This window comes from Megascapheus bottae, chromosome 13, assembly GCF_031878675.1.
Source record: "Megascapheus bottae isolate mThoBot1 chromosome 13, mThoBot2.hap1, whole genome shotgun sequence".
Lineage (NCBI taxonomy): Eukaryota > Metazoa > Chordata > Mammalia > Rodentia > Geomyidae > Megascapheus > Megascapheus bottae.
This window is the reverse complement of record NC_143521.1, coordinates 22,673,043-22,817,221: the sequence shown is the minus strand read 5'-3', so window position 1 is coordinate 22,817,221 and position 144,179 is coordinate 22,673,043.

The following is a 144,179-nucleotide window of genomic DNA, read 5'->3' as shown; positions in this document are numbered from 1 at the left end:
GTACATTCAAAGATTTAAATGCACGAATATTTCTAAGTTACCATGTGCCCCAAACCTCTCTTAAAAGATTTATTTTACATTATAAAGCAATCACTTACAGTCTAGTTACAGGGTCCAGCCCAAAGTCTACAGACAAATCATCAACTACCACATGAATGAGTTAGTGTGAGCCCCAGCCTGAACCCCAAAAAGTTTGCCAGGAACTTTTCTAGCCATCCTACTATTTCTCTAACAAATGAAAAATATATACAAATATATAAAATATCTTGAAAATGTACACAATACATGAAAAATACACAGAAATGAAAAGTGAGAACAGCTTCTCAAATACATAACTTGTTAGAAGTAGTAGACCAAGGAGATTTCTTTTTCAAGCATCTTCAGAATGAAACCATGGAAAATCATTACAAAGAACAGTTTATCAATGAGCATTTCTCTAGTCAATGCCCCACTGACTATGTACCAATCTCTCTCCAAGAGAAAGAATCAAAACACTCAAGTCAGACTATAGATGCCTGTTCCTATAACCAGGATTCTCAATAAAACTAAAGGGTTGTCAAGTAATAAACAAAAACGCAGTAATTGACTCTGTCACACTCTTCTAGCTGCTTTTTCTTTATACAGTTCTAATCTTTTTAGCACTCATTCAATTTTGTATTGTAACCAGAAACTTTAAATCAGGTTCATTGCAATGGTTTGATAAGATAAAACAATCAATGTCCCTTGTGCAAAACCTTTTATTTGGACTGCTTGCTGAATTATATCTTGCTCTAGATTCCCCAGGATACCAACTCTCTATTTTCTGGGCTACTTAGCTTAAAAAATGACAGTTTTACTGATTTTACCCATGACTTAGGTTATGCTCAGGTGTGCTTAAAGTGCTATAGTAAAACAATAATGAAAAGAACTCAGTCTGTGCTGGAAAGACTGGTGCTGGTCATTTTAACATCAAGACATTTTCACACCTCTCATGAAGAAATTATAGCAACCCATCCAACAAGAAAAGGTTTCAGAGGAGTAAGCTCCAACCTTAAACCCCTCAAAAAAAAGGCCTTGAGATTCTTGGGAGTTGTGTGTGTGTGTGTGTGTGTGTGTGTGTGTGTGTGTGTGTGTGTGTGTTGTGTGAGAGAGCGAGCGAGCGAGCGAGAGAGAGACAAACAGAGACAGAGAGACAGAGACAGAGACAGAGAGACAGAGAAAGAGAGAGACAGAGACAAAGACAGAGACAGAAAGAGAGAGGTGCTAGTAGAAACATTTAGGAGCAAAGGTCCTGCAAAATGTCTTTTCTGTTTTTGAGCTAAAAGATTTTGGAGAAATTTGAGCATTCTCAGAAGTATTCTTATTTATTTTTATGGCACAAGCCAAAGAATACCACAGTGTTATTGTGGCTAATTTATTCTTTTGAGCATTGTGCTCCATGACCTTGAGTTAAGTGTACCCAGAAATGTGTCATCCATCTTATCTTCTTGAACTATGACTTTAAGCAGAGCATGCTTAATAATGTGCCTGTCTTTAATGTACTTTACTACATAAACGTGTAGGCTTCATGAATCAAATCTCCAAGCTTCCTTTGTTCAAGGGTGGCATAGATGCACATAATAAATCTTTCCCTAATTCTGAAAATAAAAGGAAGAAATTGTTCTTGACTAGACAAATATGTCATATTAAGTGATAAAAATACTAAGTCCTTGTAACTCTGGAATAGCTTTACCTAATGGAAAAGTAACATATTCAATATATGTAAAATAATGTTACGGATCCAGGCACCTGTGGCTCACATCTGTAATCCTACCTACTCAGGTGGATGATATTTAAGGTTCACCATTCAAGGCCAGCCCAGTCAGAAAAATCGGTTACACTTTTACATCCAATGGATTACTCAGAAAAATCTGGAAGGGGCTCTGTGGCTCAAGTGGTAGCATGTTAAGCTTGAGCACAAAGAGGCTCAGACAGTGTTCAGTAACTGAGTTCAAGCCCCAACACAGGCAGAAGAAAAAAATGTACAAAGAATTTGAATTACCATTTCTCAAAACAAATAGTCAACAATTAGCCAACAGTTATGTAAAATATACTTAAAATATTAATAATTACAAAACTGTAAACTGAACCACACTGAAATATCACCTCAAAAAGGATAAAAAGAACTGGAGAGAATATAGAGAAAGAATTCTCACATGATGTCAATAAGAATATAGAAAGCTACAGCCATCAATGAGAAATAGTCTAGTGGTTCCTCAAATAATAAAAATGGACTGTCATATAATCATGTACTAATATACTAGGCATATAATTTATATATTCTATATTTCAAAACTTATATTTTAATCCCTTATATAAATTTAATTGAGCAAGAAATTGTGGTGTTTATAAGCTACTACTAAATTTCATAAAATGCAAAATAACTTATGGAAAACATTTAGTTAACCAGTGTGTCATTTGAAATATTGAATTTACTGACATATATTAAAGTTTGAATAGTAAAATAGAACTAAACAATTGACGCTCCTAAGTATTATTTTCTCTCTAACAAAACTAAGAACATACCATTTATCCTAAAGTATTTAGGCAATTCTCATCATTATATGTGAGCATTTTCTCATGGTGTGGTGTTTCCTCAGGTCTTCATATTTTCCTCATGTTTCACTACTTTCTTTCACCTTCCTGAACAGAAGAAATCATTTTATTTAAACCACTTAACCTTCTACTTTTACTCATTCATGCAAAATGTTACATCAGTCTTGTAGAATCAGCTCATAGCCATTCATGAAAAAGCACTTGAAGAACTGTAAATCAATATATTATCAGATTTTATTGTTGTTTTCTGGTTAAAAACAAAAGAAGAAAAGCAATTCATCAATATTTGGTGATGATCTTTGTAGGCAAAAAAATCAGAGGAAAGTAATTAAAAGGGAAATGTAGGTGTGTACAGAGATTTAATTTATATGGTTTTATATTAACCATAGATTAGTAATTAGACACATATCAGGTAAACCTCAGCTGGAGCTCTGCTCCAGTGCTGGAACAAATTCTTCTCCGTTCTTCAATTTTTCAGTAATGTCAACCATATGACTTATAGAGGATTGCTTTCCATAGCACTAATAAGGCACTAAAAATATATATTGATAAAAACTTTGAGAACAAATAATGAACCCAGAGCCACAATTGAAAACTATGGAATTGTCAATAAAAACAATTTCGGCAAACCTAGAAATGCAAGCAATTGTTTTCAATTTTTCTCTAATACTGAAGAATCTATAAAAATCAACTGAGCAACTCAAAAGAAATGAAAGCTTTAAAGAAATTGTTTTCAAGTATACTTACAGAAATAATGGAAGATACCAAAATTCCATAGAAACACTTCAATTGGAACCTACCTTCCAAACATTATACACTACTATGAGGAAAGACTAAAATTATCTGTAGACCTAGTGATAATATCATTCTATCAAAAATAGAAAGCGGATTCTACTCTGTGAATGATTATACTAGCTCTTTTTTAGAAATTTAAATTCTTTATATGACATGCACACAGACACACAAAACAAAACAGATTGTGTAATGGGATATAACAGAATAACAGCAAAGTGAAAGAGAGATGATTTGATTCCTCGGTACCACATACATAGAAAAAAGCCGGAAGGTATCCTGAGGCTCAGGTGGTAGAGCTCTAGCCTTGAAAAAGTCCAAGGACAGTGCTCAGACTCTGAGCTCAAGCCCATAACTGGCAAAAAAAACTATAAAAATATGTAATATCCACCAATGATGAAATTCAACATAAAAATAATCAGTAAATATTTGTACCCATCATGTTTGTAAATATTATTATAAATTGTTAATATTCCATTGCTGTATGAAGTCATTTACATTGGAGTTAGTGTGTATTGTGCTGGTAAAACGAATGAATCGGACTATTCTCCCAAGAAATAATTTTGACAGGAAATACAAGTACAATGATCCTCTACTATAGTCATGTAAAACTTATGAAATCATGTCATGAACAAAACCGCACCACATGTCTACAACCAAATATAAATTCAAAGTATTATTTTCTATTTTTAATATTCTTACCAAGTTGCTTATCCTAATTTTATCTTAAAAATCCCACTTTGCTTCTAGTCACTCATTTGCTTTAATATAAAAAATATACTCTCTTTATTAGTGTGAAAAATCTCTTCTTGCCATACCAGTACAGATATGTCAAGTTCCCCTTCATTTCCTTCAATCTTCTCTCTCCCATTCTAGACCAATAAAATAAGAAAGAGTAGATATAGCAAACAAGGACCTTAGGCAGAAAAGAATAAATCAAGAGAAATAAAGAAATAAATTGAGAGCATAAATCCAGTATTTCTTTTCAGGGGAAGGGGTAGATGAAAGATTTAGGAACACTTCTAAGTTAATATTTTGTTCTGTCACTCAAAGCAAACAATCAATATACTCTCCATGATGGTTATATAAAAGAAAGATCCATGTTCTGTATCTAGATGATCAAAAATCTTTGAATTTAATTTCTATGTTCATCAGTAGGTTAGGGATTACGTAAATTCTAAGTAATTCACATAGGAAACATTATAAATGACTAGAGATCATGCATTTCAAGCGTAATGATATGAGAAAAGATTGTGGAGGAAAAGCACAAAAGAAAATGCTTCTGATAAAACAATTATTTTTACTGAAAGAGGGCCAAAAGTAATATACCAAAAACATTGCTATTGATAACTCAAAGTCTGTCTTCTTCTGTGTCTTGTGTGTTTTCTATGGTACTAAATGAACACATTTTAGTATTTCTCATCGTAAAGATAAAGATTTGGAAAAATAACTTTTTGCAGTATTGGGTTTTGTTTGCTTCTTTGTATTCACTCCATATGTAAAAAGAAGCTAATTGCCAGACAACTCAGCCTCTTAAAAGACTAAGGCAGTAACTTTCCCTCCATTACATTTGTCTAACCAATAAGTATTCCTGTTGCCTTGATTTCTTCTATTATTGCAACTGCAAGAGGAAATGTCGTATAACCCTAAATCTAAATTTGAGGTTGTGGCTGACAATGTGTTGGTAAAAGAAAGTCACTTCACCTAACATAAGTGTAAAAGAGAGAGCACAGAACTAACTTATTTTCTGATAGTTCAAATTCTAAATGAGAGGAGAAATGGTAATGCATTAGTCTATGTCTCTAATATCACAGCTGTAATTTAACATATTGCAGAGAAGATAAATCTCTGAACATGTCCTGCATAAATAACATATTCTTAGGATTCTCCATAAATCATGAGCAATCATTTGAGAGATCTCTAGCACCACTTTTCATCCTATTCTTATTAATAATGAGTATATGCAATTGTTTATAGTTATTTAAGATATAAAAGTGGTAACTCATGAAAATCAAGAGACCTGTTGCCTAGTTAGAGAACATTCTGATGACTTGAAGTATCTCTGTAATCCTTTTCATTAGCTGTCACTACCCTGCTTAAATTTGAATTCATATGTTTACTTTTTGTTAGATCTTTGTACCTCAAATTATATCTTAGTTCTGCATGCTTATGACCTGCATGTAATAAAGATGTACTACAGCTATACTTCCATAACTATTTTAACTTGATTTTATGTTCCATGCAGGTATCACCTTTTATGTGTTGATAAAACAAGTGAAAGTGCTTTCTTTAGCAGCTATGAGCTATTCCATTTTGGAAATCCAATTTTGAAAATAGTATGCACAGGCCAGGTGAAGTGGTTCCAATATAGATACCTTCATACTAGGAGGCCAAAATAGGGTGATCCCATTCAGAGACTAGACCAGGAAATTAGCATAGGAGTCTATCTCAGAAAAATCTGAAAGCAAGAATCTCAAATGTGAAACTCAAATGATAAGGGTAGTGTGAAACCCTAAGTTAAATTACAGTACAAAAAGATTACAACATATGAAATGAATTTATTCTTTGAATACAGGCCCTTAAATGCAAAAACATGCTACACACACACACAAATTTATAATCTTAATGCTTTAGAATAAAATAATTAATAAGTAAGGATAGAATAAATAGGAAAGCAAAATGAACATATAATAGCATAATCAAAAGTAATTTCTTGAATTACACCTATCAAAGTATAATTTACTGTTACTATTTAATAGAAGCAATTTCTAAACTGCTGACAAAGACAGTTATACAGTAGATTTCTTCCACCTTAAAAGTTCCTTCATTTCTCCCTTATACTTAGCTCTGCCCTTTTTCTCAGAAGTGCAGAATGAATTTGTTCCCTAAGCACAGATTTGTTTTCTGACCCTATAAATTTGGCTTTCTCCAATTGACATATACATTATATAACATGTAGGCATTAATGTCTAGCTCCTTAGCATAATGAATTTCAGATTCATCAAGGAAGACACTCTAATTACTAGTTTATTCCAATTACTGAATAGTATTCCACAACAGGTCTATCATCTATTCACATGGGTGTTTTCATCATTTTATTAATATGAATAAAACCAGTACTGACTTCATAAACCTTTGACCTCTGAAGTTATAAACTACAAGCTATCAGAAGGACTTTGGACATAGTTAAATGCTTTGTTCTCAAAACCCTAAAGTCTTTAGTAATATTACATTTTAATTTGTAATTCTAAATGAAATCTGATGAGACAATGGAAAATGAGCTTGGAAAGAAAAGGTGGGGGGAAACCATATGATTTTTCACGATAGGAAAATCAATCTTATTCATGCACACAAATGTAAGAAAACACAGAAATACTTAAACACCATTTACAGGAATATATGCAAAGAGCTCACTTGGACCGTATTAGCAGAACATGGCATGCATGTAAGTAGTTGAATTCTACAGAGAAGCCCTGAGCCAGGGCACACAGCTTTTGTGAACCTTCACTGGAGCCTTTCAATGGACACAAGTCTCTTAGTAAATGCTGAAGCACTGACAAGAGTCAAACACTAAGGTAATTTAGAAACAAGGAATAAGGAGAGGTTTACACTGACCAGTGATTGGATATTGGCCCCCCTTGGTCTGTTTTCTCTTAGGAGAAGTGCCACACCAGAGAAACTAAGTCAGCATTATCATGCTGTTTTCCAGGCTCTCAAGCTGGCTTCTTTTGCTTTTATTTCTTGACGTAGATATAACAAAATCAATAGTATATTTTAAAATCTATTTTAAAGATAGTAAAGGAATGTATGCATATATATATATATATACTCTATATTTCTAGTCACCCTATGGAAGAAATATGAGACTCTACCCATTTCTTTTGAAATGACCAAGAAATCATATGCAGCAGAAAATTCAAAAGCTTAGAAGAATATTTTCCTAGTTTTAATAACATTTACAACAGATCTATATTTCTTTCTGTGAAACAAAATTATCACAGTGAAGTAAGTACTTAACCTTAATCTATTTCTAAGTGCTTTGCAATTATTTCTATTCTGGTAATTTATATAAATAATGGGATAACTTAATAAGGATTATCAAAAGTTATAGTATAAATTAATGAGAGGGCAAAGAAATAACTAAAATTTTTATTCGGTAAATGTGGTTTGTATATTATTCTGGATGCTAGATTTAACAAATGAATGTCTTTATAAAAGTGTAATTAACAGAGTTGAAATCATGTATATGGAAGCAGGGGTAATACAATCACATAGATTCTTCATGCTTCATAAAACAGTTATGAACTTTTATTATAGAAAGGACATGTAAAATTGGATGAACTGAGGTTCAATGAAAATGTTCATTTCATAATGCTGACTGTTTAAATAAATCAAAGATGGATATATACAGTTAATTTTTAATTTATAAGTCCCCAATTTTGTAAATTTGCCAATGCAGTAAAATTTATTTGTAAGCTTTAATCATTTGCACATTCAGATTATTCCCTAACATGCCAAGAACTGGAAAATTTTTGGTTCATCTGATGTGCATGGTCCCAGCTGAAATTGAAAGTAGCCCTTCAACAAAGTCTTTGAGTGCCTTCTCTCAGCTCACAGTCCCAGTTGATCAGAGAATAGATACATACTGGGGAGGTTAGCATCAAGGGGTAAGCTTCAGATCTGGGGCAAATGGGATAGACTTAAATGCCAATTCTTGCACTTATTAGAGGAGCTTACAAAAGTCACCTAATGCTTATGAAAATTCATTTTCCTTTTGTAAAATAAAAATGTTATTTAAGCATATTTCATAGGCTCAGTAGGAGATACATGCACACAAACTTACACTATCCCTAGAAACAATTTTAATATGAGCTACATTAATATTCATTGTAACTTTATGAAATATAACTGCCATGAACAAACAGGTTTGACACATTTTATATATGTTAAATATACATACATATATAAACTTATTTAATTCTGAGACTTCATAAAGAAAAGTAGTAAAATATTCTCAAAATATATTTTTGTCTCCATGTTTGTAAAAGATAAAAGGTCTTCAATAAGCAGAGATATTTCTATGATTTAATATTTGGAAGTAATAAAAATTATGCACCAAAGACATAAATCATAAACTTATAGTTAAATACATTCTACTGGTACAAAAATTTGGGAATAACTTGGACTCTCCTAGCAGAGATTTACAATAGAGGAAAACCTACCTAGATACATAGGATGAGGCTAAATGAAATGACCTCCAGATAGAGAAACAAAAGCCATATAATGAGTAATTGTTGTCCTTAATGTACTGTTATCTCTCATCTCTTTTGCTGTCCCTGGTTATCTCATATTTTTACAGTATTTTATCTTGTTATCTGATATATTGTAAATATGTTTATTTGGTTATTTGAGATAGAACAGGGGAAGGGAGAAAAACAAGATGAGGGGTAAGGTGGATGTGGAGGGGAAATGGGGACCAAATATGAGAAAGGGTATCAATGTTTGTGAAGTAATGCACCTTCTATCTGGTGAATATAATGTAACCCTTCTATTAATTACAATTAAAAATACACAAAAATTTAAAAAATTTGGGAATGAAAATAACAAAATAATGTATTTATGAATTGTGGAAAGAAAACCAAAGAAATACATTACCTATCCCAAAAATTTTTCAGTGATAACTAGTTATTTTGCCATCATTATTTTTGAAAATCTTGGCTCTATTATAATCACCTATGAGATTGACCTGTGTAGTTACATACAAAAATACTCTGCTCCTGGGCAGTCAGAATCATGAAGATCTAGAGTGAACTCAGGACAGACAGCTGCCAACTTACATTTCTTCTCATTTGCTCTTTTCTCTTTCTCTTCCTTGTCTACTAAGAAAACTCCAACGAGCATTATAAATTTCTTTAAAAAATTATGAACCAAGATGAAAAGACTAATCTCCAGTAACTCAGTTAACATTTAATGAAAATTATTGCTTCCAACCTTTTTTTTATTTCCACAAAAACTTTTAGCTTCTATTATTCTATGTAGCAATTTTTATTTCACTGATTATAAAAGATATTTTTGATGATAAATATTATGGCTGAGGGAGCTAGTTTACAGAGACATGACATAAATCAACCAATGTTTTATGCTTTACTTCCATTGGCAGCATGCATCACCTATGGCCTACTTCCAAAAACTTCTCAATTTCTTTTAAGTGAGAGGCAATTGAATGCATAATGTAGCCTGTAAATGTAACTTATTTTGAAAGCTGACTATACTAAAATCAATCCTACTATTTAAGATTAGAACCGATATTTGCTTCTTAAAATGCATCAGACTTGAAATTACCTTTGTTTTTTCATATATTTTTATTGTAATTAATAGAAGGGTTGCATTATATTCATCAGATAGAAGGTACATTACTTCACAAATATTGATATTCTTTCTCATTTCATGGTCCCCATTTCCCTCCCCTTCTTCCCCCACTCATCTTGATTTCCCCCCTTCCCTATTCTATTACAATACCCAATTAAGCATATATAAAGTATATCAGATAACAAGGTGAAATATTGTGAAAATATGAGATAACCAATGGACAGCAAAAGAGATGAGAGACAACACAGTACATTAAGGACAACAATCATTCATTATATGGATTTTGTTTCTATATCCTGGAGGTCCTTACATTTAGCATCATACTATATGGCCTTATGTATCTAGATTTGTTCTATTGTAAATCTCTGCTAGGAGAACCCCAGGTTCCTACTGATTATGACAAATGAGGGAGACTATTGGGTCTATGTTTCTTTGAGTCTGGCTTACTTCACTTAATATGATCTTTTCTAAGTGTTTCCATTTCCTTACAAATGGGGTGATGTCGTTCTTTCTGCAGCATAGAATTCCATTGTGTATAAATACCACATCTTGTTTATCCACTCAACTGAAGGGCATCTGGGTTGGTTCCATATCTTTGCTATGGTAAATAGTGCTGCAATGAACATCTTTGTGCTAGTGGATTTAGTATGTCCATGTTTCTGGACCATTGGGTAAATGCCAAGTAGTGGAATTGCTAGGTCATAGGGGAGTTCTATATTTAGTCTTTTGAGGAACTGCCATACTGCTTTCCATAGTGGTTGAATGAGTTTGCACTCCCACCAACAGTGTAGTAGTGATCCCTCCTAGCCACATCCTCTCCAGCATCAGTTGTTATTAGATTTCTTGATCATGGCCCTTCTGACTTGAGTGAGAAAGAATCATAAGTTGTTTTGATTTGCATTTCTTTTATGGCCAGAGATGTTGAGCATTTCTTCATGTGTCGAAGGCCATTCTTATTTTTTCTTCAGAGAAGACTCTCTTTAAGTCTTAGGCCCATCTTTTATTAGGATGGTTGTTTCTTTGGAGATTAGTTTTGGAGTGACTCAATTTTTTGAGCTGTTGATATATTTTAGATATGAGGCCTTTGTCCGTTGTATGGTTAGTGAAGATCTTGTCCCACTCTGTGAGCTTTCTAGTTAATTTGTTAGCTATGTCCTTTGTAAATAGAAGCTCTGCAGTTTAATGACGTCCTACTTATCCAGACTTTCTCTGATTTGTTGTGTTTCTTGGTCCCTCTTAAGAAAGTTTAGACCTGTGCCAAGGAGACCTAGTGTATCTCCTATTTTTTTCCTGTAAAGTTTTCAGTGTACCTGCTTTTACCTCGAGGTCTTTCATCCATTTGGAGTTAATCCTGGTGCAGGGTAACAAAAAAGGATCCAACTTTAGTTTTCTGCAGGTGCTTAACCAGTTCTGCCAGCACAACTTGTTGAAGAGGCTATCTTACTTCCATTCTATTTTTTTTTGGCTCCCTAATCAAAGATTAGGTGGCCATAGGTCTGTGGGTTAATATCTGGGTCTTCAGTTCTATTCCATTGGTCTTCAGGCCTGTTCTTGTGCCAGTACCAAGACATTTTTGGTCACTATAGCTCTGTAATAGAGTCTAAAGTTTGGTATTGAAATTCCTCATGTGCTGTTCTTTCTGCTAAGAATTGTCTTTGCTATTCTGCATGAAATTTTGGATTTCCTCTTCTATTTCTTTAAAGAACAACATTGGGATATTGATAGTTAGTGCATTGAATTTGTGAATAGCCCTTGGCAAGATTGCCATTTTCACGATGTTAATTTTTCCAATCCAGGAGCATGGGAGATTTTCCATTTCATCAGTTCTGTTTTAATTTCCTTTTTCAGGGTTTTAAAGTTTTTCATCAAAAAGGTCCTTTACATTCTTAGTTAATTCCTATTTACTTTATTTTCTTTGAGGCAATTGCAAAAGGAGTTGCTTTCCTGATTGTTGCCTCATTCCTCTCACTGTTGGCATAGAGGAAGGCAGTTGATTTTTGAGGGTTAATTTTATAGCCTGGTACCTTTCCAAAGTTTTGGATCAGCTCAAGGAGCTTGGGAGTGGAGTCTATAGGGTTCTTTAAATACAGAATCATGTCATCTGCAAAGAGGGAGAGTTTCACTTCCTCTTACCCTAATTGGATCCCCTTTATGCTTGCTTCTTGCCTTATTGCTCTGGCTAGGAATTCTAATATTATGTTAAAGAGGAGTGGAGAGAATTGGCATCCTTATCTCATTCCTGATTTTAGAGACAATGGCTTTAGCTTTTCACCATTAAGTATAATGCTAGCTGAGGGTTTGTCACACACAGCCTTTATTATATTGAGGAATGTTCCATGGATTCCTAGTTTCTCCAGAGCTTTTAGCATAAAGGTGTTTTGCATCTTGTCAAATGCCTTTTCTGCATCTATTGAGACAATCAAGTTTTTTTTGTCCTTGCTCCTGTTGATGTGTTGAATTATATTAATTGATTTGCATATGTTGAACCAGTTTGCATCCCTGTTATGAATTCTGTTTGATCATATTGTATTATTTTTTTGATGAGTTGCTGAAGATGGTTGGCCTGTATTTTGTTGAGAAGTTTTGCAGCAATATTCATCAAAGAAATGGGTCTATAATTCTCTTTCTTTGATGAATCACTGTCTGGTTTGGGGTTCAGGGTTATACTGGCATCGTAGAATGAGTTTGGAAAAGAGCCTTCGTTTTCAATTTCGTTCAAGAGCTTGAGGAGTATTGGCATAAGCTCTGCTTTGAAGACGTTATAGAATTTAGCTGTGAATCCATCTGGCCCTGGGCTTTCCTTAGGTGGAACTTCTCTTACTGTCATTTCTAATTCAGTGCTTGAAATAGGTCTGTTTAGTTGGATTAGGTCTTCTTGATTCAGTGTGGGTAGGTTAATATTGTCTAGAAATTCATCCATTTCTTCTAGAATCTCAAATTTGTTGGAATAAGGTTTTGAAAAGTATTTCCTCATGATGTTATGAATCTTGGTAATTTCTGTAGTGATATCATTCTCGTCTGTGATTTTGTTTATTTAGGTATGCTCCCTTCTTTTTTTGGTAAGATTTGCTAAGGGTCTGTCAATTTTGTTAATTTTTTCAAAGAACCAACCATCTAAGTACCAGTAGAACTGTCAAACCACAGGCCCTAATGAAAGCTTTAAAAAATGGTAGTAACTAGTAAGTATTTTTCAATCCTAACTCTCAATATTAATGGACTTAACTCTCTAATTAAACATCATAGACTGTCTAATTGGATCAAAAAGCAAGATCCATCAATCTGCTGTCTTCTAGAGACACATCTTGCCAAAAAGAACAAACATATTTTGAAAGTGAGAGGTTGGAATAAAGTTTATCAATCTAACAGCCCCCATAAACAGGCTGGAGTTCCATCCTCATATCAGATAAAATAGACTTCAAACTAAAATTAGTGAGAAAAGGCAAAGAAGGTTATTATGTATTAATAAAGGGATCTCTCCTCCAGGAGGACATAACCATCCTAGATATCTACACACCTAATGCCAGAGCACTGAACTTCATCAAGCAAACTTTGCTTTCACTGAAACCATATGTAGATCAAAACAGAGTGATTGTTGGTTACTTTAACACACCACTCTCACCTATGGACAGATCAACAAGGCAAAAACTCAACAGAGAAACGTTAGAATTGAACAACTGTATAGACCAACTAGATCTAACAGACATCTACAAATTATTTCACCTAACACCAACACAATATACATTTTTTCAGCCTCACATGGAACATTTTCTATAATAGACCACATTTTAGGGCATAAAACAAACCTGGGCAGATTCAGAAACACTGAAATTATTCCTTGCATTCTCTCAGACCACAAGGGCATCAAATTGGAACCGAACACCAATCTCCACCAATGAAAACCCTGTAACTCATGGAGATTGAACAACACATTATTGAATCACCAATGGGTCATCGAGGAGATCAGAACAGAAATTCGACAGTTTATGAAATTTACCAAAAGGGAGAAACTGACTGCTCTGTCCAGGATGGCCCACCCCACTTGAGCCTCTGTGCAGGACCAGGACCCTCCCTGCGTGGCTCCCGGCACCCCAGAGGTCGATGTCTAGGGCGAGAGCCCAGGGGCCGCCTTGGGCTCAGGGGGCTCAGATTTGGGGGACAGCTAAACCCAGCAGCCACTGGCCGGTCCTACGTCCTCCTGCCAGTGCATCCCCTTCTCTAGACATAGAGACGTACCATGATTTCCACATGGAGGAAACGCTTGAGGAGTTGGGGTGTCCTGTACCCCCAGAGAAAGGTGCAGGGGACCCACTGGGAACGTGCTTGGATTTGCCGAGGGTGAAGGGGAATGAAAAGAGTGTTGGGATTTGGTTGAAGGTGCCTGGTTTAGTGTTGTTAATTGTCTTAATTTTTTTTATATATATATTTCTTGGAGTAAACATTTTAAATAAACTGCATCATTGTTTGGGCAAAAAAAAAATACCAGCTCCTTTGGGACACAGCAAAGGCAGTACTCAGAGGAAAATTTATAGCTCTGTGTGCCTACAATAACAAATTGGAAAAATCACAAACCAACAATTTAATGTGTCACGTTAAGCTTCTGGAAAAGGAGCAACAAACCAACCCTAATCCCAGTAGAAGGAAGCAAATTATTAAAATTAAAGCAGAATTAAATGAATTTGAGTCCAAAAAACTATAGAAAAAATCAACAAAACAAGTAGTTGAAATTACCTTTGTAATATAATCTTTTATGTTTCCAATAAGTCACTTAAGTGTCGTACAATTAGGTTTAAGCCAAGAAAGTACCTATCTATTTTTCCTAGAGAACTTCTAAATGTAGGTACTTGAAAATGAGAATTTGAGGTATGATGTTTGTATTACTATTCAAATTAAAAATGAATAAGAGATTGATTTATTCCCTGTTGTCACTGTTTTTATTTTTTGTGCCCTCTGTCTTGTATATATGCTTATCTGATTTGGAAGGGGGAAGGGAAATCACAGAAAGGACAGGACAAAGGATGAACCAATTCAATAGCGATATTCGCTAGATCCTATGTTGGAAATGAACTTAACAACATAGAGGGAGGGAAGGGTAGGAAGAAGGAAAAAGTGTGAGAAAGTGATGGAAAGATAAAAACTGTTCAAAAAGAAATGAAGGTGGAGAGTGTGGCCTACTGGTAGAATGCTCACCCAGCATGGAAGAAGCCCTGGGTTCTATTCCTTGGTACAACATACACAGAAAAAAACTGAAGTGATGCTGTGGCTTAAGTGGAAGAGTGCTAGCCTTGAGGGAAAAAAAAAAAAAAGATGTCCAAGGACAGTGCCCATGCCCTGAGATCAAGTCCCCAGGACTACCAAAAATAAATAATTAATTTAATTTTTTTTTAAGGAATGCATTCATTACCTCACTTTTATAACCATAATCCCTCTGCACATCACCTTTGAAATAATTACAAAAAATTGAATGATAGTATGCATGATATTCTTTCACAGGTATTATTGGCATTTTATACTTGACCTTCTAGATATTACCCAATTCTTAAATTATATATATATATATGTATATATATATATATATCCTTCATTGAATTTGTGTTGACTAGACTATTATTCTGTATACAACAATGTAAGTGATTTTTCACTATAACAATGAAAAATGAATTAGATTCATCAGAGATATAAATATCCTTATTAAGTCCCGATTTATGTTTGCTTTAACATCTTACTGCTTTCTTTATTAGTGAAAAAGTTAAGTAAAATCTTTAATGTATATTAATTTTATGTTCATGTGAGTCATGATTTGGCAGTTTTCATATATTTTTATTGTAATTAATAGAAGGGTTATATTATGTTCACCACATAGAAGGTGCATTAATTCACAAACATTGATACTCTTTCTCATGTCTTGGTCTCCATTTCCCTCCCCAACCCCACCCCTCATTTTGTTTTCACCTCTTCCCTATCCAATTTCAAATAACCAAATAAGCATATATACAATATATCAGATAACAAGGTGAAACACTGTAACAAATTGAGATAACCAAGGGACAGCAAAAGAGATTAGAGATAAACAGTACATTAAGGACAACAATCACTCATTATATGGCTTTTGTTTCTATATCCTAGAGATCCTTTCATTTAGCATCCTACTATATGGCCTTTTGTATCTAGGTTTTGTTCTATTGTAAATCTCTGCTAGGAGAGCCCAAGGTTTCTACTGGTTATGACAAATGAGGGAAACCATTGAGCCTATGTTCCTTTGAGTCTGGCTTACTTCACTTAATATGATTTTTTCTAAGGGTTTCCATTTCCTTACAAATGGGGCAATGTTGTTCTTTCTGACAGCAGCATAGAATTCCATTGTGTATAAATACCACATCTTGTTGATCCACTCAACTGATGGGCATCTGGGTTGGTTCCATGTCTTTGCTATGGTAAATAGTGCTGCAGTGAACATTGTTGTGCTAGTGGATTTAGTATGTCCTTGTTTCTGGACCATTGGGTAAATGCCAAGTAGTTGAATTGCTAGGTCATTGGGGAGCTCTATGTTTAGTCTTTTGAGGAACTACTGCTTTCCACTGCTGAGTGATGATTTGGCACTTTTTAAAAGTATATGGTTACTATGAAAGAGAACATAGGCAGCTTTGCTTTTATTGGGATTGCTTTTCAAATAGAATTCTATTACTTTACTCTTTACTGGACTTTGTCCTAAACAGAATTACACCACCACACCATCTACTTCTAGGATATTGCTGAGCAGCACAAAATTCTGTTGACAAATAACCTGGCAATGTAACATACAGAAGAGCAGTAAGTAAATACGTTTTTGTTAATTTTTGTGTGTGTGTGTGTGGGTCATGGGGCTTGAACTTGGCCTGGGCGCTTTCCCTGAGCTCCTCAGCTCAAGGCTACTGCCCTACCCTTGAGCCAGGCCCCCTTTCCTCTTTTCTAGAGGTTAATTGCAGATAAGAGTCTCAGGTCCTTTTTTTGCCTTGGCTGATTTTGAACCGCGATCCTCAGATCTCAGCCTCCTGAGTAGCTAGGATTACAGGTGTGAGCCACAGCACCTAGCTGATCTTTTTCTTTAATTAATAGGATTATGGAAAGTTGGGGAATGTGATTGGGTATATGATGACTGTATTAATGGCTCTTTTAAATTTTTCTATCAATTAATTTTTTTTTGCCAGTTCTGGGCTGAGCTCAGGGCCTTAACCCTGTCCTTGGACTTTGTCAAGGCTAGAGCTCTAAAACTTGAGCCTTAGCACCACTTCTGGCTTTTTTTCTATGTATGTAGTATTGAGAAATCGAACGTGGATGTTTGTGCATGCTAGGCATGCACTGTACCAGTAGGCCAAACTCCCAGACTAATCAAGTAATTTTTTAAGTGAAGAAAAGATCATTTAAATACAGCTAAACACAGTAACCAACGCATACTCTAGTCACATATAAAGAATGGTAGAAGGTTTAACGAATATAAATGGGAAAGATCTGAAAAGCACTAATATCACTGACTGAGTAAATCAACAGAAAGAGGCTAATGGATTAGAGTTGCTGAACAGTGAGCAGAAATACAGAGACTCTTGTGATTTGAGTCTCCAGGTATAGTTCCTCATTCTTTACATTTTTAGCAGTTTTTCTCCAAGAAAAATCATTTGATTAGTCAGAGGAAAGATGATAAACTTTTCTTCCTGATAAACTGTATCATTTGATTTCACATATACACACATTTTGGATAAATTGCCTTTCACTTGTAAAATTATTGCTTGCATTCAATTCCACTTTCAATTTCATTGTTTGAAAAACTATAAAGCTTACTTTTTGCAGCATGTGAATCACCAACAGATCATTGAAAAAAGTGCCAACTTCAATTTGCTTGCTTTTTCTACATAAACATTCTTCCCTCATATCATGCAATATTTTATAAAGGCCATGCCAGTCAAGTACTGTTACTCCAAAACCTGTCACTTACTAAAATTCTATAATTTCCTATAGAAATGAGTGATGAATACAAAATTGGTTTTGAAAGTGATGCCCAGCCAACAATCATTTATAATGCAAAGGTATTAAGGTGATGCATGGCTGGTATAGCAAGTTCACGTAAAACAGCATAATCCACAAGAAAGTTTAGAGAAGGACTAGGACATTCCATGTGGTCTCTGTCATCATCATTCATCATGTTGTCCTCCACAATTGAAAGATATTTCTATTATTCCTTGATTTTTTCCAATAAGAATTAAATCAATTACTCTGTTTCCCTAGAGTGCTTTTCTGATTAAATATTCTCCAAGTTGCAATATACTATTTTTCCCACTGAACAAAGCAAATATATACAATCCAAAAAAGCTGAAGGGTTTAAAAGAATAGACAATTGGACGATGGAAAGGAATTAATTTTATTCTCAGCTATTTGATAATGATTGGACTTAAGGTACCTTGTGAATTGGGGAAAACTCTCACAAAAGTAAAACTGGGAGATGATTTATATTACCTTTACCTTGGATGAATACTTTTAATTCTTATGTGATTCCCAGGAGCTTGTTAGAAACAGCCTCATTGTAGGTTGAACCAGTTTTCACAATGTCTCCAGCTTCCCACTTCTGTTGCTGGCCATCAAATTATTTTTTTCCTTTCTTAGTAAATGGAGTGATTCACTATATTTACTCTCTGATTTTTAGAGATCTCAGTAAAGTTAAAAAATAGGAAAAAATAAAAATTATTTTAAACAAAATTTTTGTGCGTCTAAAATAAAACGTTTATATATGTGAAAGACAATAACATCAGAGAGAATGAGCACCATTTAAATAGCTAAGCTATTAAAATCTTATCTTCCCCATTTTTATTTATTTCAGTATTGGGGCTTGAACTCAGAGTCAGGGTGATCTCTTTTAGCTTTTCTCTGCTCAAGGATAGTACACTATCATTTGAGTCACATCTCTACTTTCAGCTTCCTTGCTGGGTAATTGAAGATAAGTGTCTCTGAAATTTACCATGCCAGACTGGCTTCAAACCCTGATCATCAGCTTACCGCCTCCTGAGCAGCTAAAATTAACAGACCCCAGCAAAATCCAGCCATTCTACATTACCAAGTTAAAGTTTACAGATTTCAAGATCAATGTGTTATTAATTTCTATTGCTGGAACAAAATACCTCAGTTAGTCAGCTTCATAAAGGAAAGACTTTTTTTCCTTCATGATGTTTTCAGTGGTTTCAGTGCACAGGTGATTACCCCAGTTGCTTTGAGCCCTAGAGAGCTTTACCATCTCAGAGAGGCAGTGGAAAATGAGGTGGAACAAAGCTGCTCACATATATGGAGGGGCTGACGAAAACTAGAAGGAGAAATTGGTATCCCACTCTCCCTTCAAAGTCATGTACCAATGGCTGTGTGAGCCCTCACGAGGCCCCACTACCTATGTCTTCACCACAGTCACCAAGCACCAAACTGGGGACTAACCTTTTAACAACCGGTCTATTAAGGCATGTCAAATTAAAACTTTTCTACCTTATTGTAATCATATTCAATCTATAGACATCTGTATAAAAGTATAAATCTATCAAACTTCCACTTTAGAAAAATATGTTCTTTCTAAGGCTCTTGACAATTATTATTCCCTCAGAAACAATTATTTGTTGATACTTCTTTGGGTAATTGCCTTCTGACACCTGAAATCACTCGTAACTTTTTCCATAAACACAGCTAACAGGTAGTATTTATGGAAAATCACTTATTCTAGTTTAGTTGAGAATCTGCTAAAAGTTAAATGATTTATACAATGTGGCTTATTTGAGTTTTACTACTTACTAGCATTTTGTCAAAGAAAATGAGAACCAGAAATATTACATAATTGCTGACAAACTAACACCTACTGCATAGCGCATTCAAGATTAGAAATTCAGTTCTTCTACTATATCATAATTCTCAATTCACAGATAATCCTGTGTCATGGGATATGAAAATTCATAAGCTAAAATGGAAACGTGTATTTTAAATATATAGTAACTATGTCTCTTTGCAATATTTTATTCCTCGTAGTATTAGTCATACCCTATAGAAAGCTGCCATTAGATTTCTATGTAAAGTAAAATAGAAGCCTGGCTGGGACATTGTATGTTCATTTAAAAATATGCAAACAAACCTAAATGGCTTTAATTTTAATTGATAGAGCTGCTGTGACAAATGCATAATCATTATAAGGCTTTTATTAGACATCTATCTATCTGAGACTTATACTGAGAAAGAAGTGACCTAGGAAAATAAAATATGTCTTCTATTACTGAAATGCATGATACCAAGGACTCATTTTCACTTTGAGATTTTTAAAGTAAGCACATAGATAGCATTCAGATATGAATAAACATGAGTGATAGATTGAGTTGTCTAACTGCCAGCCCGAAGCAGGAAAACCAAATGGCTTGAACAAAAGATCTCAGTACAGGAGATTTATGTGATTCAGCTGAATTACATTCCTTTATAGACTGCCGTGGATGGGCTATAGGAATAGCAGGCATCTATCTGATTTAAATAGACTGTGTGCTAGTATTATAGATATACCATTAATTCATCGCTGCAAGTTGCTGTAGACGTAAAATTGGGTTTGTTCTCTGACAGTCTCCCTCTCTCTCCCCGGTTAAATAGAAATGCCATTTACCAGGGTGTCAAATAAGTAAGGCCCATATAACACTGTAATCAAGTTGTAGTGACATTACATATTTTAGCCTTGATATTAGAAAGAATGAAGTCAGCAGAGACAATGTGCAGAGCTCTGCTGACCACTGAAAGCCATTTGTAATTTATCAGGTAGCTATTATCTTCTAGATATAAATAATATCACTACCTTTAATTTGTTCAACATGTTGTAGTCATCGTGCTGATCCTCTTTTTCACATAGTCTATTTTTAACAAGAGCATGTAGGATATCAGCTTAGATTTAGAGATAATAAAATTGCACAAGGGAAGTTAAATGAGTCTCTGAAGGTTATATAACTAGCAAGTGAAAAATCTAGCAACTCCAATCATTTTTCCATGGCTCTCTGTTAAGTGTTCCAGAGTGGAGTCAGGAAAAATGAAATAGTGTAGAGTATATTATGTCTTAAGTTGTAGCAAAGTAGGTATACAAGCAACTAATAGGCAAAATTACTGCAGTTATTAAGCATAGGTAATCTAAAACATATCCTGTGCACACTTATTCAAACCAAAGAAGAATTTGGACAGCACTACTTTAAAAATAGCTAATAGAAACTGGCACAGTGACTAAAACTTGTTATCCAAGCTATTGGAAGGCAGGGCATAAATGTTTAGGAAAATGAATCACAACAAATGGCTGGTGCATGTCTGTTATTCTGGAAGCACAATGGCTGAATATAGTGGTACATACCTCTCATCTCCAGTTAATCAGGGAAGCCAAAAGCAAGGCTGGTCTCAACATGAAACAAGAATAGACCTCATATATAATCAACACAAAAACAGCTAGAGGAATGATTTAAAATGGTAGTGTCTGACTAGCAAGTACAATAACTTGAATTCAATTCTTAGTCCCATATACACTCACACGTACATGCATACTTTCAAACACCCAACATAAATAAATAAATAATTTAAAAATTCTACACTCAATTGCTTGGAATATTTAGTAAGCAAGCTTTCATTTTAAACATGTACAAACTATGTACAATCTCATTTTACACAACATATACTAGAGTATTTATTGTGAAGTCATTCAACTTATGTGAACACAGGTCAAGTATTTTTTTTATAAATATGGTATCCAGATGATTGGAACCATATATGTGTATATGTGTTCAGTCACCAACAGTACTAGTTTGAAATGCTTCTGAAATTTTAGACAAAAATAAATGGAAGCAAACTGGGTATGGTGGGGGGTTTTGCTATTAGATGAGATACAGAGTTTACCAAAATGTTCTCAAACAGTGTGAATGAGAGTCTAATATTCATGAATGCATTTCCAAAATTAGACAGATGAGCCTCTTTACATTTTAAGCCATTAATGATTTAGTGTCTGCCTTTTCAATTATGTTGACAGCATTGTCCTCACTCCATTTCCATTCACCGGGAGACTATCTGTTGGCATCTAATGCTGTCTACAGACACCTCTCTACCTTCTGTCTAAGCCTCAAGACTCCATTCTGAGGGAAAAAAAATCAACATCAATACTCCAATGCAAAATCTTGTTTAGGCTGCATAGTGATCAGAAGGTTGCATTCTTCCAAGAGGTAACTTTTTTGTAGATAATCAGTGGATTCGTCCAGGTAAAAGACTTATTCTGACCAGTTAAGTCAAAATATATCAGTAAGCAAAATCAAGGCTTAACAATAAACAATAAAAACAAATAGCTTCTTTGAAATGTCATTTTTAAAGAGATGAACTTTACAACTTGGAGGGAAAGGGAAGTTGCAGAAGGGATAGTGGGAGGAAACAAAGGAGGCAGTCCTGATGTTTAACAGGAATTGTACTGGTTTTCTGTACCCTTCTCTATGTTACCTTTAGAATAAAAAATAAATATATAATAAAATGTGAAAACTGGAAGAAGTTTTAAAATAGTCTTCTGAGAAAGGAAAGCAAGTTAGGTTTAGCTCCTGCCGAAGAACTTATGTATGATTCACAGTCTTATATATTATATACTTTTAATATGCTGTTATCAACAAAGCTTAAAGTACCACACATTCAATAAAGCAGTATTATATTATTTAAAAAAAATACATCTGTAAAAGCTCAAAAGAAATTGCAGAATTTTATTAGAAATTAAAGCCCATAAACATTTCTTATTTTCAGTCATTGTAGTTAAAACTTTGTAATCTCTTCAATTTTACTTATGCTAAGGCAAAGCAATTTGCCTATATTTTTATAGTCTCTTACTCATCAAATATTTATCAAATATTGTTGCATACTTAATACTATATTGGGTTAAAACATTGCTTTTGTTTTTCTAGTCTCTTAAGCTGATATTGTTATGAGACATATTCAAATCTAATAATAAAAAGAAATATGCTATCACATATCAAATTTGTGCTCAACTTTTTCTTCAGGAAGATGAGATGAAATTCAGATCATCCAAGTCCAATTTTGTTCCTTAATTGACTTTTATCTTCAGTTCCTCTTATCTTGTACAAACTTTATGACTTATGTTACCCATTCATCGTAGGAAAAGTAAAGTATTTAAAATCTATATTTAAACTACAGCAAGTTTAGCACTTGGTCTACACAAAAGAACACACCTGTCCATCATACCAGTCACTTATGTATGACTAGATGGTCTTTCCTGCAGAAATTTAAATCCATAAAATCAATGCACCTCTTTACCAAGCATAACCACCAGCTTCTGAAAAGCATGCATGAGAGAAACAACCTTAATTATGGTGAAATGCAGACTGAAAATTACTTTGTGGCATATGTTAAAAAGTTCATCTCTACACTGTACACAACACTGCATTTTAAGTTTATATGTTTTATGGTTTATTAAATCAAATATATGTTTATATAAAGTATTATACATATAAAGGAGGGAAAGAAGAAAGAAAGAAGGAAAGGAAAGGAAGAAAAAAGAAAGAAAAGAAAGAAGAAAAAAAGAAAGACAGCAAGTAAGAAAGAAAGAAGCAAAGACAGGAAGTCAAGGAAGAAGGAAGGCAGGAAGGAAGGGAGGAAGAGATTCATTGTATGTGTATATATGAATTGTTACTGAATTCTGGCAGGCTAATTTCCTACCTTAGAGAACAAAATATTAATTAGAAGCCTCAATGAAATTTAACCATATTTCCCACTCCTCCTATTCCAAATACCAAATTAATAGCAAATAAATGGTTAGGAATAATAGTGTGGAGTCTTATAAGAATTTTAACTAACATTACCATCCTTCTATCATCTCTACTGTAATAACGGTCAGAAAACTTTTTTGTGTGTGTTATCTAGGGTAAGCAAGTCTTTGGAAGTGAATTAAGTAAACATGAGCCTTGTGCATTTGATAAATATGTATGTCTTATTTCTCCTTTCCCATTGCTTTTTATCCAGCTGAAGCTGGGAACCAAGCAATAAATACTATTTATTTATTTTAATAGTATGCTTAGTGGAAATATTACCAATATTTCCTAAGCTTAAAAACATCCCCAAATGCATTTTACTGTTAGGCTCAGCATTTTCATGGTAATTTACAACTTAAAAAGTGTAAACTCTATTACTCTATGTCAAACCAACAACTGGGTAAGTGCAGAATGTTACCCTATGAAGTATGACCAAATTTATTGCAGCAGTCATTAGTACATATTGATTCTGTATAACAACCCAAAGGGAATAGTAAACCTATTATGCTTGTGTTTGGCCTCTCTCTGTCTAAAGGAAGCCAGGCTTGGCACAGGCCAAGTTTCAAACAATATCCAATTAGTTCAGTGATCAATGCTGCTCCTTTTCTTTGGTTATTATTAATTCAGGTAGATAGTGACAAAATTTCAAGATCTTGGACTGTACCTTTTATTCAAATTGGAGTAACTGTATTTTTCTACAAAGGCAACAGCATTCAAACATTTTTTTTAAGTTTTATTTTTTTTCTTTGTGATACCATTTGTTTATTTCTGTCTTCTGTAACAAATGGCATTTAAATTTATAATACTGCTCTGTAATTCACAGTTTCTCCTGAGGTCTTTTATTTCTCTATCCCTGCCTTTTATATGATACAATTGTATTAACATTAATGGCCTTCCATGGATCCCAATAAACATTTGCGAGTCAATTTGCAGACTGTAAGTTTTTTTATAATAAGAAAATAATGACTGTAATACTACTTTTACCACAAGTCTCTTTTGCCAATCCCATATTAGTTCTTCCCAAATGTAGCATAATTCCTAGATTGGTTAAGTACTCATACCACTTGTCTATCTATGCTAGAGTGCAACTTTGGCTTAACTCTGCCAAAGTATGAACTTTGCTACACTGTCATCTATCAAATGGGCAGTGAAGCCATTTGAATAGGACCTGAGCATTTGACAGAGTCACTCTCTCTTTGGGCTGCAACTGCATCAGATCGAACTTTACCAAGTTCTGTTCTAGAATACTTAATGACTCTGCCTTTTAATTTCTAGTGTTTCTTGTACAGAAAGAACCCACAAAATTCATGAAACAAATGAGTTATGAGACCAAGCAATACTTCTTAGAAAATGCCTTGTCCTAAAATCCTATTTCCACCATATAATTAAAACCTAATCTATATCTCCCAGACTAACAAAATTCAATTTGAATGTTAGGAATGTGGTGTCATTTATCCAGTAATAGGACACTGCAATTAGAAAACTCCAGGGTGACAAAACCATAGACTGCAGAATAAATAATTCTGTGCCTACTTTTGTGAATAAAGTTTTATTTCAACCTAACTGCTGGGCTCATTAGATTACTAATTGTTTATTACTGCTCTTGCATTACCATGATATAACTGAAACAGATACCACATGTTCCCCAAAGCAAAAAATGTTTTAGCCATCTGGACCATAACAGCTAAAGCGTTCTGACTCCTGGCATATATCATATTTTGCACAATACTATTACAGTTTCTAGGGTAGTCTCTAACATATAGTAGGCACACATGAATAATAAAACAATAGCAATCTTTTTTGTGAATTTTATAAATATGTAGGGTAAAAAATGTGCCTTTAAATGTGACATCAAACTTTCTTTACTCTCTCTTCTTTTGTTTTCCATCCTTCTTGTTTCCCTTCATTTCATCCTTCCTTCATTCTTTGTGTTTGGTTACTTGTCCATCCCCTTGGACCCTGCCCTTGAGAGTAGAAAAAAATATGCTTATATGACTGTCCTTAGAAATTTGAACAGATGAGTACTGCTTACCTTTCTCAAGCATGATGGTCCAAGAGAATCAAAAGATTTATTCACATACATTTATCTGCTCCCAGTATTTGCTCTTGTAAACCCATTTCTATCACCCTCATAACTTCACTATTTGACACAAATACCTAAAGAAAGCTTGTTTGAGTTAAGAATCTGCCATTGCCACTTTCCTATAGGAACAAGATCACTAATTTATGAACTTACACATGACATGAATAATCTTACTAAATGTTAACTTCAATTTCATGTTTGAATTAGCACTTCACATCACCTAGCCTTATTTTTTATGAGACAAGTAATAAAAGAGAAACAAAATTAGGAGTATAAGAGAGAGGATAAAAGCTAGGAAGAATAATATCATATTTAACTATCATCCAAGATATTAGAAATGATCACTTTTTGAAATGCTTCTCTGATGATGTTTTTAGCTTTTTGAAATATATTGTCAGAAACAATTTAAGTTTTCTCTGTGGCATCATTTGTATGTTTATTTTCCTACATGGTTATATTAAATTCTTGAATCATTTAATTTTGAATAAACCTATCATGTCAGTTTTCATTACAGTGGTGTTATACATAACCAATTGAACTAAAAATTAAACAAAAATTAAGAACAACAAACCCAGCTATGATGCCAAATAATATATCTAACAGAGCTACTAGGAAATTGAGCCATAAGCAATTAAAACATAAAATAATACATTTGTGAAACACTAAGCCTATATAATTCATAATGAAATCTTACTAAGGTAGATAAGAAGAACAAGATAACAAGGAAATCAGCAAGTATATAAAAATGAGCCACAGACATGACCTAAGAAAACACATAAAAATCATTAAGAATTTAAATATTTTTCTATGAATAGACTTTAACAGTAGTACCCATCCATTGGGAGCTGTCCTTAGCAAATTAACTCCACTTCCCCATCCTTGGCCCAGCATCCTTAGTGGTAAAGAGCAGCCAACCACTTAATATGTGAGATGTTCAATGATAATTTTCCTTTTAATGAAACAAGAGTTAATCACTTAAAAATGCACCCACAGAAAGCACTCCTCTCCTTTAGCTATTAAGTGATTTGCACACTCCTTAGATGAGTAATGCTACTCAGGAGCAAAAGGCATCCTTGTTGGACCAGAAATTAATGTTGGAAATCATGAATGGCAAATACCTATTTTACTAAACCCACTGTCTCCACATTGTGTGATACAAAATATGCTCTAAAATTGTTTGTATCCATGTTTGAGTGATAACAGAAATTTAACAACATGATTAGTGATTTACCAGGTGATGCAACCACTTACATAGGAACCATTAAAGCCACCAGATTCCCCCAGTTTAGTGTACAAGGTATGGTGTGGAACACACCCGGGGTGAGATCCATTAATTTGAGCCTCTCTGCTCCCATCTCCAGTGTGTCAGGCAGTAGACGCTCCTCTTTTCCTTTCCTATCTCTCCTACCTTGTTCCACTGTTGTAAGTAAATCTTTGTGAGTCTTCAATTTTGTAAAGTTTTCCATTTGAAATGACCCTCAACTACGTTTTTAATCATGGATTAGAAGGACTGTAGTTTCAGAAGACAATGGGAAAAGTGAGTATAGCATTCCTCTCTCTAGACAGAGAATTCTATTTTCAAATTCCTTCCATGGTGACGTTACATACTTAATCAAATTCTTTCCCCATGGTGTGTGTGAGAAAATTTCAATTCATTAAAATTATTAGACTGTCCTTATTTGTCCTAAACTATTATTGACTCAATATCTTCTATGTGCATGATAGGAACAAGAACTGACTTTTCAATTTTTGAAAATGGATGCGTGCATATTGTAACTTGAAATAATTTCCCCCTGCGCAATCCAAACTCTGTGACTATTATTAATAAGTCAAATCTTAAATCATATATCCCTAACCTTGCTTTAATATAAGTGACAGACTTCCAAAGGGATTGGAATGTAGGAAGAAATGAATGATAATTTAATTGATTATGCCTTCTTTTCATATAAAACATTAGAATATATAGTCAACTTATTCCTATTATATGCCCAGATAGTTTCATGTTTTTAGCTTTCATTTTCAATGAAAAACAAGGGTGCATATATATCCTTTCCCAATTATATATTGTTTGATATTAATACTTATACTATTTATAACAATTCAGTTATGTTCGCAGTGTCCTTCAATGATGCCAGCACACAGTGAACTTTGTATGAGGGAGACAGACAGACCTTTGATAATTACACTTCCCAGGACTCCATGTCTCTTTCAGCTTTTACACCATAGCTACATATTTTCAAGTCATATTATCTAACTAGTCAGATTTGTGCAAACCTTAAAAATATGAACATATATAATCCTCTATTCTATAATAAATAAAATAGATATCATAAGTAAAAAGTCATAATTTTAAAATATATTTTATTATATGTAAGAATTTGTACACCTGGGTACCAGTGGCTCATCCCTGTAATCCTAGCTACTCAAGAGGCTGAGATCTGAGGATCGTGGCTCAAAGCCAGCCCAGGCCAAAAGTCCGTGAGACTCTTGTCCCAGTTAACCTCCAGAAAACCGAAACTGACACTGTGGCTCAAGTGGTAGAAGACCAGCTGTGAGCTGAAGAGCTCAGGTGCAGAACTCAGGGTTCAAGCCCACAACTGACAAAAAAAAAGTTGTACAAATGAATTGCCATTCAACAAAGCAGTTTCTGGATACAATACATCTCGATCAATGTTACCTGTTTCTCCATTCTCCCTCATTTATCTCAACCATACTCCTTGCCTCAGTTTTCTTAATTTTGCAATCACTCATTGAATTCAATGATTGAATCCCTCTTCCCCTCTTCATTCATCTACCTTCCTCTCCTTGATCCCATTCCTCCCTCTTTGACTACCTCTTCCCTTATGTTTGTTTTTTTGGACTCACTTAACCTTTTTATGGAATCTCACAGTTTGAATTTTCCCATAAATCAACTATGTTTGGTTAATGCATTGGTGTATACTTGCATACCACTCCCAAAGTGTTTACTTACATATTTAAAATTGAGTTCTAACTTCCACATAGGAGAAAAAATCATGCATTCTTTGCATCTCTGGGGCTGATGGCCCAATAGCAGCCCTTTTCTAAATCACTAAATCTATTTCTGCTTAATTCCTCAAGTAATTTCAATGAAAAATGAATTGAATTTGAAATAAAAACATATGAGACATGTGTTTACTTAGGTCACCCCTACTACAGACACATTAGTAAAACTCCTGTAGCATGATTTTGTATGCACTTCAGGTCCGTGATAACATTTTATATGATCTGTCCATTAGGATGTTGACATGACAGGTTCAGAAGTCTTGTTCCTGCTAGCATTTCCACTATAGTTTTCTATGACTTCTCAAACTGTCACTTGGGAGCCAAAGCTGACTTCACAGTCCACGTTGACATCCATGGCTTGTTCTTTACTTTCTTCTCTCAATGGTATTTGAGATGTGACAGGTACAATACATCAGGTCACAGTTATAAACTCTCCAATTCTCTAACATAGTTGCAAGAGTTTACTATTAATGTAAAACTTTCTGGAGCACAGAACTAAGGAGGGATAGGATTATCAATTGACAAACAGATGGTAAAACTATTAATCTTAGATAAGGACAACACACAACAGAACAATAAAATTAATTATAAAATTAAATCTTCTGACTTTCAAAACTGTTTGATAAATGCCACTGAGATTTGGTGGACTCTGTCTTAAATTTCCAGTTAAATTTCTATGGCTTCTTAACCTGTCATGTAGAACATACAAACGGCAATCTCAGACATCGAGTCTGTAACAGAACCATAAAGTAACTATATAAGTTTAAACATATGTTCATAGTAGCTAAAACCTAACTAAATATTTGCACTAGGAAATATACTTAATACCACGGAGAAATTTATTTATTCCAACAAGAGGGCCTGAAGACTAACCAAAGGAAGCAGTTGCAAGTAAGTGATGGATTTCTCTTTTCATTTCATTTTAACCGTATGTTTAGTTTCACATTTGTTTTCACATGTGTGCCCAGACCTGAAATATAATCACTAATTAGTAAATAGATGGATATTTTGGAAGTGTTTTAAAATACCCCCAGCCACTTCAGTTACATATATCTATATTCCCATGTGTCCTTAATAGCTCAAGCAACAAAGTTGCAAAAGCACAACTACACAGTACCCTGCTTGGTGGTCCACATTACAGGATCATTCATCTTCTTTTATGGTTTCCTGTCTTGTTCATTTTCCCTCTCTTGGAAAACATATAATATTTAATTATCAATGCATCTGCTGGCTTGTTTTACCTATTTGTTCCTCCAATCAAAAAGCAAATGCTTATGATTTAAATATTGCATTCAGGACACTGTTATGGTCATTTACAAGAAAAATAAATCAGTTTGGAAGAGTGGAGATGTATTAGAATACCAGAGAGCCAAGGGCAAAATTAAAACTACAATTGTAATGCCTTTGCAAAAGTAAAGGAAAAGTAAAGGAAAAAGTGATGAAATATTAGGATTTACTAGTTTGCTCTGTTCCTTGGCTGTTTCCCAAATTTACTTCCTAGTAAAGAAACCCTCTGACACCTCTGACCTGGTATCCTGTGACTCTCTTACTTATTTCATTCAGTCTTCTAATTGACTGTATTTTGTGCAAGTGCTCATGCAATATACATTCCAACTGGTATTCATTTAAATGACTTACTAAAACAATGTTGATAAATAAATATATCAGAATAGGAAATGGGCAATGTGGGAAAGATTTACCCATCTGTTTAAATGAATCACTGCCTATTGCTTTCCCAGCCTGCAGTAGGGACAGACCCTTCTGCTACATGAACCATCCCCAGGCCTGTCATCACTTGGCCAGATTTGCTCTGCTGATATATTTCAGCCCCTCTCTGGTTTCTAAGCAAATAAAGGGCACATTTAACATTTTAATTTGTAGTTTTGTGTTTCTTGAAATTGAACAATAAGACTTCTGAACGATATTTAAATGAATTCAATCTAGACCCTGCCTTTTGAAACTCCAAACAACTCTGAATTAACATCTTATTTGACCAGGCTGTAATTAGAAGAGAAAGTCAACTTTCAAAGGCATTGCTTTTTAAAATATACATCCAATCACTTAAGTAATGACAAGCCTTGGGAAAATCAGAACCTCTAGGCTGTCCTTGAACTCCTTTGACAATTTCTTTCAGCAATGACCAGGAGACATGGATGAGTTCTCTGAGTGGTGATTGTCACAATGTTTAATCTGCGTGATTTTCTGATCAGGTGACATATAAATCATTTAATCAGCTCCCAACTGAGCATCAGGTACAACTAGTATAAATTTTCCTTCATAAAAGTTTCATCAAAACTCAGCATAGGTACACAGCCTTGCCTTTTGCTGGAGAAATTACAGCCTGTGAAGATTGGCTGGTAGTCACAGATGATTGATAGTCTAGGGGTGAATGGCCTTCATGCAGAGGAGTTCAAATCTAAATGGCCTTTGCAGCAACTTTCATCTTCCCCTTAAAATAATGCTTTGCTTCATTTGCTGCAAAGGAAAAGCCAGAAAAAAATTGTGGACTTTTTTTTCTGAAAATACTCTTACATCAATTTACAGTTAGGAAAAAACTGTCAGACACCATCCTTAATATGGTCACTTTTTTCCCCCTAGGTCAGCACACCTATATGATAACAAAAAGGCTAAAATATCATAAAGCTTTATCGAGGTTTCATTAATTAGAATTTTATCGTCATTTAAATGAAAACATTATATCACTGTGCTGTTACTTGCTGTCTATATGTCTGATTTTAAGGTGAAAAGTATCTCAAAAAAAAACCTGAGGACTCCAAAATTACCTTTGTTTGATCACAAACTCATTTTCTTTTCTTATTTTTGTGTCACGAACACAATTTTAAATGATAAAACTAAAGTATCATAAACATTATATAAAACTGGAACTCAGAGTGAAAAATCACAAATGACTGAAAAGTTGTAATCCTACTGAGAGACAACTGGTATCACCAGCTAATGATATCACTAACTAAAACTCATCAGTGGTAATATGTAAGCATTTAAAGTTAGCTTCAAGGAGCCTAATTTTCAGTAGACTAACATCATTCACAACACATTTCAACTTAAAATTCCTATCCTGTCATATTTTCAAGCCTTATCTTCCAATGAATCACCTTATATTCTAATCACACGTAGATTAATTGAATGTTTTTTTAACTATAGTAAGACTTGAAGTTGGGCAACTTCTTAATCACAAGTACATGTTATGACTTTCTACTAGGGCACCTGTGAATAACTACTTAACACATGGAAATTTACTAGCATATAAGGAGAATGGCATCTTACAAATTCCAAAGGCAAGTTTATTCCCCTGTAACTGTTTCCATAATTCAAAAGACCAAAATTCCAACAGTCTCTCCACAGATTCTTTATCAGATTTTTCAGATTTAGTTTGGTGTATAGGATGACGCCTGATTGTTGATTAAAATGTCTCTTTAAATTACTCTAGATTAATTTTCTCCCAAATATTTGAATCAGTTAGTACGTTACTCAGTATTATGTCACTATGACAAAATACATGAGAAAAATCAACTTATATGGTGAAAGATATAATTTGGTTAATGGATTCAAAGGCTTCAATACATGTTCATTCAGGTCCATTATTTCTGTAAAAGGGAGTTCACCATGAAAGAGCAAAGCTACTAATCTAATAGTAACAATGAAATTATCTATCTGTCTATCTATCTATCTATCTATCTATCTATCTATCTCTACATCCATCTAGAGAGATACATAGATAGACATACATAGATATACAGAGGTATCTATCAATCTCTATATAACTATGTAGAAATATCCCTCTACATGTATATATGCACATATAGAGATATGTGTATATATGTATATATGTATGCTTTTAGATACATATGTGATATATATGTATGTATAGGAGATGTATATATGTACATTATATACATATATGATATATAATCATAGATATGTATATATAGTTATCTCTAGATCAATAAACATATATTCATGAAATATTCATTTATGTGAATAGATATTATATACTATATAATTGATAATTATATAATATCATGTATATAATACATCCTATATTATTAAATTATAAGTTAGTAAAGTCATACATATTTACATGTAAATAAATACTTCTTGAATGCATAAATTATTCAAAAGAAATCGGTTTATATGAGACAAAAAGGAATTTGACTCCAAAGAAACTGAAGTAAATGCAAACTAGTCATTAAAATATTGAAAACAAGGACTTTATAATAACATAATTTTTCTGTCTCAGAGTAATAAGCATTAACATTTTCATTGCTGAAGGACCACAAGTGAATTTTATACTTTAATTTTATCTTGTGATAGATTAAAACTGTGTGAAAATATAAATATATTTACTTATTAATACAGATAAAACTAATACAAATAAAATTAATCCTATATGTGTAGACATGAATATATATAACTTTAATAAAGAAAAGTAACTTTATTTTGCCAAACAAAGAAAATAGTGAGAAAAGTGGCTTTGTTTTATGCTCATGCTATCTCTCTTTAATATTTTGCTTAATAGCAGACAGCTGGATTCTCAAATCTTCTTCTGCATTCAATCTGCTACAATATCACACATCACATCATGTAGCCCTTGGAAAATGAGAATGAAAAACAAGAATGAATTTGTAATACAGTATGAAAGTCATTTTGATCTTGCTGGCCGCATGAAAACATATCAGATACCCTCAAGGAATTAGTCTCTTATGTTTTCTTCTATTTTCTTTCAAGAAGCTCCTCCTGCCTCTCAGTTCTACTGAGCATCAATGTCTCTGCAAATTAATCTTTTATGTTTCCTCCTGTTTCACCATTTCCCTTGTAGCCTGTGCTGGTACAAACCTTGCATCTACCTCTGTTTCCAAGGCCTACACTATTTGTCCTGAAGCATCTATTAAAATCCTCAGAATGTACTCTGGTGAAGCCAGCCACCATGTAAAAAGTTTGACTGTCTTCAAATGTTGATGCTGTGGGAATTGCAGGCTAAAAAGATAAGTGCCATGTGGAGAGAAAGAGAAGTAACAGAGCAGCAATCCTTGAATTTATGAGTAAAGTGGCATCCTCAGAAACCCCATGTACCTGAGCTCATGCCTGGATGAACAGTCACAGAATTCCAAGCCCAGTTCTTGCTCCCTCTAAGTATTTTTGAGCTACTATGATTTGGGATAAATTGTTGAGCAATAAAATATAATGGGAGCTGGTAAAAATAACAACAGTCACAACACTTGTTATTGACATTTTTTATATATTTTATTGTAATTAATAGAAGGGTTACATTATATTCACCAGATAGAAGGTGAATTACTTCACAAACATTGATACCCTTTCTCATGTCATGGTCGCCATTTCCTTCCCCTCTCCCCCTACTCATCTTGATTTCCCCCCCTTCCCTATCCAATTTGAAATAACCAATTAAGCATTTATAAAATATATCAGATAACAAGATGAAATATTGTAACAATATGACATAATCAAGGGACAGCAAAAGAGGTGAAAGATACCATAGTATATTAAGGACGAGTGATTGTTATTGACGTTTTTAAAAATTACACCAAATGATGCTGAAGATCCTGGTAATTTCAGTTTCACATGGATTGTCTAATTGATAAAATGATAAATCAAATTTATGCAATAAAATATCATCCCACCACATTCAAACGTACCACCCACAGTCACACACTGTGGAGGCAAAGTAGGGAAGGAACAAATGTAAAGAGAGAGAAAAATTCTAGTCCTCAGCATTGAGCCCTTGAAGAGGACTCCCTCTGGTATTTGCAGTACTTTATCTCTAAGGGTCATTTTTTTTTAATCCTGCTCACCTCTGAGGGAATCCTCTAGCTCAAGAGACCTGCTTTCAATGGCCTACCCCTCAGTAAGGTCAGTAAAAATCAATTCTCAGTTAAAAATCCACCAGAAGGAAAGACTTATAGGAAAGAGTTGAAAAGCATTTTATTGAAACTTCTCTGCACTTTACACATTTGGAGACTAGAAATGGAATAAGCATTTACTAGTCATCCTGGGAAAAGCTCTTTTCTGTCCTGACTGAAAGGATAAGGCCAAAAGGCTTCATCTACAAACCACCTCTTTCAAAGAAACTAATATTATATTGTAAATTAAGAAAGGTGCTGTGTGCTTTCATAAAACAATTCCTCTAAACTCATTGATTGTTTCCTCCTCATAGATAATCCTGGGTAAGTATGTTCATTGATTTATGTCAGTAAAAAGTCCCAATTCTCCTGAGTTATTCCAGTGCATTTCAAGCTAACCAATTCTAATTCATTTTTTTCATCTATGGCCCAGATAAGAGATGTTTAGTCATTTCAATGGGATTGTTCAGAAGAATTTATCTGAAGCACCTTTTTAAATTCACATGTCTTCACTCTTTCACATTTCAGAATAATCTGCTGATGGGAACTTTGGTACTTTACATAGAGCTAACTGTTTATAAGCCAAGCTTTATAAGCTAAGACCTTTTGTGTCTCTGACAGCACATAATGACTTGATCCCCACATTTGTTTCTATATTGTCATAAGAGGTAACACTCATCACCATAAGATTCCAGGATCCAATTGACTGTAGATAATAGCACTTATAAATCATTATTGCCAGGCCGGGAGTTTGGCCTAGTGGTAGAGTGCTTGCCTAGCATGCACGATGACCCAGGTTCGATTCCTGGTACCACATACATAGAAAAAAAGCCGGAAGTGGTGCTGAGGCTCAAGCGGTAGAGGTCTAGCCTTGGGAAAGTCCAAGGACAGTTCTCAGGCCCTGAGCTCAAGCCCAGGACTGGCAAAAAAAAAATCATTATTGCCACATACGCTGGAAAATGTGGTGCTCTTCTTAAAGTTTATCATAAATATAAAAAATTGATAGGCCTCACATTTCCTTAGGTTTCCTACAGCCAAATATAGAAGCATAATGACCCATATAACACTTATGCATATGATAAAGCACATTAATTCAAATAGAATGACCTTAACAATTATTTATTTCTGTGTCCCTCTAGATAAAGTTGCCACATTAAAACATTTCAAAGGCATAAGCTCAAACAGCTTGAAAATTAGATTGCTTCTTTTTACCTATGCTTAACACAAAGAATGACCAAGAAAATTCTCAGGTTGACCTATTGTTCATCCTTGTATCTATGCATTTCAATAATATCAAACTTGTAGTGGGAACCCACAGTAGTTACTAAATTAAGAATTAACGAGTTTTCATTTTCTAATGATTGTGAAAACACAGATTTGAATAGTGTAAGGCAATCATGTGCAGCCTTTATCTCTCAATAAATAATCAGGAGGGTGTAAGTATTGTTCACCATCCTTGAAATGAAGATCTTTAACTGGAAACATGAAGTTTGCTTGGTCACGAATGTAAACTCAATATGTACTTAACAAGATAGTTTACATTCCACTTACAGGACTACAAGGTTAGGAAGTACATAAAAATATGTAACCCCCTCATTTGAAAAGTAAGGGAAGCAAACACCTGAAGACTTTACAGACTTGTGCATAATGACAGGCAGGCCCAAATGCAGAATGCATAGCCTCACACCCTGTTCAGTGCCCTCAACATCTATCCTTCCATGTATGGATTCCTAACTTATTCTCTTTACTGAGACACATTCCTTCTTTTGTTCAACTAGATCAGAAGAAAGGGTAGAGCTGGAGATAATCTGCATTCATTTTTTATGTGGAACACTTTACTTCTGTATACAGCTTTTAGATTGCTTTTAGGTTGTATTGATAGATTTTGGAAGAAGTATGGGGAGTTGCATGATATCAGATATTTCAAGAGAAAAATGCTATCTTTTATAAGTAAGTGGATACTTTATCATGAATGAGCAGGACAATGAAGCTATTTTTTTGTAGAATGAGGGACTTGAACTAGGCCCTGAGAACTATCCCTGAGTTTCTTTGTGCTCAAGGCTAGCATTCTACCACATAAGCCACAACACCACTTCCAATTTTCTGGTGATTAATAGGTAATTGTTTCATGGACTTTCTTGCCCAGGCTGGCTTTGAACCAAGGTCCTCAGATCTCAGCCTTCTGAGTAACTAGGATTACAGGTGTGAGCCACCAGGTCCCAGAAATGAAAAAAAAAAAATCCAATTGGCTTTTTAACTTGTAACAGCAGCATTTACATGTTTATTTTTCAGTTCAATTGAACTTGAGAAATTGTTTACAATCATGTTTGACAATGTTTGGCATAAAAGATGCTCTAAAGCTTTTTGTTGCTTTTGTACCTTATGTTCTCCTCTTGTATCAATTTTCCCTTTGTTTTAGCCAAGCCTCTTCATATATATCTTCTCAGATACATTCTTCCTGTAAATGTGAAATACTTAGGGCTCAAGAGCTGATTTAAAACTTGTGGAACTCCAAACATGGTGGATACACCAAAGTACTGCCTGTTGGCATACTGACATTTCAAAACTTGATAGTAAACGTAATATATAATATCTAATTAAAATATGATTGATTCTTCTGTGCCATCACATTTCCACAGAATTCTACCTTCACCACTAAATCTACATATTAAACAAGCAGTTTTGATCTATTCATCCACTGAGAGAACTCTGAGTTGATTCTATATCTTAGCCATGGTAAATAATGATGCATTGTATATGGTTGTGTTGGTGACATTAGTGCAGGTTGGTTTGTGGTTATTTGGTTAAATACTGAGGAGTGAGGTTGCTGGGTCCTTGGGGAGTTCTATGTTTAGCCTTTTGAGAACTGTCCATACTGCTTTCCACAGTGATCGAACAAGTTCACAATCTCATCATAGGTATAGTAATGCTTGGCCACATCCCCACCAGCATCTGTTATTTTCAGCTTTCTTGATAATGGCCATTCTAACTGGAGTGAGGTAGAATCTCAATGTGGCTTTGTTTGCATTTCTTTTATGGCCAGAGATATTGAACACATTTCATTTGCCTATTGCCCATTCTTTTGTCTTTGGAGAAGTCTTTTTTTTTAAGCCTTTAGCCCACTTTTTTTTTTAAAATGGGGTTGTTGTTTCTTTGAGGATTTTTGGGGTGGAGGGGTTAATTTTATATATAACTATACAAAGAAATTCTATGCTGCCATCAGAAAGAATGTCGTCTAATTCATAAGGAAATAGAATGACTTGGGAAAATTATGTCAAGTAAATTAAGCCAGGTCCAAAGAAACATAGGCTCCAAGGTTTCCTTCATTTGTAATAACCAGACTATTTCTAAGCTATTCTTTTTTCATATATATTTTATTGTAATTAATAGAAGGGTTATGTAATATTCTATTCATCAGATAGAAAGTACATTACTTCACATACATTGATAACCTTTCTCATGTCTTGGTTCCCATTTCCCTCCCCCAACCCCCACCCCTCTTCTTGTTTTCCCCCATTCCCTATCCAATTTCAAATAACCAAATACACATATATAAAATATATCAGATAACAAGGTGAAATACAGTTACAAGATGAGATAACCAAGGGACAGCAAAAGAGGTGAGAGATAACATAATACATTAAGGGCAATAATCACTCATTATATGGCTTTTGTTTCTATATCCTGGAGGTCCTTTCATTTAGTGTCATACTATATGGCCTTATGTATCTAGGTTTTGTTCTATTGTAAACCTCTCCTAGGAGAGCCCGAGGTTTCTACTGATTATGACAAATGAGGGAAACCACTGAGCCTATGTTCCTTTGAGTCTGGCTTACTTCACTTAATATGATTTTTTTCTAAGTCTTTCCATTTCCTTACAAATAGGGCAATGTTTTTCTTTCTGACAGCAGCATAGAATTCCATTGTGTATAAATACCACATCTTGTTGATTCACTCATCAACTGAGAGGCATCTGGGTTGGTTCCATATGTTTGCTATGGTAAATAATGCTACAATGAACAATGCTGTGCTACTGGATTTAGTATGTACTTGTTTCTGGACTATTGGGTAAATGAGAAGTAGTGGAATTGCTGGGTCATAGGGGAGTTCTATATTATAGTCTTTTGAGGAACTGCCATATAGCTTTCCATAGTGTTTGAAAGAGTTTACACTCCCACCAATAGTGTAGTAGTGATCCCTCCTGGCCACATCCATTCCAGCATCTGTTGTTATTAGATTTCTTGATCATGACCATTCTAACTGGAATGAGGTGGAATCCTGGAGTTGTTTAGGATTTTCTTTTTTTTTAATTTTTAATTTAATTTAATTTTGTTGTACAGAGGTGTTTCAGCAACGTAAGTAATGTAATGAATGCCAAACATTGTAACTCCCTCTCTTATTTTTCTCCCACTCTCCCTTCCCCCAACCCATCCTCCATCAAAGTTGTAAAGTTCACTTCAAACCTAGTCTTTTTTTAATTGTCAGGGTGACGTACAGAGGAATTACAATTGCAATTTTTTTTGCCAATTATGGGGCTTGAACTCAGGGCCTGAGCACTGTCCTTGGACTTTTTCTCAAGGCTGGAGCTCTACTATTTGAGCCACAACACCATTTCCAGGTTTTTGCTATGTATGTGGTACCTAGAAATCGACCCAGGTCTTCATGCATGTTAGGCAAGCACTCTACCGCTAGGCCAAACTCCCAGCCCTAGAATTACATTCTTAAGGTAGTTCTAGAACATTGTTCAAACAAGATGGCGTGACAACAATCAGCCTAAGATTCCAGGGTCCATTCGACTGTAAATGATAACAGGTGTAAAAAAGTGGTGCTCTAAATAAAGTTGATGACAAATAAAACAAATAGATAGATCTCACTTAATTTCACAAAATAAAAGGGTAAATAAATTTCTTTTTATTATTAGCTTGAAACATCAGAAATTTGCTATATATTCTTCCCAAATTCCTCCCACTTTTCTTCCTTCTTATGTTCAGGATGACAAATGCAAGTTGTAAAGCTTATGTGGTTTTTTTTTCTTTTTTTTTTCCAGTCCTGGGGCTGACCTCAGGGCCTGAGCACTGTCCTTGGACTGTCTGAAGGCTAGAGCTCTACCACTTGAGCCACAGCACCACTTCCAGCTTTTTTCTATGTATGTGGTACCGAGAAATTGAACCCAGGTCTTCATGCATGCTAGCCAAGCACTCTACCTCTAGGCCAAATTCCAGGCCGTAAAGTTCATTTCTAACATATTGTCTTGTGAGTATCACTATTACATTGATTCATTCTTGGTTTCATCATCTTGTTGTTTCTCTAGGAGAGGATCAAAATAGCTCCAAAGCTAGGTGCATGTGATCATGCCAAGTGATGCATATTGAAATTAACTCCAAGAAATGAAAATGAGAGTGGTTTCTTTGTCCTTTGATTTATTTCAAGGCCACTGCCTTTGATTTCTGTACACTTTGGAGAGGGGAAGGGGTATTGCATAAACTATGGGACAAAAGGTGAATTCAAAAGTGATACCCACTAGATACTATGATGGAAATGAACATTACAATTTGGTTGTGGGGGTGGAAGGAGAAAAATAGGGAGGAAGTAGCACTGTTCAAAATGAAATATTTTCATTATCTGATTTATGTACTGTACCCCTTCTTTCTTTCTTTTTTTATTTTATTGTCAGGGTGATGTACAGAGGTGTTACAATTAAATATGTAGGTAATGAGTACATTTCTTCTTGAACATTACCCTTTTCTACAATATAATTTATATTAAAATATGAAAGAAGCAATTTTCTGGGAGTCTTTGGGTCTTCATAACTTAAGTCTCATTTGTAATATAAAACTTTGATTAAGCCAATGCAGTGGTTCACATCTGTTATCCTAGCTACTCAGGAGGCTCAGATCTGAGGATCAAGGTTCAAAGTCACAAAAGGCCCTGAGACTCTTATCGCCAATTGACCTCTGGAAAATGGGAATGCGTCTTGCCTCAAGGGGAGGGTGGTAGCCTTGAGCTGAAGAGCTCAGGGACAGTGCCCAGGCTGAGTTCAAGCCCCATATCCCAAAAGAAAAGGAGAAAACTTTAAATATATTTTCTAGCTTTTTTCTTGTTTTAGAAAACAGATTTGTGATGTATCTTTGACTCTCAGATTGTTCAGTCATATAATAGAAAAGTTAGTTGTGACTCTTCATTTTGGATGAGGATATTATACCTTTTCAATGTGAACAAAAGTCAAATAAAAGCCTCGTCTGGCAATATCCTTACTTATCCTTACGATATCCTTACTTATGACCTCAATCTCATTTACCTTCCCTAGATCATTTATCCCAGAACATTTTACTAACTTATTTTATATAGTACTTTATGCCATATTTTTTTAACTTTAATTTTTTTTTGCCAGTCCTGGGCTTGAACTCACAGCTTGAGCCCTATTCTTGGGCTTTCTCAAGGCTGGAGCTCTACCATTTGACCTCCAGCACCACTTCCAGCTTTTTTCTATGTTTGTGGTAGGGAGGGATCGAACCCAGGTCTTTGTGCATGTTAGGCAAACACTCTACCACTAGGCCACACTCCTGGCCCTTTTTATTTTATTTTATTTTATTTCATTTCATTTTTTACCAGTTCTGGGGCTTGAACTCAAGGCCTGAACACTGTCCTTGGGCTTTCCTCAAGGCTAGAGCTCTACTACTTGAGCCACCGCACCGCTTCCAGTTTTTCCTATGTATGTGGCACCGGGTAATCGAACTGGGGTCTTTATGCAGGCGAGGCACACGCTCTACCACTAGGCCAAACTCCTAGCCCCCTATGCCATATTTTAGATTATATTTGTACATCATACAAATATAAACTCAACATTACAGGGTATCTTTTATTTTACATCTAAACCAGTAGCTAAAATCCAAATGTGTTGAAAAAGAACCTGATACATAAAATATATATATTACATATATACATATACAGAAAGAGAGAAATTGGTGTTATGTTACCAATCTTTATATATGGAAGTGCTACACTCTAGATAGTTTTCTTCAGTTCCTCAAAATTGGAAGCCAATACACTGTGAAGAATCTATTTGCAAAAGTAGCTTCCCAACCCTCTAGAGTATTATTTGTACAAGCTCATAAATTAATATCTAAGAAAAGAAATATTCAGAAAAAATTTTGCATTTTTATTTTTAAGTAACTTAATATTAAATCAAAGCAATATTTAGTGTGTATGTAAATTATAAGGTGGCATAATTTCTAAAAAAGTAAGTATCTTTTTAATCATTGTTAGCATCAAAAAATTAGAAATTTCCTACATATTCTTCCCAAATTCCATCCTACATGGAAACTCTGTACACACTTAAAGGTAATAAAAATAAAGAAAATGAGAGAGATAATACCTCCCTGTTAATTGGGATCACTTCTCTTTTCTTTTTTTAAATATTTTTATTGTAATTAAAAGAAGGGTTACATGATATTTGCCAGATAGAAGGTACATTAATTCACATACATTGATTCCCTTCCACCTGTCTTGGTCCCCATTTCCCTCCCCCCCACCCCCACCCCTCATCTTGTTTTCCCCCCTTCCCTATCCAATTTCAAATAACCAAATACAAATATATCCGATATACCAGGTAACAAAGTGAGATACTGTATTTTCTTCTTTTCATTTTTATTGTAAAGGAGATGTACTGAGGGGCTATAAGTACACAACTCAGGTAATGGGTACATTTCATTTTGAACAGTGTCACCTTTTCCCTCATTGTCTCCAAGTTTTCCCTTCATGACCTCCCCCACAAGTTATATAGTTTATTTTCAGCATAGTGTCTAGTAAGTATCACTGGTACATTTGAGCAACCTTTGTGACACCAGAAGTAAAAAAAAAAAAAAAAACAGTGACAAAGGAGAAAACAAACAAATTAAACTCAAAAGAAACATAACAGAAACCTTCTTGTTTCCATTTCTTAAGGTCATTTCAATAGGTATTATTTTATATGATCACAAGGACATAGCTTATTGAACCTCTGTGATGCTGTTGTAAGAATAACCTCAACTATGGGCCATTTATTCAATAGACCACACACACACACACACACACACACACACAAAGCCACACTACAGCTACCAGTACAAGCTTGTTCACTGCAGCATTGTTTACCATATCCAAGCTATGGACTCAACCCATATGACTCTCAGGGGATGAATGGATCAAGAATGTGTGGTATATATACACAGAAAGAATAATATACTCTCTGTCAGGAAATGGAAAGATTTTGAAAATTTATGTAACATGAAGTAAGCCAGACTGAAAGAATCAAAGACTGCATGATTTCCATCATTTGTAAGTATATCTACAAGTATATAACTGATGGTAAAACAACAACAACAACAACAAAAGCCTTGGACATAATACATTTCATAGTGAGATCAAAGGGATCACTTATCATTAAAATTCTTATATATTTCTTCTTTAATCACAATCTTTAATTTGTCTTTTCCTTTACCACTATTCAATGTATTTCTTCCATAGTGACATACTTTGTGTTACATTTGAATTTCTCCTTTTTTAAATTATTCATATTCTCTTCTTTTCATATGTTTTTGTTGTATTTAATAGAAGGGTTACATGATACTTGCTAGATAGATACATTGATACCCTTTCACATGTTTTGGTCCCCATTTCCCTCCTCCCACCCCCACCCCTCATCTTCTAGTGCAGGGTGACAAAGAAGGATCCAACTTTAGTTTTCTGCAGGTGCTTATCCAGTTCTGCCAGCACCATTTGTTGAAGATGCTATCTTTCTTCCATTTTATTTTTTCAGCCCCCTTGTCAAAGATTAGGTGACCATAAGTCTGTGGTTTAATATCTGGGTCCTCAGTTCTATTCCATTGGTCTTCAGGCCTGTTCTTGTGCCAGTACCAAGCTGTTTTGATAATTATAGCTCTGTAATAGAGTCTAAAGTTTGGTATTGAAATTCCTCCTGCGCTGTTCTTTCTGCTAAGAAATGTTTTTGCTATACGGGGTCTTTTATTATAAAGGCGACACACTGAAAACTTTACAAGAAACAATAGAAGATACACTAGGCCTCCTGGAATTTCTCCTTTTTCAATATTGTTTCCTGATTCTTAACATTGTTTATTCTTACTGAGTACCTAGAACATCTGGTTTTGGCTTTTCCATATACCATATGTACCTTAAACACAAATATGAATCTCTGCTTGCTTAACAATCCTTAATAACTTTATGGCATTAATTTAGCTACAATTGCTTTTCAAGATAGATTAAAAATTTTCTCTAGAATTTATTCTCCTTAGACTGAATGGGAGATGAATGATTTTCCAGTTGCCATGACCAAATATGTGGAAGACTTAAGAGAAGAAGCATTAGTTTTGGGGGATAGCTCCAAACTGAGGCTGGAACTTAGGGTCTGGACATTGTCCTTGGGCATTCTCAAGGCTAGTACTATACCACTTGAGCCATAGCACTACTTGTGGCTTTTTCTATGTATGTGGTACCAAGGAATTGAACCCAGGGGCTTCAGGCATGTTAGACAAGCACTCCACCACTAGGCCACACTCACGGCCCCTGTATTTTTTACTATACAAGTATGCAAAGCCCACCCTGTTCTGTTGATATGAATTAATTTTTACATTTTCTGTATTTCTTTGGCATGTTGTACTATTCTTAAATTGTCAAATTTTATGTAACTGAGTATACCTATGGATTTTTCTTTCCCTTATAGGATGGGTTAATGTAAGATTTCCTCATTTTTTTTAAATGTTATCCTATCATCCAAAAGAGCATCTTGCATATTTGGAATAAATTAACAAGTATTTTCAAATGATCCTGACAAATTTAACATAGGAAAATTTCATAAAACACAATATCCAGCCAATTTAATCAAAATGGACAATTTAGCTTAATTATTGTACACACTAATATATTGGAGTTATGTCAAAAAAGCAACTGGTTAAATGATGGATTGGTTTCATACTTAACACTGATTTGACATTGTATAAACATTAAAAAGTTAAAGATGAATAGAAATACAATCTGTTACATTGATGATTTTTATTGGAATGATGTTTTATATCTGTTATAAACAGGACACTATTATTGAATTACATCTAATATTGTTTGAAAATAAACCCAAGGCCACATTTTTAAATATCTTGGAAACAGGATTCTAGTTTTCTTGCCAACATTCTGCTATCCCATTTGCTATCAACATTTTTTTGCCTGTCATTTTAATAAATGTGAAACATCAAAGCATAGATCTGATGGAATTACTGAAATGACTAATTAGAAATGATTTTTATTAAAATACATTTTTGTCTAAATTGGAGGTTGCATTTTGTGTTGGAATTTGATAAAAGAAAAATACTATTTAGTTAGATCCTGTTTCTCACAGTTACTAGTTGTGCGATGGTCAATTAAATGGCTGTTTATTATGTATATATCTTTATAAAATAAAGGTCAAATTTTAATTCACTTTACAAGAATTAAAAACTTTTACACATACAGATGTTTTCAAATTGTTCTGGTACAATTCCATTTGTGTGTGTGTATGTGTGTGTGTATCACTTTTTTTGACTAATTTGCCCATTTATTGTACTTTTTAAGAACCTAGGACACTTTTCTGTCTTTATAGATTGCCGTTCTGTGGATATTGTTACTTTACCCAGATGCAGAAAAACATAGTACATTCAGATACAAGTGTCCTATTTTATTCCAAAGGGAATGGGTGGGAGAGAGTACCACAGAGCTTCTGATGAGTGTGTCCTTAGTTCCAAGAAGTTACTAGTAGTCTTTTACTCATGTTGCATCCCTCAGTGTGACTGAGAATGTCACTTTCAGTTACAAATATGAAAATTTATTTTTTAATTTCTAAATTAGGAGTGGATAAAATAAAATGGGCCTGAAATATGGACACTAGACAATATGTAGAAAAGGAACTGTACAATGTGTGGGGGAAGGGAGGGAGAAAATGAGGAAAGAGGTGACACTCTTCAAAAAAGAAATACTCTCATCATTTGACTTTAGTAACTGAAATCCCTGTGTACATCATCTTGACAATACAAATAAAACTTCAAAAGAAAGGGAAAGAAATAGATCTGAAAAAAATGGTTTTATAGCCAAGAAAAAAATAAGAAAGGAGTATAAATTTTAAAATGATCATCTCATATTTAATTAGCTGAGAGCTGTCCTTGGACTTTCTCAAGGGTAGAGCTCTACCAGTTGAGCCACAGCACCATTTCTGGCTTTTTTCTATGTTGAGGTACTGTGGAATCAAAGCCCGGTCTTCATGCTTGCTGGACAGGCACTCTACCACTAGGCCACACTCCTGGCCCCGAGTATCATTGTTTTTATAGAAACTAGTTTTCTATCAGGAAGACATTTATAAATGAATATTGTAGATAGAATGAATTCATTTGATTTAAATATTTTTGAAGGATACATTAATTGTACAGGAGTGTTTCATTGTGCCATTTCCATTTTTGCATACAATGTATCCAACAACCTCTCTCCTTTTGTCATTCTCCTTTATCTCTCCTACCCCTTAAAATAATTTCAACAGGTACCATTGTTCTTTTTTATTAACTTGAAATAGTTGTACAAAGATATAACCCTTCAATAAATCAGTTTGCAAGCACAATATATTTTGAAAATGGATTCTCACAATATATTCTCACAATATATTTTGAAAACTCTGGGTAGGCCCAGTGGCTTCTACCTGTAATCCTAGATATTCAGATGGCTGAAATCTGTGGATTGAGGTTCAAAGCCAGTAAAGGCCATGAGACCTCTTTTTATTTAAAAATTGCATTTCATGGTCAGGTTGATGTATAGAAGCATTACAGTTACATTCATAAGGTAGTGGGTACATCACTTGAACATTGATACTCTTTCCCTTCTCCCTCCCTATTCACCACCTCCTAATTATCTTGTTTTCCCCTTTCCTTTCCCTATTTCAAATAAACAAATAAGTGTATATACAATATACCAGATACCAAAGTCAGATAGATTAACAACATGTGATAAACCATAAGAAGAAAATAAGGAGAAAAGAAATAGCTTTACATAGTTCATTCAGAAGAACAATCACAAAGATAAGCCTCTTGTTTCCATATCCTGGAGTTCATTTTGCTTGACCTCATCCTATATGGACAAATGTACAATGCTTTTGATTTTCTCTTAGGAAAATCCTAGATTTATACTAGTGATTGCAAATGACAGAAACCACCTAGCCTATGTTCCTTTGGGTCTGGGTTACTTCACATAATAGGATTTTTTCCCCAAGACTTTGCATTTCTTTACAATTGGGGGATATCATTCTTTCTAATGGCAGCATAGAATTCCATTGTGTATGAATACTACATCTTGATCCATTCATCCACTGAGGGGCATTTGGGTTGGTTCCATATCTTAACTATGGTACTATGAGACTTGTATTTCCAATTAACTACCGTAAAATCAGAAGCTGATTTGTGGCTCAAGTGGCATAAAATTAATCTTAAGCAAAAAACTGAGAGAGACTGCCTTGGCTATTGAGTTCAAGCCCTAGAACCAGTACAAAAAGAAAAAAAGGAATAAGAAAATTCAAATGATTGAGATTTAGATAGAAAACTTTTAAGTGATGTTTAATATAGATTATATAAAAATGAGCTCTTATATTAGTTCAAGAACAACTTTATTCATAATTTTCTCTCCAACTTAAGTTGTATTTCCAACTTTCTCCAGATTGCTGCAACTTATTTCAACATAATTTGTAGACCCTGTGAAGAACTGCTTATATAATAATAAGCTTAAATTAGGCAGAATCTTTAATGGCCAGTGACAAGGTTTTTCATTTGGTTCTCAGAGGAAAGACTCATTATTTCTCAAAATTTTATTATTTATTTAACAAGCTTTTATTTATATAAAAATCATAATTTGCAATTTTATGAAGTGATAAAGAGCCAAAGTGACATATAGGAAATGAACATTATTTTCCATTTCCTACCATTATGATTTGACCATTGGCTGCACTTTGAAGTTAAACTGTTGCTCTCATAACTTCTGGAATATAGTTTGCAATAACAATCATCTCCTCAAATTGGTCATTACAAAAGTTAATGACCTGTTTATTAGAACATCAACCTTGGCTTTGCCTCAGTCTCTTAATTAACACATCTGTCATTTACTACCAGTGGCTAAAATTTTCTCTGTAAAGGACAGCTCCAGTAATAATGGCTCCATTAAAGCAACATTTCTATATATTTGAATGGATCATCAAATTTGCATTGGTCTATCACAAACCAGCCTCTGTAATGCTTTAAGTAGTTTTGGCAGTCCCAAATGGTGAAATCTGAGCAGCATTGGGATCCTTTGTAGAAAATTTGCACTGAAAATTGTCATCACTTTTGAGAAAGATAATACCAATAATTACGCCTATACATGCATATATTTATTCCTGTCAAATTGTTAAACAAACCCACCTACAATATAAACACATCCAGATTCTTGCATATTCTCTGCCACATCCATTAATTCAATCATTTAGCAAGTGTCATTTTATTGCATCTGTATATAAAGTACTAAAGTTCCCCCTTGAAAATCTGTAGCATGTATAAACATTGAAATGCTGGCCATTTTAAAAAGGGAAAGGTGCTATTATGATTTTTCTAAAAAGAGATCTTAGATACTCAGTTTGTAAATCTTTACTTGAAAATTTGACTGGCAGATGTTACACTGACAAATGTTACAAAACAAAAGAAAAAATCCTAAAAATTATAGTCACTAATATTAATATTAATATTTTGTTTTTAAAACCTCCTGGAATTTAAATAACCAAATTTCTAATTAAGACTCCATATCAAGAGAAAAATGTTGAAACATTTGACACAGCTTCTATCCTCTCAAGTGGTTATTAAGAAAATCTAAAAAGCCTACTTCTTAGGGCTAGAGGCATTTCATGATTTCTCAGGATGCTTTTATTGTCATGAAAGGACTGGCAAAAAAAAATGTGAATCTGAAATGTGGAAATGTCCTAGGTCAATATGAACTTCATGAGCCTTGATTTCTGGAGGTCAAGCAGACTAGTTCATAAGGACACATGATTCACTTCTCAAGAGAAATGCCATGGCATTTGTCACTTTTATATCTGAGATGGTCTGTACTATAAAAAATGTGAGAAATATTCTATTAGCTCTTATGGAAAGAATTTACATTATAAGATACTTGCAGGAATCATAAAATAAAATTTTGTCTAGAGATATCAAGGAGATAGAAATAAAAACTATACTTGAAATTCAGTAAATCTAATTATATTCCTGGTTTTAATTCACTGAATTGTAGATGTATACTTCCTTGTAAATATTTCTCAGTATCATTTTCTTTTTGTTGTTGTTGTTGTTTTCATATATTTTTATTGTAACTAATAGAAGGGTTACATGATATTTGCTAGATAGAAGGTGCATTAACTCACATACGTTGATACCCTTACTTCACTTAATATGATCTTTTTTAGGTTTTTCCATTTCCTTACAAATGGGGCGATGCCATTCTTTCTGACAGCAGCATAGAATTGGGTTGTGTACAAATACCACATCTTGTTGATCCACTCATCAACTGAGGGACATCTAGGTTGGTTCCATATCTTTGCTATGGTAAATAGTGCTGCAATGAACATTGTTGTGCTGGTGGATTTAGTATGTCTTTGTTTCTGGATGATTGGGTAAATGCCAAGTAATGGAATTGCTGGGTCATAGGGGAGCTCTATGTTTAGTCTTTTTTTTAAATATTTTTATTGTATTTATTAAAAGGGTTACATGATATTTGCCAGATAGAAGGTTCATTAATTCACATACATTGATACCCTTCCACATGTCTTGGTCCCCATTACCCTTCCCCCCCACCCATCCTCTTGGTTTCGCCCCCTTCCCTGTCCAATTTCAACTAACCAAAATACAAATATATCCAATATATCAGATACCAAAGTGAGATATTGTGACAATATGAGATAACAAAGGAACAGCAAAAGAGATGAGAGATAACATAGTACCTTAAGGACAGAAATCATTCATTATATGGCTTTTGTTTCAATATCCTAGAGGTCCATTCAATTAGCTTCATACTATATGGCCTTATGTATCAAGTTTTTGCTCTATTGCAAATCTTTGCTATTGGAGCCCAAGGTTTCTACTGGTTATGATGAATGAGGGAAACCATTGAGCCTAAGTTCCTTTGAGTCTGGCTTACTTCGCTTAATATGATTTTTTCTAAGTCTTTCCATTTCCTAACAAATGGGTCGTTGTCGTTTTTTTCTGACAGCAGCATAGAATTCCATTGTGTACAAATACCACATCTTGTGGATCCATTCATCAACTGACGGACATCTAGGTTGGTTCCATATCTTTGCTATGGTGAATAATGTTGCAATGAACATTGATGTGCTAGTGGATTTAGTATGCCCTAGTTTATGGATAGTTGGGTAAATGCAAAGTAGTGGAATTGCTGGGTAATAGGGGAGCTCTATGTTTAGCCTTTTGAGGCACTGCCATACTGCTTTCCAAAGTGGTTGAATGAGTTTGCACTCCCACCAACAGTGTAGTAGTGATCCCTCCTGGCCACATCCCCTCCAGCATCTGTTGTTATTCGTTTTCCTGACCCTGGCCATTCTAACTGGAGTGAGGTGGAATCTTAGTGTTGTTTTGATTTGCAATTCTTTTATGACCAGAGATGTTGAGCATTTCTTCATGTGTCTATAGGCCATTTTTGTTTCTTGTTCAGAGAAGATTCTCTTTAAGTCTTTGGCCCATTTTTTAATGGGATGGTTGTTACTTTGGAGATTACTTTTGGAGTGATTTAATTTTTTGAGCTGTTTTTATAATTTAGATATGAGGCCTTTGCATAAGAACAGGCCTGAAGACCAGTGGAATAGAACTGAGGACCCAGATATTAAACCACAGACCTATGGCCACCTAATCTTTGACAAGGGAGCCAAAAAAATAGAATGGAAGAAAGATAGCCTCTTCAACAAGTTGTGCTGGCAGAACTGGTTAAGCACCTGCAGAAAACTAAAGTTGGATCCTTCTTTGTCACCCTGCACTAGAATTAACTCCAAATGGATCAAAGAACTGGCGGTAAAAGCTGACACACTGAAAACTTTACAAGAAGGAGTAGGAGATACACTAGGCCTCCTTGGCACAGGTTGAAACTTTCTTAATAAAGACCAAGAATCACAACAAATCAGAGAAAGGCTGGATAAGTGGGACTGCATTAAACTGCAGAGCTTTTGTATGGCAAAGGACATAGCTAGTAAATTAGTTAGGAAGCCTACAGAGTGGGAGAAGATCTATGTTTAGTCTTTTGAGGAACTGCCATAAAGCTTTCCACAGTGGTTGAACGAGTTTGCACTCCCACCAACAGTGTAGTATTGATCCCTCCTGTCCACATTACCTCCAGCATCTGTTGGTATTAGCTTTCTTGATCGTGGCCATTCTAACTGAGTGAGGTGGAATCTTATAGTAGTTTTGATTTGCATTTCTTTTATGACCAGATATGTGGAGCATTTCTTCATGTGTCTATAGGACATTTTTGTTTCTTCTTCAGAGAAGACTCTAAGTCTTTGGCCCATCTTTTAATGGGATGGTTGTTACTTTGGAGATTAATTTTGGAGTGATTCAATTTTTTGAGCTGTTGATATATTCTAGATATGAGGCCTTTGTCAGTTGTATGGTTGGTGAAGATCTTCTCCCACTCTGTAGGCTTCCTATTTAATTTACTTGCTATGTCCTTTGCCATACAAAAGCTCTATGATTTAATGCAGTCCCACTTGTTCAGACTTTCTCTGATTTGTTGTTTCTGCATCCTTATTAAGAAAGTTTCGACCTGTGTCAAGGAGGTCTAGTGTGTCTCCTATTCCTTATTGTAAAGTTTTCAGTGTGTTGGCTTTTACCTCCAGGTCTTTGATCCATTTGGAGTTAATTCTAGTGCAGGGTGACAAAGAAGGATCCAACTTTAGTTTTCTACAGGTGCTTAACCAGTTCTGCCAGCACCACTTGTTGAAGAGGCTATCTTTCTTCCATTCTATATTTTTGGCTCCCTTGTCAAAGATTAGGTGGCCATAGGTCTGTGTTTTAATTCATCTGGGTCTTCAGTTCTATTCCATTGGTCTTCAGGCCTGTTCTTGTGCCAGTACCAAGCTGTTTTGATAATTATAGCTCTATAAGAGTCTCAAGTTTGGTACTGAAATTCCTCCTGTGCTGTTCTTTCTGTTAAGAAGTCTCAGTATCATTTTCTTCTTTTGGTTCTTTGAAAATACTAATTGCGTTATCCAGACCCTGCAGTCCAAATATTTGTCCTGTTCTCCACTTTATTAAACTCTTTATTCAAATTTAGCTTTTCTGGTGTATTCTTTACATGGTCAATGAGTATATTATATTCTTACTGATTTATTTTCATTGTTTTATTTCATATTTAATGTCATAACAATATAGGCTCCTTAAAGGAAGGTCTTAACTCCAAGGCAATAATATATGTATATATATCTATATATAGATATATATATATTACCCAAAGTATAATCAGTGAGACTGCAAAATGGCAAAAGGTACTATGGAGCATAGTTTATTGACCTGGAGTTATGACAGGGAAATATACTAATTTTCAGTGTACCACTTACAAATTAAAACAATGAGACTAACAAAATGTTGATAAATAATTTTTAATGAAAATGAATGTGACAATGAGCTCACCTTACATGTCACTTTTTTCTTGTGTGCTTGGTTAAAACTTCTAAAACTACTAAAATCATTAGGAACATGTCATTTTCTTATTTTATTTTTTTTTCATTTTATTATCAGAGTGATGTATAGAGGGGTTACAATTACATTCATAAGGTAATGAGTATATAACTTCTTTTTTTTTGCCAGTCCTGGGCTTGGGCTCAGGGCCTGAGCACTGTCCTTGGACTTTCTCAAGGCTAGCACTCTACCACTTGAGCCTCAGCACCACTTCCGGCTTTTTGCTATGTATGTGGTACCGAGGAATCGATCCAGGGTCTTCGTGCATGCTAGGCAAGCACTCTACCACTAGACTAAACTCCTGGCAAAGTACATAACTTCTTGAACATTGTTATCCCTTCCCATGTTTTTCTCCCACTTTTATTTCCCCCATCCCTCCCAAGTTGTAGAGTACATTTTCAACATATTGTCTTGTGAATGTCACTGCTACACTGGATTATCCTTTGTCCTTTGTCTCATCATCCTGTTTTTCACCTTCCCTTCCTTGATTCAAATAAACAAATAAATGTAAATACAATACACCAGGTACCAAATTTAGATACAACACCATAAGGGAAAGAAAAAATAAAAAAAAAACAAAAGAAAAAAGAGTAAACAAACAACTTCACAAAGTAAATTAAAAACAATGACCAGAAAGATAAATCTCTTGTTTCCCTATCCTGGAGTTTATTTTGCTTAGGTTCTTCCTAGATGGCCATATGCACATAATTTTTGAGCTATTGTAATCCTGTGCTAGGAAAATCCTAGATGCATACTAATTATTACAAATGAGGGAAACCATGGAACATATGTTTTTTGGATCTGGCTTACTTTACTTAATATGATTTTTTTCCAGGTCTTTCATTTCCTTACAAATGAGGCAATGTCATTCTTTCTGATGGCAGAATAGAATTACATTGTGTAAATACACCACATCTTCTGCAAATCAAAGAAAAGTTGGACAAATAGAACCATATTAAACTGCAGAGCTTCTCTAGGGCAAAGCACATAGCTAGCAAGTTAAATAGAAACCCCACAGAGTGGGAGAAGATCTTCAGTAGCCATACTACAGACAAGGGCCTCATACATAAAATATACCTACAGCTCAAAAAATTAAATCTCTCGAAATCAAATCTTCCAAGGAAGAACCATCTTATTAAAAGTCGGACTAAAGACTTAAAGAAGGACTTCTCTGAAGAGGAAGTAAGAATAGCTAATAGAAACAAGAAGAAATGCTTGACATCTATGGCCATAAAAGAAATGCAAATCAAGCACTTGCACTTTGGAGAAATAGCAGACATTGGTTGCTACCTGATCCCATTATGTTGAGAAGGGCATTTGTGAATACTGTCTAAGTTTAGGTAGTGGACACCCCAGGTAGATAGTTAATGACACATTTAGTATGGGGAGGGGGATAGTTTTTAATGGAAAAACTAGTTCAAGTGGGTAAACCTTCTGTCTTGTCCATTTAGAATGAAGTCATATCATGTTTCCACAACTGGAATACAATGCAAAGAGCGATGCAGGGCATGCTGAGAATTCAAGAATTGGCTGATCACATTGGTTTGCCAGAGAATAACAAACTTACAATGTTGTCAAGTCATTTTTTTTTTTTTTGTCGGTCATGGGGCTTGACCTCTGGGCCTGGGCGCTGTCTCTGTGCTCTTCAGCTCAAGACTGCTGCCTTACCCCTTGAGCCACAGTACCACTTCCGGTTTTCTAGTGATTAATTGGAGATAAGAGAGTCTCCTGGTCTTTAGTGCCTGCACTGGCTTTGAGCCTCTATCCTCAGACACGTCTCATACTTCTGAGTAGCTAAAATCACAGTCATCAGCCACCATGCTCGGCTTCAAGTCAATTTTTAACAGCAATTTCCTCTAATCTTCTGAGCCTCCTGCTATGACTCTACCACTCTGAATCTGACTACTGGATGACTCTGAAGACAAATTTATAAACTGATGAGTCATTTCCACATTCATTCATATAATGAACAAAACAACTCATTATTTTTAAGCCTGCTTATGACTTCCTTATTTAATACTAGAAGTACATACTGATTATGTTAAGCTGCTTTCAATTCCACACTGGGACTAACAGCATCTCCAGGCTAAAGGCAGTTGGTATATTAAAAACTGGACTTAACAAAGTTTTTCTGTGATGCTATTAAATTCTTATATTTGCATATTACATTCAAATTTAAGTTGTTAAAATTGTATCAATTACCACTGGATTTTACATGTGGAAGCTGTATCAAACTATCACGAATTACTCACTAAAAAGGATGGACATTCTGAAATGATAAGGTGGGCAACTATCATAGAGAAGTCTAGTTAGTTCTTATGCTTATTTTGTGCATCCTCGGATTCAGTGAGCTGAAGATTAAAATTTTAGTAGGGTTTTACATCTGTATTCTCACTTGGTCATTTTCATGTAAAAATGCACAATCACAATCACTTAGCAATAGAACTGTGGTACTACAAATAAATCTAAAGATGACTACATGCCTTTAAGAGGACATGCGTGGGGCATATGAAAATTCTTTGTTGTTGTCTGTTAAGCACTTGAGTATTCATTTACAATAGGTACAATAGGTACAAACAGCTTGATGTGGTTTACTTCTCAACTATATTTAAATTTCTACAAGCATGGCAAGCACAGTGCTTTATTTCACTGTTGACTTGCTATAGGCTCTATAAAAAGCCCATGGAAGTTTGTTATCAGTTTATGAGATTGTATACATTTTATAGAGTTTTAACTTATCACTGTGTTTTCCATGAAACCACCACTTGATTTTTGAATGTAGTAATGAGAGTGCAAGAGAAATGCTCAGAATCCTGGTAAAATGAAATGAAATCAAAAAGGAAAGAGGAGTATCTTGAAAGACTAATTCAAATTTTATATCTGAGCTATCTTAAATATTAAAAAAATGTAATGGAAGTAATAGCTTGAAACTACACTAGATTGTGTTTTACTTAAAAATTAATCTTTTTGCCAGTCCTTGGGATTTTTTTTTGTCCTTTGACTTTCTCAAGGCTAGAGCTCTACCACTTGACTCACAGCACCACTTCCAAGTTCTTCTATGTATATGATACCAAGGAATCAAATCCTGGTCTTTGTGCATACTAGGCAAGCACTCTACCACTAGGCAACAGATGTATAAAAAGCACTTGACAAGCTCCAATATCCCTTTATGATAAAGGCCCTGGAAAAGCTTGGAATCCATGGAACATTCCTCAGTATAATAATGGTTGTATGACAGATCTACAAACATTATGTTCAAGGGTGAAAAATTAACACCATTTCCTCTAAAATCAGGTTGTCCACTTTCTCCAGTCCCCTTTAATATAGTATATAGCAATAAGGAAAGAGACAACATAAAGGGGATCCATATAGGGAAAGTAGAAGTAAAACTCCCTTTTTGCAGATGACATGATTCTCTATTTAAAGAACCCCACAGATTCTTCTCACAAGCTACTTGAGCTCACTTGAAACTTTGGCAAGTGGTAGGGTATTAAAATGAATCTATAACAATCAATAACTGTATGCCAACAATGACAAGAGCATGGCTAAACATGGAAAACAACTTCTTTTGAAACAGCTTCAAAAATACATAGAAATTAACCAAAGATGTGAAGGATCTCTGTAATGAAAACTTTAAAAATCTGAGAAAGGAAATTAAAGCATATAAGTAAAGGGAAATGCAAAATTTTTTACTACTGATTTAAAGGTAGTAAACAGGACAACTAGCTATTTTTGCATAGCTTCCAGTGTCTTTCACTCCCAATTCTTTTTTCTTAGTTGACTTCTACCCTTAGCTATATCTTTTCAATGGTTTTATTATCTACAGCCAGGAGAAGTTCAGATTCCATGCTAGGGACAATTTTAAAAGGGTAAATTTTTCTTTTAGTTAGTACATTTTTTCTGATACTTTATGCAAGGATTACTACTGTCTGAAAGTTATCATCCAATGTTTCTTCCAGGTATTCTTAAATTTTCTGATCTGGACTTGAACTCAGAGCCTGGGCAATGTCCCTGAGCTTTTTTAGTTTGAGATTAATGTCCTACAACTTGAGGCACAGATCTGCTTTCAGCTTTTCAGTGATTAATTGTAGATGTGTCTCACAGGCTTTCTTACCTAGGCTAAGGTTGAACCACAGTCCTCAGATTTCAGGCACCAGAGTAGATTGGATTACATGCCAAAACCACTGCCTCCTGGCTTTCTTCCAGGTTCACATGGTTGGAAACAGAATGTTTTTTCATGTCAAGATTAATTATCATGTCAGATAGATTCCATTGTTCAATGATGAACCACTGAATCCTCGTGAGATCTAGGTAGTAGGTCTGGCACAGTGGCTTATTCCTGTAATCTTGGTAGGGACACAGAAAGAGAAAGCTCAAAGTTTAAGCAGTTGAAAGGCAATATTCTATTTCAGAGAATAATCTGAATATGGTGGTACAGGCCTGTAATCCTGCTATCCAGTAAGTAGACTGAGATAGTAATAATCCAAGGTATTCTCCCAAGCAAAACTGTCAGACCTATCTAGAAAATACCTAAATCATAAAAGGTTGGTTATGACTCAAGTGGAAGAACACTTGCTAAATAAACATAAGACTCTAAGTTCAAATTCCTCCAAAATGTTCTACCTCAATAAAAGGTCATCATTGATATTGTCCAATTTAATATAGTAAATTACTTAATTTTATACTGTAATTACTTATATTCATCTTAATGTAATTATTTAAGTTCATCCTCATTTTCAGATATCTTAGATATTTACTGAAGGTCTACTATATGATGGACATTCTTCTGTATACATTGAGAAACAATGTAGGAATATATAGCTTACTTGCTGATAATACATTTCTATTTTTTATTTGCTATTTATTAATATGCATCTATATTCAAAGGCATCCTAATCACCTGATTATTGCTTTGTTAGAGTCACATACATTACTAGATGATGTCAAAAGTCTGACAAATTACTCAACTTCTGGGTTAAGTATGACCAAATAATTCAGATTTTCAGTACCCCTTAAGACTTCTATAGATCTATTGCATGTGGTTTATTTACAGACAGATAACTTTCTTTAGACTAGTCTCAACTTTCTTTCACATGGACAAGCTCCACTAATTCCATTTATCCTTTTATTTTGAATGTACTTTTTTAAAGTTTATGTAGCATTACTGATTTTAAATGGCTACCTTCTTGCTTTCTTTCTTTTTTTTTTCAAGAGCAATCCCCCTGCTTTTATTTATTTATTTATTTTTTCATATATTTTTATTGTAACTAATAGAACGGTTACATGATATTTGCCAGATAGATGGTGCATTAATTCCCATACATTGATACCCTTTCACATGTCTTGGTCCCCATGTCCCTCCCTCCACCCCCACCCCTCATCTTGTTTTCCCCCCTTCCCTATCCAATTTCAAATAACCAAATACAAATATATCCGATATATCAGGTAACAAAGTGAGATACTGTAACATTATGAGATAACCAAGGGACAGCAAAGGAGATGAGAGATAACATAGTACCTTAAGAACAACAATCATTCATTATATGGCTTATGTTTCTATATCCTAGAGATCCTTTCATTCAGCGTCCTACTATATGGTCTTTTATATCAAGGTTTTGCTCTATTGCAAATCTTTGCTGGGAGAGCCCAAGATTTCTACTGATTATGACGAATGAGGGAAACCATTGAGCCTAAGTTCCTTTGAGTCTGGCTTATTTTACTTGATCTTTTCTAAGTCTTTCCATTTCCTTACAAATGGGGCGATGCCATTCTTTCTGACAGCACCATAGAATTCCATTGTGTACAAATATCACATCTTGTTGATCCACTCATCAACTGAGGGACATCTACGTTGGTTCCATATCTTTGCTATGGTAAATAGTGCTGCAATGAACATTGTTGTGCTGGTGGATTTAGTATGTCTTTCTTTCTGGATGATTGGGTAAATGCCAAGTAGCGGAATTGCTGGGTCATAGGGGAGCTCTATGTTTAGTCTTTTGAGGAACTGCCATACTGCTTTCCATAGTGGTTGAATGAGTTTGCACTCCCACCAACAGTGTAGTAGTGATCCCTCCTGGCCACATCCCCTCCAGCATCTGTTATTATTCGTTTTCCTGATCCTGGCCATTCTAACTGGAGTGAGGTGGAATCTTAGAGTTGTTTTGATTTGCATTTCTTTTATGACCAGAGATGTTGAGCATTTCTTCATGTGTCTATAGGCCATTTTTGTTTCTTCTTCAGAGAAGAAGTCTATGAGACTTTTATTGCTAATTAATCATAAAAATCCAGAAGTGGAGATGTGACTCAAGTGGTAGAGCTCTACACTGAACATAAAAGTTCAGGGACAGTAACCAGACCCTGAGTTCAAGCCCCAGGATTAGTACCCATACATAACGCCCCTTCATACTGAAATATTTATATATAATTAGATCATGCATATAAATAAAACAAATAGAACAATGACCATGACCTCTTGATAAACACCCTGATATATGGAATAACTAATTCCTGTGAATTTCACCATTCAAAAAGATGTGGGAAGTGTGTTTCCTACTCAAGAAGTTGCCCCACCTTACTTGGTATCTCATTTAATTTACACCTTTTTTTAAAAAAAGAAAAAAAAAGCATTTAAAAATAACTTTGATTCTTAAACAGAGCTTCTTGATGGGAGGAGTCATGTATTCCAATAGTTCATATAGGTTTTCCTAAGTTCATTTTGCAACTAAAGCACCTGAGACTTAGAAAAATTAAATGACTTCCTTAGAAATACATGATTAACAATAGGCAAAACTTGTTATAAAATTTTGCAAAATTATCCTGGAAAAAATACCACCTAGCAGTTTTTATCCCTGGGTCATATACCCACGCAGTTCCACAAGGAGCTTACATACCAACTAGAAAGTTTACTGTCATCAAAGTTTATTGAAATTTAACTTGATTATCAAGTGCAGTACTTGCCTAGAATGCATGAAACCCTGGGTTCAATTAATCAGTTCCATGTAAACAGAAAAAGCTAGAAGTGCTTCTGTGGCTCTAGAGGTGGAGTAGTAGCCTTGAGCAAAAGAAGCTCAGTGATAGTGCCGAGGTCCTGGGCTGAAGCCTCAGGATTGGCCAAAAAAAAAAGAAAAAGAATAATTTCACTTGGTTTTGACCTACAAAAAATGGCCAGGATCAGGAAAACGAATAACAACAGATGCTGGAGGGGATGTGGCCAGGAGGAATCACTACTACACTGTTGGTGGGAGTGCAAACTCGTTCAACCACTATGGAAAGCAGTATGGCAGTTCCTCAAAAGACTAAACATAGAGCTCCCCTATGACCCAGCAATTCCACTACTTGGAATCATCCAGAAACAAAGACATACTAAATCCACTACCACAACAATGTTCATTGCAGTATTATTCACCATAGCAAAAATATGGAACCAACGTAGATGTCCCTCAGTTGATGAGTGGATCAACAAGTTGTGGTATTTGTACACAATGGAATTCCATGCTGCTGTCAGAAAAAACGACATCGCCCCATTTGTAAGGAAATGGAAAGTCTTAGAAAAAATCATATTAAGTGAAGTAAGTCAGACTCAAAGGAACTTAGGCTCAATGGTTTCCCTCATTTGTCATAATTAGTAGAAACCTTGGGCTCTACTAGCAGAGATCTGCAATAGAGCAAAACCTTGATACATAAGGCCATATAGTATGAAGCTAATTGAAAAGACCTCCAGGATATAGAAACAAAAGCCATATAATGAATGATTGTTGTCCTTAATGTACTATGTTATCTCTCATCTCTTTTGCTCTCCCTTGGTTATCTCATAAAGTTACAGTATCTCACTTTGTTATCTGATATATTGGATTTATTTGTATTTGGTTATTTGAAATTGGATAGGGAAGAGGGGAAAACCAAGATGCGGGGGAGGTGGAGGGGGGGCTAATAGGGACCAAGACATGTGAAAGGGTATCAATGTATGTGAATTAATGTACCTTCTATCTGGCAAATATCATGTAACCCTTTTATTAATTACAATAAAAAATATAAAAAAAGAAAGAGGAGCTGTAGCATTAACAAATATAAATCCAAAGTATTTTTATTGAATACTGCTGTGTAACTACTATGGATCATTTGGCACTAAGCTATAAATGAATCTGCTATAACGAAAAAAAAATATTTGCTTCATTTTATATTTCTTAAATAAAGTACATATAATATCAAAAAAATAAACTGAAGTAAGATTTTTTCTCTTAAAAAATAGTAAAATAGCCAGGTGCTTGAATCATACCTATAATCTGAGATCTGAGTATTGCGGTTCAAAGCCAGCTAGGGCAAGTAAGTCTGTGAGGCTATCTTCAATTAACCATCAGAAAACTGGAAGTGGCACTGAGACTCAAAGTGGAAGAGCGATAGCTGAAAAGATTTGGGCAGCATCCACGCCCAGAGTTCAGGCTCCATGACGGACACACAAACACACACAAAAAGGAAAATAGAATGCAGATTTACATGTTAGTCATCACACATGACAATTAATAATCCTGAAACCATTGTTTACATTAGCTACTACAGAATGGTCACAATTTGCTTTTCTTATGAAATATTTTACACAATATCTGAGAATTTTATTGTTTATACTCATAGCCACTAAAGTCATATGTAGTCACAGAAAGTCATGCAATTTCTCCTCTTAGTTTTCTTTTTCCAAGAGAAAAAATGTTTACTATTTCACCTATTATATGTCTCATTTTCTCCACTACAATGAAGAGATAAATCATTTCATCCTAATAATCTGAAGTGCTGTCAACTCCTGAGATTATATGTGAATGATTCCATTCTTGTTTGGTTACTGCCAAACTAATTATGATTGAGTTCATGTACAAAGCCTGGATTTCCATGTAAATTATTATCCCTCCTTTTGAAGATAGTATTAAATACTGATAATTAAAAGTCTGCAAAATACTTTCACAATACAGTCTGAGTAATTGAAATTCCACTTGAAAGGGCTTAGCTGTTATGAGTATATAAAAGCATGTGTTCCATAGAATTTGTTGTAAACAAAATTTAAAGAGCTTTCTCAATGCTTTATTGAAAAAGAAAAACCACTAAACATTTTGATTTATGTGAAAAGTAGGCTCAGAATGGAATTGGAAGCAAAATACTGTCTGTGGCAATTATTAAAAGATTAAAGGAAAAAGACAGATGTCAAGATAATGTGAATGGGTGACTCATTCTTTTAGGAGATTCTTAAGAGGTTTCAGAGGTTTAATAATTTGAGTTGGCAGAGGTGTAATATCTCATGACCAGAGTTCTTAGGAGCAATAGAATTTTCATACTGTGCTGATATTTTTCTGACACAGGACCCAGAATGAATACTGAAGAAACATGGCTACTAAACAGAAAGATAGGTACTGAGCTTTTTATGATTAAGAAATGAAGCATTATTGTGGTTGATACATTCCAGGGACACATTTTATTGAACAATAAGAACATGAGTAGATATTCACATGCAATGCTTCCATTTATAATATAATCAGATGTTTTACCATAGAGTCAATCCTACTTACAATATATATATGTATAATTTTTAGGTTTATACAGATCAATGTAGAAAGTCTCACTTGAGACTATTTTAATTAAATGAAAGGGTTGACATTAATCAAGACAAAATGTACTGCTGTATTCAGGTACTCAATGTACTCATGTACTGCTTTGTTGAATGGAAACTCTATTTTATAATTCCTTAAAATTAACAAGAAAAATAAATACATTTATTTGAAAAAGTGTGTCATTCAAGGCTATCAGATGTTGGTTCTATAAAATCCTAACATCAAGGCTTGTTTTCATTATAAAAGCAATTATTCATATTGAATTAACATACATTATTCTCACCTTCTGTAAGATATAGTTAGATGGTTCATTGTTTATTCCCAGTGAGAAGTTACTTGATTTTTGGTGTTTTCTCTAATTCTGTGACTTTAGTTTCTGTACTTCAGTATAATAAACTATTTTTACAATAACAGTTTCAGTTGGTAAAGTGTTCAGTTGGTAAAGTAAAGGTTCAGTTGGTAAAGTATCATGAATTAATAAGACTCTGAAATAGGAAATTGTCTTCTTAGTATAAATTAATAATAATATGCTATATATACATCAATATATATTGTATTATTTTTCACGAGTTGTACTTTGTAGAAAGCACTGCTACAATATAGATGAGGTGTTCAAAATTAATCTTGAATTAGTAGAATGGAATTCTTGCAATTCATTCATTTAATAACATCAGTTAATTTATAAATTTTGCTTATACTCTAAGAGAATATAAAATTATTATCTTATAATAATTATATGAACACTCATACATTTGTGAGCTAAGATGTATTTGTTATATTGTGTTTTCTATATCATGTTAGTGAAACATCACTTTAGTAAAACCAGATAGAATTCTAGCCATCTGCTTTTCATCTGTTTCAATATGTCTGTTTTAGAACTAGCAAACTGGAAAATGGTCTCATCTGCTTAATATTGGCTTGCTAATTACTGAGATTTTTGAGATTTGCTCTCAAGGGTTTCCTTCAACATGTTTAACTGTTTCCTGTTAATACATCTGGCTATCATTTAAATTAACTGAGCAGATTTTGAACACAGATACATATAACCCTGTCCTGGGGATCCAGAAGGGCCGTTTACTCTGTACCAATCATAGTCCTGGATTTGCCTTTTAAACTAAAATAAAATCCTATGCTCTACCATCCTGAAATTCTCCTCAATGTTGTCAGAGAAGGACAAAAGAATTAGACTGAAAACAAACAACAACAACAAAAACCAAACAAACCCTACCACTGTTTGCTCTATGTGTAGACCTTGTCTAGTGAGATCTCATTGTTTTATGAAGAGAGGATTAATATTGTGGTTCAAAATGTCTTTGTTTCTTACTGTTGCTAACAGTTCAATTGTGTGATTAGTGATTAAATTGATTCCAGGGAGCCAGCAGGAATGAATGGCTCAGGCCTGTGTTCAGATCTATTCCGGGAGTAGAGACGAGGACAACCTTGCTTTATGATATCCTGGGTAAAAAGAAACTGAGACTCTCACAACAACAAATGAGTCAGCTGTGCTGATGAGCCCCAACCATTCGAGTGATGGAAAGGTGACACTACAGAATGACAGCCAAGGCTCAGAATTTACTCACCCAAGCAATTTTTACTTCCGTAGAAGCATATGCAAGCACACTGCAAGCATATCAGCAAGCACATTGGGCTGATAATCTCCCAGGTTTTCCCCAAACACCCTACTGCCCTTTTTTCCATTGGTGAGAATTTAGGTTCAGAGTCTTATGTGATTGGCTAGTATGAAAAAGAGTTGAGTCTTCTTGATTAATTATCTGCCAGCAGAACACTAGGCAAAAACTGGCTACTAGTTAGGATTAAAAAAAAAAAACAGCCCTTCGTTCATAACAGATTATAGCACAATTGAAATGGATTTTTGTTACAATAAGATTTCATAAAACATCTAAACATCATTCCTGAGGACTATAGGTTACATAGCAATTTAGGAAATGGTGGCTGTATCTACAATGGCATTGCTTAGGCCAAGTAATCATTTGACAGGCAAGATCTTAATTCTTAAAGTAGACTAACCAGATGCTTTAAATAGGTAACTTGCGGCGCAGCATCTACTCTAAGCAAAATCCTGAAAAATAACTCAGCCAATTGCACTGGATGGGAGGTTTAAGTTGTGAAGGATTTGTATAAGCACAAGGCAATAACGTCCAACCCCAGGGCTGCCCAAAAAGCAAAAAGGAAAAGATTAAGAAACGGCTTCACTAGATATGTACGGTTTCTATTTTTTAATGTATAAATTCATAGGATTATGGAGCTTAAAGATTATTGGTCCCCACGTCCTCCTTTAAGGAAGGAAGCATAATACTGGACTGAAAAGGGCAAGGAGAAGAAGTGGGGACAAGAATCCAATATCATAGATACCTTCTTGTCAGTTTTTCCTATGTATTTTTTGTTTCGCTAGTCATATAGAAATAGGTAGTATTTTTAGTAGAGATTTAAGCATTTCTTTTATTTCAGTATTTAGGATAGTAAATATTCAGAGTGTAAAATTAAAGTCTTCTGTAGTTATCCCCTAAGGATCCTGTACAAGAATACTGCATTTGGACTTAATGTTGTGAATTTGATTTTCTAGTTTTTATAATTAGTGATTGAAACATCTAATGGAAATAGATTTTCACAACAAAAGCATTTATCTCAAAAATGTTAAAGTGATTTTCCCATTGGAATATGTCAGGAGATCCTAGAACCATGCAGGAGTCAAGGAAGCCATATTTAAAATCTACATAACACACTGGCCTCCTTCAAGACTACTCTATAAATTTGTAATACAAATTACAAATTAAAAGAGATGTAGTGGTGGTATTTATACATAATGGAATTTTATGCTGCCATTATGGCCCCATTCATGAAGAAATGGAAAAACAAGGAAAAAATTACATTAAGTGAAGTAAACCAGACCCCAAGAAACATAGGCTCCAGGGTTTCCCTCATTTGTAATACTTAGTACATATCTAGGCTTCCTCTAACAAAGGCCCACAGTAACTCAAAAGCTATACACATATGACCATATAGGATGAGGCTAAGTGAAATGAACTCCAGGATATGGAAACAAGAGTTTCATCTTTGTAGTGCTTTTTATTTTTTGTGTGATTGTTTTTCTTAACAGAGTATGTGAAGTTATTTCTTTTCTCTCTCTCTTTTTTCTCCTTACGGTTTAGCTCATGTTGATATTGTATCTGACTTTGGTACCTGGTACCAGAATCAGAGAAGGGAAAAACAAAATGATGTGGGGAAGGGAGGAGATAAAAACATGGGAAGGGATATCAATGTTCATAAAGTTATGTGCCTACTACCTGACAAATGTAACACCTCTATACATCACCCCGACAATAAAACACAATTAGTAATTAAAAATCTGAAATGTGGCCTTCTTTACTTTCCAATTCTAATATCTGTATTACTCAAAAGGCTACTTTTCTCTCTCTTCTTTCTTTCTCCCTCTCTTCCTTCTTTCTTTCTGCCATTCTTTCCATTTTTGTTTCCTTCAGTGTATCTGAGGTAACAATCCAATATAGTTTTTTTTTCCAGTCTAGGAACTTGAACTCAGGGCCTGTGCACTGTCTTTGGGCTTTCTCAAAGCTAGAGCTCTATCACTTGAGCCACTTCTCCCTTTTTCTATGTATGTGGTACCAAGGAATTGAACCCAGGTCTTTGTGCATGCTAGGCAGACTCTGTACCACTAGGCCAAACTCCCAACCCCCAAAATTCAATATAGTTTTAACGTTAGATTTCTCTGTCCTTGTCAACATATCATAACAATAATGTAATTTCAATGTAATATTTTGCCTATGAATTCAAATAAAGCATAGATTTGATTCATTACCAGGATAAGTGTAGTAGCCAGTTTCTAAATTGTGCTGTTGCTGAGTTGAATTATTGTTCATAAGGCTGTGCCAAATGTCAATTGACTAGTGAATGACAGAGAACATTTTAGAAAGAGGAATTTGTAGCTGAATTACAGCAAGTGATTTTATTTAATGGCTATGATAGTAAGTGAATATTTAAAGGAAATATTGAAATAAAATATTTATCTCCAAGTCTTAGCTCAGGTGACTAACACCTGTAATCCTAGCTATTCCGTAAGCTAAGATCAGAGGATCTCAGTTCAAAGCCAATCCAGGCATGAAAGTCCTATGAGACTCTTATCTCCCATTAACCACCAGAAAATGAAAGGTAGAGCTGTGTCTCCGTGGGGTGGACCCCTATCCTTGAGCTGAAGAGATCAGGGGCAGCACCCAGGCCCAGAGTTCAAGCCTTACCACTGACAAAAAAAAATCTTCAGTTTAATCTGATTGTGGCTGAGATATGGTAGCTACTGATCTGTAATATCCATTAAGCTGAATATTTTAAATTGTATGTAAACAGGGGGACTCTCCTTTTGATGGAGACCTAATACATTAGCTGCTGTGTCACTTACAAAAGTAAATAAACAAATCTAGCCATGATTGCATTTTCCCAATGGCTCTCATTTCCTCTCAGGGAATAAAAATTGAGACCTTCACAAGAAGTAAAATAAATAAAGAAGCAAATCGAAAATAAAAACTATTATACTTCTGTAGTCTGAGAATAGACTGGGAGGTGGAATGACACATGAAATTAGAAAAATATAAATCTTGATATAGGTTAATCTAATCTTTATTTGCATTTAAATAGTCTTTATTTGTATCTTTTATTTTAAAATTATTTTCATTATTTTTATTATTGTTTTGGAAGGACTAGGGTTTGAATGGACCCATATTTCCTCTCAGCAAGTACTTGATGATCACTTGAGCAACATTGCTGGTCATTCTTGCCTTAGGGTTTTCGTTGTTGTTTTTTAAATTTATTTTCTTGGATGGGATTTGTACTTTTGTTTTGCCTAGCCTCAGAATGAGATCTTCCTATTTCTACCTTCCAGGAGATAGGACCATAGACATATAGCATCAGATCTGCCTCAGTTTAATCAAATACTTCTTAATTTACCATTATGTAATTGACTTATTTATAGTTCTGACTTGAAATACAAAAGAAAGATATCCTATAAATATCATATCCTAATAATATAGTCACATACTTATTCGCTTATATTTCTATTCTATTATTTGATCTTCCAATCTCCCCCATTAATTAACCTGGTATCTTTATTATACATTAGGGATGTTAGTAATTCTTTTCATGATTACCTTTTAGAGGAAACTGAAAAGATTTTAAACCTGACCACAAAGGCTTCCCTAATTTTGTTACCTCTTGGTTCTACAGGAAAATATCCTAAAGTACCAATTATCATAGTCTAAGCACAAAGAAATTTGGAATGCAAACTTGTTTCTTGGTGTCAAACCAACATGAAATCAAGACATTATTTCTTATAAGGTATGTTTAAAGTTAGTTGAGAAAGTCACACATCTACATAAGGAAATGTATTGCTCATTACCCAGTGGCTAGATATCTTTAATAGTCTTTTTAAAATAGTCTTACTGCATTATTACATGTACCTAAATCAGGATGAGTTATGAACAGTTCCACACTGATTATAGTAATGATATACTGTGAGTTGTACTGAGGAATTTGCAGAATCCTGTAAAACTGAATCATCTCTCTTCACTCATCTTTTTTTGTTGTTTTTGTCAAGACAGAAAAACTTGAGTTAAGATCATAGGAGTAAAGTTCCTTTTTCATAGGTGAACAAATGTATGCAAATGAAAACATAATAACCACTAAACAAATCTATTGTATTTCCTGTTCAACCACAGAGTGAACAATTTCTGGGCTGGGAGCATGGCCTAGTGATAGTGTGCTTGCTTAGCTTGCACGAAGCCTTTAGTTTGATTCCTTGGTTCCACATACACAGAATAAAGCTGAAAGTGATGCTCTGGCTCAAGTGCTAGAGCACTAGCCTTGAGAAAGCACAAGGAGAGTGTCCAGATTCAGAGTTCTAGCCACATCACTGGCAAAAACAAAAAATGAACATTTTACTCAGAAAGTATGAGAAAACCAACTATTTACAAATGCATGAATATATTTCCTGTTCCTCATCTATACTATTTTCCCACTTTTTACTTTTCAGATTTTGAAAAGCTTTCACAATTATTATTCCATTTCAAAATAATTTGTAGAAACTACATACACACACAAAGCACACATACAACACTCTCTCTCTCTCTCTCTCTCTCTCTCTCTCTCTCTCTCTCTCTCTCTCTCTCTCTCTCTCTCTCTCTCTCGGGTAATGCTCTGTCACTTGAGACACAGCTCTATTTTTGTCTCTTTGATAGTTAAGAGTCTCACAGCCTGGGCTGGCTTGGAACCATGCTCCTCAGCCTTCTGAGTAGCTGGAATTACACATATAAACCACTGGCATCTGGTATATACATTCTTTTCTATTGGTCAGAACTTTTCTATTGGTTTAATAGACAGCATTGGTGATATTTTATGGAAATTTGAAGTTGTGGGAATACTGTGTTTAAAAATTGCTTTTTCATTTCATGGTGTCAAAGGGAAAAGGATAGCTGAGATAAACTACTCATTAGGGTAAATTTTGAATTTAAACAGACCCATGAATCAAAGCTCATCACTATCCTCACACATTAATTCACATCCACAATGTAACTGAAACTCAGAAAGCTGCTCACACACCAACAGTAATTCCTACCCTTTGCCCATGCCCTTTCTTCACAGTTGATTTGCAGAAAGTGGAGGAACAGTGGAAATTAAATGTAGCTGTAGACATTATCTAACAGGTACTCTAGGAGTGTATTGGTTTTTTCCATAGTATTTGTATTCATTTTTACTTGTTTTCTTAGTGTAGCTGAATGTTTGCAGATGCTGTTTATATTTTGAAAATTTAACTCTTAATTTTACTACTCAGTTTATTCATTTTCTAATCTTGTTTCATGAATATTGCTTCTGATCTTTACTGCAGTCTTTCTTTCATTACGTTTGGTTAAGTTTTACTTTGCTTTTTATAAGTTTTGGGTGTACATGCGTGGAGGTGGGGGTAGCATTAAATTGCTTGATATTTGTGTTTAGTTAATACCTTTCTATTGGGGCCTTAACTCCATCTCTGAGGCCTGTTCATCATTTCGGCGCAGTGGAAAGGGCTTTGGCCAGGCATTCCTTGCAGTTCCTTGCATACCTCTCTTCTCTCTGTGCATATTCCACTGAGCCCTCCCCGCGCCCCTGCAGCACAGGTCCTGTGAGCTTTCCTGCACTGGTCCCGCCCAGTTCCTAAAAGTTTGCCCTGAACCTTAGTGATAGCACGATGGTTCTCTTCCTATTGGCTAGCTTCCAGGTTCCCACCTTTCCCCAACAGTATATAACTAAGTGCCTGACACAATATACGAGATCTGAGATCTGCTGCGCTTTCATGGCTGACACAGCTCCTGGTTTGGTGTGGTTTCTTCCCCAGTAATTGGGGGAGGGCTGGATCATCAATACTTACCATCTCCCTTGGCTCTGGCTCCTGGGGACTTCAGGCTGGCCCTAGGTGTCCCTCCCCATACCCTTGTTGTTCCACAGTAGCAACAACTTTCTCTTTATATACGTATTTGTAGACATCTGCATACATTTTTCTCTTAGAATTCCTTTTGGTGCATTTAATTTTTGATGTACCATTTCTATTTCTATCTGTTTCAAATGGTTTCCCATTTTGATGTCTTCTTTGATTCAGTGATTCTTCAAGAGCATGTTGTTTTATTTCTATACGTTAGGGAGTATTTCTGACTTTCTGTTATATATTTCCAGTTTGATACTATCGTGGCTAGAAAGTCCTCTGTATAATTTCAATTTGTTAGGATTTGTATGGATGTATGTGTGTGTCCCAAAAATTCCATCCTAGAGAATGTTTCATGTTTGCTTAGAAATAAAGTGCACTCTCCTGCTAGTGCATATAATGTTCTGAACATATCTGTTAGGTCCATATGGACTATGATGTTGTCAAAGTCTGTGTTTTTATTGATTTTCTATTTTGGTAATTTGTTTGTTGCTGAAAGTGGAATACTGAAGTCCCATGCTGTTCCTGAATTGCAGTCTTTCTCACCTTTCAGGTTTATTATTACTTGCATTTGTCATCCAGAGTTTCCATGTAATGAAGTAGTTTAAGATTGCAATGCATCCTGACCAATATTACCTTTTTCAATATTTTCACACATCCCTCCTCTTTCATAATTCTTCTTAATTTTGCAGCATATACATTGAATTCTTTATTGCAATATCTCCTCCTATTCATTTATCAACACTTTCCCCCCCTACCCCTTTGAAGTATCTATTTTCTGGTATTTCTTTTGCTCAACTTTGAATTTGCCTTTCTAAGGATTTATGCTATTTTAGTTCTCCCTTGAATCTACCTTATTTCAGTTAATACTTTTGTATACACTTGCATATCCACCAATGAATTTATTATAAACTTGTATGATAAATCTAGCTTCCATATATAAGGAAAAACATACATCCTTTCTTGCCGGGTTTCTTACTTCATCAAATCTTTCCATTTCTTCCAAATGGTACACTATCATTTCTTATTTTGTATGATTAAAATAAGTGGTCTAATAAGTTTATGACATTCTTCTGAGAAGAAGGTGGCCAATAGACACATGATGAAATGCTCAAAATCTCTACCAATAAAGAAAATGCAACATTGTAATGCCACGTAACTCCAGTTAGAATGGTCATTATCAAGAAAATAAGCAATAGCAGATGCTGGCAAGGATTGGGGCTGAAAGGGAATCCTGCTGGTGGAAATTTACATTTGTTCAACCACCCCGAAAACAAGTATGGTGGTCCTTCAAAAAAAATTCAACATAGAGGTGCTTAAGCCAGACTCAAAAGAACATAGGCCCAATAGTCTCCCTCATTTGTCATAATCAGTAGAAACCTTGGGCTCTCCTAGCAGAGATTTACAATAGAACAAAATCTAGAGACATTAGGCCAAATAGTATGACACTAAATGTAAGGACCTCCAGGATAAGGAAACAAAAGCCATATAATGAATGACTGTTGTTCTTAATGTACTATGTTATCTCTCATCTCTTTTGCCATCCCTTGGTTATCTCATATTGTTACAATATTTCACCTTGTGAGGGTGGGAGGGAAATGGGGACCATGTCATAAGAAAGGTTATCAATGTTTGTGAAGTAAAGCACCTTCTATCTGGTGAATATAATGTAACCCTTCTATTAATCACAATAAAAAATAAAAAAGAAGTGCTCTATAAACTATCAAGTACATGTCTGGGTATTTATTCAGAAGATTACAAAGCAGGTTACAGATATTCTAGAAGTGGCCATGATTATTGATGGCAGATGAACTTAAGAGGGGTTTTCTCCCTTAAATTTCCAGTAGAACCCAGCCTCAAATAGGCAGGTAATAAATGTAAAGTATACTCTACCCATGTATTGAAGTATAATAACCTATTATTTTATATATTATATGTTGATTTATTAAAAATAGAACACAGATGCCTTGATCTTAAGCATATGAGACAACTGTGCCCCAAATTTTATTGCAAAGAAAATATAGAAAAATATATTTACAGTGTTTTAAGGGACAATTTTCAGTGCATCTGTAGTAAAATAACAAAAAGTATGTTTTTGGAAGTGAGAATTTCTTTGACCTATGTAAGAGTTTTGACCAGATAAAATTAAGATATGTTATGTGATAAGCATAAGCTACTTTGAACTCTCGGGGTGGGGGTTAAGCATAAGTCAGTTTGTACATGGAAAAAATACCATAAGCAAAAGTTTTCACTGTCTATTGGCTGATTTAGCTTTTTCTACAAGGTCGTTAATGTATTTTAACCCCTAATTATAATCATTTTAGAACTGAAAAACTTCTAAAATAATATTAACAATATATTTTATACTTTCCTTCTATAATGAAGAGGAAACAGCATGCTATATCATAGTAATTTTTCCTCACCTGTATAAATCAAGGAATAATAATTACCAAGATGTTCATCAGTTCAAACCTGTGAAAGTTCAACAAGCTGCTCCATTCACTGCTATTAAAATTGACTCTCTCAGATAAAAAGCTTTAGTATTGAACTAATAGTTTATATTTGGGATTGTATTTCTCGTTTAGATGGTTTTAATAACCACTCGATAGGAAAAAATGTAATATATCTTGACATCTATAATTGTTCTCATATGACAGTGAATGCCCTGCCCCTACATCACCAAATGGTCTTTTATGTCAGAGTTTTGAAATGTGTGCTATCTTTTTCATGAATTTACTTTAACAGTTTGTAATGACGTTATTAGTTTCTTTTTTATTTGTTTTTGGACCTAATTCTTTATTGGACATAGTAGCTGATCTCTTAAGGTACATGAAACAAACAAAAGTAAAAAAACAGCTATATTTGTGCCAAATTTAAATGTTATTTTTGTAAATGAGTTAGTCTTTTCATAATTTGAATGTAAAGATTCACAAGGATTTAAATTTCTTTGTGCTGGCTCATTAGCCCTTATTTCAAATTGTCTTAACACATTCAGGTCATTACATCATTGTTTAGGAGCCATCACTGCTATATACTTGTTCATATCATGAGAGGAAATTACTTCTTTTAAATTGATTTTTAAATATCGCTCATTTTTCCTTAGCTATAACTTAAGATGTAACTTTAATTAACTGTGTCATGTATTTTATCTCTTTGCTCCTTTTCAAATAGTTTTAGGAAAACCTTCTTCTCTGCTTTCCAGATTTAAGTAATCTATTTTATTATTATTACAATTTGACTGTCCCTTTGTCAGTATTCAAAAATTAGTAATGGGGAATGATTTTCCTTTTTGCTAATCCTTTAATCCCACAACATCACCTCACCTTAGCCTTGTCCTAAAGTTACAACTTTATTAAAACTAACTAATTAATTTAATAAAACTTTTAAACCCATCTAGGCAGTTTAGATAAGAGGGGATCCGCACATTTCTGAAAGTACTTCTATTGTATTGCTTCATGAATCTGTGCAAATCTTAGGGATGGTACCCCACTTTTCCTGGAAAAAGAAGAAGCAATGCTTCCTGGGAGCAACCAAGAAAGCCACGGTGAGGTGCAGTGTGCTCAGTCTGTTGAACTTCTGTTTCATGCCAGAATGGATGTGCGTTTTGTGCTACCATTGTAACTATAAGTCTGAAGATGACTTATAAAGCCCTAATAGTGTAAGTAGGACTAGTAGAAGTTAGCCTGAAAATCTCTCTGTATTCAGATGATTCGCAGCTACAAACCACATTACCCAAATACTATGAGAAGAGATTTTAAATTTTGAACAAATTATTTTTCTTCACATTTGTATAGTATTTTCATTAGAAATATTGAGTTTTCACCATAAGCTTAGCATTTCTGTCATATAAAATAAGCAGAATTTGATGCTACTTTTGAAACAGACTGAGTCTCAGAGGGGCAAGATAAAGTTTATTTTACTAAGCACTTAGAAAAATATGCAAACACATTTTTACAGTATCTTACCTTGTTATCTGGTATATTGTATCAAAAAGAAATGTATGCAAACACATTTTTAAAAGAAATGAACATAAATCAAACAATGTATTCCAAGATGGTTTGGAGAGCCTTTGTAAATGCAGTTATATGTTTTTGAATGATGTGTTATGCCATCTGGCCTACATAAGATAACTCTTGTCATTTAAGAAATACTACAATAATCTATTGGTCACATTTATGTGTAAGATAATTCAATGCATGTGGCATGCACTGAATACTTACGTATATAATATGTGAGTATTGTAAGTCAAAATTACATTCTCCACTGCTGCTTCTGCCTACATAGCTTCTACATAGTTCTACAAAGAACTTTGTCACTTCTCATTCCCTGTTTTCATTTTCAATAATTTTACATTAAAACCAGTCAAAACCTGCTGAGAAAAAGTAGTAAATCAGAATTGCATCTGTTAGTATGTTTTACACTAAAGATGCAAAGTAGACATTACTTTAAAGTTTATCAAAGGTAAAGCATGTCAAAGGAATTTTATCAGTGATGATATAAGACATAATACAGAAATAATTTTTTTTGCCTAAGCCTGAAAAGGCAAGATATAGCCAAATAACAACATTCTTAGTAATTTGGGCATGAAAACAAGCAAAAGTACATGAACTTGAGATATTACTCCTCCTCAGAAAACTCTATATGATATTTTAAGTCAAAATACTATTTTCAGATCATTATTCATAACCAAAATTTGTATCACAATCCATAGAAGTCAAATGGGTCACATTGTATGCTTTGTTTTTGTGTCACATTTCCCATTGACTGGATAAAAATAAACACAATGAAAAACTCATAATACACATGGCAATCTGTGGAAAAAATAGGATAGCTCCCTATTTCCATATTTTGTTTTACTTGATTTTGTTTTGGTTTTTGTATACATTGCTATTCTGAACTTCATAAGTATTAAAACAATCACTTTATTGATTATCTCATGAAAAATGTAATCAAATTCAACTGTATTTTTACTGCTCATTCTTTCTTTAAACCTTACCCAGGAGAGGTAAATTTCTTTTTTTCAAAACAGAAAACAGATTCAACGTCAAAAGCTGTGTATTTCTACTCTTAATGAATAAAAAGTTCCAGGTTACATTAAATCAAAGCAGTGTTGATTTAATCATCATCATCATCATCATCATCATAATTAATGCAAAGGTATGATTTCATTCCACTCGTTGTCTTGTAAATTACTGCTAATTGGAGGAGGGAGAGGACACAGGGTCAGCATCAGTACTCACCCCACTAACTTATTTCCTTACTGAGAAATACTTCAGAGTCTACTACAATCAAACTAAGAAAAGATGTACAACAGTGATGAGTACTTTTACTCAGTGGGTGCTTTGGGGCTTACTTGGCTCACTTTATGCTGCCATCAAAATTTAAATATGGAAACTGGCAAATGGAAATGTTTCTAGAAGTAAGATTTGTGTGCAGGAGGGGAAGAATTGTATCGACAACATGAAATGGTAACCCATTTCAAATGATAACTATTTCAAATAAATACATGTGAACTAAAACCAAAGAGTAAGGAAAAAAAATAAATCAAAATGATACATTACAGAAAATAACAGCATAATTAGTTGTCTTTTCTGTGTTCATGATATAACATTGCTTGTGTGATAAAAATGATGAGAAGAAAACTTAAAAAAATAAAATAACCAAGGATCAGCTTGGTTATCTCATATTGTTACAGTATTTTACCTTGTTATCTGATATGTTGTATATGTTTATTTGGTTATTTGAACTAGGATAGGAAAGGGGGAAAAACAAGATGAGGGGCGGGGGTGGGGGGAGGGAAATGGGGACCAAGACATGAGAAAGGGTATTAATGTATGTGAAGTAATGCATCTTCTATCAGGTGAATATAATGTAACCCTTCTATTAATTACAATAAAAATATATGAATAAAATTTTAAAAAATAAAATAAGGCTGGGCACTGGTGGCTCACGACTATAATCTTAGCTACTCAGGAGGCTGAGATCTGAATATCGTGGTTCAAAGCCTGTGCAGGCACTAAAGATCCTGAGACTCTTAACTCCCATTAACAACTATAAAACTGGAAGTGGTGCTGTGGCTCAAATGGCAGTATACTAGCCTTGAACTGAAGAACTCAGGGACAGCGCCCAAGCCGAGTTCAAGCCCACAACTGTCAATAAATAAATTAATTAATTAAAATAAAATGTTTTCTACTTGCCTATAGTCCCATTGTTCATATCTTCCATTTGCTTCTCATGTCATCTAGCCTTGCCTCCTGTGTGGCTTTGCCTCTGTGTTGGTGGCTGAACTATGTAATTGCAAAATAAATCAATTTCGAAGTTAAATAAGCTTGGTCTCTCTTTTTCTTTTTTCTTTTTTGTAACTGTTAGCTGTCACCTAGAATCATAGCCTCTCTCTCTCCTCTCTCCCTCTCTCCCTCTCTCCCTCTCCCTCCCTCCCTCTCTCTCCCTCTCTCTCTCTCCCTCTCTCTCTCTCTCTCTCTTCCTCCCATGTTCAATATTGAGTAATAAATTTTTCCTTCCTAAAATAGTAGTCTAGAAAGTAAATTCCTCAGCCCCATTTGCCCTCAGTGCTCAAGTCTGCATTCCAATAAATGAGAGAAGTGATTGAAGAATTGGAAGTTGGTAAAGAAATCACTATGATTCTGCCCTTGTAGTAATAGGATTTGGTGAGTACTAAAGATATATAAGATTTTAGGAGCTTTCAGGAGAACTCATGAAGATGACTTGCATTAAAACTGTTGACAACAGAGATCACTAACATTTTCTTATGTTCTCAAAGCCAATAAATAATCTCTGGACTTCCCACACAACCAATATTTCATAAGCATAAAATCTATTGAACCATTTTCTGTTAAACTAGTTAAAATATTTGTTCTCTAACTTGATTACTGTGCATAGAAATTGAAAAAATGCATTACAATATATGAACTAAGGCAATTTGCATAGTGTTCAAGCTATTGTTATCATCATTATGTTCCTTACTATTCTGGACCCCAACCTTCCTGACTGGAGTTGAAGTGTAGGTGCCACATGTCTCATAACCAAACCAAAATCCTACATTTGAGAAGCTGCCTTTGCCAACCAAATATATCCCAGCATCAATTAATGTAGAACTAAAAATGATCTTGATATAGTATGATTTCATACATAGACAAGGAGCTTAGTAATTATTTTTCTATGCTTGCCATAACCTATTTCATTCAATCAATTATATCTATTCTGCAGCATCCTTCTTATATATTTTTGTTGTTGTTTGGTTTTTGTTTTGTTTTCTTGTTGGTCGTGAGACTTGAACTCCGGGCTTGGGAGCTGTCCCTGATCTCTTCAGCTCAAAGCTACTGTCTTACCTCTTAAGCCACAGCACTACTTCTGGTTTTTTTTAATGGTTAATTGAAGATAAGAGTCTCAGCTTCTTTTGTGCCCTGGCTGGCTTTGAACTGGGATCCTCAAATCTCAGCCTCCTGAGTAGCTAGGATTACAAGTGTGAGCCATGGTGCCTGGCTCCTTCTTATATGTTTTTCTCCATTTTGGGTACTGTCATAATTTAGGAATGATGAAATATAAGTGATGTAACATTATTTTATCACCTAGCACACCTACCACACCCAGCACAGTGTCCATTCATAGTAGGCTCTGCATTCCAATTACTTTCTCTTTCCCATAAAGCTTTTGCACTATTGCAAGTATCTCCAATTGATGTCCTTGTAAGTGTGTCATCTTCTTAATTTTGCCTCTGGTATCTCTTAGTTCTCATCTATATTATATATTATTGCCAAATTAATCTCCCTAAAAGAACCTTCTGAACATAGACTTGCAATTTTCAGAAAACTTCAATTACTCATGGCACAAATCTCTGCCTTTCTCCCCAGGATACACAGTTCTCCATACTCCATCTATATCTAACTTGTCTAATGTTTTCTCTCATTTGCTACTTTCTTTAAATCCAATTTTCTAATGAAATAGAATTATGGTTCTCTGGCAATCATCATAGTTTATATCTTTGTTTTTACTGTTTGTTCTTTCTACCTAATATGCTTTTTTCCAGACCCTTATTTATGTGAAATGGTACCAGTCTTCTAAGAATCTATTTACAGCTGGTAATAGCCAAAGTGAACCCTTTATCTTTTGTGTCATTGACTCTCTTTTCTCATGTTAAGGTTTTATATATATATATATATTTTATGAATTCTGCCTAGCTATCTTGGCATTTCTATAATAAGACAAGGGTGAGAGCTACCTCCAAATCATAGCAGAGTAAGATGCAAAAGAATATTCGTTAAGACACATGATTGAAAATACAGATTATGGTAAATCATTTACCTCTTCTACTTCCCACTAACATGAACATATAATCTAAGTTTAAGTTTCTATTGTTACCAAAAAATTGATAAATTAATATCATAGTTTTAAAATTCCTTTCTACTATATTTATAGTGTTTTTCATCTTTCTCACCTCTTAATCTTTTAATCCAGTATTAGAATTGTATCTATATAATCTGAATGCTGCATTAAATCTGCTGTCTTTTTACATAATATATATATATAACTGTTATGTATCTATAAAGATTATATATCAATATATAATATAAATATGCTATGCATTTGTTTATGTGTAAAATACAGTACATCAGTATATAGCATCTGTATATAAATATAACATATAGCATAAATATATATTGTATACATATGTTATATAAATGCCAGCTTCTACAATATGTTTATAATGAGATACACAGAAGTTTCAGTACCTGGAACACTTCTTAATAGTTCACCACACAAGATATGATAGCTTATTTTTTCAAACTTAGGTCCCAGATATTTCCATTTTTCCAATAAAATACTTATTTTAGATTTTATGAGTTTTCTCCCTTAGCCAGTCTTTTTTTTCTCAGAATATCCTGTTATTTATTTGGTTATATGCAAAGCAATGAACTTAATCAGCCTGATTGGTCAGAGGATCACCTTGGATCATGTTGATCAAATAGGACATTAAGTATCACTTCAAAAGGAAACTACATCATTCCTCTGAAGGGAAGAGATGCATTTAATCACACATGAACAGTCTGGATTTTGCTTGAGTAGGGATTTTATGTCCAGAGAATCCTGAAAGGACAAATTATTCCTCATGCCAAATTTTACAGGATGCAACTGACCAATTAAAAAAAAAACAAAGGAGTCAGCATCTGTGTATGTCCCTTCAGGAGGTAGCATGTCAGCAAGTTATTCTTCATTGCAGAGTTTTAACACACCATTAGGCAGCATCTATAGCCAAACTGATGTTGTTGTGGCTTTTCTTTGCTGTTGCCAGCTCCTGTGAACACTAGATCATCAAAAGAACACCTCAAGCCTTGAAATCATCAAGAGCAACAAGAATTATTTAGAGAAGTTCTAAACCTGGAACTTAACTGGTCATTGAAATTTTTAAAATTGTTGGCCTATAAATATATAAGGATGTTATAATCTGTATTTAATAGTATAAACTAGGTGTTAGGGAAATTCCAATGCAACATTGTGAAATAGCAATGACATGGAATGACAAGAGAGAGAGATTTAAATATGACTATAGCTTACTGCAGAAACTGAGATAAGACATAATACTACTAATTGTGTAGATGTCTAAAGAATTTTTTGCCAGTCCTGGGCTTGCGCTCAGGGCCTGAGCAATGTCTTTGGGTTTTCTCAAGGCTAGCGCTATACCACTTGAGCCACAGCACCACTTCTGGCTTTTTTATTCTAAGTATGTGGTACCAAGGAATTGAACTCAGGTTTTTGTGCATGCTAGTTAAGCACTCTACCACTAGGCCAAACTTCTGGCCATAGATGTCTAAAGCATTTATGGGTGTCTTTCTGCACCCAGATGGTTACTGAAGTTTCTAATTGCCAGCCCATTATTACTTGTTTGTCTGTTAGATGTCCACTAAATCAAGGTAATTTTCATGGCCATTCATCTTAACCCATCTTTACATCAATTATGATTCTTTAATTTTATTACAGTATTCCTATGATAAATGGATTGACAGTAACACAGAGTGTATAATTTAGATAGGAGAACATTAATCTACAGCTATATTCTAAGCAAATCTTTGATGTGTATGCATGTGTGTAATTAACTATAAAATTTGACATTGGTTATAAATTGGACCATATTTTATATCCAGTCCAGTGTAGTTCAAGAAATTTCAAAACTGGGCAAAAAGGCATGTAAATTGTTACTATTCCTAATTAAGTACCCTAGAAGGAAGGAAAAAAGACAATATTCCAAATAAAATATTTGAAGGATATTTTAAAATAAGGTGATGGGGGTAAAGGGAGGTTAGTAAACAGAGAAGAGGAGAAAATAATGTAGAAAATACAATGTATATACCACAAATTTACGAAAAATAAGAAAAGGCATAGATTGAACAGGGGGATGAAAATGTAGAAGGGCTATCACAAATTAAGATGCGTCAATACATAAAGTGTTTTGCTCATTGGCAAAGAAATTCAATACATACCATACAAAATAAAGAAAAGTGAAGAAAGAGTTGTATAGGAAGAGTTAAGTGAGAATGATGAAAGGGCTAACGATGATGATGGACTGTATGCATAAACTGCTGGTTGAATGGCAATCCCTTTGTACAACTATTTAAAGATAAAACAGTAAAACTAAATAAACTCTCAAAATTAACATGAGACCCCATATATACATTGAAAACTCCTGTTAGATACACATTGAAAACTTTACAAGAAGGAATAGGAGATACACTAGGTCTCTGGGACAGGTCGAAACTTTCTTAATAAGGATGCAGAAACAACAAATCAGAGAAAGTCTGAATAAGTGGGACTGCATTAAATCACAGAGCTTCTGTATGGCAAAGGACATAGCTAGCAAGCTAAATAGAAAGCCTACAGAGTGGGAGAAGATCTTCACTAACTATACAACAGACAAAAGGCCACATAACAAAAAAATATAGCAACAGCTCAAAAAAAATGAATCACTCCAAAACTAATCTCCAAAGAAACAACCATCCTAATAAAAGATGGGCCAAAGACTTAAAGAGAGTCTTCTCTGAAGAAGAAATAAGAATGACCTATAGACACATGAAGAAATGCTCAACATCTCTGGTCATAAAAAAAAATGCAAATCAAAACAACTCTAACATTCCACCTCACTCCAGTTAGAAGGGCCAGGATCAAGAAATCTAATAACAACAGATGCTGGAGGGGATGTGGCCAGGAAGGATCACTACTAACACTGTTGGTGGGAGTGCAAACTCGTTCAACCACTAAGGAAAGCAGTATGGCAGTTCCTCAAAAGGCTAAACATAGAACTCCCCTATGACCCAGCAATTTCACTACTTGGCATTTACTCAATCATCCAGAATCAAGGACATACTAAATCCACTAGCACAACGATGTTCATTGAAGCACTAGTTACCATAGCAAAGATATGGAACCAACCTAGATGTCCCTCAGTTGATGAGTGGATCAATAAGATATGGTATTTTTACATAATGGTATCCTATGCTGCTGTCAGAAAGAATGACATCACCCCATTTGTAAACAGACTGAGAAAAAAATCATATTAAGTGAAGTAAGCCAGACTCAAAGGAACATAGGCCCAATAGTCTCCCTCATTTGGCATAATCAGTAGAAATCTTGGGCTCTCCTAACAGAGATTTACAATAGAACAAAATCTAGAGACATCAGGTCAAATAGTATGACACTAAATGTAAGGACCTCCAGGAAAAGGAAACAAAAGCCATATAATGAATGACTATTGTTTTTAATGTACTATGTTATCTCTCATCTCTTTTGCCATCCCTTGGTTATCTCATATTGTTACAATATTTCACCTTGTTATCTGATATATTTTATATGAGCTTAATTGCTTATTTGAAATTAGATAGGGAAGGGAGCAAAACAAGATGAGGGGCGTGGGTGGGGAAAGGGAAATGGGGAGGAAGACATGAGAAAGGATATCAATGTATGTGAAGTAATGCACCTTCTATCTGGTGCATATAATGTCATCCTTCTATTAATTACAATAAAAATATATGAAAAAAAGAAAACTCCTGGTAATGATCATTACAAAAGATAAAGCAAATGCAATGACAATTCTCACTTGGGAACTGAATAAATAGTTTTGTTTCCATTTATCAAGGATAATTTCCTCTATGTGTGAGCATATACTTGTTTGTCTACCAGATGTCCACTGCCTACATTGATACTTTCCTGGTCACTTCATAGTGAAAATTTATACAGAAGAATCCTTATGCTTTCATTTGCCATTTTTATTTGACTTTGGAAATTTTTTTCAAAAAAGAGAAACTTGTAGATGTAGAATAATGGGGTTTTTTGCAGAAAATTCTCCTATCACACGTTATTTAAAAATAATATTTTAATAATGGCATGTTGCTCTCTGGTGTTTATGATTTCACATAATATACTTTAGTTTATAAAATTTCATTGCAGAAAAATATAAGATCTCTAGGCACTCACAGTAGCAATAAATTTCCTTCACATACTATATGAACAAAATTTAAAAGCAATAATCTTACTCATTAAAAGGTAACTTTTTGTCATTCTTTCTGACAGCAGCATAGAATGACATCACCCCATTTGTTAGGAAATGGAAAGACTTAGAAAAAATCATATTAAGTGAAGTAAGCCAGACTCAAAGGAACTTAGGCTCAATGGTTTCCCTCATTTGTCATAATCAGTAGAAACCTTGGGCTCTACTAGCAGAGATCTGCAATAGAGCAAAATCTTGATACATAAGGCCATATAATGTGAAGCTAATTGAAAGGACCTCCAGGATATTGAAACAAAAGCCATATAATGAATGATTGTTATCCTTAATGTACTATGTTGTCTCTCATCTCCTTTGCTGTCCCTTGGTTATCTCATATTGGTATAGTATCTCACTTTGTTATCTGATATATTGAATTTATTTGTATTTGGATATTTGAAATTTGATAGGGAAGGGGGGAAAACCAAGATGGGTGGGGGGTGTGGGGGGGGAGGGAAATGGGTACCAAGACATGTGAAAGGGTATCAATGTATGTGAATTAATGCAGCTTCTATCTGGCAAATATCATGTAACCCTTTTACTAATTACAATAAAAAATTTTAATAAAAAAAGGTAATTTTTTTGTATCACTATATCACTCTCAATCTCTCTGACCTATTCTTTCACAAAATTCTTTTTGTAATTTTAAATCAGTTGCTGTACTAACTTGAGATTCTGTCGCATAGATGTCATTTTCAAATTCAGATTTTAAAACACCATTTTCATTAAATAAATATTTATTCTATATCAAATGAACTTTGCAAGCTGACAGGTAATGGACTCAACTGTGAGAACATACTCAGAAAATACCTTCCTACTGCTTGCAATCTTTGGATAAGTCAGATGGAGGTTGGGTTTTCAACTCCTGTGCTATCTATTCCTATTCTTACATGTGAGATTTGAAATAAAAAATCATAACACAGTAGTTGTAAAAAGAAAGAAGATAAACACAACCTTGCTTATTCCAACTCTGTCTATTGAAAGAGTTTTTCTTTGTTCATTATCTTTAAATGGAAGCATTTGAAAGCTGACAGGAATGATCCTGAAGAAACAACTACAGAGACCCCAGTACAATTTCTACAACTTATTCAGCAAAAGAATTTCTGTGAATTTCTATCAAATTCATCTTTATTCTGTAAATTTTCTCTTTTGTACTTTATATCTATTCTTTTCTATGAAATTAAGTTTTTCAAAATTAAAAATTAAGAAGTGTTTAATAAATAAAAAATGAAAGTGTCCTAAGCAATTTGCCTATACTATCCATTTAATGTCTATTAAAAGGTAAGTAATTTTGGAACAAAATGATAAATACATTCATAAAATTCAAAGATTAAAGTGGAAATTATGATGAATGCTTTCATTCATAAGGTGATATTTCAATTAAATATCTCTAAGTTTTTCCTCTGTTTTTAAAAATTGTACAAATTAGACAAAAGTAATTATAAAATATTACTAGAGAGCATCTATTTCATATGAATATTTATCAAATTATTTACATATATAAATTACAGTTAGGAAGTGTATGTTATTTAAATTTATATATACATACAGGAAGTCTAATTAGAAGTACAAAAATGGTTTACTGTGGCTATTGCCTCAGAATCTAGTAAGAACACAACTGAATAAGTTGCTTGTGTAAATTGTCTGCGGAACTATTTATTCATCATGTAATGTTCTGTTTTATCCTCGAAAAAATTTAAGAAGGTAATTTATTTTACTGAGTTCACTTTGGCAACTTTAAAGTAAATAAAGACCACAAAAACCTTTCAGTCATTCTAGACGCCATAAGCAAACACCAGAGAATAGGTATTGTCAATAACAGAAATTTATTTCTCACAGTTCTGGGAGAATATCTAGGTATCACAGCTAGGCAGGTTTCACCTGGAAGCCCTTGCCTATTGCTTGCAGAGATGTAACATTTCACTGTGCACTCATGTCTTCTAATATGTAGGAAATGGGAGAGGGAGAGAATTCCCTCTCTTATGTTTTCTCATAAGGAAAATTCATCCCTTCATAAGAGCACTTGCTTTACCATGCCATCTAACCTCCGAAAGATCCCTTTTCCAGTTACCACCACATTGCAAATTGTGCCCTTGACATATGAATGGGCAGGAGAGAAAATATCAAGACTAAAACCTAAAACAATTTCAGAAAATTGATAAAAGTATTACTTGTTCTGCAGCCAAAATGTATTTTCAGCTTCATTGAAGTTGATTCATATGTAATCTATTGTAGTTTTGCAGAGATTGTTACTGATTTTCGAGACTATCTGCAACTCTTCAACCTATCAACTTTTCTGTAAGTATCACATCTGTAGCACATTCACCTTATTGTCTGAGGATATTGATTTACAAGGCATAGCATGCTTAGTCATTAGATTGGAGTTGAAAAAAAATCTTTTGTTCAAATAAGATACAGCACATTTCAGATTCTCTTACATTTAGTAAAGTAGATTTGAGAATTTGCCCTTAAAGATAGTGTTCAAGGACTTTGACCAAAGGGAATTGAATCACAGTATTTTCCTCCTTTTGAGGTGAATTACAATTCAAGAAGGTGAGTAAAACCACTTTGGTCATGATGAACTTTCCAGGGCAGACAATACCAAAACAGGTATGTGATGACATGTGCATATATAACACTAGAGAAATTTAAAATAGAAACTAAAGCTATAGGAATAAGACTAGAATTCTAGGAATCATAGCTTTTAGCAAGGAGATATTCTCTGATATCACATTTGGGTCCCAGATTTTGGACAGTTTAGAACTTTGTGAAACCAAATACAGCTGATCATGGAAAAAGCCCCAAGGCTTTGGAATCAAATGAAATTAAGCCTCTACACTGCTGGGAAGTACATGCAACTTAATCTTTTAGATTATAAAGGAGTCAAATAGAGGCTGAAACATGTTAAATGAATTGCCCCAGGCCACTCATTAAAAACATCACTGGCCTTTTCTGAAGTATTTTATCAGATGAAAGCCAGACTAATTCCCTGATTTTATTATACCCATTTTGCTTTGCTGGTTATTAGACACTATTTTTTCAATCTGCAAATTCTTTAGATTTCATTGTTCCTTTCTTGTATTCTTATGGGGCTTGCGTATGATAAAGTGGTACAAGGTCTGTCTTTACACCATTTGAGATGTTTACAAATCTCAGATTCCACCTGGCCTTTCTCTATATTAACTATGCTTTCCAAATTAATTAATTTGTTTATTTTCATGCTTTATTTCTTTTGGTAGTGTCTTACCCTTTTCTAACATAAATTAATTTTAATTTTATTGTAAAAGTGATATACAGAGGTGTTAACAGTTATATAAGTAAGGTAATACATTTCTTATTGACTATGCATATGCGTACAAGACAGGGTATCAGAATCAAAATCAATGACTTACTTTTTGATCTTCCCCTCTGGGCTGATATTGACTATCCTGCTTGAGTTTCTCCTTGTTGCTAGGAATGAGAGTTAAGCACCACTGTGCCCAGCCATTGCATTTTCCCTGCAGCTGTGATAAATGGCATATACACTTAGGTAAGGATGGGGTGAGATGAAGTCTCAGGAACTACTTTTTGCCACGGCCATCTTCAACAACGAATCCACTGACCTCCACCTACTAATTCATGGCTTGAGCCATAGAGCCCAGTTACATTTGTGCTTATATTAGAATATAATTGTATTAACCAGAGAATGTGTTCAGTGTACTGTGGCTTTGGTTTTCTTGTCTTCATAAAGAACTTAGCTGTTTCCCCATTACCAAAAAGAATACTTCTGTTTCTTCAATATGTGAAGATGAAACCGAATTTTGCTAAGTTTCCAAGTTTCTGTTAAATGGTGAATCTGTATATACCACTAGACTGCTTTTATTAACCCAACTTCTATTGGCTATACTTCATGGCTTAATAGAGATCATAGTCTACAAAGAACTTGAATGACGTATCATACAGAAGCGTCCCTGAATAAATGTACTTACAAGGCAATCAAAATCCTTGGAGTTTATTAGAAAATAATTTTCTATTGCATTTTGAAACTTAAACTGATATAAAAAATTATGGGTGCCAGTGGCTTATGCTTGTAAGCCTAACTATTCAGGAGGCTGAAATCAGAAAATCACGGTTCAAAGCCAGCCAGGCAGAAAAGTCTGTGAAAGTCACTCATCTACAATGAACTATTAAGAAAAAGGCAGAAGTGGTGCTGTGGCTAAAGTGATAGAGTGCTATCCTTGACCACAAAGAGGTCTCCATGTGTCTACACATATGTATAGTGAGTTTTTTAAAACAACAGTATCAAAACAAATACCAGGAAGTGAAAACATGTTAGAAGGGAGGGCAAAGAGAAGTGGACAGAGAAAGGATGAGTAAATACAGTCATTCAATGTGCATTATATAAAACATGAGCTAAGTAACTTGTGGATAGGGACAGGAGAAGGAAAACAAGGGAGAACTAAGAAGGAGTGACAATGTTCTAGAAGCATTATACTCATAAACTGTCTGATGTACAACTACTTTATAGCTAAAACTAAAACAAATTAGAAAATGGTTAAAATTGTGTTTGGTGGTTTTAGATTTTTTAAATGATTACAAATAGGTTAGGTATAACCATTTGGATTCTTATTTTAGAATCCCCTGAATATATTTTCAGTTGTATCAGTCCAAATGTAGTCATAGATGCTTTGTTTTCTTAGGATGATTTTAGAAGATTACAGCAAATTTAGATTGAGGTGCAGGCCTCCATATACATTGTTATGAAATGGGCAGAGAGCCTTTTGTAATAGTGTAATGATTGCAAATCTCACTCACCATTAAGTTCACTCACCATTTAACCACTGTCTCAGAGTAGAGATGGAAGTTATTTCTCCAGGGGTTCCAGTAGCTCACGCCTGTTATTCTAGCTAGACAAGTGGCTGAGATCTAAGGATTGTGGTTCAAAGCCAGCCTGGGCACAAAAGTCCATGAGACTCTTATCTCCAAATAACCTCCAGAAAACTGGAAGTGCCACTATTGTTCAAGTTGTAGAGCACTACCCTTGAGCTGAAGAGCTCAAGGACAGTGGCCCAGGCCCAGAGTTCAAGCCCCATGACTGACAATAAAAAGTTATTTCTCCTATAAAGCAAAACAAGCTCAAAAGCATTGAAGATGACAATAATTAGAAAATTTTCTGTGATTTATTAGAATTAATAGAAACTAGTGATATATAACAGTCTTGTTCATCTCTACCTTATAACACTAGCATAAACCAGTCTGATATGATATATAATTAATTTCCTATTTATTGCAAATTATCTAATTTTGTCGACTCTTCCCAACTTCCCCTAAGAGTATATTAATAGCATAATCTTTATACAAAAAGAAAAGGACTCACAGGGAAAATTTACTCATGATAATAAATTACATTTAAAATCTCATTAGATCCCTTTTTCAGCATTTAGGAGTCAGAGACAGGAAGATTGAAAATTCAAGGCCAGGCTGGGGTATACAAGGACACCTTGGCTCCAAGAACAGTCCAAATTAATAAAAACACATTTGAGTTTAAATAGGTTTTATTCATTATATTTTAATCATCTTATGTTCAAATGTGTTAATCTAACAAAGTATGATTTTATGCACAGAATATACATTATGTGATAGACAGTAAATTAAATATTTGGTGTGCTTTCTACTTTACTATAGACTGAAAGATAATTTAATATCAATTTAAATATTAAATAATTTAAATAAATACTTTAAATTAATAATTTAAATTAATAAACAATTAGAATTAAATAAATTAAATGCAGCTTAAAGCTAAATAAATTTAATATCAGTTTAAATATTGTTGAGACTGTAGTTGACAATGTTTTATCATATTTATAAAGAAATGCAAGAAAGGAAGTTCAGAGTTTCTTAGAAAAGAAATTATAAATGCATAGGGAAATGAAGATAATATACTTTGATTTTTCTATTATATACTCATAAATAATTCAAATTTTTACATGGTACCCTTAAATATATACATGCATTATGTAAATTAAAATCAAGAATAAAAATAAAAACATATAGTACATTAATGATAAGAACAAAAGATATTCTGTAATAAGGAATGATGGCTAAGTTTACATGATAAAATGACTGTAAAATTATGGCAAATGTATTTTAAAGAAATAAAAACTGATTGTAAAGAAGAAAATCTTTTAGAAAATAATTCATGCTGGTTGAATGCTTGAAATAATAAGGAAAAAAGCTTGAGTGTAGCTCAGGTGGTAGAGTACCTGCCTAGAGAACCTGAAATCATGAGTTAAAAACTGGAGTACATAAAAAGGAAAGGAATCTGGCAAATGTAACTGTAACCCCTCTGTACATTACAATAATTTTTTTTTATAAATTAAAAAAGGAAAGGAAAAAGGAATCAGTCTTTCATTTAGAAATTCTCTTGAGGACCTAGATGTGTCAAACATTAAGATTAGGATCAATATCCATGGTATACATATTAAAATAATAAGCATGTAAAATCAAAAAATCATTTTACGTACTCATTTTTTAGAACGAGAAAAAAAAATTTTTAATTGTGTGTGAAAATCCCATAGTAGGTAACTTTCCTTCATGTTAATAAATGTTTTGCTCCAGGTTGTTAAATGAAAATCTAAAAGCTACATTTAAAATTAAAAAAAAACTACTTGGCAAATAGAGCTTGATCAAAATTGTCATTAGTACCACCTTTATACCTTTCAAAAGAGTGATGCATGTGTGTGTGGAAGCTGATCAACCATTCCTCACTTACTTCAAACAGCCTGGATCTACGTCACAGTGATTGATAGATGTAGGGTGAGGCTGCATACCTAATGGGAATATAAACACAAAGCCACTTCTGCCAACACAAATGATCAGGTCTTTAAATGGCAGCACGGTTTAAGAATGACATGCTGAATCAATCCTTAACTAATTGGAAAATTAATTAGCCCCTGTCATTTTAACTGTGACTATTTTTAAGCTTGAGTTTGATTACAGTTAACTAGCTGTCATTAAGCAACTGTGTACATCCAATGAATGTCATGTCTCAATTTTTTTTCTATAAGATGTCATACCTCTTGGTCTTAGAACATGTTCATGATAACAAAACATCCATCAACCCATGAATGTTTATCAATTATGGGGAAATTGGAAAATTGTATCATATTTAATGTATCTCCTTTGTGGGTTGTCTTACACATTAACTATTGATGGCTGTCTTTCTGAGGGTGTGTTAACAAGTCAAAATCATGCTTATGAAACCTAATACAGTAAAATTTGTTTCTTTTCCTTTTCACAAATGCTAAATGACAAATATTTGAACAGGTTAAATATAATACAGGACCAAAAACTTACAAAAATAAATAAGTATTAAAATGGGTATTAATAGTTTAAAGGTTAATTATCATATTGTTTCCTCAGAAGTCATGAAAGTGAAGGAGTGAAAAGAGTTTCTATCAGAGGAAAAGATCAATATTTTCTGAGCACCTGTTAGATACTGCTCTGGTTATTTATGTTATATGATTAACCTTCAGTATAGCCTTATGAAGTGGATATTATTACTTTGAAGATAAAGAATGGAAAATAAGGGGACATACTATTTGTTACAGGCCACAAAGCCAATGGGGCATTAAATTACAGTCAACCCTTCTGAGTTGTGTTGTTCTGAAGCAGTATACTTTATTCTATTGGTAGATCAAATTGGGAATAGACAGTATATACACATGGAAGCATAACTACCTGATGAATATAGGAACAAATGTCCACTCATATAATAAGAAATGAAAATCATAACAGTCCATCAGTCCATCCGTCCACTGTCCGTCTGTCCATCATCCATTTGTCTCTCAGTCCATCTGTCCCACTGCCTATCTGTCTTCATATACATCCATCCTTCTGTCTGTCTGTCCATCAGTCCATCTATCTGACTGTCCATCTACAGTCTTTCCATCCACCCATCCGTCCATCTGTCTGTCCATACATCTGTCTGTAAGTCCGTCTGACAGTCCATCTCTCCGTCCATCTATCCATCTGTCCATTTGTCCATCCGTCCGTCTGTCTGCCCATCTGTGTCTGTCTGTCCATCTGTCCATCCGTCTATTTGTCCATCTGTCCGTCCATCTGTCTGAACGTCTGTCCATCCGTCCGTCCTTCTATATGTCTGTCCGTACATCCATCTGTCCTTCCATCTGTCCGTCTGTACATCTATCCATCCATCTGCCATCAATCTGTCCGTCCATGTGTCCATCTGTCTATCCGTCTGTCTGTATGTCTGACCGTCCATCCATCTGTCTGTCTGTCCGTCCATCTGTCCGTCCGTCTGTCCACCGTCCATCTGTCCATCCTTCCATTTGTCCATCCATCCAACTGTCCGGTGCCTGTCTGTCCATCTGTCCATCTGTCTCTGCTTATCTGTTCGTCCTGTCCATCTATCTGTCCGTCGAGCTGTCCGTCCGTCCATCTGTCCATTTGTCCATCCATGTCTTCATTCGTCCGTCTATCCATCCATCTGTCCATCTGTCTGTCTGTCTTTCTATCTGTTGGTCCATCTGTACTATCATGCAGGCCAGAACCAACCCCTGTCCACTCCTCACTCTAAAATGCATTTGGATACTAGATTCCACAATCCCTTTGAGGACAGCAGAGCAGGAGAATGACCCTGTCCTAAGGATGAGCACATTGAAACCATACACACGACTGTAGCCCTCTATGTTCCTTCTGTGTCTCTAAATGTCACATACAACCATGGATCTCAGTGTGTCTCTGCAGGCTTCAAATAACTAAAAAGAACTCATGCTTATCAAATCAAGTCTGCCTTAGATTACCTTAAAAACAGGCTTTTTAAAATTATATTAATTTCCTAAGATTGTTTCTTTATTTGGTTGTCTTTTCCTGAGTATACAAATTCATTACCAGTTTTTGTAAATAGAATACTGTAAATCAATAAACAAGTAAATAACCTTAGAATCAAATGGTACTGCATTCTCCTTCATTTCAACATTGCTACAAATAATTATGTGGTGAGTTGGTTTGCTTGAAAAATTATTTTCACTTAGCATACTATCATCCAAAAACATTTTTTATTGCTGTTATTTAGGAATTGTGATTCGAAACACTGCATTTCACATGCTTGAATGCATTTCATAAACAATTTATTGAATGGTTCCTACACTATATGTTTTTGTATTTTGCAGTTTGGGTATTTAAGTAATTTTTATCATTAATATTTGTCTGAATGAAATTGTAGCTTCAAAATTGATTGAAAATGTAAAAGCACTTGTTATTTGTTGCTAACTTGTTTCCAAGGATTTTTGCCAATTTCTGATGGCTCATGTTCAGCAGGACAGCAAATGCCAGGACCTGTTAATATTTTTTTGACAATTTGATCAAAAGAAATAGTAGTTGACTAGTGTGTTAGTTTTTGTTTCTTTTGGTATTGACAAAATTCATATTTTTTCATATTGACATAATTAAGCTTTTGCGCATAAACTTCTTGCCTAAAGTATTCCTACATTATTAGTAAACTTACAGGTTAATATTAAAGAAAATCTATCAAGAATATAAAAATGAGTTTGAGTTTGACAAAATTTAGGACACAGCTGACATGCATAGATTTGTTTCTTTGAACCAAAATCCAACAGAACTTAACATTTTTAGGTCACATGTTTTCACTTTGGCAGTTTAAAAAAAATTACACATTCTCATAAAAACATTAAAAAATCTTTTTCAGTGGGCTGTTAAGTCATTTTGGAGTTTTTGAATTTATGTGGCACCCATCACAGAACATTTTAATTAGTCAAGCAGAAGTGACAGAAAAGCATATGGAACTGGCACTGGCTGGTTGCAGGATGATTGAGCAGTTGTGGGTGAATCAAGTTAAAGAGGCTCATCAACATTAATGTTAATTTTTTTCAGCATTAATGACTCCTTAGTTCAAAGCTTCACAGACTCCAGGTGTCCATCCAGATGCTACACATTAAAATGGTCCTTGGGTGCACACGGAGTCACTCAGGCAGGGCAGGAAATGGCAACTGGCATGGAAATTATACTCCCACTGTAGGCACGGGGGGACTTTCTTCAATTTGCACAAATTTCATAGGCATAAAGATTAACCCTGTTTCAACATCACAATTTTTTAAATTGGAAAACACTATTGATATGATAAAAGTCTTTTATTAAATAAAGTAGCTTTTCCCTGTGCCAATGGCGTAAACCAAAAGCCTAGCTTTTCAGTAGGTGAGATCTAAGGATCACAGTTTATAGTAAGCCCAGGCAGGAGAGACTGAGAGAAAAAAGAAGGAAAGAAGGAGGGGGAAGGGAGGAAGAAAGAAAGTAGGAAGGGGGAGGAAGGGAACAAAGAGGGAAATGAGAAAAGAGAAAGAAGAAAAAGATTTTGGACTTATATTTTACTTTATTTTCAAAGAGATCACACCCACAAATAGTAGCACAGTAATTTCACACACACACACACACACACACACACACACACACACACACACACACACCCTAGACTCCACAACTCAAATTACAACTCCTTTACAATAAAGAGTATAATCACCTGATATCAAGCTGACTAGATTTGAACTCTCTCCTTAACAGTTACAACTGTAAAATATTAGAAAGTGGAAGAATTCAAATTAATGGTTATAAACCAGGTTCAACCAACCAGAGTTCTTCCATTATTCATTAAACCAAGTAACTATTCTAATACACAATCAATAACATATTAATCAGTGATAAATATACAAAGGTATTTTATTTAGAACCTGTTAAGATGTCAACTGATAGAATATAATTTCATCAAAATGTTTTCCAATCTATTTATAGCCACTCATAAACTAAATGATAAGTATTATTCATAAAAATATTTTAATATAGAAGGAATTCAGTATAAAAGTTTATCTGAACTAAGAAATTTTTAACAACTTGTCATAGCCAATGTTAAATTTCTAGGTTTATCCATAACAATTTTTTTTTTGCCAGTTCTGAGCTCAGGCTCACGGCCTGAGGATTGTCTTTGGGTTTTCTCAAAGTTAGAGCTCTACCACTGGAGCCACAGCACCACTTCTGGCATTTTTTTCTATATATGTGGTACCGAGGAATCAAACCTGGGTCTTCGGACATGCTAGGCAAGCAATTTACACTAGGCCAAACTGCCAGTCCTGTATATGAAATTACTCATAGATTGTTGAAATTGAATGGTGTCATTTTTATTTATTTTTTATTGTAATTAGTAAAAGGGTTACATGATATTTGCCAGATAGAAGATGCATTAATTCACATACACTGATACCCTTTCACATGTATTGGTACCCATTACCCTCCACCCCACACCCCCCACCCGTCTTGGTTTTCCCCCCTTCCCTATCCAATTTCAAATAATCAAAGACAAATAAATTCAATATATCAGATAACAAAGTGAGATACTATAACAATATGAGATAACCAAGGGACAGCAAAGGAGATGAGAGACAACATAGTAATTAAGGACAACAATCATTCGTTATATGGCTTTTATTTCAATATCCTGGAGGTCCTTTCAATTAGCTTCATACTATATGGCCTTATGTATCAAGATTTTGCTCTATTGCAGATCTCTGCTAGTAGAGCCCAAGTTTTCTACTGATTATGACAAATGAGGGAAACCATTGAGCCTAAGTTCCTTTGAGTCTGGCTTACTTCACTTAATATGATCTTTTCTAAGTCTTTCCATTTCCTAACAAATGGGGCAATGTCATTCTTTAAGACAGCAGCATAGAATTCCACTGTGTACAAATACCACAATTGTTGATCCACTCATCAACTGAGGGACATCTAGGTTGGTTCCATATCTTTGCTATGGTGAATAGTGCTGCAATGAACATTGTTGTACTAGTGGATTTAGTCTGACCTTGTTTCTGGGTGGTTGGGTAAATGCCAAGTAGTGGAATTGCTGGTCATAGGGGAGTTCTATGTTTAGCCTTTTGAGGCACTGCCACACTGCTTTCCATAGTGGCTGAACGAGTTTGCAAATCCCACCAACAGTGTAGTAGTGATCCCTCCTGGCCACATCCCCTCCAGCATCTGTTATTATTCGTTTTCCTGATCCTGGCCTAACTGGAGTGAGGTGGAATCTTAGAGTTGTTTTGATTTGCATTTCTTTTATGACCAGAGATGTTGAGCATTTCTTCATGTGTCTATAGGCCATTTTTGTTTCTTCTTCAGAGAAGACTCTCTTTAAGTCTCTTTAAGTCTTTGGCCCATTTTTTAATGGGATGGTTGTTACTTTGGAGGTTAGTTTTGGAGTGATTCAATTTTTTGAATTGTTGATATATTTTAGATATGAGGCCTTTGTCCGTTGTTTGGTTGGTGAAGATCTTCTCCCACTCTGTAGGCTTCCTAATTAATTTACTACCTATGACCTTTGCCATACAAAAGCTCCGCAGTTTAATGCAGTCCCATTTATCCAGCCTTTCTCTGATTTGTTGTGATTCTTGGTTCTTATTAAGAAAGTTTCTACCTGTACCAAGGAGGCCTAGTGTATCTCCTATTCCTTCTTGTAAAGTTTTCAGTGTGTCAGCTTTTACCTCCAGGTCTTTGATCCATTTGGAGTTAATTCTAGTGCAAGGTGACAAAGAAGGATCCAACTTTAGTTTTCTGCAGGTGCTTAACCAGTTCTGCCAGCACAACTTGTTGAAGAGGCTGTCTTTCTTCCATTCTATTTTTTGGCTCCCTTGTCACTTGCATTGCTCTTTTTGCCTAGAATTGTTTTGGCTATTATAGGTCTTTTCTTGTTCCATATGAATTTTTGGATTACACATTCATTTTCAGTAAAGAATGTCTTTGGGATTTTGATGGGGATTGCATTGAATTTGTATATCAATTTTGGTAGTACGGCCATTTTCATTATGTTGGTTCTCCTTACCATGAGCATTGGATGTCTTTCCATTTCCTTGTATCCTGCTTAATTTCTTTCTTTATGCTTGTATAGTTTTCATTAAATAATCCTTTTATATCTTTGGTTAAGTTAATTACAAAATATTTTATTTTTTTTTTGAGGATATGTTTTTTTCATATATTTTTTATTGTAATTAATAGAAGGGTTACATGATATTTGCCTGATAGATGGTGCATTAATTCCTATACATTGATACCCTTTCACATGTCTTGGTCCCCATTTCCCTCCTCCCACCCCCACCCCTCATCTTGTTTTCCCCGTCCCCTATCCAATTTCAAACAACCAAATACAAATATATCTGATATATCAGGTAACAAAGTGAGATAGTATAACAATATGAGATAACCAAGGGACAGCAAAAAAGATGAGAGATAACATAGTACCTTAAGAATAATTGTTGTTCAAAATACTATCATTCAAATATCGAAATATTTTATTCTTTTGGGGGCTATTGATTTCTCCTTCTCTGTGTATTGTAGGTGTACAGAAAAGCTACTAACTTTTGAAGGTTGATTTTGTATCCTTCCACTTTGCTAAACTGGTTTATTTATTCTAGGAGTTGGGGAGTAGAGTTTATTGGGTTGTTTAGGTATAAGATCATATCATCTATGAATAATAGTTTAATTTTTCTTTCCCTATGTGGATTCCTTTGATGTCTTCTTGCCTTATTGCTCTGGCTAAGGGTTCCAACACTATACTGAAGAGAAGTGAAGAGAGTGGGCATCCATGCCTAATTCCTGATTTTAAGGTAACTAGTTTTAGTCTTTCACCATTTAGTATAATACTGCTTGTAGGTTTGTCATATATGGCCTTAATTATTTAAGGAATGTACTTCCTATTCCTATTTTTTTCTACTGCTTTCAACATGAATGTATGTTGTATTTTTTCAAATGGCTTCTCCCCGTCCAGAGAAATTATCATATGATTCTTAACCTTAGCTCTATTGATATGATGTGTTATATTAGTTGATTTGTTGATGTTAAACCATCCTTGCATCTGTGGGATGAAATCTACTTGATCATATTGTATTATTTTTTTAATTTGTTTCTGGATTATGTTGGCTAGCCTTTAATTGAGGAGGTTTGCGTCTGTGTTCATTAGATAGGTATGTAGTTCCCTTTTATTGTTGGGTCTTTTTCTGGTTTGTGGATGAATGTGATATTATCTTTGTAAAATGAGTTTGGTATGGCTCCTAATTTAGGTATTAATTCATCTTTAAAAGTCTTGTAGAGGGGCTGGGAGTTTGGCCTAGTGATAGAGTGCTTGCCTAGCATGCATGAAGAACTGGGATCAATTCCTCAGTCCCACATACATAGAAAAAAGCTGGAAGTGGTGCTGAGGCTCAATTGGTAGAGCTCTAGATTTGAGAACGTCCAAGGACAGTGCTCAAGTCCTGAACTCAAGCGCAGGACTGGCAAAAAATAAATTTAATTTTTTTTAAAGTCTTGTAGAATTCTGTATTGAAACCATCTGGACCTGAGCTCTTTTTGGATGGCACTTCCCTGATTGCTTCCACTATCTCATAGTAGGAAATCAGTTTGTCCAGTTGGCTTATCTCTTCTTGGTTCAATGAAGGTAGCCTATATTTATATAAAAAATCATCCATTTCTATTAAATTTTCCTGTTTCTTTGAATATAGGCCCTGGAAATACTGATTCATAATGGACTGAATTTCTTCAATATCAGTTGTGATTGTTTCTATAGGATCTCCAATATTGTTTATTTGAGTGTCCCCCATGCTTCTTTTGATTAATCTTGTCAGGGATCTGACAATTTTTTTGACTCTTTCAAAGAACCAACTTTTTGGCTTATTAATTTTATGTATAGTAGATCTTATTTCAATCTCTGATATTTCTGATTTTATTTTTGTTATTTCTATTCTAGTTGTTTTATAGTTAACTTTTTCTTGCTCCTCTAGGTGTTTCAGCTTCTTTAGGTTTACATGTCCTTCTTCTGTGTTTTTAATATGGGCTCCTAGTGCAATAAATTTGCCCCTTAAAACTGCTTTTACTAAATTTGAATCACTCCAAAACTAATCTCCAAAGAAACAACCACCCCATTAAAAGATGGCCCAAAGACTTAAAGAGAATCTTCTCTGAAGAAGAAATAAGAATTGCCTATAGACACATGGAGAATTGCTCAACATCTCTGGCCTGCTTGATTTTTGTGTGAACTATTACATGATCTATTTTGAAGTACATTCCATGTGCTGCTGAGTAAAATGTATAATGTTTTGCCATTGGGTGGAAGACTTTGTGTATGTCTGTTAAGCCCAGCAGAGTTATGGTGTCATATAACTAAGAGGTGTCTTTGCTTATCTTTTGCTGAGCTAATCTGTTATTTGGTGAGAGTGTCATATTGAAGTCTTCCACTATGATTGTGTTTGAGTCTATCTTGTACAGTAACGCTAAGAGAGTTTCCTTGACATACTTAGGTGCTCCCATGTTGGGGGAGTAAATGTTTAAAACTATAATATTCTGGTTATTAATTGACCCCTTTACTAATATATAGTTGCCATCTTTTTCTTTATGTATTGATTTTACCAAGAATCAAATTTTGTCAGAGGGTAAGATTGCTATTCCTGCTTTTTTGCATGGTGCATTGGAGTGGAAAATTCTTTTTTTTAAATAATTTTTCATTGAAATTAATAAAAGGGTTACATGATATTTGCCAGATAGAAGGTGCATTAATTCACATACATTGATACCCTTTCACATGTCTTGGTACCCATTACCCTCCCCCCCACCCCCCCACCAACCCACCCATCTTGGTTTTCCCCCTTCCCTATCAAATTTCAAATAACCAAAGACAAATTCAATATATCAGATAACAAAGTGAGATACTGTAACAATATGAGATAACCAAGGGACAGCAAAGGAGATGAGAGACAACATAGTACATTAAGGACAACAATCATTCGTTATATGGCTTTTGTTTCAATATCCTGGAGGTCTTTTCAATTAGCTTCATACTATATGGCCTTACGTATCAAGATTTCGCTCTATTGCAGATCTCTGCTAGTAGAGCCCAAGGTTTCTACTGATTATGACGAATGAGGGAAACCATTGAGCCTAAGTTCCTTTGAGTCTGGCTTACTTCACTTAATATGATTTTTTCTAAGTCTTTCCATTTCCTAACAAATGGGGCAATGTCATTCTTTCTGACAGCAGCATAGAATTCCATTGTGTACAAATACCACAACTTGTTGATCCACTCATCAACTGGGGGACATCTAGGTTGGCTCCATATCTTTGCTATGGTGAATAGTGCTGCAATGAACATTGTTGTGCTAGTGGATTTAGTCTGACCTTGTTTCTGGATGGTTGGGTAAATGCCAAGTAGTGGAATTGCTGGTCATAAGGGAGTTCTATGTTTAGCCTTTTGAGGCACTGCCACACTGCTTTCCATAGTGGTTGAACGAGTTTGCACTCCCACCAACAGTGTAGTAGTGATCCCTCCTGGCCACATCCCCTCCAGCATCTGTTATTATTTGTTTTCCTGATCCTGGCCATTCTAACTGGAGTGAGGTGGAATCTTAGTGTTGTTTTGATTTGCATTTCTTTTATGACCAGAGATGTTGAGCATTTCTTCATGTGTCTATAGGCCATTTTTGTTTCTTCTTCAGAGAAGACTCTCTTTAAGTCTTTGGCCCATTTTTTAATGGGATGGTTGTTCCATCCCTTTACTTGGAGTTCGTTTCTGTATTTGTCAGTGAGGGATCTTGTTTATTTTTAAGCAGATCAAGTCATATATTTTGAATACATTAGCTACATAAAATCAGTAGACAAGACAGTCATGAGTTTCTCTTTCCCAGGTCATTTTCTTAAATTTTAGTGGTCTATATAGGTTTCTGTTCTAAACTTTTGTCTGTAGGACCTCAACATTCAGCATTAGGCTAAATGAATGTTTAATAACAGATAATTCTCTTAGCTTAGGGAACATTGGTATGACCTTTCCACTGTTTCGTCTTCAATTCTATCTACTTGATTTTTATTTCTTTTACTACACACGGCATATGAAAGCTAAGCTAGATTATCAGAAACATCTACAACATATGTTAGAGAAAAATTCATGAATATTCCATCAGCCTTATTTTTCAGGAGGAAGCATCCTGAAGGATATCCTACCAAGATTTCTTAGAGTCTCAGAGAGAAGAAACTAACAGAATGTTACTCACACAGGCAACAAATATCCCACTTAATATTTTCTAATCATGAGGTAGAATTCATATTTTTCCCATATCTGTCTTTGACATTCCTGACACTAACATACAATGTCACATTCACATAAGAAAAATAATTACTCAAGAATTAGTTAAAGTATCATTTACATTATCCTATACAACTCACTGCCAGTAAAAGCTCTTTGTTTTGCTTTTATAAGGGACTCCAAGTCTGCTCATTTTCATCCTGATCCCTGTGTTAATTTAAATCCGAATCATATATTACTGAATTGTAATTGTTGGACTATGATGAAGACTTTCTCCCTCTATCTTATAAAGTTGATAATGTATAATCAGTATGCTCATTTTATGAGTTAACTGGGCATTAGGTTTGCATTTGGTAAATTATTTTTCCAGGTGTACCTATATAGATTTTTTTTCATGAAAGTAGTATACCACCTAAAGTTAATAAACCTCATGTAATCAGTTTTGCAGCCAGACCAAAAGAAAAAGTATGACCTTTCTGTGAGTAGATGGAAACTAGGATAATGACAATCAGTATCAGTAATGCTCATAATCAGTATTCTGGATAGGAGGGAGCATTGGAAAGAGGAAGGAATAGAGGGAAGAAGAAAGCTACTTTAATATCTGTCTTCTTAAAATTAAAACAATTTTTACATTGCTTTCAGGGTAAAATTAAAATACAGCAGCAGGCATATAAACTGCCTGCAAATTCTCCTCATTGAATATTTCAAGGTCCATTCATCCACTTGACACTGCAATCACATTGAATGCTATGGAATTCACAGAATTTTCTATGTCATCCTTTACCTGAACTCTCAAATACATTGCCTTCTGTGCCCCACGTATGTTCCCACAGACTTTTTCTTCAGGCAAAATCATTAATCAACCAATTAATTAATATGTAAATATAGTCTGCTTTACTCTAGGAGATCTTATCTGATTTACTTCAAAACCAAAAGTTCAGGTTATGTGTATTTTGTAACCCCGTGTTCCACCATTGGCTTCCCTAAGCTAAATGCTAAGGTACAAATGAAGATTAAACCATAGTTTCAGCTTTCAGGAAACCCACATTGTAACATGTAGCATAAACATTGAAGAAATTTATTTGAAATAAATAGAAAAGAAGAAAATGACAAAAAATTCCAAAATGGTTTGATTATTTTTTTCTAACAGACATACAGGAATTTCAAACCTGCTTACAAAATGATTTAGAATTATAAGTTGATATTTAGTTCTGTCATTTCTATTCATGTAAAACATGAACTATTAATTTATTCAAAGTTTCTAAGTTTTAGATTTTGTCTATAAAAGCAGAAGGATGTGTTAGAAAAATAAGGTATTTCAATAAGTCCATTAAATACTAAAGTTTGAGATTTTAAGAGGGACTAAAAATATAGATAAGAATTCTCAGTATATTTGAATTATTTTAAGGGAGAGTTCATTTCTTAGCTTAGATTTTTTTTCCTGCCAGTCCTTGGACTTGAACTCAGGGCCTGAGTACTGTCCTTGGGCTTTCCTCAAGGCTAGTGCTCTACCATTTGAGCCACAGCACCACTTCTGGCTTTTTCTGTATATGTGAAATTGAGGTCTCCGTGCATGCTAGGCAAGCACTCTACCACTAAGCCAAACTCCCAGCCTCATTTCCTAGCATTTTAAATGAGAATAGATAGTAGATAACTTTAAAATATTTAGTATTAAGGGAACTTATAGATTTTTTTAAAGAAGAAAAGAAAAAAAAACTCAGCAAACTGTGGCAGGAAGAATGAATGGACAGTAAGAGGTAGGTGTACAATAAGCCAGAGTCAATGGATATACCACAAGAAGGAACAGGCATCATTCTGTTGTCTTCCTAAGCATCAAATGGGAGCTGACCTAAAATCCTCAGTTGTCTGTGTCCCTATCTTTTTGTTAACTTACCAAGATGAGTTGGAGCCCAAAGCCCAGGTAAAATTACTATATTAATTTTCCATCAGGATGTGAATTGAACATTACTAACAGGGATCATCATGCCAAACTTGAATAGTAGAAGCCCTAAAGAAAATAGAAAATGTAGGCTGTCTCCATCTCAAACTATTGTCTGAAAATTTAAGACAGTCTAAAAAGCAACCTTTTGAGAATCAAGCTTTTCAGAAGAGCAGAAACCTAGAAACACAGTCAAATATGCTTAAATTATTAACCAGCATTACCACTACTATCACACAAATAATAGAAAAGAAAACTGATAATAACAAACTATCCTTTAACATTTTAACTCATACATTCGATGTTTTACTAATGTATTATTAAAATTCCATTTGGCTAAATGTTAAATCTCAAAAGGCAACTATGTAAGCACTCTACTTGATTTATGCCATGTTTTAATATTTGTATCTTTCTATAATGAAAGTGCTAGTTTATGTAGATCAGAAAAATATAATCATTAATAATAAAAAGCATAATTTAGTTTGATAAATGCAAGTCATCAATAACCTCACTGTAAATAAAAAATGAATTAACAATCTCAAACACAGCTGGGAAAATACCTTCAGGAACCATTTCATTAATTCACTCATCTCTTTCTTCTTTTTATCTCTCTAGTTCGCAACTATTACTTCAATCTTCCCTGTAATTGTTTACTACCATATAGACATAAATAGTCTCTGATAAGATATAATAGTATAGTATATATAAACATAGAATAGCCCTATATATGTATAAGTAGAGGAATACATCTGTGTATATGTATATGTATATATATACATGTATGTATATTCATTATTCATCCTGTGGACTCCAGCATTGAAATTTAACCTATAACTTTGTAAAGTTATTTGAATATAGTGCTTGTAGCTCCACAATGAATTTATATCCTTGATCCTTGATAACATTAGCAACTTGTTCTAACTGAATGAACATTTCTTAGACAAAAAATACATAGTAGTCACTCATTTCATAATTTGAAAGAATCATGTAATTGTATGACTACAGAGTTCTAACACTGAAACTAAGGAAATTCATTGACACTTGGATAATAAATGTGGACAGGTGATCCTACAAATGATTTCTGTGAATAATTACCAAGAAAAGAAGTAATATTCCACTTAAGGATATCTAATGATAATATAAATATATTTGAGACATGAAATAAAAAATGGATAGAATTGAATAGAAAAACATTGTTCCTATCATACTCACTAAACCCACTATACTGAAGATGAAAAGCAAAGTAATTAGGGGAAGAAAAAGAATAAAGCATTTTTCTAGAATAAAATATTTCCCATAGTGTTAGCATCTATTAATGGAAGTACACAAAGTATCTATAATAGCTTCAATATGACTGCTGATTGCTTCAGTGTGAACTAAAATGTTTCCTATTGAGAGTATAGTCTAGGGACCCAATTTGATTTCATAATTTCCAGAGGATTTTACCACTTATTTAAAAATAAGTGTATGTGGTTTGTAAATATTTGCTCAATTAACAGAGGAGTATAATAACAAAAAAGGGTTATAATGCTTAAATATCATGATTTGACAGATTAATGCAATTCTGATTGGTCCGTCAGTACTACCTGAGAACTCTAGTCATGTTTTGGGGTGACATATAAATTTGCAATTGCTCATTCACACATTTATCCTTTGAGTCATTTGGAAAGGTCAATAAGTAATTAGAAATCGGACATATATAACAACAACCCATATAAGAGCTTGCTTCTTGATTCTGTCATCCTATCTAGATCAGCCAAAGAATAAGTATGCTTGTTAATAATCGCACACATTTTAGTAAATGAGTTGATAAAATTTTCTTAAGTGAAACTGAGTTAAAATCCCAAACTTCAGAATTGTGAAAACCTATGTCCAAGCACAGAAGCACATTGGTTAAAATCAGAGCTGCTCAAAGAGAGGAAAATCGACTCCTTTTTCAAAGGAAACTGTAGCTCTCTAAAGAAATCCTACATACAGGCATGATTATTAGTAAAGAGATGGTATGATTATTGTTGTGATTCTTAGTAAAAAGATGCCTACAACATCTCATATTGAAGACACATGGCACCAAAATAAGTCTTGTCAAAGTCACTTTCAAGTGGTCAAACTCTATCTCCTGTGCTTAGTCTACAGCTTCCTTACTAATATTCCTTTTCAGAAATAATCTCCTTTTTTGGCTTAAACGACACCATTTCTATAGCCATTCTTTTTGGAGCAATTAGTGTTGTTGCTCAGCCTCATTTGCTAATTCTTGTTTCTCTTCATAGTCTTTAATGATGGAATGTCCTTGATCCTGGACTTTCCTCTCTTCTGGTAAATATTCATTTCTATGATTTCAAAACAAATTCACATAATGGCTTCCACATTTATGTACTCAAGCTCTTCCTTAAACTTGCTATTCAAGTGTCTCGTATAACTAAATCCTGACATTCTCTGAAAAACAATTCTTTTAAATTATTTGTTTTATTAAACCTACTTCTCTGAGTTTTCCCAACTTTATGATTTGACAACCTGAAGCTTAAATCACCCTTATTTCTTCTTCTTGGCTTTAGTCTCTTCCTATTTAAGGTCCTAATTTTAAAAGTAACATGCTATACAACACAAAATGGATAACAGTATGTCTCACTGATGCTTTTGCATTGCAATTAGAATAAACCCTGGACACTTCCTTCATGACCTCTAGAATGTATCCTAATAGCTTTTCCATTTCAGTCTTAAACTTCTTATCATGTCACATTATTTTTTCCACCAAAGTTCCGTATTTCTTCTGTCTCTCTCCAAAAAAAACGCCAAATTCTTTCTCAGTGTTCCGCTGCCAGGAACACTTACTCCCCTTTGTTTAACTACTTTCGTTTTACTCATTAATTTTTGTTAAATGACCCTGTGAAAGTTCAGTCCTATCTGTATAATAGTAAGGATTATATGTTAAGAAGAAACTAATTTAAATATGCTCTCCTTAGCCAGACTCCAGTGGACCATGCCTATAATTCTAGCTACTCAGGAGGCTGAGATCTGAGGGTAGAAGTTCAAATACACACTGAACAATAAAGTGCATGAGTCTCCTATCTCCAATAAAATATTCCAGAAGTAACACTGTGGCTCAAGGGATAGAGCACTAGTCTTGAGCACAAGGATGTGTAGAGATAGCACATGAGGCCTGAGTACAAATCCCAGGATTGGCAATGTTTATATATTACACACACACACACACACACACACACACACACACACACACACACACACACATTGTTTTTGCTTGGTATTGGCACTGTCCTTGGGCTTTCCCCAAGGCTAGAGCTCTACCACTTCAGCCACAGCACTACTTCCAGCTTTTCTATATATGTCGTACTGAGGAATTGAACCCCTGTCTTTGAGCTTGCTCGGCAAGCACTCTAGCACTAGGCCAAACTCCTGGCCTCCACAGTTTTTTTTGCTTCTTCAATACACATCCCACAAAAGTAAGAAAATGAGTGAGGGAAGGAGAGGATTGAGGAAGGAAGGGTGATGATCAAGAGGCATTGTATTCATAAACTGCTTTGTTGAATGGCAAATCCTTTGTGCAATGACTTAAAAGATAATAAAAAGATTTGTAAATGCTCCCCTCTGTTTGCGACCCTAACAATCTTCTCTTAGTAGCACTTGGTTATAATTTGCAATTGATTAAAGTTCGTATTTTCTTATATTGTTTTCTGTTTTCTATGGTAGAATGTAATTATTTTTGAAAAATGGAAAAATGTGTACTTTGTGGTCATAGAATCATTAATCATAAAAGGTTATAGTTGAGTAGTTGCAAATGAATTTTTAATAGAAACTGATTTTCTCTCTTTGTTTGAAATATGTATAGTATTAATCTGTCATCTTACATTTTTATGTTAAACAATTGCTTTACTTTCTACTTCAGAAAAATCTGCTCAGTGCTGACCCTAAATAACTATATCTTGCCTTTTAGATACTCAGAAGGAAGGATGAATGGCATACCTGGTTAAAGATGAAGAGAAATTGGCACCGGGAGTTTGGCCTAGTAATAGGGTGCTTGCCTAGCATGCACAAAAACCTGGGCTTGATTCCTGGGTACCACATATATAGAAAAAAAAAGAGCCGGAATTGGTGCTAAGGTTCAAATGCTAGAGCTCTAGCATTGAGAAAGTTCAAGGACAGTGCTCAGGCCCCGAGCTCAAGCCCAGTACTGGCAAAAAAAAAAAAAAAGATCAAGAGAAATTGGCTTTGTGGAAATTTGAATCACTATCTTTACCAATTTTTTTTTCTTACAGAAACAACATTAGCTGATTGAAATTACAAGTTATGCACAAACCACACTCAAATGTAAAGCTTATTTCTAATCAAACATCCAATCAATTTTCTTAAATACGATCTATATCTTTTAAGTAACCCAATTAAATATCTTAAAAACCTGCAATAATCAGGATTATGTCCTTTGGTATTCTTCCTTTACAGAAGAAAACAATGAATTTAATTTACTTCCTTCAATTAAATGGCTCTACATCAGTATGTTTATACCAATAGGCTGCAAGTGTGATGAAATTATAATAGCATACATATTTTAACTAACCATAGTTGATTGAAAAGAAAAGAGAACAGGAAAAATCATTCTAAATACAGAGTTTTAAAATTAAAAGTAAAATAGCAATAGGGAGGAGCGGAAGATGGTGCCAAGACAATAAGGACGCTGACTAGCTCTCTCTCACAAAAAGAGAGAACCAGGGAGTCTCACGAGCCAATTACCTTAAGAAATCCACAACAACAAACTCAAAAAGCAACAGAGAAGGACTCAAACTGGAAAAGAAATCCAGATAAAGCTTACATTCCCAAAGAAGTCAGAACGCGAAGACCCCTTGCCACCGGCTCCAAGCCGGGAAAAGCGGTAGTGGAGGGCGCCGGGCTGGGAAGCCCTGACCTCTGCAGAAACCATCATAGGACCGGGCAAGCGAGCTGCAGAAGCAGAGGAACCCAGACACGGAACAAGAACAGCAAGCAGCGGAACCCAGAAGCAGAACACAGGCGGCAGAGGAGACCCGAGGGGAGTGAAAGACTCCCCAACACCGTGGAGCACCCATGACGAACGCAGAGGTGTGAGAAGCGCAGCGGGTCCCCAAACCCATCAGGAAAGCAGAGCTGGTGCCAAGCAATAGAACTTAACTCAGACTCCTCCACCCCGCCTGAGAAAGACTGGCAGGAGCAGGGGGCAAGGAATTTAGAATCCTGTCCCTTCCCTCAACAGCCCTCTCCCCCAGGCCATTGACTGGGGACTGACAGGCGGGCTACGTTAACACCCAGCACCCCACCAAGGGAGGCAGAGGTGTTCCAGCTCCCACCCGCCCAACAGGTTCCTCTCCCAGGCCACTGGGTCTGGAGAGTGGGGGGCGCTGAGACTCTGCCTTACAACAGCAGATGTGGTATGTAGGAAAATAGGAGCCAGCATCTGTCTCCCCTCAATTCTTGATCCAGGCATCCTCCAGCTGGGAATCCTGAGCAAGACAGCACCGAGGGGCCCCCCACAGTCACAGACTCCTGACAAAGCAGCAGGGAACTGAAGGGCCAACCAGCAGCCAAGCTTGCCTTCTGAGAATCAGAAAGGCGTGGCTCCGCCTTTGGTGCCCACATCCTCAGCTGGGCCCTGCCCCTGGGAACAGAGTGGACACCTGCTGGTCCTGCTGAGAGCCCCTGAAAGCTCCCAAACTCGAGACCCTTGGCCGGGGACTGCCCCTAGAAGCAGCACAGGAAAACCAACCGTCCGCCCAGCACGCTGAGACTGAAGCTCGCAGATCCATCCCACGGCCCACTGTGAGGCACCTGGTTGGGCTGAGAACTAGTCGTGCAACAGCACACAGCCTCTGGGAACAGGCTAGAACACCCGCAAAAACTGCAAACTCTGACCTAGTCAGCAGAGGAATCAATTTGGCAGAGAACCACAGGTATTCACATATTCCCAGAACCACCAGTCCCAATCCAAGTAAAGACCGCTACCTACTGACCACAGAGCGAACTACAACAACAGTTATCGATGCTGAGGAGAGCACAAAGACGAATTACGACATACATAAATAATTGAAGTCCCATGCAAAGCCCAAAAGGAAATAAGAGCAAAGGGACTAGAGAGATGTCACCATCCCAAGAAATGACACCTGAAGAGACACGAAACATGACCCTATTCAAGGAGATGATTGTGAACATGACAAAGGAGATTAAAACAGAATTCCAAAAACAATTCCAGGACCATAAGCAGGAAATCACCAAAGAGCTCCTTGAATTCAAAAGAGAAATAGAAGAAAAGATTAATACCCTCAGAGCAGACATGATCAGCTCAATGTCCACACTTCAAGCAAAAATGGAAGCATTGAATAGCAGATTGACGGAGATTGAGAATAGAATATCAGAAACGGAAGATAAAACATAAGAGCTGGAACAGAGAATTGCCACCTTGGAAAAATCAGTCAGAATCTACCAGAGAGAGCTCCAGGAACTGGCAGATGCAGCAAAGAAGTCTAATCTTCGTATAATAGGGATTGAGGAGGGGACCGAATTTCAGGACAAAGGTAGGCAACCTTTATTCACCAAAATCATAGCAGAGAACTTCCCCGACTTCAAAAGGGAAAATACTCACATTATTGAAGGTTTTAGGACCCCAAACAGGCAAGATCCTAGAAGGAACTCATCTACACATATCATAGTAAAGACACTAGACCCGAATAGCAAGGAACTGATCTTAAATGCTGCAAAAACAAAGAAGGAGTTATATTATAATGTGAAGAAAATTCAAATTACAGCAGATCTCTCCATGCAAACCCTAAATGCAAGAAAAGCTTGGAAAAACATCATTCATGTCCTGAAGACCAACAACTGCCAACCCAGACTGATATATCCAGCAAAACTAGCATTTACCTTTGAGGGAAAAACAAGAATATTTCACTCCAAAGAGAAGCTTTATGAATACATGCACACTAAACTAGCGTTACAAAGAATACTAATTAATCGAGAACAAATTGTAGAACATCAAGAACCCCCATCAAGAAGCAAACATCTATAATTCACTAAAAACAAAAGGGGAAAAAAAAGAGAGAGAAAGAAACTTAGAAGTAAAAATAAATAATGACAATGGACACTGACCACTTCTCCATAATCTCCCTAAATGTGAACGGGCTGAACAATCCAATCAAAATAAACAGAGCAGCAGACTGGATTAAGAAACACCACCCATCCATATGTTGCCTCCAAGAGACCCACATCACTGCCAAAGACAGAAACAAATTCCAAGTGAAAGGATGGAAACAAATTTTCCACTCCAATGCACCATGCAAAAAAAGCAGGAATAGCAATCTTAATCTCCGACAAAATTAACTTCTCAGTAAAATCAGTACATAAAGATAGAGACGGCCATTATATTAGTAAAGGGTACAATCTATGCCCATAATATTACAGTTATAAACATCTACTCCCCTAACACGGGAGCACCTACATTCGTCAAACAAACTCTTTTAGAATTACAGAACAAGATAGACTCAAACACAATCATAATGGGAGCCCTCAATACACCACTCTCAACAAATGACAGGTCAACTCAACAAAAGTTAAGCAAAGACACCATCGACTTAAATGACACCATAGCCCAGCTGGGCTTAACAGATATACACAGAGTCTTCCACCCAACGGCGAAACTTTTTACATTTTTCTCAGCAGCACATGGAACACACTCCAAAACAGATCATATAATAGTTCATACAGAAAACTTAAGCAGATACAAGAGGTCTGATATAATCCCATGCATGCTATCAGACCACAGTGGAGTCAGACTAATTCTGAACAATGCAGTCAAAGTCAAAAAACATTCAATCACATGGAAACTGAACAACACACTTCTGAATAACTCCTGGGTAACAGATCAGATCAGAAATGAAATTAAAAACTTCCTTGAATGTAATGACAATCAAGAAACATCACAAAGGAACTTATGGGACACAGCAAAGGCAGTTCTAAAAGGCAAATTTATCGCCGTACGAGCGCATATTAAAAACACAGAAGAAGAGCACGTAGATAACCTTAAAAAAAACTGAAACACCTAGAGGAGCAAGAAAAAGTTAATTCTAAAACAACTAGAAGGACAGAAATAACAAAAATAAAATCAGAAATTTCAGAGATTGAAATAAGATCTACTATACACAAAACTGATAAATCAAAAAGTTGGTTCTTTGAAAGAGTAAACTAAATAGACAGACCCTTGTCAAGATTAATCAAAAAAAGGACAGGGGAGACTCAAATAAACAAGATTAGAGACCGCACGGGAACAATCACAACTGATTCCCAAGAAATCCAGTCCACAATAAATAGGTGCTACCAGGGCCTATACTCAAAGAAACAAGAAAATCTACTAGAAATGGATGATTTCTTAAATAAATATAGGCTACCCACACTGAAAAATGATGAGATAACCACATTAAACAGACCAATTTCTTACAACAAAATTGTGGAAGCAATCAGGGAAATGCCAACCAAAAAAGCACAGGTCCAGATGGACTTACTGAGGAATTCTACAAGACTTTTAAAGATGAAATAACACCTATACTCTTTCTTTTATTCTAATTAATGAAAGGGTTACAAGATATTTGCCATATAGAAGGTGCATTAATTCACATACATTTATACCCTTTCACATGTCTTGGTACCCATTACCCTCCCACCCACCGCCCCCCCATCTTGGTTTTCTCCCCTTCCCTATCAAATTTCAAATAATCAAATACAAATAAATTCAATATATCAGATAACAAAGTGAGGTACTGTAACAATATGAGATACCCAAGGGACAGCAAAGGAGATGAGAGATAACATAGTTCATTAAGGACTTTTGTTTCAATATCCTGGAGGTCCTTTCAATTAGCTTCATACTATATGGCCTTATGTATCAAGGTTTTGCTCTACTGCATATCTCTCCTAGTAGAGCCTAAGGTTTCTACTGATTATGACGAATGAGGGAAACCATTGAGCCTAAGTTCTTTGAGTCTGGCTTACTTCACTTAATATGATCTTTTCTAAGACTTTCCATTTCCTTACAAATGGGGCAATGTCATTTTTTTCTGACAGCAGCATAGAATTCCATTATGTACAAATACCACAACTTGTTGATCCACTCAACTGAGGTACATCTAGGTTGGTTCCATATCTTTGCTATGGTGAATAATGCTGCAATGAACATTGTTGTGCTAGTGGATTTAGTATTCCCTAGATTCTGGATGGTTGGGTAAATGCCAAGTAGTGGAATTGTTGGTCATAGGGGAGTTCTATGTTTAGTCCTTTGAGGCACTGCCATACTGCTTTCCATAGTGGTTGAATGAGTTTGCACTCCCACCAACAGTGTAGTAGTGATCCCTCCTGGCCACATCCCCTCCAGCATCTGTTATTATTTGTTTTCCTGATCCTGGCCATTCTAACTGGAGTGAGGTGGAATCTTAGAGTTGTTTTGATTTGCATTTCTTTTATGACCAGAGATGTTGAGCATTTCTTCATGAGTCTATAGGCCATTTTTGTTTCTTCTTCAGAGAAGACTCTCTTTAAGTCTTTGGCCCATTTTGTAATGGGATGGTTGTTACTTTGGAGATTAGTTTTGGGGTGATTCAATTTTTTGAGTCGTTGATATATTTTAGAAATGGATGAATTCCTAGCCAATATTAACATACCCACACTGAACCAAGAAGAACTAACCCAACTCAACAGGCCTATTTCAAGCTCTGAAATAGAAATGGCAATTAGAGAACTTCCACCCAAGAAACGCCCAGGGCCAGGTGGATTCACAGCTGAATTCTATAAGGTCTTCAAAGCAGAGCTCACACCAATACTCCCCAAGCTCTTCAATGAAATTGAAAATGAAGGTTCTTTACCAAACTCATTCTATGAAGCCAGTATAACCCTCATCCCCAAACCAGACAGAGATTCATCAAAGAAAGAAAACTATAGACCTATTTCTTTGACGAACATCGATGCAAAACTTCTCCACAAAATACTGGCCAACCGTCTACAACAACTCATCAAAAAAATTATACACTATGATCAAACTGGATTCATCACAGGGAGGCAAAGCTGGTTCAACATACGCAAAACAATTAATACAATTCAACACATCAACAGGAGCAAGGACAAAGATCACATGATTGTCTCAATAGACGCGGAAAAGGCATTTGACAAGATCCAACACCCCTTTATGTTAAAAGCTCTGGAGAAACTAGGAATCCATGGAACATTCCTCAATATAATAAAGGCTGTGTATGAGAAACCCACTGACTGCTAGAATTACACTTAATGGTGAAAATCTAAAGCCATTCCTTCGTTGTCACCTTGCACTAGAATTAACTCCAAATGGATCAAAGACCTGGAGGTAAAAGCTGACACACTGAAAACTTTACAGGAAGGAATAGGAGATACACTAGGCCTCCTTGGCACAGGTCGAAACTTTCTTAATAAGGACCAAGAATCGCAACAAATCAGAGAAAGGCTGGATAAGTGGGACTGCATTAAACTGCAGAGCTTTTGTATGGCAAAGGACATAGCTAGTAAACTAATCAGGAAGCCTACAGAGTGGGAGAAGATCTTCACCAACCAAACAACGGACAAAGGCCTCATATCTAAAATATATCAACAACTCAAAAAATTGAATGGCCATGATCAGGAAAACGAATAACAACAGATGCTGGAGGGGAGGTGGCCAGGAGGGATCACTACTACACTGTTGGTGGGAGTGCAAACTCGTTCAACCACTATGGAAAGCAGTGTGGCAGTGCCTCAAAAGGCTAAACATAGAACTCCCGTTTGACCCAGCAATTCCACTACTTGGCATTTACTCAATCGTCCAGAAACAAGGTCAGACTAAATCCACTAGCACAACAATGTTCATTGCAGCACTATTCACCATAGCAAAGATATGGAACCAACCCAGATGTCCCTCAGTTGATGAATGGATCAACAAGTTGTGGTATTTGTACACAATGGAATTCTATGCTGCTGTCAGAAAGAATGACATCACCCCATTTGTTAGGAAATGGAAAGACTTAGAAAAAGTCATTTTAAGTGAAGTAAGCCAGACTCAAAGGAACTTAGGCTCAATGGTTTCCCTCATTCGTCATAATCAGTAGAAACCTTGGGCTCTACTAGCAGAGATCTGCAATAGAGCAAAATCTTGATATATAAGGCCATATAATGTGAAGCTAATTGAAAGGACCTCCAGGATATTCAAACAAAAGCCATATAATGAATAATTGTTGTCCTTAATGTACTATGTTGTCTCTCATCTCCTTTGCTATCCCTTGGTTATCTCATATTTGTATAGTATCTCACTTTGTTATCTGATCTATTGAATTTATTTTTATTTGGATATTTGAAATTTGATAGGGAAGGGGGGAAACTAAGATGGGAGGGGGGTGCTTAGGGGGAGGGAAATGGGTACCAAGACATGTGAAAGGGTATCAATGTATGTGAATTAATGCATCTTCTATCTGGCAAATATCATGTAACCCTTTTACTAATTACAATAAAAAAAATTTAAAAAAAATCAGAAACTAACAAGTTAATGTCTCACCTTAAGCTCCTGGAAAAAGAGCAACAAACCAACCCTAATCCCAGTAGAAGAAAGCAAATTATTAAAATCAAAGCAGAATTAAATGATTTGGAATCCAAAAAAACTATAGAAAGAATCAACAAAACAAGGAGTTGGTTCTTTGAAAGAATTAACAAAATTGAGAAACCCTTAGCATATCTTACCAAAAAAAGAAAATACCGAAATAAACAAAATTGCAGACGAAAATGGAAATATCACGACAGAAATTAGCAAGTTCCACAATATCATGAGGGAATACTTTATGCCAACAAATTTGAGAATCTAGAAGAAATGGATGATTTTTCCAACTTGTTGTAGGCACTCAGCGCTATAAATTTTCCTCTGAGTACTGCCTTTTCTGTGTCCCAAAGGAGTTGGTATTTTGTGTGCTCCTTACTGTTAAATTTCATAAACTGTTGGATTTCTGTTCTGATCTCTCCGTTGACCCATTGGTGATTCAACAATGTGTTGTTCAGTCTCCATGAGTTACAGGGTTTTCCTTGGTGGAGATGTGTGTTCAGTTCCAATTCAACGCCTTTGTGGTCTGAGAATGTGCATGGGATAATTCAGTGTTTCTGAATCTGTCCAGGTTTGTTTTATGGCCTAAGATGTGGTCTATTTTGGAAAATGTTCCATGTGCTGCTGAGAAAAACGGATATTGTGTTGTTGCTGGGTGGAATATTCTGCAGATGTCTGTTAGATCTAGTTGGTCTATATAGTCGTTCAGTTCTAAGGTTTCTCTGTTGAGTTTTTGTCTTGTTGATCTGTTCATAGGTGAGAGTGGTGTTTCAATCTATGTATGGTTTCAGTGTAAGTAATGTTTGCTTGATGAAGTTTGGAGCTCCGGGATTGGGTGTGTAAATATTTGGGATCGTTATGTCTTCCTGGAGGAATGATCCTTTTGGTAGTATGTAGTAACCTTCTTTGTCTTTTCTTACTAATTTTAGTTTGATATGAGGATGGCAACTCCAGCCTGTTCATGGGAGCCATTAGCTTGATAGAGTTTATTCCAACCTCTCACTTTCAAAAGATGATTGTTTTTTGGGTAAGATATGTCTCTTGAAGACAGCAGAACGATGGCTCTTGCTTTTTGATCCAACTAGACAGTCTATGCCATTTAATTGGAGAGTTAAGTCCATTGATGTTGAAAGTTAGGATCGAGAGATATTTATTAGTTCCTACCATTTTTAAAAGCTTTTATTAGGGCCTGTGTCTTGACAGTTCTTGTGGTCTTTAGATGGTATGCTGTTTAGGTGCCATTTCTTTCCCTATATTGCATTTATTTTGGTTTTCTATGTATAGATCATCTTTGAGAATTCTTTGTAGTGTTGGTTTGTTGCTACATATTGTTGCAGCTTTTCCCTGGAATGGAATGTTTTTATTGTTCCCTCAGTTATGAATGAGAGCTTAGCTGGGTACAGTATTTTTGGTTGGTAGTTATTTGACTTAAGGGCATGACATATATGCTTCCAGTCACTTCTTGCTTGCATGGTCTCTGCTGAGAAATCTGGGGTTATTCTTATTAGTTTGCCTCTATAGGTTATTGATCCCCTTTCCCTGGCTGCCTTTAGGATCCTTTCTTTGGTTTCTATTGATCCAGTTTGGATTATGATGTGGCGATGGGATGTTCTTTTCTGGTCAGGTCTGTTTGGGGTTCTAAAAGCTTCTTGTATCTGGATGGGCCTGCCCTCTGGATATTTGGGAAATTCTCTGAGGTGATTCCCTGAAGTATATTTCCAATACCATTGACCTCTTTCTCCAGACCCTCCTCAATACCAATTAGCCTTAAATTAGGAATCCTAATTGTATCTTGGTCCTCCTGAAGCACTCTCTCATTTTTCCTAGATTTCATTGACTCATTTTCTGTTCTTTCTCTATAATAACTAAATTATCTTCAGCAACGGAAATTCTCTCCTCTGCATTGTCTAACCTGCTATCAAAGCTATCTACTTTATTTTTCATCTCCCTTGCTTCTAATTGCTCATTTTTGATGCCTTGCATCTCTTCTTTTAGATCATGTATGGATTTCTTTAGCTCCTTGATTTCCATTTGAGTGGTTAGCTCAGTAGCTTTATTTTCTTTGAACATTTGCTGGAGTTTGGTCACCTTTTTATTTGTGGATTCTATGAATTCATCCATCTTTCTTTGAAAAACCTTTATTATGGCCTCCTTTATGGCTTCTTCTTTTTCACTTATTACCTTGTTGATGGTTTGCTCTTGTTTAGCTATGTCTTCCTCCCTTATCTCTTTCTTTATATTTTCACATTTTTCATTAATGATGTTTATCAATTGCATTTGTATAGCACTTGTAAGACTCTCCTCTAGGTTTGCCAGTGACTGTTCTATTGTCTGTTTACACTGGGTGGAGGATGTTGTTTCTTGATTTGACATTTTTCTTGATCTTCTTGTTCTGCCCATTTGAAAATGGGAGCAAGATTAATACTAAACACGATTATAGTTTTTCAGATATAACCAACCTAGACCTCTGTACCTGGCAGACACTAGATGTTCATAAGTTTGATTGTAGTTATCACTCTTTCTTTTTGTGCACTTACAGACCAGTCTAATACAACCACTGATAAGCGACTTATACCCAAAACAATAAGCCTCTCAATCCAATCTCTATTATCTTTAAGTCCCTCTGAGCCTAGAGAATAATTAAACACCTACATATACAGTATTGCTCAACAGCCGTCAAGTGTAGATCCATGCATTATAAGGGTTGAAAGACGAACAGAGGACCAGAGATAGAAAAATAGAATGAGACAGATCAGGGCAGGTACAAGAGGATTAACATAGGAGTGTAAGAATATTATAGTAATGTAGAAAAGGTATAGTGTAAGGATAACTGACCTAAGTTGGTAAGTAGGTAGCGTATTTGAGTACAAAGTTTGGAAAGTATTAGAATAAAACTTATATGTTGCTGTATGACTAGCTCTTAGCTCAACCAGTGGCCTCACGGTGGACCATGGGATGGATCTGTGAGCTTCAGTCTGAGCATGCTGGGCAGACCTTTTCCTGTGCTGCTTCCAGGGGCAGCCCCCAGCCAAGGGTCTGGGGTTTGAGAGTGTCCAGGGGCTCTCAGTAGGACCAGCAGGAGACTGCTCTGTTCCCAGGGGCGGGGCCCAGCTGAGGACATGGGCTCCAAGGGCGGAGCCTTGCCTTTCTGATTCTCAGAAGGCAAGCTTGGCTGCTGGTAGGCCCTTCATATCCCTGCTGTGTTTCCACTGCTTTGTCAGAGAGTCTGTGACTGTGGGGGGCCCCTCAGTGCTGTCTTGCTCCGGATTCCCAGCTGGAGGATGCCCCGCTCAAGAATTGAGGGGGGACAGATGCTGGCTCCTGCTGGGGTTCCAACGTGCTGGGGAGTCTTTCACTCCCCTCGGGTCTCCTCTGCCGCCTGTGATCCGCGTCTGGGTTCCGCTGCTTGCTGTTCTGGTTCCGCATCTGGGTTCTGCTACTTCCACGGCTCACTGTCCCAGTCCTGTGCTGGTTTCTGCAGCGTTTGGGCTGGCCGGGCGGCCTCCGCTGCCGCTTTTCTTGGCTTGGAGCCAGAGGCGAGGGGTGGTGGAGGGGTCCTCGTGTTCCGAATTCTTTGAGAAAGTTGGATTTCTTTTCTGGTTTGAGTCCATCTCTGTTGCTTTTTGAGTTTGTTGTTGTGGATTTCTTTAGACAATTGGCTCTTGGGACTCCCTGGTTCTCTCTTTTTGTGAGAGAGTGCTAGGCAGCGTCCCTATTGTCTCGGTGCCATCTTCCTTCCCCCCTTGTCCACCTATACTCTTGAAACTCTTCTGAGAAATAGAAACAAAAGGAGTAATGCCAAATTCATTTTATGAAGCTATTACTCTTAACCCCAAACCTGGGAAAGACCCAACAAAAAAAGAAAACTACAGACCCATCTCTCTAATGAGCACAGGCACAAAACTCCTCAATAAAATATTAGCCAACCGAATCCAGAAACAAATTTAAAAAATCATACACTATGATCAAGTGGGCTTCATCCCACAAATGCCAGGCTAGTTTAACATTCGCAAATCAATCAATGCAATACATCATATCAATAGAGTTAAGGATAAGAATCATGATAATTTCTCTGGACATGGAGAAGGCATTTGACAAAATACAACATCCATTCATGTTGAAAGCACTAGGAAAAAAAAGGAATAAGAGGTACTTTCCTCAAAATAGTGAAAGCCATATATTAAAAATCTACAGCCAGTATTATACTAAATGGTGAAAGAATGGAACCATTTGCCTTAAAATCACCTTAACTAGACAGGGATGTCCACTCTCTCCACTTCTCTTCAATACAGTGCTGGAACCCTTAGCCACAGCAATAAGGCAAGAAAAGGACATCAAAGGGATCCACATAGGGAAAGAAGAAATTAAACTATCCCTACTTGCAGACGACATGATCCTCTATTTGAGTGACCCAACAAACTCCACTCCCAAACTTCTAGAATTAATAAACCACTTTAGCAAAGTGGCAGGATACAAAATCAATCTTCAGAAGTCAGTAGCTTTCTTGTACATCAACTATACACAAACAGAAGGCCAAATCAAGAAAATGATCCCATTCGCAATAGCCCCCAAAAGAATAAAATACTTATGAATATACTTAACCAAAGATGTAAAGGAATTATTCAATGAAAACTATAAAAGCCTAATGAAAGAAATTAAAGAAGACATTAGGAAACGGAAAGACATCCCATGCTCATGGCTAGGGAGAACCAATATAGTGAAAATGGCTATACTGCCAAAATTGATATACAAATTCAATGCAATCCCCATCAAAATCCCAAAGAAATTCTTTACAGAAATAGAAGATATAATTCAAAGATTCATGTGGAACAAGAAAAGACCTAGAATAGCCAAAACAATTCTAGGCAAAAAGAGCAATGCTGGTGGTATTACAATACCAGACCTCAAACTCTACTATAGAGCCATAATAACAAAAACTGCTTGGTACTGGCACAAAAACAGACCAGAAGATCAGTGGAACAGAATAGAAGACCCAGAAATAGAACCACGTACCTATAGTCAACTTATATTTGACAAAGGAGTCAAAGATATACAGTGGAACAAACACAGTCTATTCAATTATTGGTGCTGGCAAAACTGGGCAGCCACATGCAGAAAACTAAAAACTAACCCTAGCCTTTCACCATGCACAAGCATTAACTCAAAGTAGATCAAAGACCTCAACGTCAGGCCAGAAACTGTGAAACTGCTACATGATAAAGTAGGAGAGACACTGGAACTCATAGGCACAGGCAACAGATTCCTGAACAGAATCCCAGGGTCACAACAGATTGGAGAGAGACTCAATAAATGGGACTAACTAAAAATAAAAAGTTTCTGTACAGATAAAAATATAGTTGCAAAAGTAGAGAGACAGCCAACCAACTGGGAAAAGATATTCACCAACAATTTATCTGACAACTGCTTAATATCCAGTATCTACAGGGAATTCAAGAAACTAATCCCCTGAAAACCCAATAAACCATTCACTAAATGGGCAAGGGAACTAAAGAGAGACCTATCAGAAGAAGAGATTAAAATGGCAGAAAAACATATGAGAAAATGTTCATCATCTATGGTCATAAAGGAAATGCAAATAAAAACAACCCTAAGATACCACCTTACCCCAACAAGAATGGCCAAGATTTTGAACTCAGACAATGACAGTTGCTGGTGGGGTTGTGGAGAAAAGGGAACCCTACTACACTGCTGGTGGGAATGTAGACTAGTTCAGCCACTCTGGAAAACAGTGTGGAGGTTCCTTAAAGAACTGAAAATAGACCTTCCCTATGATCCCGCCATACCACTTCTGGGCATCTATCCTGGGTTTGTAATAAAATATATGAGACATTATAATACATAACTCTGTGCTTATTATGGGGCCTTTAATTTGTACCATTAAAATACTTTATACATCAGCCTTATTATATAATGTAGACATTTATTGCTAAACAATGAGCAAACTACACATAAATCTGCTTATAAAAAATCAATGCTTCATTAGTGTATTTTAAGACAAGAACAACACAGAGATGATGGGTTTGTTGTCAAATTTTATCTTTTAAATAAGTACATAGACCCTGAATATAAAGGACAACACAAGTTAGCAATCCAGTTAAATAATAATTTATATATAGTTTAAAAGTAGAGAGAATGGAAAACAAAGGGACAAAGAAGGATTTTAAAATGGAAGGTATATAGAAAGATTTTATGAATTAAATTAGAGAGTAAATACCTTCCCCCATAAACAATTTATTTCTGCCAATTGTGCTGAGAGAATGAGGTGGAATTGATTGCTCCAGAATTAGATAGTGTTAGCTAAACAAAGAGCTTCTGGCATCCTTAGGAGGAGCCAGAAAGTACAAAAAAGATCAGCTCAGTGGCAGTCAGCCATTAGATACGACTGGAGCTAATCTACACCACTAACTTGGGAGCAAAGGAGATTTTCTTTCTTGTCTGTTCTCACAAATAATCATTAATTTTAAGTATAGCTTAAGCAGGTGCTCAGAGAGTCCCTACTGTTTTGACATTGTGTTGGAATATTTCCAAACTAGCAAGCTGCTATAGTCCTTGAGTTCCTTCCACTTCACTGCTTCTCAAATTCACTTACACCTACAGACAGCCAGTCTCATACCTGTATCATTTCCGAAGAATAGCTATCTGGAATCCAGGGATATTCATTTAAAAATATTTGGACTTGAAACATCCATAAATATATTCAACAGGTAACAGTAGGAGCATCCAGTCTGTCTAGTGCCTGTCTAGGATGTCTTCTAGGATAACATTCTATTTGATCTTCTGCCTGTTAGATCATCTACTGTGGACAGAATTTTTAGTATCTTTATGCTCAAGGAGATGTGCTATAAACTCAGACTCGCGGCACATGAGTACAATAATAATGATAATATGTGGGTTTGTACTGTGCTTTATTTGGAGAAAGTAGAAGAGGATAGGTTTTTATATTTCCTACAGATCTAAATTTCCAGCATTTTATTCTCCATTTTATTCTCTACAGAGTACACAAGACTGAATTTTTCTCAACCATTGTGCAAATGAGATAAATAAGAAAGGAGACATAAACTTAGCATGGGAGACACACATCTGTAAACCTATCTACTAAGGAGGCTGAGATCTGAGGAACTCAGTTGTAAGCCAGCCCTAGCAGGAAAGTCCATAAGATTCTTACGGGTGTAACTGAGCAAGAGAAAACCAAAAGCAGTGCTGTAGTTCAAAATGGTAGATGGCTAGCGTTAAACCAAAGAGTTCAAGGACTACACTCAGGCCCTGAATTCACATGGAGGCATGCAAGAAATGAAGGAAAAAATGACTAGTGGTTGCTTCCTCTAATATTCCTCACTTTCAGGTCTTAAATGAAAAGAACTTACTCCAATAAAAAGCAATGGTGAATGTAAAGATGGTTCCAAAGGAAGAACAGATGTCATGAAGGGATTGTAAAATCAAAGGAAATGCATTCCCGTTGTGAAACAGGGCTTCTTCACACCTGAGGTTTATAGACTTGACCACCTGTCTTGTCAGCTATTATGTCCACTGCAAGTTTCCTAGGTAGTGAGCAGAGTGCAGCCCACTTGAGGAGCCATCTGTAACACCAGGGCATGTGCCAACGCTTTCCCTAAGATTCAGCAGGGACCAATAATGTGTACATATGATGTGTATATAATCAATTCAAATTCCTTAGAAAACAGAACCTCAGAATAAGAATGTATCATTTTCCCCTAAGAATTAGCAAGTGGGTCACTCATACTCATAATATGTAGATATACCAATTGGTACATAAGTATTTATTGATGAATCACCCACTAACATAAACAAGTAAATGACAAGGTAATGGGTATAGGTAATGGATACTCTAATTAGAGAAGAAACATTTAAATTAATGTCATCCATGGTACACAAAATTTCAGGTCCTTCCTTAATGTGTATACAAACATTCATAGCAACTGCTATAAAAGCATCCAAGAGTGTGGCTTAGTGGTAGCGTGTTTGCTTACCATGCATGAAGTCCTGCGTCTGATTCCTAAGTATCACATATACAGAAAAAGACAGAAGTAGTGTTGTGACTCAAGTGACAAAGCACTAGCCTTGAGCAAAAGTGGTCAAGAACAGTGCTCAGGCCCTGAATTCAAGCCCCAGAACTAGTAAAAATAAAAATAAGCCTACAGGTAAATAATATATGTATGGTAAGCAGATAATAGAATTTAAAAAGGAAATGAACATGACAGACTAGAAATCAATGAAGAGTGTAAATGTGTCTCTTTTATAAGACACGTTTTAGAAAGGAAAATAATAAATCCAAAATTGAGCTTTAAAAAGTTACTCCAATTTCTGCTCAGGTGCTGACTACATTCACTGATAAACTTTGAGACTGGCAAGTTTAAATGTAACGTGATCTTCTTCAAAATGGAAACATGAGGAATATTGCCTGCAACTAGCCCTCTGAATGAAAGACATTTATATCTTGAATTTTAATGAATTTTAATTCCAGTTGTAAAGCTTGCATGCTAATACCGGATAGACCAGTTTTCCTCTCAATTTATATAAGGGAAGAGAAGCTACACATGCCATCTTTGGATTCAAGCCAAGTGGCAGAGTGCTGGGGAAAGAATTGGCAGCAACACCATCTGAGAGATCACACTGGCGACAACTATGAATGCATTTCAAAAATAAGATGTAGCATAGTATGACAAGCACAAACTTTTAAATGAAAGAAGTGAAAACCATTTCACTTCTTCCTTTCTTTTTTCTTTCTTTCCTTTCTTCTTCCTTTTCTTTCTTTCTTTCTTCCTTTTATTTGCAGTTATCATTCTAGCTTTCTAAACATTCCTCCTCAGTTTTTGTTGTGTGGAAATGTCAAGAAACTTAATGAAATCTATGTTTCAAACCACAGATGTTGTCTCAATTTTTTAAAAAAGAGAAGATAAGCTTCAAATAAATGAAGAGAATTTGGAAGGGACTTTTCTCAGATTAAAAATGGAAAAAAAGAATGAAATGTTGCAAAAGAAAAACAGACTATTACAATTTTTAATATTCTACAAGGCCCACAATCTAGTCCATGATACGTGAACATAATGGCCCCTTTTATGTAAGGCCCTTGGCACATTTCCTATATAGTCATCTCTTTACTCTCCAAATGATTGCTGAAGTATGGTTCATAAAAGCTCCATTTTCCAGATAGTAAATTTGTAAGTGCAAGAAATTTAAGTCCTACTTAATGATGCAAAAGATTTTTAAAAATGGACTTTATTTCCTCATACCTCACATCTTCACTGGGGGTGAGTTGAACCTACTGTCTTGTCCTGGAGAGCCCAATATTAACCTTCCCTTACCCATGCCCTCTCGTGCACTCTTTCTCTCAAAAGGAAGAAAGGAGCCTTTCAGAAGTGATTAATATAGAACAAAGAAACAAAAGAAGCATTTCTTCTGGGTACACACTTTTGACTATCAATACTTTCTAGGATTCCTATGAAAGATCCTCAGGAAAAGACTGAAATGTATCGTTTGAAAGAGAGAAAATTGATTCAGCTATGGAAATATAAGAGATCTTGATTTTTGGTTACAGATTGAAGCAACAATATCTAACCTGCTTTATTGGTACTGAAGGTGATAGTTTGAGTTTTTCTTTAAAGCTATCCTTTAATGAGTTCGGAATATGGAATCTTAAATGATACTTAAGACTGATCTGTCTTTTGTCCCACAGTTTAAATTAATCAAAAAAGAAGGTGCTTATTTCACAAGATTCTGCCTAGTGACATTGATATTGGTAATGACAATGATATTCATAATAGCTAACATACTTGGCCCCTTGCCCATGTGTCCAATTGTATGTTATCCATGACTGATTTCCATGGCTTAACTATCTGAACACTCATATAGCTCCACAAAAAAGAGGCTATGATTATACTTTAAGAAACTGAGGTAATCAATGTCAATAATCCTCACAAATTCACACACTACTGGTTTCTCTTTCATTCTTTCCACTGTCTCCAATAACTTCAGGCATAATCTAACTCTCATCTTAAAATTCAGTCACTTAATAATAAATACCATGAATATTCTCTTAAAATCTCTTTGGTTATATGAAATGCTTTATTTATGAATCATTTATGTTTACGATTCTCAAAAAAGAAACTAAAAAATAATAAAAATGGAGATAATCCCTAACATTTAAATTTGGGAAGCTTAATAAGAATATAATATACAAAGTAACTAAATAAGGTATTGTACTATGTTTCCAATTTATAGATAAGATGTTTGCTCACAAAATGAAATATCATTAAGCATCAGTCCACCTCTAAGGCCTCAGAATGTTATTCCACTTAAGACTTTAAGAAAACATATTTTTCCGGGCACTGGTGGCTCACACCTATAATCCTAGCTACCTAAGAGGCTGAGATATAATAGTCATAGTTTGAAGCCAGCCTGGGCAAGTAAGTCCAGGAGAATATTATTTCTAATTAACTACTAGAAAACAAGAAGTGGATTTGTTGGTCAAAGTGGCAGAGCACTGATCTTAAGCAAAAAAGTTCAAGGACAGAGCCCAGACCTGGGAGTTTAAGTCCCAGGACCAAAATAAATGAATGAATAAACCTATTCTAAGAAAATAATATTTACGTATTATCACTATGTTATTTTTTTAAATTTACAAATCACTATCATGATGTGGCTTTGCTTCTTAAACAATTGCATCATGAACTTGATTATAACTTTCTCGATCACATAATTTGAAGAAATTTAAGACGGAAATGGACTAAGATGTCTTATTATATTTCACTATGCAAAATTCTAGTGCTAAATTTATCATGCCCACTTGTAAGCCTGGAACTTACTCTAAAGTTTCTTGGGTGCTTTTGTTTAAGGAAACTATGGCTTTTTTTACCACAGTAATTTTGATCACTGGGTCAGTAAACTTCTCTTTTTTTCCCCCACAATAAGTAATTTTACATTTTCCTCTTCTCTCCTTTTCACAATTGCTTTTAATTTTTTTAACTTTTTATTGTCAGGGTAATGTATAGAGGGGTTTCAGTTACAAGTAGTAGGTGCATTATTTCTCACACATTGATAACCCTTCGCATATTTTTTGTTTTCGTTTTGGTTTTCCCCATTTCTCTCTCCTCGCCCCCTCCCAAACTTCTTGTTTTCCCCCTTCCCTTTCCTATTTCAAATAAACAAATAAACATATATACAATATACCAGGTAACAAAATCAGATACAGTAACAATATGAGATTAACCAAAGGGCAAAAACAGAGAAGAGAAATAACATAGTACCTTATAAACAACAATCACACATGATAGAGTTCTTGTTTGCATATCCTAAAGTTCCTTTCATGTAGACTCATCCTATAGGACCTTATGTACCTAGGCTTTGAGCTATTGTAATCCTCTGCTAGGAGAGTCCTAGATATGTACTAAGCATTTTGCCCAATGATTTATTAACATAGAATCTCTTGGCTCAGCATTTAATAAAAGTAGAATTAAAAACAAGGAGATAGTGGAATAAAGCCAGTCAACTTGCAATGAAACTTGAAAAAATCCAGCCACCTCTCCATGTTTTGCATGTAACTTGGAAGTCCATAAACATGGGCTGATTTGTGGATGTGCGGGGAGTATGGATGTGCACAGAATGTTCATGCAGCTTATGGATGATGAGTGAGGTAGAACACCTACAAACAGAGAGATTAGAAACATGATGTTTTTAGAGATAAACTGAAGCATAACTTCAAACACTCTGTCATGGCTGTAGACCACTGGGAAAACCTGCACAGCAGATGGCTCAAACTAGTGGCCAGCTTAAAAGGAAATGGCTGCTTTTACAAAAGCACCGGCTTCCCTCCAATGATAGAACACAGCTTCAAATATAGGTCAGTCTGCATTCATATGGATGGTAGGAAAAAAGTTCTGGCAAATAGAAGAAATATGTTCAGTCCAAATTTCTTAAAATATGTTCCTTAACTTAATCTAACTACTTGCTGCTAATGTGTTTATGACTGTTAGTATTCAAATCATCAGCAATGCCATAGCACACAAATACAGCATGGCAAAATAGTTCTGATAACATTGAATAGATATTATTCCATAAATCTGTCAGATGGATAAATCAAATTGATAGACAAATGACATTTTATTCTTTTTTAAAATTTTTATTGTAATTAATAAAAGGGTTACATGATATTTGCCAGATAGAGGGTGCATTAATTCACATACATTGATACCCTTTCACATGTCTTGGTCCCCATTGCCCCCCCAATGCCCCCCCATCTTGGTTTTCCCCCCTTCCCTATCAAATTTCAAATAACCAAATACAAAAATATCCAATATATCAGGTAACAAATATATCAGATAACTGTAACAATATGAGATACCCAAGGGACAAAAGAGATGAGAGATAACAGTACATTAAGGGCAACAATCATTCGTTATATGGCTTTTGTTTCACTATCCTGGAGGTCTTTTCAATTAGCTTCATACTATATGGCCTTATCTATCAAGGTTTTGCTCTATTGCAGATCTCTGCTGGTAGAGCCCAAGGTTTCTACTGATTATGACAAATGAGGGAAACCATTGAGCCTAAGTTCCTTTGAGTCTGGCTTACTTCACTTAATATGATCTTTTCTAAGTCTTTCCATTTCCTAACAAATGGGGCGATGTCGTTTTTTTCTGACAGCAGCATAGAATTCCATTGTGTACAAATACCACAACTTGTTGATCCACTCATCAACTGAGGGACATCTAGGTTAGTTCCATATCTTTGCTATGGTGAATAGTGCTGCAATGAACATTGTTGTACTAGTGGATTTAGTCTGACCTTGTTTCTGGGTGGTTGGGTAAATGGCAAGTAGTGGAATTGCTGGTCATAGGGGAGCTCTATGTTTAGCCTTTTGAGGTACTGCCATACTGCTTTCCATAGTGGTTGAATGAGTTTGCACTCCCACCAACAGTGTAGTAGTGATCCCTCCTGGCCACATCCCCTCCAGCATCTGTTGCTACTAGATTTCTTGATCCTGGCCATTGTAAATGGAATGAGGTGGAATCTTAGAGTAGTTTTGATTTGCATTTCTTTTATGACCAGAGATGTTGAGCATTTCTTCATGTGTCTATAGGCCATTTTTGTTTCTTCTTCAGAGAAGACTCTCTTTACATCTTTGGCCCATTTTTTTAATGGGATGGTTGTTACTTTGGAGATTAGTTTTGGAGTGATTCAATTTTTTGAGCTGTTGATATATTTTAGATATGAGTCCTTTGTCCATTGTTTGGTTGGTGAAGATCTTCTCCCACTCTGTAGGCTTCCTATTTAATGTCCTTTGCCATACAAAAGCTCTGCAGATTAATGCAGTACCACTTATCCAGCCTTTCTCTGATTTATTGTGATTTTTGGTCCTTATTAAGAAAGTTTCTACCTGTGCCAAGGAGGCCTAGTGTATCTCCTATTCCTTCTTGTAAAGTTTTCAGTGTTTCAGCTTTTACCTTCAGGTCTTTGATCCATTTGGAGTTAATTCTAGTGCAGGGTGACAAAGAAGGAACTAACTTTAGTTTTCTGCAGGTGCTTAACCAGTTCTGCCAGCACCACTTGTTGAAGAGGCTGTCTTTCATCCATTCTATTTTTTTGGCTCCCTTGTCAAAGATTAGGTAACCATAGGTCTGTGGTTTAATATCTGGGTCCTCAGTTCTATTTTTTGAATCTATATATAGTGATATGCTTTATTTGTCAATGTTAATATGCATATGTTTATACTAATCCAATTATTCTACAATTTTTTTACTTCATTGTTTGTAGTAACTGATGTTTAAAATGAAGTATATTGATGTCTAAGATGAAGTATATTTGCATCAGCCACGTGGTCCATACATTTTCCCTTTTTCTGTGCAAATTCCATCAGTTTGGATGTCAACTAAAAATAATTTAATGTCATAAAAATCAGCATTAAGATACAATTAAACTTTCACCATAGTGTCTCTTTTTTTCTTTTTTTAAAATTGTAATTAGTAAAAGGGTTACATGATATTTGCCAGATAGAAGGTGCATTAATTCACATACATTGATACCCTTTCACATGTCTTGGTACCCATTACCCTCCCCCCCACACCCCACACCCATCTTGGTTTTCCTGCCTTCCTATCAAATTTCAAATAACCAAATACAAATAAATTCAATATATCACATAACAAAGTGAGATACTATAACAATATGAGATAACCAAAGGACAGCAAAGGAGATGAGAGACAACATAGTACATTAAGGACAACAATCATTTGTTATATGGCTTTTGTTTCAATATCCTGGAGGTACTTTCAATTAGCTTCATACTATCACCATAGTGTCTCTTATCTCATCCTTCATTTACTCACTCATTTCTCCTGTCAGTGTCTTTTTCATATCAGAAATTCTTCCAAAACCAAGAGCCTTCCTATTCTTTCTGCCATTTGATTACCAACATTTTTCTTTTTCATGAGTCAGAAATACTGAATGTTGTAAAACACAAGATATAAGGAGCAAGCATGATTTTAGAACTAGATATGAGTGGCATCTTGTACCAGTTGCACATGCTATGGAGGTCATGGCGTATTTCCTGGACATTTATCATGCATTACATAGGAAAGAAATTATGCCAATGTGTAATTGGGTTACAATATTTTCATGTTTTACCCCTATAAGTGTTTAGTAGAGTTTAAAATGAGCAAAAAAGATATGATTTATATTGGAAGATTTTAAGAGATAAGATCTCAGGTTAAGTGTTCTTATTATAAAAAACCCTGCATGCACAAATTTATACACATTCTGACACAGTCGCAATGAACCTTGGAACTAATTAATATGTTTCATGCCTTGGTTGTGATGATCACATTGCAGGTTTTACATATGTCTCAGTTCATGAAATTGTGCATAAAGTAAGTACAGTTTTTGTAAATCGAGTATATATTAGTAACGCTAATGCAAAGGAATGATGAAATAACTGGCTATTGTGATTCATGTCTGTAATTCTGGAAACTCAGGAGGTTGAAATTAATGACTGTGGTTAGAGGCAAGCCTTGGCAACTAACTCATCACTATGTCCAACTAAGAAGCTAAATGGAATGATCATAATGGAGGATGGCCTGGGGAAAAAATATAAGACAATATTTGAAAGACAGCAAAAGGAGAAAGGAAGGAGGAGAAGGAAGAAGAGAAAGAAGAGGAAGAGGTGGAGGAGAAGAAGGAGGAGAAGGAAGGAGGAGGAGGAAGGAGTACTTGGTATAAATGGCAGAGATGCCTATTTGGATAGTGAGACCAGAGTTAGAATCCTAGCATGTTCCTACAAAAACAGAATAAAATAATCTTATAGAAAGCAAAATAATGAATTGTAGGTTAATGACTAAAAAGCAATGAATTAAGAAACATGTCCTAATAGTTATCACCAAAATAGACTTATATTCATTAATGAGAGAGAGAGAGAGAGAGAGACAGAGATAGAGACAAAGACAGAGAGAGAGAAAGCATGATTGAGAAAAAGTTAAAGGTTTTATGGAATGAGAAAATTAGAAAGATATTATACCACTTATCTTGAAATATATATGCTTGAGAATAGTGAATAAAATTTTAATGTAAAAATAACTTAAGAGGGGCCGGGAGTTTAGCCTAGTGGTTAAAGTGCTTGCCTAGCATGCATGAAGACCTGGGTTCGATTCCTTGGTACCACATACATACAAAAAAGCCCGAAGTGTTGCTGAGGCTCAAGTGGTAGAGCTCTAGCCTTGAGAAAGTCCAAGGACAGCACTCAGGCCCTGGCCTCAAGCCCAGGACTGGAAAAAAATTTAAAAAAAAACAAAAACAAAAACAAAACTTAAGAATCCTTATGTGATAGATTAAAAGTTAAATAAAGCAAATATATTAAAAATTCTGTCAATTTTGAAAGATGATTTTTAAAAATTAATGTTCTTGAGAGCATTAAATATATGATTGGATTTCATTTCATATTTTATTCCAAAATAAATAGAAAATGGGTTATTATTTAAATATCGGAACAAAACCATTAATGTTTTTGAATGAAAAAATAACTTTTTAATGCTTATTTTAAAATGATAAGACATAAAATTTAAAAGTTTGGACCATGTTCAATTGAAAGTCCATGAAAATCTAAAAACATCATATAAATAAAAGGCAAAGACCACAAACCTCCCAAGACACAGAAAGCTATTTACTCAATATCTTTAGTACAAACAAAATCCAAATAACTAGGTAAATAAGTTGGCTGTATTCCACTAACGTATTATCATTCTCTGCCTCCATGGTATTATGGCTCATGTATATGGTAGCCACCAGCCAGAGACTGAACTCCTCAGGTTATGATCCTAAATAAGCAATTGTTTCTTTAAATTCACTTCCCGAGTATTTTATCAAGACAAAAGTGAAAATGTAACCCATACACAAATTCAGCACCAAAAATAAGGGTTATTGTTATGATTAGACCTGAAATTGGTTGCTAAGAAAAATTGGACAAATTTGGAGTAGACATAGAAATTTGTGAGATGTCATAGAAGGCTTTAGGTTAAGTTCAATGTGAAATTCTGGCAGGAGCTTGGAAGACTAAAAGGCTGACAGAAATGTAGATGATAAAACTTTTGCTTTGCTCTGCAGTTTAATGAAGTCCCATTTGTCCAAGCTTTCTTTAATTTGTTGTGTTTCTGGGTCTTTATTAAGAAATTTTCGACCTGAGCCAAGGAGACCTTGTGTATCTCCTATTCCTTCTTGTAAAGTTTTCAGTGTAACTTCTTTTACCTCGTGGTCTTTGATTCATTTGGAGTTTTCTGAAGAAGAAAGAAGAATGGCCTATATACACATGAAGAACTGCTCGACATCTCTGACCATAAAAGAAGTGCAAATCAAAACAACTTTGAGATTTCACCTCACTCCAGTTAGATGGCCATGATCATGAAACCTAATACCAGCAGATGCTGGAGGGGATGAGGACAGGAGGGATCACTACTACACTGTTGGTGGGAGTGTAAACTCATTCAACCACTATGGAAAGCAGTGTGGCAGTTCCTCAAAAGACTAAACATAGAACTCCCCTATGACCTAGCAATTCCACTACTTGGCATTTACACAATCGTCCAGAAACAAGGACATACGAAACCCACCAGAACAATGATGTTCACTGCAGCACTATTTACCATAGTAAAGATATGGAACCAATCCAGATGCCCCTCAGTTGATGAGTGGATCAACAAGATGTTGTATTTATGCACAATGGAATTCTATGCTGCTGTCAGAAAGAACAATATTGCCCCATTTGTAAGGAAATGGAAAGACTTAGAAAAAATCATATTAAGTGAAGTAAGGCAGACTCAAAGGAACATAGGCTCAATGGTTTCCCTCATTTGTAATAATTAGTACAAAGCTGGGATTCTCCTAGCAGAGGATTACAATAGTTTAGAACCTAGAAACATAAAGCCATATAAGATGAGGCTAATTAGAAGGACTTCCAGGATATGGAAAAGAAAAAACTTTGCTTAAGAGACATCTTGTGGGAATGAGTATGCTATTCAAATTATGCTGAAAGCCATATTATAGTTTATGGGTACTTTGTCCACACCCTGAGACTATCTATGAGGTTAAATATACATATAATAATGTGGTAGATGAAAGTACAAGCCAATCCAGCATTCAGGGTTTACCATGGTTATAGTGGAATAAGGAACAACAACAACAAAACAGAACAGATTATGCAATGGTGGCTCACACTAGCTACTCCAAGGGAAGGGATTGAGGGTATTATAGTTCCAAGCCAGATCCCAGATCCTATCTTAACAGAAAAAAATGATGTGGTGGCACATGTCTGACATCTCAGGTGTAGAAAGCAGAGCAAAATAGGACAACCATAGTCCAGATTGGAACTTGGAAAAAACAAGAGACTAACTTAAAAAATAAGCAGAGGGAATAGAAAAAGAAGAGTAACTTGAGATGTGGCTTACATGGTAAAATATCTGTCTAGAGGAACAAAAGCCCTAAGTTCAACCTTCAGTAATGAAAAAAATTAAAGAGGGCGTATTGTGTGGTCTAGTGATAGAGTGCTCACCTAGCATGCATAAACCCCTGGTTTGATTCCTCAGTACCACACACACAAAGCTGGAAGTGGCGATGTGGATTAAGTGCCACAGCATAAGTGCTAGAGAAAGCTCAAAAACATGCGAAGGCCTTGAGTTCAAGCCCCAGGACTGGACAAAAAATAAAATAAAAATCAAAGAAGTAAGCTTGTGCTAAGGGTTTGATGTTCTAAAATTTGATAAGAGGAAAGAATATCAGTCTTCATAAAACTGAATTATATTGAGGAAATGATAGGAAGATTTATATGTATATATGTGTGTGTATATAAATATATATGTAGAAGATGTATATGAAGATATATGTATATATACATATATAGATGAAACATTCAGCAATATATAAAACAGAATTTGCAGTAATGTTTAAAATATGGAAATACAGAAATATGAATGATGCATTATATGAAAAAAGCAAAATTTGCAAATTTTCTATCTCCTGCAACCATATGACAGTATTTTTAAATGATAACAAATTGAGTGTTTTCTATTATATGTTTCTACAAAGAAAAAAACACTGTCTGCTAAAGTTGGTAAGTGCCTTATTGCAAATGAATGTCAAAAGAGAATTTAGTCTTATATCCTATATTGATACCTTTTTCCTGTCTTCAAGAACATTTTCTTGGACTAGAAAGTCTAGGAGAAGTACATGTGATTTGTCAAAAGGGGATTGCATTAGTGGCCTAAATATTAGTCCCCAAATTTGGCATGCTGACTAACTACAGAACCCTAGAATTTTGTACATATGCTCAAAACATTAATTTCAAATATCCAAAAGATTACATGATATTTCTTTTTTTTCTTTTTTTGCCAGTCCTGGAGCTTGAACTCAGGACTGAGCACTGTCCTTGGGCTTTCTCAAGGCTAGAGCTCTACCACTTGAGCCACAGCACCACTTCAGGCTTTTTCTCTGTACGTGGTACCAAGGAATCAAACCCCGGTCTTTGTGTATGCTAGGCAAGCACTAAACCATTAGGCCAAACTCCGGGCCATACATGGTATTTCTTGAAAGAAAAAAAATACTAAAACAAATATCTAAAAGAAACAGTTTGCCAGCATCAGAACAACAAGAATGTTCCTGGGACAAGAAAGGTATGTGGAAGAGGGAAAGCAGAAGTCAATGAGGGAAGGAGGGCTGTCAAGGATCTGCTCATGTAAGGATAACACAGGGCTTATCCCAAAGATGCTAAACTCTTAAGTGTATTGGCAAGCCTTAGAAAGAACAGAGACAAAACTTGTTTTCTGATATCCTTCTTTTTCTTTTTAAAAATTTTATTGTAGAGGTGATATACACAGGGTTACAGTTACATAAATAAATAAGGTAATGAGTACTTTTCTTTTTGAGCAGTGTTACCCCATCCGTCGTCTTCTCTTGCTTTTGTCATTAAGGTAAAAGAAGAGATAAAAATAACATCTGTTAGCAGGTCTAACAAACCAATGATAGTTTTATACTACTTTGCAAGATAGAACCGGTCAATCTAGATACACATTAGAAGTGTAGCTGAAAGGATTTGGGATATCTGAGATAAGAATTGTGAGAAGCACTGAAGGAAGATGGTTAGAATTTCAGCATAGCACTTGGGTAAATTGTGCTGCCATTTTTCTGAAATGAGGAAATGGATATTATTGAGGTTGGGGTGGTGATGGTAAAAAAAAAAAAGAAAAGAGAAAACTCTATGTGTAGACTTCTATATTAAATGTGATGGAGAAAAGTGTCAGTGCCTCATACTTATTATCCTTGCTATTTAAAAGGTTGAGATGTGAGGATCAAAGTTTAAAGCACGCCTGGACAGGAAAGTCTGTAACACTCTTATATCTAATAAACTACCAAAAAGCTGGATACAGCTATGACACCAGTGGTAGAGAGCTATCCTTGAGTAAAGAAGCTCCGACCCTAAATTCAAGCCCCAGACAGGCTCACACATGCGCACGTACACACACACACACACACACACACACACACACACGATACGTCTACTAGACCACCCAATAAAGTTATCAAGTAGGAAATTAGATGTGTAAGGCTAGAACATATAGAGAGTTTGGGGGTTAAGCTGAAAACTTGGAGTTAATCATAGGAGTAATTTAGAAGGGAGACTGTGAGGACAAGAAGAGCCTGGAGGAATGAACCAAGTGAATTCCAACAGGCATAGATAAGAAATACAATGGAGGATAAAACTGCTTAACAGTGAGGACTTGTGAAATTATACTAGTAAAATGAAGTAACATGAAAATGAGAATTAAGTATGAGATTTTACTAAGTAGAGATCCTTGTCAAGAGTATTTTAGTGGAGGAGAGTTATGAAATATACTTCAAATGATAGAACAAATAAAAACTGAGGAATTGAATTTTTTGAAATATCAATTTATTGAAAAAAATACTGTCATTATACATATGTTTTGCTCTGCCCTGAGGTTTTTTTTTTGTTTGTTTGTTTGTTTTTGGTTTTTTTTTTTTTTTGTATTTTGCCAGTCTGGGCTTGAGCTCAGGGCCTGAGCACTGTCCTTGGACTTTCTCAAGGCTAGAGCTCTACCATTTGACCCGCAGTACCACTTCTAGCTTTTTTCTATGTATGTGGTACCGAGGAATCGAACCCGGGTCTTCATACAGGCTAGGCAAGCACTGTACCACTAGGCTAAACACCCGGCCCCTATACTCTGACATTTAAAAAAAAAATTCCATTGTCAGGGTTATGTATAGAGGGGTTACTGTCACATTCATAAGGTTGTGAGTACATTTTTACATCAACATTGTTACTCCTTCCCATATTTTTCTGCCATTTCCCCTCCCCCTCACCTCTTCGGAGTTGTAAAGTTCATTTCCAACATATTGTCTTGTAAAAAAATGTAAGATAATGATGTTCAAGAATTAATGTACTCACTGCCTTATAAATGTAACTGCAACCCCTCTATACATTACCCTGACAATAAAATAAAATTTAAAGAAAAAGATAAAATATAAAAATACAAGTGCATAGTTCAGGCAGGAAGCATAGGATCATAGTAAGTTTCTTTTTTTTTTTTTTTAGAAAAATGGGTACTTTGTAATACATGTGTGTACAGACAGACATAGTTCCAATACAATAGCAAGAACATTATACATCAACCTATTCCCTCCCAAAAGACTACTGTATTTTTCAGTACCACATACTGTTTCCACAATGGGATCATGGAAGCCATGAGGTTTATGTCCCCTCCTCGGGAGTCTGTGTGTGTATAGCTTGTGATTACCTGTAATCATATTGACCATCAGAATTGATGTGTGTAAAGTTTCTTGCTATGCTGAAATGTGAGCAAGAAGGAAATAAAACATACTCCTATCCCTGAGACACTCCCACTCCAATAGCACTAAACTACAGTTACACGCATGCTATTTTAAAACTTCTGTGCTCTGAGGAAGCCCGAAGTAGCCGTGCAGTTATACTCCCATAAAGGGGAATGCTAAAACTCTATGAGGGGAGAGAAACAGTAGACCCCCTTCACTCTATTTGAGCTCCATCATGACCTGACTATAACTTGACGAATGCTGGGCCAGAATCTTCCAGCTGACCACTTCTTGAACACTAGAAATAGAGAGCCCACAAGAGATCATGAAAATGCTTGTTTAATATACTATAATTGCAACAACTAAATCTGTAACAAAAAGGAAATGTATATTATAATTTTACTGAAGAAATCAGGAAGACTAGATTCTAGCACTGGAACGTAGGAAAAGATAAATAGGCAATCAATATGTTTAGATGCATGAAGCTGGCCAATTTCATGGTCAGGTGAGTCACTTATGTTTGAATGTCTTCTATGTTCTCTGCACTGTGTGATGAGAGTCATCAGCTAAGAGTGGGGAAGAATGTTGAAGCCCTGAGGAGATAATATGAAATAATACTCAGAAGGAGTGAGAAGGTGAACAGGGGATAGAAGGAGAGGGAGTTGGTTAGCAAGCAGTCCTGAGGAAACCACATGAGGGTTTTCATTATGATTTCAAAATGGGCCAGTGAGTACACATGTGTTTTCCTCCAGCTAATCTTGGCTGTCAAGGTGCAATTTGGGCATTGGTGTTTTACCAAGAAATGGGAAAGATAAGAGGGGTGAGCGTGTTAAAGGGTTAAAATGATTTCAAAGGATTGTCATAGTGAAACAAAACAAGGCAATCAATCTGAATAAGAGAGAAAAAGGAAAATTTATACTTCTAAATTTTAAAAGTGGCATGATCAGAGACATTTGGGAGCTAAAGGAGGAGGCATAATAAATTAAATGAGCCAGACTAATATGATAGTCAGAGAGTGGAATTCCTGATAGCACCATTTTGTGTAAATTGCCCTTCCTGTTAATGTCACATGGGAGTATGAGTTAAAGACGTATAGCAGTGGATCACTTGAACGGATACATAATGTAGTTAGGAAACTGAGTGTCCACATAGATATTTCAGACACTAAGAATAGGGAAATCAATTGCTAAACTCTCTCGAGAATTAGAAGATATGACTCTGAGTTTGCTGCATGAGACTCTAGAAGAGTAGTTAGAGCTATAGTCATGTTGTTGTTTTTTTCAAATGAATTAAGGGTCTGTACAAATAAAAGGGATTGGAGAAAAGACAGTGATCTGAACAAATGATAAAAACTTAAAAAGGGCAAGGGAAGAAAAACTGATTCAGATTAGAAAACTCACAGAGTCATAAGGAGCCAAAGTCATGACATAAATTTGTGATCCAGAGAAATCATGATCACATTAATGTTGAATAGGAATGTGGGTAAAAGCTTAATTTACAATTTCCTTCTTGGGTATAGTCTCTTAAATGCTGTAATGCTAGGAGGGGAAATAGGGATTTGGGGGCTAAGTATGAAGGGAATACTTTCACCAAAGCATGTGGAATTCTGGAGCGGCTTCAAATCTTCTGTTGGGCTGGGCACTAATAATCCTAGCTACTTAGGAGGCTGATATCAGAGAATTACAGTTCGAAGCCAACCTGGGCAGGAAAGTTCCTGAGACTTATCTCCAATATAAAACAAAAGTGGTGTCATGGTTCAAGTGGTAATGTTAGCCTTGATAAAAGGAATCTTAGCAAAATTACCCAGGCTCTGTGCTCAAGTTCCAGGACCAGTACACACACATACACACACACACACACACACACACACACACACACACACACTATGAATATGATGGAAATTAGCTTACCAGAAGCACAGGACATTTTTGTGACCATGAAAGGTTTTTTACAATTGCTAATGTGACAATAGGAAAATTCATCTTACCATAGCCAAATGGAGTTCCAGCACAAAATCAATTAAAGATAGGAGAGTCAAGACTATTATTGAAAAATATTAGCTCTAGATAGGAAATTTATTTCTATATTTGAGGAAGAATAAAAATATGTAAACTATGACTAAAATATAGAGAAATTTTGACGTCAAGAAGGGAGAATTTGGAGAGTCAGATAATAGAAAAATACTAGTTAATAATGTCTGGTTACAAGAAATGTACTCGGCCGAGAGTTTGGCCTAGTGGTAGAGTTCTTGCCTAGTATGCAGGAAGACCCAGTTCAATTCCTCAGTACCACATACATATCAAAAAGCCAGAAGTGGTGCTGAGGCTCAAATAGTCTTGAGAAAGTCCAAGGACAGTGCTCAGGCCCTGAGCTCAAGCCCAGGACTGGCAAAAAAAAAAAAATGTACTCACTACCTTACATATGTAACTGTAACCCCTTTGTTTATTACCTTGACAATAAAATTAAATTAAAAAATAATGATGTATGGTTAACTCGTGGTTAATTATTTTCCATTATGAGGAATATAGTACTATTCTGCTTCTCATATATACAAATTATGTAAAAGTATAAATAATTATATGTGTTTATTTTATAATGTACATAATAAAATAATGTACCATACATTATGCATTACCTGAAACTTAAAATTATATATGTGTGTTTATATGTAAAATATATAACTTAACATATATGTATATATAACATAAAATGACATTTATCTGTAAATCTAAGACCAGGATTGGTTATTACAACTTTCTTACTTTCATGTCTATCTACTGTAATGGTTAAAAACTAGTATCAATTGAAATTGACAATACTGGTAATCCTCAAAGGTAAAAAATGAAAAGCTACTGTATTACATATTTTTAATGCTAAGTTGTTTCCTAATGTGCTGTAAATATGTACAATAATTTCAAAACAAGTCCTCTCATTTCTATGGAAACATAAGGATCAACAATGGAGGGTACTGGTTAAAAATGGATTCTTTTCATTAATATCATACAACAGGAGGGGACAATTAACAGATTGAATAGAAGGCATAATACATTTAGCAAAAATAAAATAAAGCTCAATTTCTATTTTTACTACAAACATTGAAGATGAAATAAAATGTTGGATTTAGTCTAGCCTATTTCAAGAGATAATTCTAGTTTTTCTCTGATCTCAAATGTTTGAACATTCTATCCCTGTCCAACCAGATTGAAAAGTGATAAGAGGAAATGAAAAAACTTAAAAGGTTTTCTGTGTATATGAACATAACTTAATTGCATCTGGAAAACAATATAGTGAGCTATAGTCACTACTGAGTAGATAAAACTAGACCAACGAGGGCTGGGAGTTTGGCCTAGTGGTTAAAGTGCTTGCCTAGCATGCATGAAGACCCGGGTTCGATTCCTTGGTACCACATACATAGAAAAAAGCCGGAAGTGGTGCTGAGGCTCAAGTGGTAGAGCTCTAGCCTTGAGAAAGTCCAAGGACAGTGCTCAGGCCCTGAGCTCAAGCCCAGGACTGGCAAAAAAAAAAAAAAAAAAAAAACTAGACCAACGATTTAATGAAGAATAGGATTGATGGCCCATACTGTCTAGCTTTGGAAGGCTAAGGACTGAGTATTTAAGGCCAGCTACATACTAAGACTTTAAAAAATTAATAAAAGAGCTAATTAAAATGTATGTAAATATACAACTAATGATTTAAACAATTGAGTATATTTTTCCTACTCAGTGATGGCTGCTAGTAGCCAAAACTGAAGAAATTCTTTTCACAGTCTTGCATTTATTTCCCTAATACAGAGCCAGTGTATGACACCATGGACTGAAATTCGAAGTGAAAACTCTATCACTCATCACAGGTTTGACTAAACAAAACTAAACATCTGCACATTTGGGTGAATGTTTGCCTCTCTAATTAGGAAGAGATGAACCATTAGTTGTTATGCTAGGCATCAACAACTTTATCATGCATATCAGATATTGGCACCCTTATTTGGCATACATTTATCTTATCATCTAAGATTATGTTGATTTTATTTAGATTACATCCAAATAAAGGATAATTAAAGGGCTATGTGACAAGAAAGAATGTGCTGCAAGAGAATTTTGCTAAGATGAAATTAATTCAGCTATATAAAGAACAGGAACAGAAAAGTATATAAGATAAAGAAATGTATTTTAATCCCCCACATCAAATAGTTATGTGAAAAATGTTAAGATGATTGATTATCATTTGTGCCTCAGTTTCCTTGTCTATAAATAGTTTTTAAACTCTCACTTTACATATCTGTACATAGAATGGCAAGTTTAATGATTAATAGGTGTTTAAAATTCAGACTCTGAAATGAAATAAATCTGTTCTGAATGCTACCTACTAATGACATTACTAATTTGACTTCTTCACCTAAGAACAATTACAATTATAAGATCTATGTACTAAACAATACCCTGTACCATGATGGCATGGTAAAATACTACAAACATCAAATAAATAAATATTTGCATAGAATCTAAAAGAAAATATATGAATGTAACTTAAAAAATGGAAATGGAGAGTCCACCATTCCTCACCATTAAGATGGGAGAACATGTAAGCCACATCCTGTTTTCAAAGCACCCAATAGTACAAATGAACAAACAACTACGAATCACAAAAACAAAACATTCACGCGCGCGCGCGTGTGTGTGTGTGTATGTGTTGTCTCCTACTTCTACTTATTTCTGTGTTCTTTTATCTCCTCTCTTAAATTACTTTGACACTTACCCAGAGATTCTCCAGGAGGACTCAAGAATCAACCACCCTTTCATTCCTAAAAGATTCAACTGGAGGCCAAATCTGATGACAGATGCAGTTCCTCTGTTCCATAGTACTTCAAAACATCCTTGTTCCCCAAATAGACAAGATAGGAATTCCAAATCAAGGTCAAGATTCCACATTTTGATTGAAAAACCAAGTAGATGTTGGCACACATGACATGTCCTGCTGATGGCACATACGACATGTCCTGGTGAAGTATACAGGCCAATGCCCTCTGCAGAGATTCACCCACTGGGTTCTCACAGATCTCACTGCTCCTTATGATTCTTCTTTTTTTTTTTTTGCCAGTCTTGGGCTTGAGCTCAAGGCCTGAGCACTGTCCTTGGGCTTCCTCAATGCTAGAGCTCTACCACTTAAGCCTTAGAACCACTTCCAGCTTTTTTCTATGTATGTGGTACTGAGGAATTGAACCGAGTCTTCGTGCATGCTAGGCAAGCACTCTACCAACTAGGTCAAACTCCCATTCCTACTGCTTATTATTCTTTCTAACCAAGAACCAATCACCTTTCATTATCATAAGAACCCCATCTTTCTCTTATAGTAAAGAAAGACTTTCCGGAGCCGGGAGTTTGGCCTAGTGATAGAGTGCTTGCCTAGCATGCATGAAAACCCGGGTTCAATTCCTCGGTACCACATACGCAGAAAAAGCTGGAAGTGGTGCTAAGGCTCAAGTGGTAGAGTGCTATCCTAGAGAAAGTCCAAGGACAGTGCTCAGGCCCTGAGCCCAAGCCCAGGAATGGCAAAAAAAAAAAAAAGAGACTTCCCAATTCTCAAGCCTCCATCAAAAGCTGGAGTAAAAGAAATAGACCTTTAGGCTATACATTTCAAAGAAAAAATAAGTAGAAAATACTCTGATAGATTTGAAAGATGTTGAGATGCAGGTTTCAAATGTTTCACTGACATATAGTATAATTTCCAAAGATTGACTAAAGTTGTAAACAATAGAGATTCTAAACCTAATCTCATTTGTACAACCAAGATCAAGAAACAAAAAATTGCCAACACCAAAGTGTCTTCTCCGAGTCACTCTTCCCAGAAGTGAACCTCTTGCCCTTGGTCTCATTCTTCTGAACTCTATGAAAACAGAATCCCAGAATACTTTCTTGTATATCTGACTTCATTGTTTCATATCTTGTTTGTAGTATTAATTTGTAGTGTGGCATGGAATTATAATGTCACTGAAGCATTTATAGGGCACAAACAAAGCTTATTTCTGCCTTAACATGTTACCTTCCTTGCAACTGAGTTTGCCATCCTAATATACACATTAATCAGGCTTTAAAAAGTATTTCCTCCATATTTCTCCTAACACTTCAAAAATTCTTGACCTTCCTAAAATCATTTAACTCAAGTAATGTAATTTTCAAATGGGCCTCTTTGCTCACACACAGATAAAACTATTAACTACTAGGATAGTCCTTTTATCCATTGCTTGACTCCTTTAAATTTGTTTCCTTTCAAATATGATCAGAACATCTTGAATTGTCAAAAAAAGAAAAATATTTTCCTAATATGCACTTGTGGTTGTGGAGTTTTGCCTGCTCATGATGAGAATATAATATCAGCTATCATAGCTTCTTTAGGAAACATACTAGAATGGGTTCTTTCTAAGCAAAATAACTTCATCTTTTCTGGATGAACAAAATAAAACATAGAGTTATTGTTCATCCAATAGCCATCTTCATTATGATGCCACATTGGTAATTACCCAAGTCTTTTCAAGAGAACAAAATTAGTAATTCCTAACCACAAATTTATGACTCGTCACTCAATAGCCAACAAAAATGTTTGTGTTTACAATAACCACATAATGTACATGTGTATTTTAGCTACTCTTTGTGAAAAATAAAGATAGCATCCAAAGTATTATTTGGGAGAGAAAAACATTATATTTTCCACTGACTAAGAATCATTTCTGTGAGAATTCTGTATTTCATGTTTTCTCTTGAGATTTCTCAATAGGTTCTTAAAGCAAATGCTTTGCTGGAAACTAATCCAAGAAACAAAGCCCAGGGAAAAAACAATAATAATAGACAGTTGTACTTGATTGTTTTCATGGCCAAAGCATCCTCCTGAGTGACAGATAATTCATCTTCTGTCAGTTTCCATTGCCCAGAGATCATCTTGAGCATTGTTATCAGCAAAACCTCCATGAAGTGAAGGATTTTTCTAACAGGAAGCCAGATGTGATGGGGTCAGGCCTGGCATGTGATGGGGATATTTGGGTTAATGATGATTGATGCCACATCACATTTCATAAAGTACATAGTTGCCAAATCAGGTATTCTTCCCATCACATAGGAGCAATTGCTGTACAGCAAAGCACCAAGGTCAAAGAAGAAGGATTGGATAATATGACTGGACAAATTAAAGTGGCATAATAGAATAAGCACATTGCATATCACATGGGATTTACATGTCACTACCTTTCAGATGCGGACATCTGAATCTGCTTTTAATCTGAATACTTCCAAATTTTCCATTCCAATTATTAGCATATTGCCATTTTGTTTACTTGATATAAAATGATCTATTTCCTTGCTTAGGGTATCTAATCTTTTTCATTTTTAAAAAGGTTTTAATTATCTGTAAGTAGTTGTACAGTGGAGGTGCCATAGAACAAAGCAGCTTATGAAGGCAATGCATCTTGATGAGCATCAGTTCCTTCTCTTACTTGCTTTAATTTTGTGGCATGTCCAATGAATTTTACTGCTTTCTCCCTTCCTTTCCCATCTTCAAATATGTTTCTCTACACTAATACATCAACTATCCTCATTCTAATTACTTCAACAATTATTTGAATGGCCATTAACTTGCTCACAATACATTTCTGATTTAAGACAAAACATTCACATAAGAAGCAAAGAATACTGTCTCTAATGGTCCCAAAAGGTAGCTATTTAGCTACTTTTCTTGCTTTAATATGAAATAGTTTTCCATTTATTGAGAACAAGAGTATATTCGGGACAATGCCATGTATACACAAAAAAGTAATCTCACCATTTAATCTTCCAACTAAAGTTTTTCATTGCATTTTATTGTCATGGCAACATATAGAGGGGTTACAGTTACACTCATCGGGTAGTGGGTGCATTACTTCTTGAAAACTGATACCCTTTCTCATGTTTTTGTCCCACTTTCCTTCCCCTCACCCCTTCTAGTCATCTTGTTTTTCCCCTTCCCTTCCTTATCTCAAATAAACAAAGAAATGTAAATACAATATACCAGGTAACAAAGTCAGATACAATAATAACATGAGATAAACCATAGGGGAAAAAAGAAAAGAAATAACTTCACATAGTACATTAAGAACAACAATCACAAAGATAAACTTCTTATTTCCCTATCCTCAATTCATTTTCTTGAAAAACTATTGTGCTATTGTTTGGAGGGTGATGTTTTCTAAGGGAAGATGATAAAAGTTGAAACTATAATAAAATAGTTTTAATAAACTCTAAACTTTATCATTAAGTTGGAATATTTACATGGAGAAAGGCAAGCAGGCAGGCAAGCAGTGAGGGAGGGACGGAGGGAAATAGAACCATATTGCCAAAGATAGATAGGTAATTCTTTCTTGATCTGATAAAATATGGAGTGAGTAGTAATTGTGTGTGTCAACTAAGTCATAGAGCATGTGGTTATTTTATTAAATATTATTTCTATATGTGTCTACAGGGGTGTTTCTGATCAAAATTATTATTTGTAGTTGTGGATCACTTATAGTGGATTGTTGAAGATAGGCATTATAATCCAGTGTTCTCAGGATGAGGTTGTGAATAGAACAAAACCTAAATAAAGGAAAAGCTTCTGTCATTTTCTCACTTTGCTTATATATATATGTGTGTAACTACATATATATATTTATATATGGACTAATATATCTAAATGTATATGTATCTGAATATTTAAATATACATACATGATATATATTTTTTAATATACCACCATTGGCTCTACTTCTTCTTAAAGCTGAAGACTCCACCTACAACCAAATTATTTAAAGGCCTTAAGACTTGGCTTAAAAATATACTGGCTTTACACTCAAAGAAACATAGGCTCAATGATTTACCTCATTTGTCATAATTAGCATAAACTTTGGACTCTCCTAGCAGAGTCCTAACTCAAATGTTAGATACATAAGGCCATACAGTATGAGGCTAAATAACCTCCAGGATATGGAAACAAGAGCCATATAATGTGTGATTGTTGTTCTTAATGTACTATGTTATTTCTCCTCTCTTTTGTTGTTCTTTGGTTATTCTATATTGTTACAGTATCTTACCTTGTTATCTGGTATATTGTATATATGTTTATTTGTTTATTTGAAATAGGATAGTGAAGGGGGAAAACAAGAAAAGGGGAAGGGATGGGGGAGGGAAATAGGGACAAAAACATGAGAAGGGGTATCAATGTGTGTGAAGTAATGCACCTTATATCTGGTGAATATAATGTAAACATTCTATTAATTACAATAGAATAAATAACAAAATATATACTGGGTTTCTTGGGTTTCCATTTGTTGAGTGAAGATATATAAGATTCTATAATCTCCACTTCAAAATTCTTTAGCTGGTTTCTTTGTTGCCACTCCTAAAATCTTATTGGCTAAGATACTCTGAAGAACCAGAACAAAATGTATATTTTATATTAGGAAATCATTGTTGAACTGTTGAAATACAGAGTATTGAGGCATATATGAAAACTGAGGTCACAATTGTGGAGGCATCAGCTTTGAGCACTTATGTTGTTAAAAAGAATAACCATTAGAAACTTAATGTAATTGAGTCCTTTGGAATATGAATTCTGAGTAAGCAGGAAGAATCACCCTGCAGGAAAATAAAACACAAGGCCACAGAAGACTCTTTATATCCACTCATAAAAGATTGAATTCCTTCTTTTGGACTTCTGACTTGAGAGGGAAATTTTATTAATAAAAGAAGACATACTCATTTCTGTTTGGGCTTAGAAATATATATATATGTATTATATATACATCTGCATATATACATAGATATCTATGTATATATGTTTATATACATAATTATTTATATATGTGTTTGTATATACTTACAAACATACATAGCTACATATTACACAAGGATATTTTTATCGTAAGTTTTAGCAACTAGCTTCACAGCAAGGAATGGAAGCACAGAAAACAGACTTTCAAATCTGTACTCACAAATCTCTGATAGACAGGAATCCAAACTACAAAAGCAGAAAAGAAGAGTGCTCATGCTCCTTTGCCAGAGGCATAGCGAAGGAAATGAGATTTTTTTTTGCTTTTTTCTCATTGCTCGGGGTAAAATTGCTCCAACCTGAAGGTAACATGAAAAATGGTAGAGAAGGGCTAGCATAGGAGAACAACCCTGAGACTCGTTTCCATTTGAAGCCTTCTCTTTTTCACAATGACATTTTTGC